Source organism: Anomaloglossus baeobatrachus, chromosome 2, assembly GCF_048569485.1.
Source record: "Anomaloglossus baeobatrachus isolate aAnoBae1 chromosome 2, aAnoBae1.hap1, whole genome shotgun sequence".
Classification (NCBI taxonomy): domain Eukaryota; kingdom Metazoa; phylum Chordata; class Amphibia; order Anura; family Aromobatidae; genus Anomaloglossus; species Anomaloglossus baeobatrachus.
Genome location: NC_134354.1, coordinates 20410919 through 20555097, shown reverse-complemented (window position 1 = coordinate 20555097; position 144179 = coordinate 20410919). Strand labels below are relative to the sequence as shown.

Below are 144179 nucleotides of genomic sequence, written 5' to 3'. Positions count from 1 at the left end.
AACAGGCAGCACCCCTTGACCCCAGTCCTGAACCAAATTACCCGAGCGGAATCTGTCCTTTCCAGGGGACCCACGTCGATGGGGAGCCCCTGGAACCCCCAGAGGCTAGCCACCGGTTCTGGTAGTGGCTGGGCCCCAGCCTGCTCCACTGCGGGCCCTCCCTCCAATCTGCCTCTCCGGAGGCGGTAACGGCAAGCTGCAACAAAACATTTTTTTTTTTTTACATGCCACTTAACGTTTGTGGTTGCCCTGCAAGTTCTCGGGCCTGTTCATAGAGAGTTCCCTATGCATAAAATGTGGATGGTCCCCACGGGGACAACGGTGCCGGCAACGGCCGGTTCAATCACGGTGCTGACAATCAGGTTACTGTTCGGTAATCATTTACTTTCATTTTCAACTTGCAAACTTTGAACTTTCAACACACACTGGTGGTCCCAACGGGGACTGTGACAACGGTGCTCCGCTGCCATCACTCAGAGTCCTCGGCATCACCTTGGGGAAGGGGTGCGGCGCTCACACGGGCCTCCTGGCTGCCCCTCAGCTTTGCATCCAGCGCAAACCACCCCCTCTCCCCACAGTGCCGGGTGTACTGAACCAAGTCGCCCGGCATCAGGTTACGACCTGGGTGCTCCTCCGGGAGATGGGCATTCACATCCCGCCGGGCTATGAACACTTCGGCCTCCAGGCCCGGTTCATAAATTAATCCATAGCCCCGGCGGACATCAAACCGCCTCACCTGCCCTTCATACAACGGGCCCCGGACACGGAAGGTAGCTTGTCTTAGGCTCTCCTTCTCCCGGATAGTACGGGCCACCATCTCCGCCTTTTTTCTTTCCCTCTCCTCGATTTCCAGGCCCAACGGTACCGGCTCCCTGTCCCTGTACGGCGCTGCTGCGAGCTCCGGCGCACGGGTCGGGCCCCGCATGACCTCTCGGACGCTGCCCACTACTGTTGATCTGGGCGGCAGGTCCCGCGGTGACTTGGCCTTGGACGCCACCTTGCAGCGGCAACCCAGCGCAACCTCAGCCGAGGTGTGGGGGATGGGCACAGGGGCTTTCCTCTGCTGGGCCTTCGGCACGGAGCGGGCTGTCGGCTCCGGCTCGGGAAACTTCTCGGGGGATGCCTCCGGTTCGGTTTTCGGGGCTTTCCATGGCAGCACCTCTGGGCGGCTACGGGCTCCGGCTGCAGGTCGGTCCGCCTGGGCGGACATGCTGGGTATCGCTACCGGTTGCGGTGGCAGCGGGCCTAGTGGCGGGGTCACGGCTTCCGGGACGGGTGGCGAGGGAGGCAGCAGGGTTAGAGGGTTTAGACCGGGTCCCGCAGCCGCGATGACCGGCCCTTCAAGGGCATCGGGGCGTGGGTCACTCACCCTCCCTTCCTCAGCGCGTCTCCGCACGGTCGCTATGACATCCGCCATGTCGGTCTCCCTCTCCTCCATGAGGAGCTGCATTTTGACCTGCAGCCTCTGGTAGAGCCGAATCTCCACCCACGCCGAAGTTCCAGGCGCGGGGGCCACGATGCTTCGGGACGGCATCCACATGTTGCTGGCGGCTTCTCCCAGGAACAAGATGGCTGCAGAGTCCTGGCGTACCCGCTTTTATAGCCGCGGCTACATGCACCCAGTCGCCATTTCGTCCCCCTTAGCCTCTTTTCGGCCCCTCCTCTATCGGGGTGGGGTTTTGGCCTTCGCGCCTCCGCTACTCGAGAAGACGCTCGAGCGGGAACTCTTCGCGCCAAAGATGGCGACTTCTGAAATTTTCCGGCCGGACACCTCCGGCGGTCACAAGGCGCACCTCTACCCAACGGCAGAGCGGTAAGATCCTGTTCGTGACGCCAAGTTGTCGCGGCGGAGGAGGGGACGCTGCGCTCTCCCACTGCTCGGGTCCGGCTGCCGCTGCTGCTGCAGCCTGCTGCTGCTCGGTGGCTCGAGCGATGGGCCGAGCGGCGCTCCTCGCCCGTGAGTGAAAGGGGTTTGGTTTTTGGGATAGTTTATTGTCCGTGACGCCACCCATGGTTGTGGTGATTGTATGGACACCACCGCTGCTCTGTATGGGGATCCCGGGAGCGATGACAGGGAGCAGAAAAGTTGTTGGTTCTCCTCTCCGTGGGTAGGGGGTGGTCGTCCCGGGGCCCAGTGATGAGTTGGGGGATGAGGGATGGCGGGGCCGGTGCAGGGCTTGGTGGGGTGCAGGGACGCGGCACTGTGGTACTCACTCAGCCTGAGACGGGGACACAGTTCTCGGTACAACACACGGCTGGAAAGACGGTTCCCACGGACGGCTGCTGTTGCTTTTCCCCAGTAGTTGACGGTGACGGTCCCTTTTCCTGCACCTAAGTCTATGTTGGTAGCGATGGGTTCCAACCGGTAACCCGCTCCCCGGCTTGGATATGGGCCGGAGGAGCCCCTCTTTGCCCGCAGGCGCTGGCCCTGAGAAACTGGTGCCTTGGCAGTGGCGGTGTCTCTCTCTAACGGTTGGACTGTTGCCTTCAATCGGGACTTGGTTGTTGGGAGACCCAGAAGTCCCCTTCACTGATGGATTTGGCAAATTCACGGCGACTCCTAGCCTTGTCGGGATCCGAAATCCAGAAATGGTGCTGGCTTCTCTTCGTATACCGCTCCGGTACCGCCGGGCCACCACCCGTCCACGGTCCTTTCGGCAACCTCCAAGCAGCCTCTCCTGCAGACGGTCACCGCCGTCTGCTGACCTTGCTGTTCTCAGTCCGGGGCACACACCCGGACCAACTTCAGGCTTTCTCAACTGTCACTTTCTCTTCCACTTTTACTCCTCTCACTTGCTCCTCTACCACTTCACTCTTAACTCATCTCTAACTGTTCTCTCACTGTTCTGCCTGGTTTTCCCGCCTCCAGGGCTGTGAACTCCTCGGTGGGCGGAGCCAACCGCCTGGCCCACCCCCTGGTGTGGACATCAGCCCCTGGAGGAAGGCAACAAGGATTTTTGTGTAGCTTTGGTGTACCTATCCGGGGTGTAGGGTGTGATGGTGTCTTTACCTGTGACCCCTGGCTTGCCCAGGGTGTCACATTACCTCCTGTATTATACTCCAGAGCTGCACTCTCTATTCTGCTGGTGTAGTCACTGTGCACATACATTACATTACATTACTGATCCTGAGTTACCTCCTGCATTATACTCCAGAGCTGCACTCACTATTCTGCTTGTGCAGGCACTGTGTACATACATTACATTACTGATCCTGAGTTACATCCTGTATTATACTCCAGAGCTGCACTCACTATTCTGCTGGTGCAGTCACTGTGTACATACATTACATTACTGATCCTGAGTTACCTCCTGTATTATACTCCAGAGCTGCACTCACTATTCTGCTTGTGCAGGCACTGTGTACATACATTACATTACTGATCCTGAGTTACTGACTGTATTATACTCCAGAGCTGCACTCACTATTCTGCTGGTGCAGGCACTGTGTACATACATTGCATTACTGATCCTGAGTTACATCCTGTAGATCTTTTATTATAAAAGTAAAAAACATAATAATAACAGAAACATAACAAATCTGGTAAAGCTTTTTGTAATATAAATAAATACTAACTATATACATAACTTATCCCCCCCCACACTCCAGACCACCATTCCCACCCCCGCACTGACCTGAGAGCTGGTCCTGCGTCTCATGCTTCAGTCCATGTCCAATGTCCGTGGACCAGATCAGACAGCGCCAGTGTGTAACCAAACCCCAAATGTCCCAAAGTCCCAGAAAATGAATCCACCTCCCCCTTCTCCCACCACCCAACCTAACACCTACACCCATATCTATACACAATATAATACAAATATATACAAATTGTACAAAAACAATAACAAATAAACAAAACAAAAATAAACAACATAACCATAACCAACAAAGCCTCAGTTCGGCGCCTGCAGCCCCACATCACTGAATACTGATCAAAACAAAAATCTACAGTGCCAGCAGCAGCCCCCCACCAGGAAAAGAGACAAGTAGACTAAGGCATGCTAAAAGAAGTAAAAGAAGAGCCCCTCCAGAGAAGAGCTGCCCTCCGCGTGCCCAGTCTCTCATACTCCAGAGAGTGCACTTTCACCAGATCACCGAGTATGGTCCTAAACACACCATCCATTTTCCGTTGCGTCGATACTAAGCACCGTGTGTTCCACATGTCATACCTAACCACTACGCTAACTAGAAATAAAGTGCAGTGGTCCTGACCACCTTGTCTCTGAATGCTCCATAGGCCCATTCCGCATAGGAAAGACCGGCCAGCCGAGGCCAGCCAATGGAGGCGCCCACCCTGTTGTGTTAGAAGGGCAACAAAGAAGGAAATGGTCCATACTTTCCAGCACGGTACCACTCTGCTCTCGAGAACAGTTCCTGAGTTCAAAGTAAACCAAGTCTCTGGGTGCCCCTGCCACTATGGGGAGCTCAACCGGGAATGGACCTGCCTCCATGCATTTGTGTTTAGACGTTGTTGAGTGACCACTCGGCCTAAAGCTGTCGGGGTCCCGCTCCCTATAATTAAATAGAGGAGCTGTGCTCTCGATGGCTGACACTTGGGATTTCAGTGGGCCGCATGGGTTGTAAAGCCCTATCCCCCTTGTTGTGTTGGTGCCTTCGATCTCTGAGCTTTTGGGGAAAGTTCATAAAGAGACTATCCTCCACAGGTTAATTATCACGTTGCGTAAATCTACTCCCTGATCTAGGGTTCAGTACCCCGCTGTGCTCGGTACCGGTCCGGTTACTAGATTTTCCAGTGCCGACCGTTCTCCAAAACTAAGTCTGGGCACCCTTCTCCAATACCCTGCGACTGGGTCTCCGACTCCTCTGGTCCCAGACAATCGTCTGCGACCCAACCAAAGTCTCCCAGGAAGCTACAACTCCCTCAGCTCCTCACTCTCTGAGGGCTACTTCTCAACTGACTATCTCCCTCCCACCAGTCTGCCTGACCCCTAGGTGGATGGCCCTTTTCCAGCTAGAACACCCACTGGTGTGCCTGATAGAGTGTGGTGTGAGGTGTGGCTAGGATTTGAATGCTGATGGAAGCAATACCAATGGTTAGGATCCCAGAACCATGGAGGGTGAGTTCTGCACCATAAGAGAAAGGAGTGTAGTTCCCTGTGACACCCTGATACGATCAGGGGCGTTACAGACGCGCCGAGGAGATGGGAGCAGCGGGGGAACGAGGAGAAGTGCGTATGTACAATCACTGTGGCCAGACAACTATGGGGTCTGTATACTACGTGAGGATGCCTAATGCTATCTGGGTCTGCACTGTGCTATATAGGGGCTGTATACTACATAAGGATGCCGAATGCTATCTGGGTCTGCATTGTGCTATATGGGGACTGTATACTACATGAGGATGCCTAATGCTATCTGGCTCTGCACTGTGCTATATAGGGGCTGTGTACTACATGAGGATGCCTAATTCTATCTGGCTCTGCACTTTGCTATATAGCGGCTGTGCACTACATGAGTATGCCTAATTCTATCTGGCTCTGAACTTTGCTATATAGGGGCTGTGTACTACATGAGTATGCCTAATTCTATCTGGCTCTGCACTTTGCTATATAGCGGCTGTGCACTACATGAGTATGCCTAATTCTATCTGGCTCTGAACTTTGCTATATAGGGGCTGTATACTACATGAGTATGCCTAATTCTATCTGGCTCTGCACTTTGCTATATAGGGGCTGTGTACTACATGAGGATGCCTAATTCTATCTGGAATGAAGAAAACCCTGGCACACAATATAAGGAAAAAGGTAAAATAGTCAATGGGTTTGTTGTATGCTTGTGTTTCATTCAAAGAAAAATTGCAGAGGTGACAACCAGTGTGTAACAATTCACATTGAGCTCCCTCATCTGACACCCTGTTGGCGATAGGCATGCTCCTGGTATTCTTACCACTTCATTGCCATCCTCTAGCTTGCCATTTTCAAGCTCCATGGGGTTTCTACCCCGATATAACTGGCAACAATCTAGTAGCCATTGTGATCCCACTTCATTATACCAGATGTGAGCCCTAGCTTATCCACATACCACGGCAGTAGATACTGCAAGAATACTGTCCCTCTCTTTTCCATTTATACCAAGGTGTCCTCTCCACCCTTAATAAATATAAGTGCGTGACATACCAACCCCCGATTCAACATACGTGTGAATAGGACCTTATTCTCACACTCCTTAAACGGTGTTAATATGTCCCTCGCTCTATCATGAGCCGAAGCGTTGGACAGAACCGTTCAATGTGAATTGTTACACACTGGTTGTCACCTCTGCAATTTTTCTTTGAATAAAACACAAGCATACAACAAACCCATTGACTATTTTACCTTTTTTCCTTATACTGTGTGCCGGGGTTTTCTTCATTTTGGATTGCTTTTTTCTCCCGAGCACCAGGCCTCTAGTGGTTGAGCTCAGCTTACCTCCTAACTAATGCTATCTGGGTCTGCACTGTGCTATATGCTGGCTGTATACTAGATGAGGTTGCCTAATGCTATATGAGTCTGGATTGTGCTATATGGGGGCTGTATACTACATGAGGATGTCTAATGCTATATGGGGGCTGCTTAATGTTATATGGGGGTTGCATGGTGCCATATGGGGGCTGCATAATGCCATATGGGGGCTGCATAGTGCAATATGGGGGCTGCATAATGCTACATGGGGGCTACATAATACTTTATGGAGAACTATGGGGGCTTCATAACACTATATGGAGGAATATGGGGGCTGCATACTACTATACCCCCAGAGTTGTATGTCCCCTCCACACCGGTGCTGTATACGGTCTCAGAGCTGTTTGTCCCCCACCCCAGTGCTATATACCCCCCCAGAGCTGTATGTCCCGCGTCACCCCAGAACTGTATACCCTCAGAGCTATTTGCCCCCCCACCTTAGAGCTACTGCCCCCTCTAGAGCTGTATGCCCCCCATTGCTGTATACCCCTTTCCTCAGTAAGATGTACGCCCCATGTGGCGCTACATTTGGTGTCACGAACAGGATATTCAACCATCGGGTACTGTGCGCCTATTGAACTTTGTTTAATGGACTGTGTGTATTAACAATATCAGCAGACACCATTACTGCAAAGAGCGGGAACAGAGAGGGCGTGTCTTCGTGGGCGGACCCCACAGAAAAAGCATGAACCGGAGTTCTCCTGAAGAGCCGGACAGAAAGCAAAGACCACAAGTAACATGTCCACTGAGGAGAATCGCATACCTAAATGACTCCAAGGATAGACTGTACAGCTTGTTTCGACTGCGGCTCCGGATCCTGGAACTGATTCAAGGCATGGCTACTTTGACTAGAGCGGTGCAGTCCCAGCAGGCGAAACAGCAACCGGTGACTATGGAACTGGCCCATGAGTGTCCAGAACCAGGGGGCCGGGACCGGTACCCGGGTACAGCCATCTCCATCTGAAGCAGCAGGAAAGAAAGAGTAATAGTAAATGTTTTCTTGTATAAGAAAAAATTAAAGTTATTGTTGATTTTCTATGCTGCACTTTGAAAATGTCTTGATGACTTGATGACCAGTTTGAAACAGTTGAAAATGTTTGAAATGTTTCTTAGCTTTGCCTCCCATAAAGGGAAGACATAATGTTTTGCTTTAAATGCATAACAAAAATGCAGTAATCTTTGCAAAATGTTGCAGCCCCGGAGTGCTGCCATTTGCCACCGGGGAATGTGGCGCCCCGGGCTTCAGGCGACACAGGGTATTACTTCACTTTTCAGGGGTAATATCTATCCCGGGTTTGAAGGGGGTTAACCTGCCTTTGCCTTCACAAAACACACAAAAAAAACACCAGGTGCTTACTCACAGGGGGTTGGACTAGGGCAGACAGGGAAGCCAGCCATCACGAAGCATGGGACTTCCCCAGTCGCTAGGACAACCACTGGGGGCAGGCACCACATGGGGTAGAAGTAGGCGCAACCAACACACTTAGAGCACAGCTGGGCACAGCTTGGGATAGCACCTAGCTTTGACAACAGGAGTTAGTGATTCTCTATCTTCGTGGCCCCGTGGCTTGGAGCAGGAGGCTCAGCCCGGGTTCCGAATAGCTACAGAAGACACTTCACTAACAGACTTTTCACGGTCACCGGCGGTGACCGCCAATGGATCGGGGATCGGCTGGAGCCCATCGTGGCAGAGCATGGTACTCTGGGGCAACGCCTGAACAACCTGTGAGTAAAAATACTTGGAACCGCAGCCCCTGCCTCTCCTTTAACCGGCGCTGATGCCCAGTGCTGCGGTGCCAACGGGGACTAGCACTACCCCCGCCATCCTCCCCGGGGTAATTCCGCTCCGCCTGTGGGTAGCGACACCATCCCGGGGGCACCCGACATCTTCCCCGGTGAGAGACCTTGCAGCGGCGGCCCCCATCACTAACTCCCGACTACTACCTCCATCCTCCCTGCCTCCCTCCACTGCTCCTTCCTGTACACCTCGGGGCAACGGAACCGGGCCAGGCCACCCCGTGACGACGCAGAGGATCTGCCCCCACGGCCCAACTACGAGTAGGTTAAAACACCTGCCCCGTGGGGCGCTACACATACATTACGTTACTGATCCTGAGTTACCTCCTGTAGATCTTTTTATTCTAAAAGTAAAAAACCTAACAATAACAGAAACATAACAAATATCAATCAGAAAAGCTGCATGTAACTGAGCCCTGGTTCAGCCGCTCTCTCCACACACACATTATTACATACAACCCTCATATATACACAATAATAACTAATGACATCACTGACTTCTGGTCCAGCTGCCAAAGAAAATAGCAAAATAAAACAGGAGAGAAATTAAATAGCCTGTCTGGCAAAGTTGTTGTTTTTTTTTTTATTTTTAATATGCACACACATAAACAAATAAAAATCAGTACTGACTATATACAAAACTAATCTATAAACTAACCCCCCTCACTCCAGACCACCATCCCCATCCCTGCGCCGACCTGAGAGCTGGTCCTGCGTCTCATGCCTCAGTCCATGTCCAACGTCCCTGGACCAGATCAGGCAGCGCCAGTGTGTAACCCAAACCTCAATGTCCCAAAGTCCCAAAAGATGAACCCACTTCCCCCCTCCTGCCACCACCCAACCTAACACCTACACCCCTATCTATATACGCAATATATACAATATATACAAAACCAACAACAAATCAACAAACAAAACAAACAACGTAATCAACAAAGCCCAGGTTCGGCGCCTGCAGCCCTACATCACTGTATACTGATCAAAACAAAAATCTAGGGTGTCAGCAGCGGCCCACCACCAGGAAAGGAGAGGAGTAGACTAAGGCACACTAAAAGAAAAGCCCCTCCAGAGGAGAGCCGCCCTCCGCGTGCCCAGTCTCTCATACTCCAGAGAGCGCACCTTCACCAGGTCAACGAGTATGGTCCTAAACACATCATCCACTGGGAGGATTTTCCGTTGCGTCGATACTAAGCACCGTGCGTTCCACGTGTGATACCTAACCACTACGCTAACTAGAAATAAAGTGCAGCGGTCCCGACCACCCAGGTCTCTGAACGCTCCATAGGCCCATTCCGCATAGGAGAGACCGGCCAGCCGAGGCCAGCCAATGGAGACGCCCACCCTGTTGTATACCTCTGTGTTAAAGGGACAACGAAGCAGGAAATGGTCCATGCTTTCCAGCACAGTACCACACTGCTCTCGAGGACAATTCCTATCCTCAGAGCTCCTACACTTCAGATTGTCCCTCACACACAGTTTCCCATGGAAGCAGCGCCAAGCTAAGTCCCAAAACTTCGAGGGGATTCTGATAGAATTTAAAAGATGCAAACCCACCCCAAAATCCAGACTTGGGCAGTCTCTGAGCGCCAGAGGCCTCTGGAAATGGGTCAACAGAACCCTTTTGTCAAGGAGCTTCCTGGGCAGAGTCCTGATCTCCCACATTCCCAGTCCCCACCGGCGAATTACCTTCAGAACCAGGGTAGCATAAGCCGGAAAATGTCCATGCGGTGTGCGAAGATCCTTCACTTGCCCTCCTGTCTCCCATTCCTGGAAGAAAGGCTGAAACCATCCCCTACAGGAGAATACCCACAGAGGAGCCCTCTCTTTCCAGAGGTTTGCAATATTGATCTTAATGAAGGTATTCACAAGGAATACCACAGGGTTGACCATACCCAACCCTCCTAGTCTCCTCGTACGGTAAGTAACCTCCCTCTTGATCAGGTTCAGTCTATTCCCCCATAACATCTGGAAAAACAAACTGTAGACCCGAGTCCAGAGAGGCTCCGGCAAGATGCACACGCTGCCCAGATAGATGAGTAAAGGGAGCAGGTAAGTTTTGATCAGGTTTACCCTTTCCCTTAGGGTCAAAGACCAACCCTTCCATTGGTTGACCTTCTGAGTGGCGATCTCTAGCCTGCTTTCCCAATTTTATTTGGGGTAATCCCCCTGGCCAAATTCGATGCCAAGAACTTTTGCAGAGACTTTGGGTCCTGGAAGGGTGTCCGGGAGATCAAAACCAGGATCTCCTCCTCCCAGTCAGAGACTCTCACACTTATCCCGGTTGATCTTGAACCCAGATACCTCAGAGTAGCGATTTACCTCTGACATCAGCCACTCCGTCTCCCCACGCGAGGAAACAAAAATGGTGACGTCATCAGCATACGCCACCACCCTTAGAGTGAATTCCGGTGCCGTCCGGTCCATCTCGACCCCTGTCAACGGTCCACTCTCCACCCTCCGAAGGAAAGGATCAATCGCAAACACGTAAAGCAGGGGGCTTAGTGGACAACCCTGGCGAACACCAGAACCAACCTCAAAAGAGCTGCCAATCCAACCGTTCACAAGCGGGAAACTCTCTGCCCCAGCGTACAAGGTCTTAAGCCAATCAACAAACCTCCCCGGCAGGCCATACCTCAGAAGGACAGACCAGAGGTACTCATGATTAACCCGATCAAACGCTTTTGCCTGATCCAGGGACAGCATGTACCCCTTCCAGTGGTCAGCCCTACCCTGCTCCACTGCCTCTCAGACACAGAGCACAGCACTAAATGTACTGCGGCCCGGAACAGAGCAATGCTGGGCCCCTGAAAGGAGCTGGGGTGCAAACTTCACCAGCCGATTAAACAGCACCTTTGCCAAAACCTTCCTGTCTGCATTGAGAAGCGCTATGGGACGCAAATTCTCAATGCAAGATGGATCCTTACCCTTTGACAAGATGATCAGGGCAGACCTCCTCATTGACTGTGGCAGAGTGCCCAAGGAAAGACACTCATTGAATACCTCAGTCAAGAGGGGAACCAAGGCGTCCGTAAAGGTCTTGTAGAGCTCAGATGTTAAGCCATCTGGACCTGGCGATTTCTTTAGGGCTAGCCCTTCAATCGCCAACCTAACTTCCTCTTCCGTGATCAGCTCTGTCAAAACATCAAGAGAAGGGTCTACCCCTGGTTCGGGGACAGCTTCAGCCAGTAAAGCCGACATCTCATCCCAGTCTAGATCCCTCTTCCTCAAGAGGTGCGAGTAGAAGGATCTGACGACCTCCAGGATCCCTGATCTGGATCTCTTCAGGGACCCTGTACTGTCAATCAGTCCTGTGACAACTTTACTATTCACTGACATCTTGCAGTTCCTGTAAGGGTCGGGCGAGCGGTACTTCCCATAATCCCTCTCGAAAACCAAAGATGCGTGCCTATCATACTGACACCTCCTCAGCAAAGATTTGACTCTGGAGATCTCCTCGCAGCTACCTCCAGCTGAGACAAGATGCTCGAGTTTCCTCCTCAGGCCCTGGTACAGGCGGTACCTGTCCAGACTCCTGAGGCTCGAGAGCTGACGGAAGAATCTCGACACCCTTTCCTTGAACATCTCCCACCACTCTGACTTACTACTACAAAGATCCAGTAAGGGTACCTGGCTCTGAAGAAAATCCTCAAAGGACTGTCTTATCTCCGCTTCTTCCAAGAGAGACGAATTCAGCCTCCAAAAGCCTCTTCCCATCCGGGGGGTCTCTGTAACATTCAGAGGAAACAAAATTAAACAGTGGTCGGAGAACTCCACCTCAACAACAGATACTGCTGAAGAGACGGCTTCCTCCTTTAAATAAAACCTGTCTATTCTGGACCAACAGTTACCTCTATGATAGGTGAACCCCTCGTGGCCCGGGGTGTGCCGGATGTGGACATCCACCAGGCGAGCCTCACTAGCTATACTATTAAGAGCGATGCTATCATAAGTCAGCTTGCCTCTGGCACCTCCTCTATCCCGGGGTCTTGTGACAGTGTTGAAATCCCCTCCAAAGACAACCTGCTGACTCGTAAAAAGGTAGGGCTTGATCCTCATAAAGAGACACTTCCGGTCCCACTTAGATTGGGGACCATAGATATTAATGAGCCGGAGCTCCTGTCCCTTCAGGAGGACATCTAAGATCAGGCACCTCCCCATTTCTAACTCAATAACCCGTCGGCATTCTACCGGTGCGGTAAAAAGGACCGCCACTCCGCTATACGGCTCGGCTGCAAGAGACCAATAAGAGAGCCCGAGTCTCCACTCCCTTTTGGCTTTAAACACCTCCGCTGTGTTTGGCAGCCTGGTCTCTTGCAAAAAGAAAATGTCAGCTTCAACCCGGCTGAAAAAATCAAAGGCCGCAAATCTAGCCGTATTTGACTTAATGCTGGCGACGTTAATGGACGCCAGCGTCAACGGAGTGGGTACCGCCATCATTGGTGATTGAGTTATACGGCTTTCTTTTTCCCGCTCCCCTTCCTATCTTCTGCCTCCGAGGAGGAATCCTTCCCCCTCTTGAGGGACACAGATACATCCATTCCCACACTCTTGCTTCTATTATTGTCCTCGTCTCCGGACTCTGGGCCAGTCCCTCCCCCTGTGGACCTGGCATCCCCAGGAAGGAGACTCGGCGCCTCCTGTAAGCACCGCCGAGGCCGGAACCTCACCCTCGTCTTCCTCTGCAGAGGAAGAGGTGTCCTCAAGGGCTTGGAACTGGTTAGAGAGACCCACCAGAGGGGAGTCGGCTTTACCTTCCTTGGGTACCTTAGTCAGAGCAGGAGAAGATGTTACATCTCCCTTGTTTTTCTTTTTCCTGGTGCCGCGCTTACGCTTTTCCTGTAGCCACTGCCTATTATCCTCATCCATACTTTCATAATGGGAGGATTCTGAGGAAGTGGCTTTTTCCTCCCTGTGGATCCTCCTGGCTTCCTCATCCAACTCATTGTCCCTCGGGGCCTCAGCAGCAGGCCTGGCATCCAGGACAGGGGTCACCCTAGTTGGCCGGGGCTCGCCCACCTGCCTCTCCTGTCTGCGCTTATCTAGACGCCTCAGCTGAGCAGGCGTCTTTTGCCTGCTTTTCCTCCCTGGCCCCTCAGCTACTTCACCTCTGCCAGTCCCTTCCCCAGCAGAATCTGCCTCTCGACTTTCTCCCACCGGGGTCCTGACTGTATTAGCAAAGGAGCGAGGACAACGGCTGAACGGATGACCTAACTCACCACACAGGTGGCACCTAATCTCCTTACAAGATGCGGCGAGATGGCCGACATCACCACACAATGCACATTTCTGCACAGTGCAATTTGCACTGAAGTGTGTGGGGTCGCCGCACTTGTGACAGAGCTTCGGTTGCCCCTGGTAGTGGACCAGGATACGATCCCTACCCAGGAAGGCAGATGATGGGATGTGGGCAACCGTACCACCTGAACGCTTAAGTTTTACCATAAACGTCCAGGCCCCTGACCAGATACCAAACTCGTCTCGGTTTTTCTTAGGCATTTCCACCACCTCCCCATACCGACTAAGCCACGTCATGATGTCAAAACAAGAGAGCGACTCGTTACAAGTCATCACGGTCACTCTCTTGACCTGGTTTTGGCGAGACACTGCCTCAACGTCAAAGTCTCGCCAGCCAGGCTCGTTCTTTATCAGCTCAAAATTCGACCAGAAGAGCTCAAGCCCCTCCGGCCGAACAAAGCTGATATCAAGCTCGGTCGTGCCATAGAAATGTAAGAAGGCATAGATGTCATTCGCCTTGAAGCCCATCCCCAGCAGGAGCTCCACAACTTTCTTCCGTGGAAGACACGCATCACTGCCCCTCCACTGAAGATGGACCACATTCCTACGCACACGGGCCGGCCCGGCTGTCGGGAGGGACCACACAGTATCCCCCTCTCTTTGCTCTCGGAAGGCCCCGAGGCCATGCCTCTCTATCCAGAAGGATAGATCAACCTCTCGACCTTCTACATTTAGTGATCTCTCACCCCTCTTTAGAGCCTCCAGGAGGCGCCGTTGCAATATGCCGTCCACAGAAGCCGGAGACGAGGAGGACGCCCTGGTTCCCCCAGCGGTGACACTGGCATAACTCCTAACAGGTGCTGCCACCACCGGGGGGACAACTGGACCAGTAATTACCTCAACATCATTACCCACCTCCATCTCACCAGCCATCATACCAGCACCCTCACCAATATTCACATCCTCAGACTTTTCCTCACTTGTCCCCACCACCACATTCACACCTGCTGAACCAGTACCTTGAGTGGGTGACATGTTAACCTCAGCATCATCAGGCACAAGGGGCTCAGCCACCTCCATAGAACTGGAGGCGCCCTCACCCCTGGTCTTATGAGTGCCCTCCGCGTCATCAGTTAGTGACTTCTGAGCAGGGTGCCGCTGATCCTTAGCTGTTGTGAGGTGCCGCTGATCCTTAGTATCAGCACCAACACAGAACAGAGGCTTCGTGGGAGGACTGGGATTCTCAGCCCCAGCAGCCCCCTCACACTGCCGCCGCTTCTCAACTGAGTGATCAGCGGCAACAGTATTTAGAGGCGCCGAGGCTCCCGCAGCTGCCCCCGACACTGGGCTGCTCCCCCCTCCCACAGGGGAGCGCACCACAGTATCGTGGCGTGACCGAATGCCCGCCGCCGGGCCGCCCTCACTGTCCAGCCTCTCGGCTGATGCATCCCCTGCTACGTCCCCACTACTACAAGCAGAAACGCAGCTCTGCGCCTCGCTACCTCGCTTTGTGATCTCCCCGCGCCTTTGCACCGAATCCACAGCAGAACCCGGGCTGGGCTGGGCAACGGGGCTTATACAGCGAGGTGACCCTGCGGCCGGCTCTGGGGGTACAGGGAGTGGGGCATACACGTAGCTTACCGTTTCTTGCGGCTTTGGCTTGTTCTTTTTCGCCTTGCTCTTGCCCCCAGGTGCCTCCTCTGGTAGATCATCACCAAGGTAGAAGTTCTGGAGGCACACTGGGGACTCCAGCAGCTTGATCTCCGCCATTAGCGCCCCTCCCTGGCTGCTGTGGTCACTGTCCTCCCCAGAGCCAGCAGGACCGCTACTAGATGGCACTGCCGCCTGTCCCGCAGGAAGCTCGCTGCACGTGGCCTGCGGGTGGCTCTGCAGGCTGCCAGGTGGGGCTTTCTGCTGGTCATCATCATCATTATCTACCTGGCTCTCAGGCTGCAGCCCCATCAGCCTCTGCTCTCTGTTATTAGCCATCTGCCTGAACCGGTCCTCACTCATTAGTTTTTCTTTAAACGGTCCACTTTTTTCTCTAATAAATGCTTTTCTCACCTCCAATTCATTAATTTCCTGCTTTAAACTGTTAATTTCTGCCAGGAGCTTGGTCTTCCGGGGCCTGGAGGCTGTGGCAGCTTTGGCGCTTGTGCAGCGCAGCTCCTCCCGGAGTCTCCTGATGGTGTTTCTAGCTTCTTCATACTCACGGAGATGATTCATGACCCGGGAGCCATAGGTGGACACAGACTCCCGGGGTCGCTGCGAACCCCATCCCTCCTCAGCGAGGTCAGCCTCACCTCCATGAGTACTCGGCTCTCCTCCGGAAGGATGGCTATCATGCACACTTGCAGGCATTTCCTCCATGCTGGAAGCCTTGCGGCTTCTCGGGGTCTCCACAGACCCGGGGGGAGTAGGAGCCACATTACTGCGACTCCTGGTGAAGGGCCTCACCCCCGAGTCCTCAGATGAGCAGGCCGGTTGCTGGCTTTTCTTGATCCCCGCCGGCCTGGTTCGGGGAACAGAAGCAGGGGTTTTGGCTCCATCGCCCATGCCCAGCAACCCGCTCCCTCCCTGGGGAGGAGAGAGCAGTGTAATAACCTGCAGGTAACGGGATACGCAAGGACTGCACGGAACCACGGGGGTTAATCAATGCAAATTTAATAATGTATTGCACAACACAGGTAGAGGAAAAGTGTGGGAAGGGGAGAAAAGCGGGAATGTGCACAGCAGTAGAGATAATGCAATATACATACAACTACTTTGAATAACTTGTCAAGGGTAGGAAGCCTCAGATTGTACTCCCAAAAGCAAAACACAGAAATCCTTATTAAACAAAAAAACGCAGAGTCCTTGTTACCTTACTCGTATAACACAGTGCAGAGTCTTTTCCTATCTGTCCCTAACTAAAAGTAGTGTGCACACTTAACTGCAGGTTTCAGCGTGGGGTACCTCGTCACCGTTGGGGCCCGTATTCCGCTGGCAGACACCTCTAAAGTTCAGTCTTTGTCCCGGGTCTGTAACTTGCACGTGCTGCCTGGCTCCTCGCTCCACATCCAGCCTCTTTGGATCTGTAATTTTGTAATTTGCACGTGCTGTCTGGCTCCTCGCTCCACATCCAGCCTCTTTGGATCTGTGTCTTGGGGGGGACACCACGCAACACTCTAAGGTACTTGGACCTCGGAAAAACAGGGCAGACTGAGGCCTTCTATCTTACAGCCCACTTCTGCACACTCCTCTCTGCAAAACAGCCACATGTAGACTCCTCCTCCTCCTGTTCCAGACTCAATCAAGTCACTTGAGCAGCAGGACTTTTTCCCGCTGTTCTCTGTTTTGACAGCAGGTGGCAGCATAACACAAGGAAGTCCACCAAACAGTCTTTTAACCTATATATATATATATATATATATATATATATATATATATATATATAAATGTTAACAGGTCTTACATTTCCCCCCCTCTTTAACCTCGGCCGTCCCGGCCGATACACTCCTGGGGCACTCTGCAAAGGGGCACACGGTGGCAACTCCTGCCCTGCTTCACAACCTGTTACTTGGGAGCCAATGTCGTAAAACAGGATTCAGTGACAGAACACACAAATTCATCTGCCAAGTACCGATCAGGGGGAATACCAGCATTAGCCCGCTCAGTCCGGCGTGGCACCACAGCTAACTCGCCAGACGTCGGCGCCGTATCAGGGAGTACAGTATTCCCGTCCCCATCTCTGGAGATTAGTGACTCCTGCTCTGCAGGGGTGGCACCTGTGTCTTGAACGGATGGGGGTGTGGATCTCTCCCAGTCTGCTGGGTTGGTCGGGGCCCGCCACCATTCTTCATCGTCAGAGCCCTCTTCGAAGGTAACAGGAACAGGCACGGGCACCGTCTCCGAGGTACTTTGTCTGGTCCTATCTTCTGAATAGCAGGGCCTCAGCATATTACGATGCAGGATGAGGGTGCCGCCTCTTTGCTCGACTCTCACTTCGTATACTGATCCATGGGGCGAGATTCTTCTGATCACAATGTACGGCTCTGTTTTCCAGCGCTCGCTCAACTTGTGTCTCGGGTGTTTCTCTGCAACTAGTACTCTGTCTCCTGGTAAGAACGGGGTTTCACACACAGGTTTCCACTGCGGGTGTGTCTTTTCTTGCAACCGCTTGGTGACAATTCGATGGATAGTCTCCAGCCGTCGACGGTGACAATCAACCCAGGAACCTACGCTCTGACCTTCACTGATCTCGGGGGGAGCTAGGTTCACTCTTCAATGCCTCTTCCGGCTCTTCCAAACAGTAGCACGTATGGGGTGTACCCTGTGGTGGAGTGGACACGATTATTGTACGCCCACACGAGTTCTGCGAGATAGCCGGGCCAGTGATTCTTACGATCATCCTCCAACGTGCGTAGCATTTGTAGGAGGGTCCGGTTAAATCTCTCGCAGGCTCCGTTGCCCTGTGGATGATAAGGCGTAGTCCTTGACTTCTGCATTCCGTAAATCCTTTGCAGCTCTCTCATGACACTGCCCCGAATGCAAGCTCCTTGGTCAGAATGTATTCTTTTGGGTCAGCCGTACAACCGGATAAAGTCATCACTGATGGCTCGAGCAGCTGATTCAGCCGTCTGATCTCTGGTGGGCGTCACCACCACAAATTTGGAGAAGTAATCTGTCATCACAAGGCAGAACTGATAGCCCCGGTGGGAGTGGCAAATCTTGAGATAATCGATCATGAGTACTTCCAACGGCTCTTTGGTTACAATAGTCTGTACTGGTGCTTGCTGTGGAGGAGCCTTACTTAACTCGCAGGAACGGCACAGTTTACAGGCCTTCTCTACTGCCTGAAGCATCTGAGGACAGTATACTATTCTTTGCAACCACTGGTAAGTCTTGTCAGGTCCGAAATGGGCTCCATTCTCATGCGCCTCTCGGGCCAATGGTACTGCCATCTTCTGGGGTATCACTACTTGCCACCGTACTTCCAACTCTGTAGCTAGGTGCACCTTCCGATACAGCATCCCTTCTTGCACCGACAGCTTATCCCACTGGCTGAGAATCTGGAGGGCCACGTGCGACAGCGTGGCCCGTATTTCCTTTCTAGGCTTGCGCTGCTGGATCACCCACTCTTTCACTTGAAGCAGTTCTGGGTCAGATGACTGGATTTTCACCCATTCCTCTCTGGTTTGGCCAAGCAGGCATGATGTCATGCCCGACGTAATTTCCAGCATACGAGCCTCTACCACTTGAGCGGTGAATTTACTAAAGTCCGGAATTTCGTCTTCCTCCAACTGTTCATCTCTCTCCCCCACTGGGGCTTCGGCGGTAACACGAGAAAGGGCATCCGCATTCTGATTTTCATGCTTGGAGCAGTACTGCACATGATAATTGTATCTGGAGAGTCGTTCCATTGCTCCCAGTTTGGCGGTGGAGATGTGAGCCAGGGGGTTATTATCCGTATAGACTTCAATTTGAGCTCCCGTGAGATATTCCGAGAACCTTTCGGTTATTGCCCATACTAGTGCCAGTAACTCCAACCGAAAGGAACTGTAATTCTCGGGGTTGCGCTCGGCTTCTCGCAACGTCCGACTTCCATATGCAATCACCCGTTCAGTACCATTCTGTACCTGGGCCAGTACTGCACCCAGGCCGTAGAGGCTCGCGTCTGTATACAACCGAAAGGGGGGGTTATAGTCTGCATAGGCAAGCACAGGGGCGCTAACCAAGGCCTCTTTCAATCGGTGTAAGGCTTCTGCTTGTCTTGGTCCCCAGCAAATTTTCTGTGCTTTTGGTCCTTTCGCAGTGCCTCGGAGCAATTCGTGCAAAGGTTCTGCCTCCTTCGCGAAATCTTTGATAAAGCGACGGTAATAACCGGCTAGCCCCAGGAAAGCTCGAACCTCCCGCACTGTGCTGGGTGTGGGCCATTGTAGCACTGCTCTCACTTTCCCATCGGAGGGCTGTACGCCGGCTTCCGACACCTTGTGTCCGAGATATTCAATCTCTTCCTGAAAGATCCGACATTTTTTTGGTTTTAGTTTAAGCCCATGGGCCCGTAACCGCTGAAACACTTGGCCCAGGTTTTCTAGATGTTTCTCAAAGGTTGCAGAATACACTACTATGTCGTCCAGGTAAATCAATGTGGCCTCGAAGTTCATGTCTCCAAGGCAACTTTCCATGAGGCGCTGAAAAGTTCCTGGGGCATTATTTAGTCCAAACGGCATGCGATTGAACTCGAAGAGTCCCATGGGTACAATAAATGCGGTCTTGGCCTTGTCTTTCTCTGCCACAGGGACCTGCCAATATCCGCTGGCCAGATCGAGGGAGGAGAAGTAACGTGCCTTTCCCAACGCCGACAGGGACTCCTCTATCTGGGGCAGAGGGTAGGAATCACGAACCGTGCATCCATTAAGCTTGCGGTAGTCAACACAGAAGCGGGTAGACCCATCCTTTTTCTTGACCAGCACGATTGGGGCAGCCCATGGACTCTGACTTTCTCTTACCACCCCGCTCTTCAGCATCTGCGCCAAAAGCTCTTTTAGCTCTTGGTAGTACTTTGGGGGTATTTGCCTGTACCTTTCCCTGATCGGTGGGGCATCTCCTGTGGGTATTTCGTGCTGAATCTTGTCAGTACAGCCGAAATCTTCTGCGTGATGGGAGAACGTGGCTTGATTCTCCCAAATAAAGTCCTCTATGGCTTGGGCTTGCTCCGAATCAAAGGGGCTCAGGTCCACTCCCATCTGCCCTAAGATGACGCAACTGTTCCATTGATCAGTGGGTTTCTATTTTCTTTCCATAGAAAGAGCCCAAGTCCAGGCTTCCCCTGCCATGGGCTGCAATTCAATCGATTCTGCAGCCGCCACCTCTTCAGGCGCCAGGTAGACATGGGCCAGAACAACTCCCGAGGTCAAGGTGTAGGCCTGTTCACCGGTGTTCACGCAACGGAAAGGGACCCTTCCATTTCTTACTGTTGCTAAAGTGCGAGCCACCAACGGTTCGTCTCCGTTCTCTTCACCACGGTAAGGCTCCACCAACACCTCCATCCCCTCGAGTGTACGGTGGGCCCCGACTGGCAAGGTGAGGACTGTCTCACGATTTGGAGGTAAAGTAATTGTTGTCTGTCTTGGGACTCGAACCCTCCCCACCGGGTAGCGGCTCCCACCATTCTTCCACAGTCCTCGGGCACGGATAAGGTGTTGGAAGACCTTTTGGGCAGGCCTGTTAGCAACTGTCGTCTTCCAGTAATCACAGCCCCCCTTGTTGAAGAGCAACTGGTCTAATTCTTTCAGGACGTTCATGCCCACGATAGCTGGCACCTCTCTGTTGTACCGGCCCTCCGTTAACACAATCCCTTTTTTGCCTAAGTTCTGGCCACAGGCACGTATGTTCATCCACACGACCCCTACAACCGGAATGGGAAGATTGTTTGCAGCCCTCAGTTTGATATGTGCCCCTTTGTCAATGGATACCGTTTGTCCAAAATGTTGGTAGAAGAACTGTTCTGGCATGGTGGTCACTTGGGACCCAGTATCCATCAGGCATTTTACTTCTTTCCCTTCAAATTCGGCCGTGATCGTCGGCGTGCAGGCTGCTATATCTTCAGGGCGTTGGTTTTCTCTAAGCTCAGTTGGTCTCCCCACCATGTGCCCATCCATGGAGGGAGGCACTAGTTTAACGGCGGTCTTTCTTGCGACGTCTTCCTCTCCGGACAGTGTCGGAATAAATGGTTCCGATTTCCACAGTTCCAACACTGGTAGTCTCCAGCGGGTCTCGGTCGTCTCTGCTCGATCTGTCCCCTCTCTTCTTGATAGGTATGCGTGCGGGTATTTGATCGCGGTGCTGTCGTTCTTACTTCTGACGCCGGGGCTTGCATATTCTTCAGCAACTCTTGTAGAGCAGTAACAGTCTCTTGTAACTGATCCACTTTAGCTTCAAGTTGGCTCGGTTCTCGGTTTTTCTCACCCGGGACTACCTTATGCATACAAACTTCACCCCAGGCGTTCTGCGGGTCGCAATTTTCAGTTTGTGTGCGGGAGACTGCTTCTTCCAATATTTCCTGGAAAGTTAGTTTTTTTTCTACCCTGAGCCGTTCACGGAGGGCACCTTTGATCTTGGGGTTATGTAATCCGCGGAGGAATTGATCTCGCAGGGTACGGTCAGCATAACCGGGGGTTTGTGCTAGCTCTGGCTCTGCTGTAAGCATTTGTCTCATTATTCTCTGGAGTGCATTTGCATACTGTGGCAGACCTTCTTCTTCACCCTGCAGCCTGTAGAACAGTTGCGCCTGTAAATCTCCTGCTTCTGGTTTCCCGCCATACACTCTCTCAAGAATCTTCACCACCTGCTCTAACGTCTTTCGTTCACTCTCAGGGCGCAATAAAATAGTCTCTTGAGCATGGCCTTCAAGGGCAATCAACAGTATCTCCCCTTGATTTTCTGCAGTCACTCCTGCTACTCTCAACATGCCCCTCACTCTCTGCGCCCAGTCATGGAGAGGTACATTGCTGCCAGTAAATTTTGGTATATGGGTCAGCATAGCCCCCAGGGACAGCTGCCTTGCTGGTATTCCCCCATCAGGTTGTATTAGTACACCTCCATCAGCGACACCCCCATCAGCGACACCCCCCTGTCCGTCCATTGTTCCGTACCAGCCTGCGTATCCTGCCGACTACGCCAAATGTAATAACCTGCAGGTAACGGGATATGCAAGGACTGCACGGAACCACGGGGGTTAATCAATGCAAATTTAATAATGTATTGCACAACACAGGTAGAGGAAAAGTGTGGGAAGGGGAGAAAAGCGGGAATGTGCACAGCAGTAGAGATAATGCAATATACATACAACTACTTTGAATAGCTTGTCAAGGGTAGGAAGCCTCAGATTGTACTCCCAAAAGCAAAACACAGAAATCCTTATTAAACAAAAAACCGCAGAGTCCTTGTTACCTTACTCGTATAACACAGTGCAGAGTCTTTTCCTATCTGTCCCTAACTAAAAGTAGTGTGCACACTTAACTGCAGGTTTCAGCGTGGGGTACCTCGTCACCGTTGGGGCCCGTATTCCGCTGGCAGACACCTCTAAAGTTCAGTCTTTGTCCCGGGTCTGTAACTCGCACGTGCTGCCTGGCTCCTCGCTCTACATCCAGCCTCTTTGGATCTGTAATTTTGTAATTTGCACGTGCTGTCTGCATACCACGCCCCTAGCCACACCCCTAGCCACACCCATTTGGCATTAAGGGTCATTCAGCAGATGCCGTGGACTGTTCATTCATATTCATAGCAGTCAGAATTTTTTTTATATTTCTGCGTCACTATATGACATGTTGCTTATTTGTGCCTATCAATCTGTGTTCACACGTTGCATAAATTCTGTTTCTTTTTATTTCTGTCTGCACCAAACTATACAATAACAATCTTCTCTGTTTTTTCCATTTTTGCTGCATTTTTTCTGCCTTCTCTCCATTATTTAAAGCGTTTTTGGTTCAGATGTGAATCTGCGTTTTTAAGTGTTTTTATGTACAGAGAAGCCTTTTCCTGCATTTTTTAAGCTCCACATAGAAACCTCCAGAGACCCCCCCCCCCCCCCGAAAACCACAGAATTCAGGAGCGTCTTTTCATGGAACCACATACACTTTACTTGGACAATTAAACACAGCAGAATAAATGTGCAAAAAAACAGCAGAAAAATGAAAAATATGCAGCATTTACACTACATGTGAATACGGACTAATTGTCCAAGCAAAGTGGATGAGACGTCCTGAAATCTCCGCTCCTGGTGCGTGGAAAGACGCCGCTGAACTGTGCGGATTTGGTGTTTCTTTCTTTATAAGCTTCAGGATTCACATCAGCAACAAACGTATCAATAAGGGGGACAATGTATAAAAAATACCGCAAACACGCAATAATCAGAGAACATTGTTATTGCACTCTAGGCGCGGACACCTGCAGAAAAAATGCAGCATTTACGCTATGTGTGAACACGGCCTCAGTGATCCATTTTTATTACATTTTTTATGGGTTTTAATAAAGAAAAATAATAAATTGCGCCTTTTTTTCCCGCCATTTACCGATCCCCATAAATAATCTGATCGCTGTGTTGTTCAGGTCATTACGATTACAGGGACACCAAATATGTCCATGTTATTTGCTGATTTGTGATGTTTATTATTTTATAAAAAAGTGCAATAAAATTACATTACTCTATTTTTTTTTTATTTTTAGTAACTTTATTAGAAGAAAAAAAATCCTCTTTTCCTCTCCCTCTAGAATACAGGACATAGAGATGCTGCTCTGTACAATGGAGCTGTGTCCTGTGTAATCTGCTGTGTAAGAGGCTGCATTGTAGGTTCATTTATGTGAAATCCTCCCTCTGACATCATCAATCCTAGTGGCTCAACATCTAGAGCAGCTAGGAAAGCCAGGAGTTTGCTGGACACAAGTTTTGAACGTTGCTGGTTTGAATCCAAGGTGGTGAAGATAAAAAAAAAAAAAAATTGTATTTGTATTTTTTTCCTCATTTCTTTATAGTAGTTTTATGGGAACAAATGAATCTGACTCTTTCACCAACATTGAGATACAGTATCTATCTATCTATCTATCTATCTCTATCCCTCTATCTATCTATCTATCTATGATTCTATCTATCTATGATTCTATCTATCTATCTATGATTCTATCTCTATCTATCTATTATCTGTCGTGTATCTATATATCCCTCTATCATCCATCCCTCTATCATCCATCCATCCCAATATCATCCATCCCTCCCTCTATCCCTCCATTCATCCCTCCATTCATCCCTCCATTCATCCCTCTATCATCCATCCATCCCTCCCTCCATTCATCCCTCTATCATCCATCCATCCCTGCCTCTATCCCTCCATTCATCCCTCCCTCTATCCCTCCATTCATCCCTCTATCATCCATCCATCCATCCCACTATCCCTCCATTCATCCCTCTATCATCCATGCATCCATCCCTCCCTCTATCCCTCCATTCATCCCTCCATTCATCCCTCTATCATCCATCCATCCCTCTATCCCTCCTTTCATCCCTCTATCCCTCCATTCATCCCTCCTTCTATCCCTCCATTCATCCCTCTATCATCCATCCATCCCTCTATCCCTCCATTCATCCCTCTATCATCCATCCCTCCCTCTATTCCTCCATTCATCCCTCTATCATCCATCCATCCCTCTATCCCTCCTTTCATCCCTCTATCCCTCCATTCATCCCTCCTATCCCTCCATTCATCCCTCTATCATCCATCCATCCCTCTATCCCTCCATCCATCCCTCCCTCTATCCCTCCATTCATCCCTCTATCATCCATCCATCCATCCCTCTATCCCTCCATTCATCCCTCTATCATCCATGCATCCATCCCTCCCTCTATCCCTCCATTCATCCCTCCATTCATCCCTCTATCATCCATCCATCCCTCTATCCCTCCTTTCATCCCTCTATCCCTCCATTCATCCCTCCTTCTATCCCTCCATTCATCCCTCTATCATCCATCCATCCCTCTATCCCTCCATTCATCCCTCTATCATCCATCCCTCCCTCTATTCCTCCATTCATCCCTCTATCATCCATCCATCCTTCTATCCCTCCATTCATCCCTCTATTCATCCCTCTATCATCCATCCATCCCTCCCTCTATCCCTCCTTTCATCCCTCTATCCCTCCATTCATCCCTCTATCATCCATCCATCCATCCCTCTATCCCTCCATTCATCCCTCTATCATCCATGCATCCATCCCTCCATTCATCATTCCATTCATCCCTCTATCATCCATCCATCCCTCCCTCTATCCCTCCTTTCATCCCTCTATCCCTCCATTCATCCCTCCATTCATCCCTCCATTCATCCCTCTATCATCCATCCATCCCTCCCTCTATCCCTCCATTCATCCCTCCATTCATCCCTCTATCATCCATCCATCCCTGCCTCTATCCCTCCATCCATCCCTCCCTCTATCCCTCCATTCATCCCTCTATCATCCATCCATCCATCCCTCTATCCCTCCATTCATCCCTCCTTCTATCCCTCCATTCATCCCTCTATTCATTCCTCTATCATCCATCCATCCCTCCCTCTATCCCTCCATTCATCCCTCTATCATCCATCCATCCCTCCCTCTATCCCTCCTTTCATCCCTCTATCCCTCCATTCATCCCTCCCTCTATCATCCATCCATCCCTCCCTCTATCCCTCCTTTCATCCCTCTATCCCTCCATTCATCCCTCTATCATCCATCCATCCCTCCCTCTATCATCCATTCATCCCTCCCTCTATCCCTCCATTCATCCCTCCTTCTATCCCTCCATTCATCCCTCCATTCATCCCTCTATCATCCATCCCTCTATCCCTCCTTTCATCCCTCTATCCCTCCATTCATCCCTCTATCATCCATCCATCCATCCCTCTATCCCTCTATCCCTCCATTCATCCATCCCTCCATCCATCTTTGCAGCTGAATAATCTGTTTCTGGTGTCTCACCTGCAGTATAGAGGTCAAGATAACAAAATCTTCCTATTAGTTTCAATAGAGGCAGTAGCTCAGTGGTTAGAGCTGCTGCCTTTGCAACAATGAACTCACAGCTCCATGAGTTCGAGTCCCGGCCGCCCCGAAAATCCAGAGCCGATGATAATTTAATTTAATTTATTCACTTCACTGAGGGGAGGAGTCGGGACATCAGCTGTGAGCCGCGGGAGTGCGGGACAGCCCTGATAAATCGTGCAAGTCCCGCAGAATCCGGGACGGTTGGGAGGTATGTGTCTGGCTCCTCGCTCCACATCCAGCCTCTTTGGATCGGTAATTTGCACGTGCTGTCTGGCCCCTCGCTCCACATCCAGCCTCTTTGGATCTGTGTCTTGGGGGGGGACACCACGCAACACTCTAAGGTACTTGGACCTCGGAAAACAGGGCAGATTGAGGCCTTCTATCTTACAGCCCACTCCAGCACACTCCTCTCTGCCAAACAGCCACATGTAGACTCCTCCTCCTCCTGTTCCAGACTCAATCAAGTCACTTGAGCAGCAGGACTTTTTCCCGCTGTTCTCTGTTTTGACAGCAGGTGGCAGCATAACACAAGGAAGTCCACCAAACAGTCTTTTAACCTATATATATGTGTATATATATATATATATATATATATATATATAAATAAGTGTTAACAGGTCTTACAGCAGGTCCCTGGTGGAGAGGTCTTCCTTCTCAGGAGCTCAGGAGCACACACCAGGATCAGAAGCGACCACACCCTCAATCACCACAGTGAGCAGCAGATGAGCAGAGCTGCACTCACTATTCTGCTGGTGCAGTCACTGTGTACATACATTACATTACTGATCCTGAGTTACCTCCTGTATTATACTCCAGAGCTGCACTCACTATTCTGCTGGTGCAGTCACTGTGTACATACATTACTGATCCTGAGTTACCTCCTGTATTATACTCCAGAGCTGCACTCACTATTCTGCTGGTGCAATCACTGTGTATATGTGCCGCCCCAGCAGAGAATTGAACCGCTCAGGTCCGTGGGCAATGTCCGTTCGTGGCTCGAGGGTCTCCTGACCCGGGGGCTCGGGGCCACACTCTAAAGTAAAAGGAGATATTTACACGGAGATGACTCTCCACTGGTAGGGGTATGCCCCGGGGCTCTGGGAGATAATCTTGGGTGCTGTGACTGGGAGATCACTAATGTACTCACTCAGCCAATAAGCAGACACTGACAACCGGGTAAACCATGTCTCTGGGTGCCGCTGCCACTCAAGGGGAGCTCATCCAGGTCCCGTCCCCTGCAATGCTGCCTTGTGATCCGTGACCTGCCTCCTGGCACAAAGTTTAGATTCACTGAAGGGGCTCGGTAGTCTGGAGCTTGCCGGGCCCCACTCCCCACTGTGGCTAAGTGTGGGAGCCTGCTCTCAGGGCTCACGCTTGGGATTTTTGTGAGCTGCGTATGTGGAAGGCCCTATCCCCCTCTTTGCTCTAGTGCCCCAATTCTGATGCTAGTGGGATCAGTCCATAAAAGCTCCGCTCTCCGCAGGTTAATTGCCGGGTTGCCTGAAGCTTCTCCCCGACCTAGGGTTCGTGTACCCCGCCTTGCCTTTAGTCCCGGATCGATGATAGGACCAGGCTGCCGACCGTTCACTCAATAGGTCCAGGCAGGTCTGCCACTAGGAATTTCAGGGCCCCATACTGGCAAAATTTTCGGGCCCCCTTGGGACTCCGCCCAGGCTCCACCCCAGCTCCTCCTCCACCACTCAAACTTCCTACAGTCTCACTGCCACTCTAGCATGTACCATATGGAGATGGTAGTCAACACCATAGCAAGAACATAATTGTGGAGGGGTTCACACTCACATTCTTATTCTTTGTTTGTGATACTACCTTTTATTTATTCTTCCTTTGCAAGGTTTACAGTTGCATTGACGAACAAATCAATCTCGTGTATGCTGATGTTTACTATTTGATCATGGAACTGACTGTTTAATTTTATTTGTTATGTTTAAAAATTTGAATAAAAAAGATGTTTTTAAAAAAAAAAAAAACACAATTATCAACAGAAAAAGAATGGAAGAAATAGTGGGATAGACCTAATAATCCTTTACATATCCCCAATGAAGTATCGGGGCAGTGATAATAGAATGCACAACAAGTACGGTATATAAACAACACCTGACCGTAGAGCCTCATGTTAAAGGTAATGTGGCAGTAAATCAATAGAGGGTTGTTTTTGTCAGCCTCATATCTTTTGTAGCAATAAAAGCCAAATACTGTATATATATATATATATATATATATATATATATAATGTCCCCCTCCTGATATATATGTCCTTTTCTTTGTCCCTATTTAGGTATATACGTCCTATCCTGGGCCCCTCCTGCTATATACATCCCCCTCCTGGGCAGATTCTGGTATATATGTCCCCTTCTTGGTATATATCTTCCCCTCCTAGAATATATCACCCCTTCCTGGGCCACTCCTGGTATATATGTCCCCATCCTTGTTTATTTGTCCCTTTCCTGGTGTATATGTCCTTCCGGTATATATGTCCCCTCCCTGGGCCACTCATGGTGTATATGTCTTCCATCTGGTATATCTGTCACATCCTGGGGTCCTCCTGTTGTGTGTAATTATATATATTATATATCCCTTTTATATATATATATATATATATATATATATATATATATATATATATGTATATATATATATATATATATATATATATATAATTTATCCCTCTCTCGGGTATATATGTTCCCGGCCTGGTCTCTGCCCCTCCTGGTGAATATGTCCTCCTCCCGGTATGTATGTCCCATCCTGGGGGCCTCCTGACATATTTGTTTGCTGCAACAAAAAACAAAAAACACTCTTCCCAGCTGCCACACGTTGCACGACATCTTCTCTAAGCAGAGAGCCGTGATCAGTGGCGTAACTACACTTTGATGGGCCTCGATGCAGAGTTTGAGCCTGTCCCCTCAACGTCAGATGTATGGGCCAATGTAGGTAGCATGCTAAATCCTATAAACACATAAAAGTTGCCCCCCTTCATTGGATAGTAATGTCCCACATCCTGTACTAATGTCCCCCATCCTGGGCCACTTCCTGGTAAATATGTCCACATCATGGCCCCATCTTGGTGCATGACCCCATCATGGCTATATCCTGGTATATATGGTCCCATCCTGATATATATGTCCTCTATCATGGCCCCATCCTGGTATACATCTCCCCCATCCTGGTATATAGCCCCTCATCCTAGTATATAGCCCCTCATCCTGGTATATAGCCCCCCACCACGCCGCACACAGTAAAAAAAATAAACGATTGTACTATATACTATTGTACTTTCATAATGAGGCATATTCAATTTGTATAGATAGATAGGATGGATGTATAGATAGATGTAAAGACAGACAGATAGGATGGATAGATAGATAGATAGATAGATAGGATGTACAAACAGACAGTATACACAGATAGACAGACAAAATATAGAGTAGGACCCTTCTATTGAGATTTGCCGTGACGTGGCAGGGGGGCCCAAAAAATTGATCAATTATTTGCTAAAAATCTCATTTTGCATTATAGTACAGTTGGAGTATGTGAAGTTTCACTTTTGTTTGCATGCCATTCTCAAGCAGTGCTGGCTCCCCCTCTTTTTACAGATAGACAGTATACACAGACAGTATATACAGACAGATAGTATACACACACAGACAGACAGACTGAATACACAGACAGACTGTATACACAGACAGACAGACAGACTGTATACACAGACAGACAGACTGTACACACAGAGACTGTATACACAGACAGACTGAATACACAGACAGACAGACTGTATACACACACAGACAGACAGACTGAATACACAGACAGACAGACTGTATACACAGACAGACTGTATACACACACAGACAGACAGACTGAATACACAGACAGACAGACTGTATACACAGACAGACTGTATACACAGACAGACAGACTGTATACACAGACAGACTATACACAGACAGACAGACTGTATACACAGACAGACAGACTGTATACACAGACAGACAGACTGTATACACAGACAATCAATAGTAGAAAAAAAGGAAGTTCCAGCGCCAGGAATGAGAAAATTAAAAATCCATTTTATTGTGCCAATGCATATTAAAATTCCAGCAAGTACAGCATATCAGTCGGATAGCAGCAGAACAACGCGTTTCGACGCCTCAGGTCTTAATCATGTTCTCTCATATACACAGACAGACAGACTGAATATACAGACAGTATACACAGACAGACAGTATATACATACAGACAGTATATACATACAGACAGTATACACAGAAAGACAGTATACACAGACAGACAGTATATACATACAGACAGTATACACAGAAAGACAGTATACACAGACAGACAGTATATACATATAGACAGTATATACATACAGATAGTATACACAGAAAGACAGTATACACAGACAGACACAGTTTTTTCACATTATATTCACCTGCCCGTGAAGCAATTCAGCACCCTCCTGCGCATCTAGCCGAGACAAGGCAGCGGCTGGGATCAGCAGGCCCCCCCAGTCTAAGATCAGTGCACCCCCACCAGTCTGAGATCAGCGCCCCCCCCCCAGTCTGAGATCAGCGCCCCCCCAGTCTGAGAACAGCGCCCCCCCGGGGTGAGAACAGCGGCCCCCCCGGGCTGAGATCAGCGTCCCCCCCGGGCTGAGATCAGTGCCCCCCCCCGGGCTGAGATCAGCGGCCCTCCCGGGCTGACATCAGCGCCATCCCCCTGGCTAACATCAGTGGGCGGGCTACCACACCACCTCACACACCCCTGGCGATAGTCTTCAGCTCACAGTGCTTACCTGTCCCGCTGGCTGCCACATCCTCGCCACCTCTGCCGCTGTTACTTGCAGGAGTGTAATGAGGTCGCAGATTGATGACCTCACCACCCTGCTGCAAGGCCCAGCGATGATGCGCTGGCGCTCTGCTCCAATCACCCTGCCTCCAATCCACCACATGGCTAATTTGCATGCTCTGCCCCGTCGCATGCAAATTAGTCATGTAAGGAAGTGAAGCGACACCGCTGCTGTGACTGGGGCCTGGTGAAGAGGAGGGGCCCGTCCTGCCGGGGGCTTAATAAAGATAAGTATTTACCCCGAGCCTGTCAGGGCTCCCTCTCTTCACCGGGCCCCCTACACCAGGCACAGTAGTAATGCCCTGATGGCGGCCCTGGGTCCAGGCATCTTGCCTCAATCCCCTGCGACCAGGGGTCCGACTCCTCTAGGTCCAGACCACCGCCTTCAACCTAGACAGCTACTCTGGGGAGCCACCGCTCCCTGCTTCCTCCACGTCCCTTCACTCTACTTCCCTCTGCTTCACTGACACTCTCCTGACCCTCCCTTCCTGACCCCTAGGTGAGCCACCCTATTCCGCTCAAGCCACCCACTGGTGTGTCTGGTGGGTGTGGTGCAGGGTGTTCCTAGGATTTGATTTGCTGTTGGAGGCAGCACAGTAAGATGGGGACCCAGAACCATGAGGGATTTGAAAACTGCAAGGGAAAAGAGCGTGCAGTACCCTGTGACGACCTGATAGTCCAGGGGCGTCACATATATTGTTACGTCCTGGAGGTGGATTCACGGGACCGTGCACCGGACTCCCCCAGAGAGGCAACCAAGAGCTAACCCCTATACAGGGACTGTCTGGTCACCCCACCAGAGGGCCTAAATGCATGGCAGCCGGAACACAGAAAGTACAGGGTACGGGTCCTTCAGAGATCGGCACGGGAAATGACTAATAGTCCAACGGGAACTGGAGGCAGGACAGATGACGGGGTCCGGATCCAGCGGGACGTGCAGGCTGGAGCATCCAGGTGAAGTCCAGGTGACGGGTTCAGGCTGACGGGAGATGGCGGGATCCTCAGCAAACAGTCACCGGGACACTTCCTGGGTAATCAGCACTCTGGGACCAGGTCAGGACGGCAGACGGGCTCTGCGGAAGAGACAGGGTTAATCTGGGTACAAGGCACAGAGGGACCTGAAAACCTAGCTATGGGAACACGTTGAACAGGCACCGCCCACAGGGAAAAGGAAGTCTTATATACCCTGTACCTGTAATTATCCCTATCCTGTTCCCGGGACGCTGGCCCTTTAAGAAGAGGTGAGTGAGCGAGTGCCCTAATGCGCATGCGCGAGGCCCGAGTGCTGGAGACCAGAGCAGGAAGCGGCGGGGAAGGTGAAGGAGATGCAGGGGAGCCAGAGGGAGTGTCCGGGGTCGCAGGGGAAAGCCGGGACCAGCTGACGGAAGGCACAGGGGACGTACGGGAGGGGGAGTGAGAGGGACCGCCGCGGGCAGGAGAACCGGAGACCGGAGCGGTGAGTGACAGGCGGCGATGGGACCCGGGGAGCGTGACATATATACATTACTTATATATACATTACTTATCCAGTACCGATCCTGAGTTACATCCTGTATTATACTCCAGAGCTGCACTCACTATTCTGCTGGTGGAATCATTGTGTACATACATTACATTACTTATCCTGTACTGATCCTGAGTTACATCCTGTATTATCCTCTAGAGCAGCACTCACTATTCTGCTGGTGCAATTACCGTGTACATACATTACATTACTGATCCTAAGTTACCTCCTGCATTATACTCCAGGGCTGCACTCACTATTCTGTTGGTCGAGTCACTGTGTACATACATTACTGATCCTGTTCTGATCCTGAGCTACATCCTATATTATACTTCAGAGCTGCACTCACTATTCTGCTGGTGCAGTCACTGAGTACATACATTACGTATCTTGCAATAATTCTGAGTAACATCCTTGATGAAATTGGTGAACTGCGTCATGTCTTGTGTAATGTATAACTTACACCATAATTATATACAGGAGATGCCCATGTTATACCAGCTGTACATATATAATTATATACAGGAGATGCCCAGGTTATACCAGCTGTACATATATAATTATATACAGGAGATGCCCAGGTTATACCGGCTGTACATATATAATTATATACAGGAGATGCCCAGGTTATACCGGCTGTACATATATAATTATATACAGGAGATGCCCAGGTTATACCGGCTGTACATATATAATTATATACAGGAGATGCCCAGGTTATACCGGCTGTACATATATAATTATATACAGGAGATGCCCAGGTTATACCGGCTGTACATATATAATTATATACAGGAGATGCCCAGGTTATACCGGCTGTACATATATAATTATATACAGGAGATGCCCAGGTTATACCGGCTGTACATATATAATTATATACAGGAGATGCCCAGGTTATACCGGCTGTACATATATAATTATATACAGGAGATGCCCAGGTTATACCGGCTGTACATATATAATTATATACAGGAGATGCCCAGGTTATACCGGCTGTACATATATAATTATATACAGGAGATGCCCAGGTTATACCGGCTGTACATATATAATTGTATACAGGAGATGCCCAGGTTATACCGGCTGTACATATATAATTGTATACAGGAGATGCCCAGGTTATACCGGCTGTACATATATAATTGTATACAGGAGATGCCCAGGTTATACCGGCTGTACATATATAATTGTATACAGGAGATGCCCAGGTTATACCGGCTGTACATATATAATTATATACAGGAGATGCCCAGGTTATACCGGCTGTACATATATAATTATATACAGGAGATGCCCAGGTTATACCGGCTGTACATATATAATTATATACAGGAGATGCCCAGGTTATACCGGCTGTACATATATAATTATATACAGGAGATGCCCAGGTTATACCGGCTGTACATATATAATTATATACAGGAGATGCCCAGGTTATAGCAGCTGTACATATATAATTATATACAGGAGAGGCCCGGGTTATACCGGCTGTACATATATAATTAGATATAGGAGATGTCCAGGTTATACCGGCTGTACATATATAATTATATACAGGAGATACCCAGGTTATACCGGCTGTACATATATAATTATATACAGGAGATGCCCAGGTTATACCAGCTGTACATATATAATTATATACAGGAGATGCCCGGGTTATACCGGCTGTACATATATAATTATATACAGGAGATACCCAGGTTATACCAGCTGTACATATATAATTATATACAGGAGATGTCCAGGTTATACCGGCTGTACATATATAATTATATACAGGAGATGCCCAGGTTATACCAGCTGTACATATATAATTATATACAGGAGATGCCCAGGTTATACCGGCTGTACATATATAATTATATACAGGAGATGCCCAGGTTATACCAGCTGTACATATATAATTATATACAGGAGATGCCCAGGTTATACCAGCTGTACATATATAATTATATACTGGAGCTACCCAGCTTATATCAGCTGTACATATATAATTATATACAGGAGATGCCCAGGTTATATCAGCTGTACATATATAATTATATACAGGAGATGCCCAGGTTATACCAGCTGTACATATATAATTATATACAGGAGATGCCCAGGTTATACCAGCTGTACATATATAATTATATACAGGAGATGCCCAGGTTATATCAGCAGTATATATAGCTAATTATATACAGGAGATGCCCAGGTTATATCAGCTGTATATATAGATAATTATATACAGGAGATATCCAGGTTATACCAGTTGTACATATATAATTATCTACAGATGATACCTAGGTTATACCAGCTGTACATATACAGTGTGTCCACCCATATCCTGTCCACCGCCATTACTTGAGAATGACGGCAGCTATAGGCATAGAAGTGGTGTCTAGGTATAGTAAAGTAGCCATGCATTACGCAATGAAACCACCTATAGCGCCACCTGGTGGAAAACAACGGAGTTAGTATTTTTATTTAGAAAACGGAACGAGATAGAGAAAAAAAATTAATTACAAAGTTGTAGGACATCATCAATTCAATACGAATCGACACCTTGCATACAGAAATGCTATGATTAGAATGTGTAAAACTCACAAGGCTGCGGACGTGAAGCGATACCTCATGGAGACCTTCCTACAAGTCATTGGGTATGGGGCTGTGTGGAGTGGCCTCCACGCTCACCTGACCTGACCTCATTGGACTTCTTTCTGTGAGGTCACATCAAACAGCAGATGTATGCGACCCCTCCACCAACATTGCAGGACCTACGACCACGTATCACAGATGCTTGTGCAAACGTGTCACCTACCATATTGCACAACGTGCAGCAAGATACAGTATGCTGTGCAGAGTCCAGATTTGCATTGCAGCAAGGTACAGTATGCTGTGCAGAGGCCAGATTTGCATTACAGCAAGGTACAGTATGCTGTGCAGAGTGCAGATGTGCATTGCAGCAAGATACAGTATGCTGTGCAGAGGCCAGATTTGCATTAGAGCAAGATACAGTATGCTGTGCAGAGGCCAGATGTGCATTGCAGCAAGATACAGTATGCTGTGCAGAGGCCAGATGTGCATTGCGGCAAGATACAGTATGCTGTGCAGAGGCCAGATTTGCATTACAGCAAGATACAGTATGCTGTGCAGAGGCCAGATTTGCATTAGAGCAAGATACAGTATGCTGTGCAGAGTGCAGATGTGCATTGCAGCAAGATACAGTATGCTGTGCAGAGGCCAGATTTGCATTACAGCAAGATACAGTATGCTGTGCAGAGGCCAGATTTGCATTAGAGCAAGATACAGTATGCTGTGCAGAGGCCAGATGTGCATTGCGGCAAGATACAGTATGCTGTGCAGAGGCCAGATGTGCATTGCAGCAAGATACAGTATGCTGTGCAGAGGCCAGATTTGCATTAGAGCAAGATACAGTATGCTGTGCAGAGGCCAGATGTGCATTGCGGCAAGATACAGTATGCTGTGCAGAGGCCAGATGTGCATTACAGCAAGATACAGTATGCTGTGCAGAGGCCAGATGTGCATTGCGGCAAGATACAGTATGCTGTGCAGAGGCCAGATGTGCATTGCAGCAAGATACAGTATGCTGTGCAGAGGCCAGATGTGCATTGCAGCAAGATACAGTATGCTGTGCAGAGGCCAGATGTGCATTGCAGCAAGATACAGTATGCTGTGCAGAGGCCAGATGTGCATTGCAGCAAGATACAGTGTGCTGTGCAGAGTCCAGATGTGCATTGCATCAAGATACAGTATGCTGTGCAGAGGCCAGATGTGCATTGCAGCAAGATACAGTATGCTGTGCAGAGTCCAGATGTGCATTGCAGCAAGATACAGTATGCTGTGCAGAGGCCAGATGTGCATTGCAGCAAGATACAGTATGCTGTGCAGAGGCCAGATGTGCATTGCAGCTGATGGGGGCCACTGAGCATCAAAGTTAAATGAGCGCCATATGCATGACCAGCATTCAATGTTTTGTGGGGTCATGGGTTTCATATCATAGCATTTCTGTATGCAAGGCGTCGATTCGTATTGAATTGATGATGTCCTGCAACTTTGTAATTCACTTTTTTTTCTCTATCTCGTTCCGTTTTCGAGATAAAAATGCTAACTCCATTGTTTTTCACCAGGTGGCGCTATAGGTGGTTTCATGGCTAATTTACTATACCTAGACACCACTTCTATGCCAATAGCTGCCGCCGTTCTTCAAGTTAATGGCAGTGGACAGGATATGAGTGGACACACTGTATAATTATTCACAGGAGATACCCAGGTTATACCAACATGCTCCATATTCTTACTATGTACAAGAAAATATACTAGTTATATATACTCCTTCTTGTGGTTTTGCAACTAGCGGAGAACGAGAGTCACAACCCCCCCCATTCTGATTATACGTGGGGGTCTCACTGCACTGATGTAACACTTCTCATCTATCCAGTGATAACCTGCTGAGTACAGATTGTCTCTTAAAGACACAGTGCAGCTAACCTCTACGTTCCATGTTCTATCAGCTTCTCCCGGTAACATTCCGGCTTTCCAATACACTGTGAGCTTCATGGTTAATCGTCGGTTGAGTGAAAGGTTTTATAAGAGAGAAAATAATGAACGCAGCGTCTACATAAGAGATTTTACATATTTACTTTCAAATAAAATCTTTCCAGCAAGATCTACCATGGAAAGTGATTGTCCTCTTGGACAATAACTAAGCTGAATGTTTGCATTGTTGGAAATTCTCCACTGTGTAATGCCACCTTAATAACTTATTGGTAGGCGTATCCATATTTCATGGGCATAACTCAGACTCTGGGCAACTCCTCCGATAAGATGATTTCTGTTTGGTTAACCAATATTTATTCCCCTCTGTATCTGCAGGTCGGACTCTCCGGATGACGACTGTGGGATGTGAATTGTTCCAGTCGGCCTCTTGTGAGATGGACGTTGATGAGATGACCTGAAGAAGTCACCGCTGATCTCCGGTCTGTGTTTGCCTTTGGCACCTTTGGTCCTGAAAAAAGTAGTAATGAGAATCACCGGCATCTTCGGAAACCTCTTGTGCCAGATCCGGCTCCTGCTTTTTATTGCGGTGTGTGTAACGATTGTTGGTTGGACCAATTTTTACATGAAGGACAGCACACGCTACACCCCCAAATACAGAACCCCGGTGGAAAACTTCTGGAAGTCTCCCCTCTCAGAGAAGAAGACAGAGGAGAATAGCCAGCCACCTCTCGTGGAACAGACTTCCCAGAAAGAAGAGGACTTAAAAATCTGCCCTATACTGTCACCAAACCTTCGTGAGTATAGAATTATCATTATGTCACTAGGGAAAAAATAAAAATACCGTATTTTTCTGATTATAAGACGCACTTTTCCTCCCAAAAATTTGGAAGCAAAATGAGGGGTACGTCTTAAAATCCGAATGTAGCTTACCGTGGGGTGGTAGAGAGGGAGGGCAATGTGTGCCGCCCCCGTGCCAGCATTCGGCGCTGCTCGGATCCGGGCATTCAGGGCTGGTGGATCGAGGGTCTCCGAACACGCCGAATAAATGGGGGGACGTAGATGTACGGGCTAGGCCGTAGTAAGTTCGTGATGCCACCAACGGTGTGGGGTGAGGTGGGACACCACCGCTGCTGTTATGGGGCACCCGGAAGAGATGTTGTGCAGCAAGTTATTAACCCCTCCGTGGGTATGGGGTGGTGGCCCCGGGACCCGGTGGCTCAGTGCAGGGGATGGCGACCACAGGGGGATGCTGGTGTACTCACTGTTAGTAAAACACACAAGTCTCTGGTAAACCAAGGTGATGGTGGCCGGTGCTGCGGCCGGTTGCATTCAGGTCCCCCACCCGGCTGGTGGTCTCTATCCTTTTCCTGCACTGCTTTGTGTAAGGTGGACTTTCCTAGTGTGAAACTCAGGAGTCCACTCCCGGCTGGATGTGGCCTAGGGAGCTGTGCCCGCAGACACTGGCCCATGGGATCTATGGGTCCTGGCGGTGACCTCTTATCCCTAATCGGTGGGCTGTTGTCTTCTATGAAGGACTTTGGGTGGGACAGGACCTCTAGTCCTGGCCTCAATCGGTTAATTAACCAGTTCCACTTGGTTCTGGTCCTGGCTTCAGGGTTAGAGTACCTCCCTTTGTGCTCCGGTTTCTGGGTCGGCTCCCCGTGTCGGTACCGGCGGGCTACAACCCTGTCCCAGTCCACCTCGGTTCAACCGAGCCGTCTTCCCGTGTCTTGCTGCTGGTGACCACCATATGCCTACTAGCCAGTAGCTCCAGGGCTCCTACACTGGTACCGTTCAACTTGACTTCACTGCTGTAGCTACACTTAGCTCCAGCCCATACTCCTCTCCAAAATGAACTTCAAACTGATCTAGACTGATATGCTGCTTTTCCCGCCCCGGGCTGTCTGGACCCCTGGGTGGGCGTTTCCCAACCACCTGGTCACGCCCACTGGTGTGTCTATCTTTCCCTAAGGGGGGGTGATTAGGGTTTTTTGTTGGCTGTATATTTCCTAGTGAGGGAACGGTGTAGTGCGGGGGCCTAACTGTGACTACCTGGTTTTGCCAGGGCGTCACACTCCCCCTTGGTTAAACACAGACCATCCGCGGGCTGTCCGACCACCACCGTTTATTGAACTAGAAAAAGGAGATAAAACGGGTAAAACATCTTACAATTATAATAACATTTACATAGAAGTATATTTTAGCTCTTCCCTTACGGGAGGCATTTTTCTTAAACGTTGCAGATATAAACAACCGGGACGGGACAGACCAGGTCCTTCTCACCTCACCCACTGTTACGGGGGGCTGTCTGATAATAACCTAAAAGGAGTATCAGACAGTCAGGGTCCACCGTGCAAAGACTTTGCTGCAGACTATGGCAGAGTGCAATACCTCTGTTAACTCACAGAAGGATATAATAAGTAAGTAAAGCAATTCCTCCCTTACTTGGAGGGTGTGTAGAATGATCTCTGTTAATAATCACAGAGACAAAGGCAATGTGTGCGAAATGGCACCTACCTAGGTCCGCTCTTCTAGTGGTGCAAAAGAGACTAACAGCAGCGTAAGCCGCACAAAGCTCCTACCTGCGTTCGCTCCACTAGTGTGCGAGGATACGAACCACTAGATATGGCACCTGCCTAGGTCCGCTCTTCTAGTGGTGCAAAAGAGACGAACAGCAGCGTAAGCCGCACAAAGCTCCTACCTCTGTTCGCTCCCCTAGTGTGCGAGGATACGAACAACTGCCAGACGCAGTATAAGGAACGTTACCCTAGCGGCAACGTCCACCTACGAGTAGAATCACAAGGCCCAGCCAGACCATGTGCCTCAGGCACCTGCCTATGTCCGCTCCCCTAAGAGGTAAGGATACGGACAGCAGCCGAAGCTGTAAGGTATAAGAACGCTACCCTGCCGGTAGCGCTCACCTAGCATAGACAGAGGAATGCCTAGAGGAACGCGCACAGAGCGTCTACTCATATGCATGAACCAAGAGGACTGAGCACCATGCGGCGTGTGTCAGGGTCTTATATAGACTCTGTGCCTCATCCAAGATGGAGGACACCAGAGCCAATCCGCTGCCAGAACGACAGGAGTGACGTCATGCTGGCCTATCACCGAGCAAGACGTCACAAGCACATGACCAGCGACCAATCGGCATAGAAGGTGTCAGAGACATGTGACCTCGTGTCAGCGATGATGTCACCCGCACATGTGCAATGGCTCCAAGATTGGACTTAGTCTCTGGCGCTCGCACATGTGCAGTAGCAAGAAATCTGGACTTAGTTTCCAGCGCTCGCACATGTGCAGTAGCAAGAAATCTGGACTTAGTCTCCAGCGCTCGCACATGTGCAGTAGCAAGGAATCTGGACTTAGTCTCCAGCGCTCGCACATGTGCAGTAGCAAGAAATCTGGACATAGTCTCCAGTGCTCGCAGCAACCGTAACACCCACCCAGAACAACTGGTGTGCACCCCTTACCCAATTCCAGGACAGGTCCGGGTGTTGCCAGTACAGGCCAGGTAAAAAGTTCCTTACCCGGCAGTCCTTTTTCAAGGGCCCCACGTCCAGTGGACCCCTGACCTGGAGGGTAGTCATCGGTTTTGCTGGTGACAGGGCCTCGGCCGACTCTACCTCAGGCCCATCCTTCAACTAGCCTCTCCAGAGACTGCGGCTTGGTGAGAAGGTAGGTCTGGGGCTATTTACAAGACCCAAAAGTTTATGGGTTGGCTCGCAAGTTCTAAGCCATTGTCTTTAGAAACGGGGGTTTAACTGCAAACCGGGATCAACGGACAGTCCCAACGGGGACTTTGCAGAGGAGGTAGCCGGGAACCGCTACCACTGCTGCATGGGGCCATATGTCTCACTTGGCCCCCGGGGGTCAGCATTCCGGGACCAGCTGCAATGCATCCCGGAGCTTTGAACTTCCATCGGGAACGGAGGTGGTATAGCAGGTGATGCCGCTGCTCCTGGGAGCAGTGCCGGCCGGCACTCCCCCATCACGTAGGAAACAGGCTCCAGCTCCGGGTAGGTCAACGAGGACGAGACGGTCTGGGTAGCTTTCTCCCGTTGTGACACTGCGCGGGTAGCTCGGCTCTCACGGGCCCACACCACGGCCACCATCCTCCGGACCTCCGCTTTCCACTCCAGCACCTGTTGCAGAGACTGCGACCGAACCCGGACACATAATCTCCCCAGCTCCCGCTCCAGCCAGGCAGCGGTCCCTATCGGTAAGCGACCTGACTTGCGTTCCTCCTCAGGGACCTCCGCTCCACTCTGGGGCGCCGCCGCTGCAGTGGTCGGCGTGGGGCCGGCATCGGGTTTAGGAGCAGACATTCTCCCGCTGCTCCCCCTTGGTCTTTTGCTGGCACTTCTTACTGCGGCCTGTTAGTTTCGTTTTGCGACTTCCGGGCTCGCTTTCCGGCCGTGTTTCCAGGGGGCGGGGCTTTGGCTTTTGTGCCCTTTTCTCGGGGAAAAAGACGCTGGGCTATAGTTTTCGCGCCCAAACTGGCGGCAAAATGGCGACTTCTGAAAATTTAGCAACGGATCACCGCTGACTGTCCAATACAAGGCGCACTTCCACAAGGTAAGTGGATGGGTAAGTATCCTGTTCATGACGCCAAGTTTCGAGGTGTGCCACCCCCGTGCCAGCAGCCGGTGCTGCTCAGATCCGAGCCTTCAGGGGTGGTGGCTCGAGGGTCTCCGGACCCGGGGGTCTCGCGGACACGCCGAATAAATGGGGGGACGTAGATGTACGGGCTAGGCCGTAGTAAGTTCGTGACGCCACCCACGGTGTGTGGTGAGGTGGGACACCACCGCTACTGTTATGGGGCACCCGGTGGAGATGTTGTGCAGCAAGTTATTAACCCCTTCGTGGGTAGGGATGGTGGCCCCGGGACCCGGTGGCTCGGTGCAGGGGATGGCGACTGCAGGGGGGTGCTGGTGTACTCACTGTTAGTAAAACACACAAGTTTCTGGTAAACCAAGGTGATGGTGGCCTGTGCCGCGGCCGGTTGAGTTCAGGTCCCCCACCCGGCTGGTGGTCTCTATCCTTTTCCTGCACTGCTTTGTGTAAGGTGGACTTTCCTAGTGTGAAACTCAGGAGTCCGCTCCCGGCTGGATGTGGCCTAGGGAGCTGTTCCCGCAGAGGCTGGCCCGTGGGATCTATGGGCCCTGGCGGTGACCTCTTATCCCTAATCGGTATGAGGGACTTTGGGTGGGACAGGACTTCTGGTCCTAGCCTCAATCGGTTAATTAACCAGTTCCACTTGGTTCTGGTTCTGGCTTCAGGGTCCGAGTACCCCCCTTTGTGCTCCGGTTTCCGGGTCGGTTCCCTGTGTCGGGACAACCCTGTCCCGGTCCACCTCAGTTCCACCAAGCCGTCTTCCCGTGTCCCGCTGACTGAGACCACCGTCTGCCTTCTAGCCAGTGGCACCAGGGCTCCTACCCTGGTACCATTCAACTTGACTTCCCTGCTGTAGCTTCACTTAGCTCCAGCCCACACTCCTCTCCAAACTGAACTTCAAACTAATCTAGACTGATCTGCTGCTTTTCCCGCCCCGGGCTGTCTGGACCCCTGGGTGGGCGTTTCCCAACCACCTGGTCACGCCCACTGGTGTGTCTATCTTTCCCTAAGGGGGGGTGACTAGGGTTTTTGGTTGGCTGTATGTTTCCTAGTGAGGGAACAGTGTAGTTCGGGGGGGCCTAACTGTGACTACCTTGTTTTACCAGGGCGTCACAAATGCTATGGCGCTGCTCTATGCGGCTCGCGGCTCTGCTCTTTACGACTCTGTGCAGTGGGCAGCGAAGCTCTGTGCGGCAGTCAGCGAGGCACGGGAAATTCTGAAGAGGTCATTGGTAAGGGCTTCAAATAATGGCACCCACAATTGACGCATGTGCAGATGGAGCTCTCATCTACGCACACGCCGACTCCAGACACCATTTCTTTGAAGCCTGTACGGCCGACATCTTCGGAATGGCCAGTGCCTTACCACCTGCAGCGAGCACCAGCTGACAGTCATGACAAATAGGCGGAAGGCACTCACCAAGATGCTCAATAAAAAAAAGCTGTTTATTCGACCATCAGGTCAGGGGGAAAGGCGTGAGGGAGAACACACAAGCTCACAGCAGCGCCGACTGTCCCAGCACAGATTAGCGCCAACTGCCCCAGCACAAAGCAGCGTTGGCTTCTCTAGCACAGAGCAGCACCGGCTGCCCCAGCACAGAGCAGCACCGGCTGCCCCAACACAGTGCCGCAGCGAGCATCTGGGGCCCCCTCTGCACTGCTCGCAGCATCGCCATACTCTACCACCGACCCTCCCTCCTGTGACCCTGCTCCACCACTACTGCTGTCCCACCTCCCCGGTAATGCACCATATGATTATAAAACGGACCCCATATTTTTTTTCTTTTTTACCCTTTTTTATCTCTAAATTTGGGGTGCGTGTTATCATCCAGTGCGTCTTATAAAATGAAAAATATGGTAGGTGTAAATTACTTCATTGTTTTTTTTTTAGTGTAGTCAGAACCCCTAGTTATATGAGTACAGTGGACTACTCCCCACTTGCAGCATTGAGGAATAGACCACTATTTCCATATTGTAGGTGATCCTGACTACGTTGAAAAACCGAGGATTGCTTTGTCTTATTTCCTAACTCTGATATGTCGCTAAATAAAATAAATGAAGTATATAATAAGCGTTAGTAAAAAGATGGATACAGAAGCATTAGAAACATTTTCTGGGAATGGACATTGATGATTATTGATATACTAGAAGGTGGCCCGATTCTACGCATCGGGTATTCTAGAATTTACTTATTGTGTAGTTCATGTATGATTTTTGTTATAGATATAGATATATATATATATATATATATATATATATATATATGTTGTTGTGTGTAGTTACCAAGTGTTTGTGTAGGGCGCTGTACATGTTCTGGGTGTTGTCTGGGTGTGGCGGGGGGTGAGAGCGGTGTTGTATGTGTGTTGCGTTGTTTGTGGAGCGCTGTGTGTCTGTTGCGTTGTGTGTGTGTGTTGCGCGGTTTGTGTGGGTGTGGTGTGTTTTGGGGAGAGGTATGTTTTGTGCAATGTGTGTGTTGTGCGGTATGTGCGTATATTTATGTATGCCGCGGTGTTTGTGTGTTGGGTGTTGTTTGTGTGCAGCGTTGTCTGTGTGTTTGGGTGTCTGTGTATGGCGGTGTTTGTGGTTCCCTGTGTGTGTGTGAGTGTGTGTGTGTGTGTTGGAGGGAGGTGTGCACCTCCCATTGTGCTCCATCCCCCATGCTGCACACCCCCCATCATGCCCCATCCCCTATGCTGGGCATTCCCCATCGTGCTCCATCCCCCATGCTGCACACCCCCCATCGTGCTCCATCCCCCATGCTGCGCACTCCCCATCGTGCTCCATCCTCCATGCTGCGCACTCCCCATCGTGCTTCATCCTCCATGCTGCGCACTCCCCATCATGCTCCCTCCCCCATGCTGCGCACCCCCCAACGTGCTACATCCCCCATGCTGCGCACTCCCCATCGTGCTACATCCCCCATGCTGCGCACTCCCCATCGTGCTACATCCCCCATGCTGTGCACCCCCCATCGTGCTACATCCCTCATCGTGCTACATCCCCCATCGTGCTACATCCCCCATGCTGCGCACACCGCCATCGTGCTCCATCCGCCATGCTGCGCACTCCCCATCGTGCTACATCCGCCATGCTGCGCACTCCCCATCGTGCTACATCCCCTATGCTGCGCACCCCCCATCGTGCTCCATCCCCCATGCTGCGCACTCCCCATCGTGCTACATCCCCCATGCTGCGCACTCCCCATCGTGCTACATCCCCCATGCTGCGCACTCCCCATCGTGCTACATCCCCCATGCTGCGCACCCCCCATCGTGCTATATCCCCCATCATGCTACATCCCCATCGTGCTACATCCCCCATGCTGCGCACTCCCCATCGTGCTACATCCCCCATGCTGCGCACCCGCCATCGTGCTCCATCCGCCATGCTGCGCACTCCCCATCGTGTTACATCCCCCATGCTGCGCACTCCCCATCGTGCTACATCCCCCATGCTGCGCACCTCCCCATCGTGCTACATCCCCCATGCTGCGCACTCCCCATCGTGCTACATCCCCCATGCTGCGCACTCCCCATCGTGCTACATCCCCCATGCTGCACACTCCCCATCGTGCTACATCCCCCATGCTGCGCACTCCCCATCGTGCTACATCCCCCATGCTGCGCACTCCCCATCGTGCTACATCCCCCATGCTGCGCACTCCCCATCGTGCTACATCCCCCATGCTGCACACTCCCCATCGTGCTACATCCCCCATGCTGCGCACCCCCCATCGTGCTACATCCCCCATGCTGCGCACCTCCCCATCGTGCTCCATCCCCCATGCTGCACACTCCCCATCGTGCTCCATCCCCCATGCTGCGCACTCCCCATCGTGCTACATCCCCCATGCTGCACACTCCCCATCGTGCTACATCCCCCATGCTGCGCACTCCCCATCGTGCTACATCCCCCATGCTGCGCACTCCCCATCGTGCTACATCCCCCATGCTGCGCACTCCCCATCGTGCTACATCCCCCATGCTGCGCACCCCATCGTGCTACATCCCCCATGCTATAATAGTTCTCCTATTATACTCAGAGAGGAGTATAATAGGAGGACTGTAATAGGAGGAGTAGTCCTAGGGGGAGAGGAGTATAATGCCGGCTCCCTGCACATGTGTACCGGGAGCCGGTGTACGCTGGTAACTATGATACACATCGGGTAACCAAGGGACCTTAGTTACCCGATGTGTATAATGGTTACCAGCGTTCACGGGCTCCGTCAAGATCCCAGCATCGCAAGGTTATGTCTGGCGCTGCTGGGATCGTGACGGAGCCGGTGTAGAAGCAAGCGATATCCCAGGATGTTGTGAGTGTGTGGATGTGATGTGTGAGGTGTGTGTGAGAGTGAGTGTGATCTGATGTGTGTGTGTACTCACCTGGGAGTCGGAGCTCCGTGTCAGTTGGGCCAGAGCGAGCGTGCATTGCGTGAGGGGGGCGGGGCCTGCAGAGAGCCGGGGCGAGAGGCCAATCCGTGGGGGGGCGGGGCCATGGCGAGCCCAGCGGCCAATCAGCTTTGTGTCACCGTAAGGACACAATTTTGGAGCATGACAGACAGACAGACAGACAGAATAAGGCAATTATATATATAGACTAGAAGGTGGCCCGATTCTACGCATCGGGTATTCTAGAATTTACATATTGTGTAGTTAATGTATGATTTTTGTTATATATATATATATAGATGTTGTTGTGTGTAGTTACCAAGTGTTTGTGTAGGCGCTGTACATGTTCTGGGTGTTGTCTGGGTGTGACGGGGGGTGAGAGCGGTGTTGTATGTGTGTTGCGTGTGTTGCGTTGTTTGTGGAGCGCTGTGTGTCTGTAGCGTTGTGTGTGTGTGTGTTGCGCGGTTTGTGTGGGTGTGGTGTGTTTTGGGGGGAGGTATGTTTTGTGCAATGTGTGTGTGTTGCGTGGTATGTGCGTATATTTATGTATGCCGCGGTGTTTGTGTGTTGGGTGTTGTGTGTGTGCAGCGTTGTCTGTGTGTGTGGGTGTCTGTGTACGGCGGTGTTTGTGGTTCCCAGTGTGTGTGTGGTGTGTTGTGTGTGTGTGTGTTGGGGGGAGGTGTGCACCTCCCATCGTGCTCCATCCCCCATGCTGCGCACCCCCCATCGTGCTCCATCCGCCATGCTGAGCACTCCCAAACGTGCTCCATCCGCCATGCTGCGCACTCCCAAACGTGGTCCATCCGCCATGCTGCGCACTCCCAAACGTGCTCCATCCGCCATGCTGCACACTCCCAAATGTGCTCCATCCGCCATGCTGCGCACTCCCAAACATGCTCCATCCGCCATGCTGCGCACTCCCAAACGTGCTCCATCTGCCATGCTGCGCACTCCCAAACGTGCTCCATCTGCCATGCTGCGCACTCCCAAACGTGGTCCATCCGCCATGCTGCGCAGTCCCAAACGTGTTCCATCCGCCATGCTGCGCACTCCCAAACGTGCTCCATCCGCCATGCTGCGCACTCCCAAACGTGCTCCATCCGCCATGCTGCGCACTCCCAAACGTGCTCCATCTGCCATGCTGCGCACTCCCAAACATGCTCCATCCGCCATGCTGCGCACTCCCAAACGTGGTCCATCCGCCATGCTGCGCAGTCCCAAACGTGCTCCATCCGCCATGCTGCGCACTCCCAAACGTGCTCCATCCCCCATGCTGCGCACCCCCCATCGTGCTCCCAGCCTCCCCCAGCATCAGCCTCCCCCTCCCAGCCTCCCCCAGCATCAACCTCCCCCAGCATCAGCCTCTCTCCTCCCAGCCTCCCCCAGCATCAGCCTCCCCCAGCATCAGCCTCTCTCCTCCCAGCCTCCCTCCTCCCAGCCTCCCCCAGCATCAGCCTCCCCCAGCATCAGCCTCCCCCAGCATCAGCCTCTCTTCTTCCAGCCCAGCCTCCCCCAGCATCAGCCTTCCCCAGCATCAGCCTCTCTCCTCCCAGCCTCCCCCAGCATCAGCCTCCCCCTCCCAGCCTCCCCCAGCATCAGCCTCCCCCAGCAGCAGCCTCTCTCCTCCCAGCCTCCCCCAGCATCAGCCTCTCTCCTTCCAGCCTCCCCCAGCATCAGCCTCCCCCTCCCAGCCTTCCCCAGGATCAGCCTCTCTCCTCCCAGCCTCTCTCCTCCCAGCCTCCCTCCTCCCAGCCTCCCTCAGCATCAGCCTTCCCCTCCCAGCCTCCCTCAGCATCAGCCTTCCCCAGCATCAGCCTCTCTCCTCCCAGCCTCCCCCAGCTTCAGCCTCTCTCCTTCCAGCCTTCCCCAGCATCAGCCTCCCCCTCCCAGCCTTCCCCAGGATCAGCCTCTTTCCTCCCAGCCTCCCCCTCCCAGCCTCCCTCAGCATCAGCCTTCCCCTCCCAGTCTCCCCCAGCATCAGCCTCCCCCTCCCAGCCTTCCCCAAGATCAGCCTCTCTCCTCCCAGCCTCCTCCAGCACGCCGTGCTCCTCTGCCGACACTCACAGATCCGATCGCATACACTCACACACACCCGATCGCATACACTCACACACACCCGATCGCATACACTCACACACACCCAATCGCATACACTCACACACACCCGATCGCATACACTCACACACACACACACTGACGATATCGCACATCCACGCTCACACTCATACCATCCGGAGATACCACATGCTTCTGGCCATGTGATCCTCCGGCAGGTCCTGGAAGGTCACAACAGCACAGTATCGAGGCCGAGAAGCAAGCGATATCTCCGGATGCTGTGAGTATGTGGATGCGATGTGATGTGTGTGTGAGGTGTGTGTGAGAGTGAGTGTGAGCCGGTGTACACTATGATACACATCGGGTAACCAAGGGACCTTAGTTACTCGATGTGTATAATGGTTACCAGCGTTCACGGCCTCCGTCAAGATCCCAGCATCGCAAGGTTATGTCTGCGATATCCCAGGATGTTGTGAGTGTGTGGATGTGATGTGTGAGGTGTGTGTGAGAGTGAGTGTGATCTGATGTGTGTGTATGTACTCACCTGGGAGTCGGAGCTCCGTGTCAGTTGGGCCAGAGCGAGCGTGCATTGCGTGAGGGGGGCGGGGCCTGCAGAGAGCCAGGGCGAGAGGCCAATCCGTGTGGGGGGGCGGGGCCATGGCGAGCCCAGCGGCCAATCAGCTTTGTGTCACCGTAAGGACACAATTTTGGAGCATGACAGACAGACAGACAGACAGAATAAGGCAATTATATATATAGTCTAGAAGGTGGCCCGATTCTACGCATTGGGTATTCTAGAATTTACGTATTGTGTAGTTAATGTATGATTTTTGTTATATATATATATATATATAGATGTTGTTGTGTGTAGTTACCAAGTGTTTGTGTAGGCGCTGTACATGTTCTGGGTGTTGTCTGGGTGTGACAGGGGGGTGAGAGCGGTGTTGTATGTGTGTTGCGTGTGTTGCGTTGTTTGTGGAGCGCTGTGTGTCTGTAGCGTTGTGTGTGTGTTGCGCGGTTTGTGTGTGTGGTGTGTTTTGGGGGGAGGTATGTTTTGTGCAATGTGTGTGTTGTGCGGTATGTGCGTATATTTGTGTGTGCCGCGGTGTTTGTGTGTTGGGTGTTGTGTGTGTGCAGCGTTGTCTGTGTGTGTGGGTGTCTGTGTAGGGCAGTTGTTTGTGGTTCCCAGTGTGTGTGTGTGTGTGTGGTGTGTTGTGCAGTGCGCGCGCGTGTGTGTGTGTGTGTGTGTGTGCATCAGCCTCTCTTCTCTCAGCCTACCTCTCCCAGCCTCCCTCCTCCCAGCCTCCCTCAGCATCAGCCTCCCTCTCCCAGCCTCCCTAAGCATCAGCCTCCACCAGCATCAGCCTCTCTCCTTCCAGCCTCCCCCAGCATCAGCCTCCGCCAGCATCAGCCTCTCTCCTTCTAGCCTCCTCCAGCATCAGCCTCCCTCTCCCAGCCTTCCCCAGGATCAGCGTCTCTCCTCCCAGCCTCCGTCCTCCCAGCCTTCCCCAGCATCAGCTTTCCCCTCCCAGCCTCCCTCAGCATCAGCCTTCCCAGCATCAGCCTCTCTCCTCCCAGCCTCAGCCTCTCTCCTTCCAGCCTCCCCCAGCATCAGCCTCTCTCCTTCCAGCCTCCCTCAGCATCAGCCTCCTCTTCCCAGCCTTCCCCAGGATCAGCCTCTCTTCTCCCAGCCTCCTTCTTACCAGCCTCATCCTCCCAGCCTCCCTCAGCATCAGCCTTCCGCTCCCAGTCTCCCCCAGCATCAGCCTCCCCAAGCATCAGCCTCCACCAGCATCAGCCTCTCTCCTTCCAGCCTCCCCCAGCATCAGCCTCTCTCCTTCCAGCCTCCCTCAGCATCAGCCTCCCGTTCCCAGCCTTCCCCAGGATCAGCCTCTCTCCTCCCAGCCTCCTTCCTCCCAGCCTCCCTCAGCATCAGCCTTCCCCTCCCAGTCTCCCCCAGCATCAGCCTCCCCAAGCATCAGCCTCCACCAGCATTAGCCTCTCTCCTTCCAGCCTCCCCCAGCATCAGCCTCCCCAAGCATCAGCCTCCACCAGCATCAGCCTCCCTCGTCCCAGCCTCCCCCTCCCCCTCCCAGCCTCCCCCAGCATCAGCCTCTCTCCTCCCAGCCTTCCTCATGATCAGCCTCTCTGCTCCCAGCCTCCTCCAGCACGCCGTGCTCCTCTGCCGACACTCACACACCCGATCGCATCCACTCACACACACCCGATCGCATCCACTCACACACACCCGATCGCATCCACTCACACACACCCGATCGCATCCACTCACACACACCCGATCGCATCCACTCACACACACCCGATCGCATGCACTCACACACACAGACACTGACGATATCGCACATACGCGCTGATACTCACAACATCCGTAGATATCACATGCCTCTGGCCATGTGATCCTCCGTCAGGTCCTGGAAGATCACAACAGCACAGTATCGAGGCCGAGAAGCAAGCGATATCGCCGGATGCTGTGAGTGTGTGGATGCGATGTGAGGTGTGTGAGTGTGAGAGTGAGTGTGATCTGATGTGTGTGTATGTTTGTGTGTGTGCTGTTATGTGTGTGCGTGTGGATCTTCTGCCGCAGCAGGACCTTGCTGCGCTTATAACCGAGCATGGTTACCAACGTATCCACACCACTCCCGTGCGAGCGGGGGCCGGGGGGGGGGTGGGGGGGAGTACAGTACTCACCTCCGTGACAGCCGTGTCAGTTCGGGGAATGCGCGGGGGGGGGGGGGGAGTACAGTACTCACCTCCGTGACAGCCGTGTCAGTTTGGGGAATGCGCGGGGGGAGGGAGGGGGCGGGGCCAGAGCTAGCGTGCATTGCGTGAGGGGGGCGGGGCGTGGCGTGGCTGAATTGCCAATGCCTGCAGGGTGCCGGGGCGAGAGGCCAATCTGTGGGGGGGGCGGAGCCTGAGCGAGCGGCTGGCCAATCCGTGTGGGGGCGCAGCCTGGGCGAGCGGCCAATCGGTGTGGGGGGGCGGGGCCATGGCGAGCCCAGCGGCCAATCAGCTTTGTGTCACCGTAAGGACACAATTTTGGAGCATGACAGACAGACAGATAGACAGACAGACAGACAGACAGACAGACAGAATAAGGCAATTATATATATAGATTATTATCAATGGCTTATATATCTAGAGATGAGAGGTGGAGGGGAGCTTGACTGCGATAATGTGCGATTATAGAGTAATTTAGAATACTATAGAGCATCCCGCCTGCAGAGTCGGACGTTATTGACTTGACTGCTTGAATAATATTGTCAAAAGACCATAGAAACTTAAAATAGGGGGTAATCACAAAATTTAGACCAAAAGAAGAAAAAAACCCTTAAAAATGCAATTTTATTTAGTCCAATTAAAACAATCCCCAGACAAACACACATAAAGAGGACAAATAATCCCAGATTTGCCAACGTCCGGTAGGACCCTTCTATAGACCTAACAGGTCAGAGCAGGCAAAAAGAGGGGGGGAATAGAAATGTCCCTATTGAACAAATAGTTAATACTGTATATTGATCAGTCCAATATTGTGAAGGAGTGCCAGAGCAGATAATAATAGTCAAACCAGGGTATGGCCAAAAAATTCCCTATAGTGGCCCTGCCTAACCGCGGAGGTTGGCACCCTAAAACTGGACGCTGTGGCGCCCCCGCTCAGCGATGACGCACCCTTCTTTCCCTCCTCTGATCTAATGTGCAGCTGATCTGGGAAAGGGGGAGTGTGGGGAGGTTGCACCATGTAAATTACTCAGTCAATGAATCTCAAACACACATATCAATAATACAGTGAACGTTCAGTTTTTTAGAGTGTTGAAGTGGACCATGTCAACAAAAATGGGTCACTTTCAGAAATAAAGCACCAAAGTTGAATATTAGGTGTTTAGTAATTCCACTTGCATCAAGTTATAAATGCCCAACAGAAATCTAATTAGACATATAAGTACAGTGAAGTGCAACAATGCCTCATTAGTATATGTTATAATATGTCAAAACAATATACATATCCCTTCTGTGTACCAACATAGAATCAAAAGGATGGAATAAGTAACCATGCTTACTAGCAACAACAAAGTGAGGTCACCAAAAGACAAAATGGTCACAGAGCAGTGCTATCTAGTATATTATTAGGGACTGATCACCAATATATTTTGTGATTGAGAAGGTACGCACTTCACAGAAGGCAGGACAAGTAATACACTTTCACAGAAGGCAGAATAGTATATAGGCTTCACAGAATAATATACATGCAGTGGAACACAGCTAGAGTTAATTAGGTCCAGGTAACCATACTAAAAATTCTTCAAACATAGACATAGTACTTAGCTTATCCTTGAAGTCCTATGAATGGTGTAAATACACCAGGGTCCAAATTGATACCTCAGAACCTTTCCCAACGCGTTTCCCCCCTATCGAGAGTCACATCGGGGTTCATCAGGGGCTCCCTATTAGGGTGAAAAGCACTGGCTGCAATCAGCCAGGTGTATAGCTTGGTATCCCTCACCGTCGTTCCAGGATCTGTGCAGGGCGTCAGTGTTTAAAAATGGCGCCAGAAGCCACCCATCATCTGGGATCCCGGATGTGAAGTTACACCCCCACCGTCATAGGAAGTGACGTAAGGTGGGGTAGGCCCAAAGATGGAGCGCTGCCCATGTATGGTATACACAAAGAGGAGGTAAGAACGTACCGACGTCACAGTAAGTGACGTCAGCGGACTTCATGTCAGAGCGCTGCCTATGCTCCGCACACTGTGGAACGCAACGTGCGTTCCACAGAGAATCCGCCGGATATGGTCAACGGAGGTGAAGGAAATGGTGTACTAGGTGAATAAATAGGGATGTACGATGATCAAAATGGTAAGATTATGTCAATACTGAGGAAACACTGGAACATATTAAAAAGTGACCCAGATATTGGCGAGGCTATTTGTGATCATCCCTCGATCACATATAAGAGAGGAAGAACTTTAAAGGATGAACTTGTCCACAGCTTCTATGCCCCACTGAATAAGAGCGGAACATGGTTAGATCGTAGGGATGTGGGCACCTTCAAATGTGGATCATGCACATATTGTAAACACGTCTCTCCCTCGAAAGATTTTAGAAGCTGAAATACAGGCAGAATGTATAAAAATCGTTACTTTGCCAACTGCAAAACGGAAGGCGTAATCTATTTATGCACATGTAGTTGTCCAAAGGATTATGTGGGCAAAACCAAGAGACAACTGAAAATCAGGATAGGTGAACATCTGGGGGACATCAGGAACAAACGAGATACCCCTATAGCTCGTCACGTAAATAGCTGTCATGGTGGCAATCTTGACTATCTCATTTAGGGTCATTGAGGTGATCCCTCTATCAGTTCGGTTAGGAGATTGGGACAAGAAACTCTTGCAGAGGGAGACACGCTGGATTTTCTGGCTAGATTCAGTCAACCCCAGCGGTCTGAATGAACAGTTGGTCTTCTCTAGTTTCATTTAGCCAGCACCCCCCCCCCTCCCCCTCCTCCCCCTCCTCCCCATTTGATCCCAGGTCCTGGACCTTCTGATTCTGGACTGAGCCTTGTAATATTTGGGTTATTTTTCCCTGAGTTGAGCCAGTTTTGGCTCGTCAATGATCTTGTTACGAGCATTTATATATCTGTGATCTAATATTCACGGATTTTGATATGGGTTAATGGACTAGTTGACCCTAAATATATTTTTGGTTACTTAGACAATGTCCCCAAACCTTAGTAATCATATTTACTCTGAGTCGTCCTGATCCGTTTAATGGTGTTAATACTATAACTATGCAATACTATATAAGGATGGCTATCCATGATGCCATCAGGTTCGTTTAGTCATGTTGCAAGTTTATCTATGGACAATAAATACTGTACCTTCTAGGGATGCAAAGGGGGATATTCAGATATATGTAAATTTGTTGCTGATAGATATACCTCCTAGAGTACAATTTATTTAAGTGTTGCTATAGTTGATCGGAACGTATCATCGGCGTTATCTGTTCTGAGGGGGATGTTTACCATCTTAGCACACTGTCTTTCTTTGTTCCGCATACCACTTCCGGTTATTTAGTTTTGGAACGCACACTGCGTTCCACAATATGCGGCAAAAAGGCTGTGCTCTATCATCCCTCATTATAATATCGGTGCTGTATGTTTGGATGGTGTAATGTATTCACCTAGTACACCATTTCCTTCAGCTCCGTTGACCATATCCGGCGGATTCTCTGTGGAACGCACGCTGCGTTCCACAGTGTGCGGAGCATAGGCAGCGCTCTGACATGAAGTCCGCTGACGTCACTTACTGTGACGTCGGTACGTTCTTACCTCCTCTTTGTGTATATCATACATGGGCAGCGCTCCATCTTTGGGCCTACCCCACCTACGTCACTTCCTATGACGGTGGGGGTGTAACTTCACATCCGGGATCCCTGATGATGGGTGGCGTCTGGCGCCATTTTTAAACACTGACGCCCTGCACAGATCCTGGAACGACAGTGAGGGATACCAAGCTATACACCTGGCTGATTGCAGCCAGTGCTTTTCACCCTAATAGGGAGCCCCTGATGAACCCCGATGTGACTCTCGATCGGGGGGAAACGCGTTGGCCAAGGTTCTGAGGTGTCAATTTGGACCCTGGTGTATTTACACCATTCATAGGACTTCAAGGATAAGCTAAGTACTATGTCTATGTTTGAAGAATTTTTAGTATGGTTACCTGGACCTAATTAACTCTAGCTGTGTTCCACTGCATGTATATTATTCTGTGAAGCCTATATACTATTCTGCCTTCTGTGAAAGTGTATTACTTGTCCTGCCTTCTGTGAAGTGCGTACCTTCTCAATCACAAAATATATTGGTGATCGGTCCCTAATAATATACTAGATAGCACTGCTCTGTGACCATTTTGTCTTTTGGTGACCTCACTTTGTTGTTGCTAGTAAGCATGGTTACTTATTCCATCCTTTTGATTCTATGTTGGTACACAGAAGGGATATGTATATTGTTTTGACATATTATAACATATACTAATGAGGCATTGTTGCACTTCACTGTACTTATATGTCTAATTAGATTTCTGTTGGGCATTTATAACTTGATGCAAGTGGAATTACTAAACACCTAATAATCAACTTTGGTGCTTTATTTGTGAAAGTGACCCATTTTTGTTGACATGGTCCACTTCAACACTCTAAAAAACTGAACGTTCACTGTATTATTGATATGTGTGTTTGAGATTCGTTGACTGAGTAATTTACATGGTGCAACCTCCCCACACTCCCCCTTTCCCAGATCAGCTGCACATTAGATCAGAGGAGGGAAAGAAGGGTGCGTCATCGCTGAGCGGGGGCGCCACAGCGTCCAGGTTTAGGGCGCCAACCTCCGCGGTTAGGCAGGGCCACTATAGGGAATTTTTTGGCCATACCCTGGTTTGACTATTATTATCTGCTCTGGCACTCCTTCACAACATTGGACTGATCAATATACAGTATTAACTATTTGTTCAATAGGGACATTTCTATTCCCCCCCTCTTTTTGCCTGCTCTGACCTGTTAGGTCTATAGAAGGGTCCTACCGGACGTTGGCAAATCTGGGATTATTTGTCCTCTTTATGTGTGTTTGTCTGGGGATTGTTTTAATTGGACTAAATAAAATTGCATTTTTAAGGGGTTTTTTCTTCTTTTCGTCTAAATTGAATAATATTGTCCAAAGATCCCTGGATAATACCGCCATAGGCTGATCATATAATACTATCCTACCATAACCAAATAACGCAAAATAATTGTAATCATATTGTAATCTAACATGTGGGTGATCTGCTTTCTCATAGTTTTTGTTTTCTTTCAAAGGTAGAAATAGATTCAAGGGAGATGGGAAAATGTTAGGAAAAGCGGATCTGCCAAAAGTCACACTGGCCCAAAAGGCCATAACTGGTCCTAATTATATATGTTCATCCGATTATTTCCATTCAAATCATGCTGCTATACTGTGCCCTGATGCTTGTGTGTAGATGTGTGCACACACCAATATCGTGTGACAGGGAAGGTTTGTTCTCCCTGGATTCCGGTCCGGTGTGTTTGTGACTCTGCAGAATTTATTGTAGTGAAAAACTCCATAATTTGGCATCATGGAAAAGCCTGAAAAATCCTGAAGTCAACTTAAGGAAAAATAGGAAGGCTTCAACAATGCTTTAAAAGGGTTGTCTCAAGTTCCTGGTTAAAATTGCAATGTGTTGGTAAATTTAGCAAATGATCTCTTATTTATTATCCTCTCCATTCTCAAGAGTTGCCACCATGCCACCGGTCCGAAGTGTCAATCTTCAGGAGCGCATCACCGTCCGGTGAGCAGAAAGCTGAACACAATAGATTACAACCCCCCCCCCCTTATCAAAAAGTATGGCCGACACTCTACGATCTATGGGGGCCTCTCAACTCTTCCCCAGCAGATTATGTCGGTGAGGAGAAGGGTCCAGCATGTTGGATTCTCGATGGCCGATCTTTCTGTTGTCCATTAGATGAGAGCTCCTGCAGGAGGAGTCTGCAGTGGCTTTCTTATATAAATACAGTGCCTCTTGACTGGGCCAAGTGCTTCTGTATGAAGACGAGGCCAACAGCGCTTTCTAACATGTATGGGGGGGTTTAGCTATCTCTGATATTGCAAGAAAATCTTTAAATAATACGGTTATTTCCAACTTGATTGATAACTTGCTGATCACTCGGAAAATTGACCGCTGGGACTCTGACCAATCCCGAAAATGGAGCTCTGAAATTATCCATTAAAACAGAGTAATGGTCATGTGTGTGCACCATTCATTGTCTGTTAGACTACGGGAAATGACAATGCACAACGTCTCCACATTTAAATTCACTTGCCTGTTTCAGTTGACTCTTCATTAGACTCATTAGACAATCCAAGATACAGATTGTCCATAGTCGAGCCAGGTCCTTTTTCTAAAAATTTATTCAGTCAGTTAAAGCCTGTAACAGTCTGCTGCCCGCATCCTCCACCATATGTGAGAAAATGCCTTCAAGAAAGGTAGGCACTGTGACGACATCGACTCTGTCAGTGCCTAGCATGGGTTAAGTTTTTTAAAATTCAGCCAGACATGATGATAGTTTGTTTATAAACGGGGGATAAGCCCCTCATTGTTTCTACAAGACTCTTAAGGTGGTGTCACACATAGCGACGACGACAACGACGTCGCTGCTAAGTCACCATTTTCTGTGACGTAGCAGCGACGTCCCGTCGCTGTGTGTGACATTCAGCAACGACCTGGCCCCTGCTGTGAGGTCGCCGCTCGTTGCTGAATGTCCTGCTTCATTTTTTGGACGTTGCTCTCCCGCTGTGAAGCGCACATCGCTGTGTGTGACAGCGAGAGAGCGACGAACTGAAGCGAGCAGGGAGCTGGCGTCTGGCAGCCTGCGGTAAGCTGTAACCACGGTAAACATCGGGTAACCAAGAAGCCCTTTCCTTGGTTACCCGATATTTACCTTAGTTACTAGCATCTGCCGCTCTCACGCTGCCAGTGCTGGCTCCTTGCTCCCTGCACACGTAGCTGGAGTACACATCGGGTAATTAACCCGATGTGTACTCTGGCTAGGAGTGCAGGGAACAGGGAGCCAGCACTGGCAGCGTGAGAGCGGCGGACGCTAGGAACTAAGGTAAATATCGGGTAACCAAGAGAAGTGCTTTCCTTGGTTACCCGATATTTACCTTAGTTATGCTTCCACACATCGCTGCTGGCTGGTCACTGGTCGCTGGTGAGATCTGCCTGTTTGACAGCTCACCAGTGACCATGTAACAACGCAGCAGCAATCCTGATAAGGTCAGATCGCTGGTTGTGATCGCTGCTGCGTCGCTATGTGTGACACCACCCTTAGGAGTCTAGTGTTAAAGTTCTTGTTGACTCACGTAATTGCCTTGGCCAGTGAAGGTCAGATACCCAGACAAATCAATTATGCAAACCTCCCATTGTATTACTATGTGTATTGCTAGATGTGATGTAACTGCTGTCTCTCCCTCGTCTCTGCCAGAGACCATTACTAATAGGGATATTTTGTATATGGCTTGAAATCTAGTCAATAAGAAGCCAGTCTTATCCACCAATCGTGAAGACCCCAATGATCTTAATGGAGAGCTCAGGGGTATAAGAAGGAGGACTGTCCATTGCCTGGCTAGACTCTTGCTACATGATACTAAACCAGGATCTGCAGATGCAATTGGCAAGCCATAACCGAACCTGGATTATAATACTACATGGACTTCAGCATCGAATGCAAGGATTCAGCTGAGATAAAGGACTACCTAAGGAAGGAATCCAGCTTGGGACAATCCAATCACCGGACTATAGACTTTGCGGTCCTCAGCCAGCTTCCTAAATCTGCTGTTATTCCATTCTCGGTGGGTGCCCGCCAAAAGCGGTTTGCTGCTGGTTTGGAGTAAGTAGCCCTGAGGCACGGACATTCTAATCCCTGGTGAGCCAGCGGAAGGGTGAGACTCTGTTGCCAGTTATATTCTGTGGTTTTGCTGGTTATGTGCCGTTAATTGTTTGGGGATCCAATAAAGTCTTAATATTGTGGTTCCCTCACCCTGTGTTGTCTGATTAGTCTTCGGCCCACGGTTAAGGAGGTCGGGCGTTCAGTTGGGATGAGCCCTGGGCCATGCTGTCTTTCTAAAGGCGGCCGGGTCAGCGGACAAGATAACCCACTGACCCCCGTGTCTCCACAGGAGAGCACCCACTGACCCCCGTGTCTCCACAGGAGAGCACCCACTGACCCCCGTGTCTCCACAGGAGAGCAACCACTGACCCCCGTGTCTCCACAGTAGAGCACCCACTTACCCCCGTGTCTCCACAGGAGAGCACCCACTGACCCCCGTGTCTCCACAGGAGAGCACCCACTGACCCCCGCGCCTCCACAGGCATGACAAGATTACCACAGCTAGTGACACAGCATATAAAGTATGAATACAAGACATAACATTCAGTTGTATTCCAGATGTGTATTCACACCAACACTCCATTCATTGTCTGTGACTGTCGGGGATGGCTCAGTACATGCCTTCACTATATGTGGCCACCACGACATTCTAACGGGGCATTTCAAAACCCTTTTCTCAGTATTTGGTGGAGTCCGGGGGCCATCAAGATTAAAATTATGACTAGTAGCAGACATTTTTTAGATATGTATCACACGACCAGGACTTATTTTGGTTGGAAATCGGAAAAAAGGTCCTGGCTAGTGGAGTAAGAAGAAAGGAATGGTCCTGCCTTTGTTGACGAGATGGTTAAAAAATTGGAGAAGTCTGGTAGTTTGTGTGAGGCTTAAGCTGGGTATACGCTGGCTGATTTCTGCCCATAAAGAGCTACAATCGACAATCGTCAGTCATTTTAATACACGTTTGCATCTGTATGGGGATCGAATGATTGCTGATCTATTCGTCCTTCCTTCATACAGTTAGGATACTACTTCCATGGGGAGATCTGATGCCAAAAAATGATTTTAGGGCCCATATAAAATATCCAGTCAGCTGGTGAACACACATTTATCTTCTTCGTCAGTTTGACCAAAGTTATATGAACAGGAAGGCTACTAATAAAGTCACATCATAGTGGACACCACAGCACCATACTCCACATAGTGGCCATTATTGGGTACTGCAGTTCACAACTGCATTCACTGAGAAAAGCCACGACACAGTTTACAGAGATATCCCGCTCTACTGAGTACAGATCCAGGTCACGGTGCCGGGTGCTGGACCATGACAAATCTAAGAATAGGTCGTTAATATCTTTCTCCGGACAGCCACTTTTATCAAGGGTTCTCTATTTTGTATTAGGCAGCACCTAATCGTTAGGTGAGCTCTGATCTTTAGGGGTCCCACCACTTTGGATTTCTCCCTATAAACTTCAAAATATAGAAAGATTGAGGTCTCCCCCTGCTACCAAGAAATAAATGTACATAATATCCAAATATAGGCATTGTGGATACTAATTGGGGCCATAGTCCCAATCAATCACATATAGGGAACTCCTAAATATATAGAGCCTACAAAAATATCGAGTGTATAAGTTCAAAATAAGATAAAGAGATATTTATAAAAATATCAAATTTTATTATAATTCACATATAAGAATAACAATAACACCAAAAATAATAAAACACGTATAAATGGATCAAAGGTAAAGACGCAATAGAGACGGACAAAAAAACACAAAGAATGACCAAATGGTAAAAACACATACAGGTGGCTCAAAAGATTAATACATCGCTGGAAAAGGTAAGTAAATAATGTATACAGTGCCTTGCGAAAGTATTCAGCCCCCTTGAATTTTTCAACCTTTTCCCACATTTCAGGCTTCAAACATAAAGATAAAAATGTTAATGTTCTGGTGAAGAATCAACAACAAGTGGGACACAATTGTGATGTTGAACAAAATGTATTTCTTATTTTAAACTTTTTTAAAAAATAAATAAAATTGGGTCGTGTAATATTATTCATCCCCTTTAAGTTAATACTTTGTAGCGCCCCCTTTTGCTGCGATTACAGCTGCAGTCTCTTGGGGCATGTGTCTATCAGTTTTGCACATGGAGAGGCAGAAATTCTCGCCCATTCTTCCTTTGTAAACAGCTGGAGCTGAGTGAGGTTGGATGGAGGCGTTTGTGAACAGCAGTTTTCAGCTCTTTCCACAGATTCTCGATTGGGTTCAGGTCTGGACTGTGACTTGGCCATTCTAACACCTGGATACAGTGGCGTAACTAGAATTTGATGGGCCCTGGTGCAAAATTTGTACCGGGGCCCCCCCTGTATGTGCACCGACACTTAGGGTACGGGATAATGACACTGACACTCGTGGTACAGGATTATGATGCTGACACTTGGCTCTTACCCTCAGCACACAGCTTTCCCATGTTCTGATATCCATCTTGTCCTCGGCACCCAGCTTTCCCATGCTCTGCTATACATCATTCCCTCAGCACCCAGCTTTCCCATATCAGAGCATGGGAAATCTGGGTGCTGAGGGAAAGAGCCTTTTTTCCTCAGCATAAAACGTTCCCATCCCATGTTTGTATCTTTGTCCCCCCTCGTATATAGTTCTTCAAAAACTATAATGGCCCCCACATAGCCTTCCATATAGTATAAAGGGTCCCACATAACCCTTCATATATTAGAATACCCTTCCATAGTCCTCCATGTATTATAATGCATTTCCCATAGTCCTCCATGTATTATAATTCACCCCATAGTTCTCCATGTATTATACTGTACCACAGTCCTCCATGTTTTATAATGCACCCCCATAATCCTCCATATATAAAGTAGCCTCCATATATTATAATGTAGCCCCCATAGTTCTATATGTATTACAATGCAGCCCCATAAACCTTCATATTGTATTATGCAGCCCCATACTCCTCCATGTACAATGCACTTATATAGTCCATGTATAAGGTGTCCTTCATGTTTATTATGCAGCCCCATAGACCTCCATGTATCATGCAGCCCCAGAGACCTCCATGTGTCATGCAGCCAGCCCCCCCAGGGTCTCCATGTGTCATGCAGCAAGCCCCTTACCAGGCCTCCATGAGTCATGCAGCCAGCCTCACGCACCCCCCCCCCCCCCAGGACTCCATGTGTCCTGCAACCAATTTCCCCCCCAAGGACTCCATGTGTCCTGCAACCAGCACCTCCCAGGGCCTCCATGTATCCTGCAGCCAGGCCCCCCCCAAGGACTCCATGTGTCCTGCAGCCAGTGCCTCCCCAAGGACTCCATGTGTCCTGCAGCCAGCCTCCCCGTGTACTCACTGATTTATAAAAAAAAAAAATTAAAAAAACAAGTACTCACCTCTCCTCCTTCCACTGCAGTTCTGTCCTCACCTCTACTTGTTTCACCGCTGCCCGTCCTCACTTCTGTCATCGTTCCCCCGTGGCTCCGGTCGGCGTCCTCCTGTGCTCTGTGCTCTCACCACACACAGCAGTCGCACAGGAGGGATGTCACCGCGCAGACACAGGGGAAGACTGATGATGCATAGAGCGGCGCCGGCCACTCTATGCAATATCAAAGCAGAGCGCGGTGAGAGACGGGAGCGCGGTGAGAGACGGGAGCGCGGTGAGAGACGGGAGCGCGGTGAGAGACGGGAGCGCGGTGAGAGACGGGAGCGCGGTGAGAGACGGGAGCGCGGTGAGAGACGGGAGCGCGGTGAGAGACGGGAGCGCGGTGAGAGACGGGAGCACGGTGAGAGACGGGAGCGCGGTGACGCCACTGCTGACACCAGACAGGGGGTGCCCGGTGTCAGCAGCGGCGACTGGGTCATATAGCAGCCGCCGCGTGGTCTGGTGCAGAACAGCGCAGCTCCTCTCACAGAAAGGAGCTGGCTGCTGATCTGCCGGGCGGCCGCGGGCCGCTGACCTCCGAGGTCTGGTCGCAATCGCGACCGCTGCGACCGCGGTAGTTACACCCATGAGGACAGGTATATATATATATATATATATATATATATATATACAGTTCACAGTTTAGCATAAATTCTGCAGCTTGTCAGTGTACAGTTCAGTAAATGCTGCTGCAGGAAATCCTTATAAAATGAAAAATAAAATACTTTTCTGGCATAAGATGCACCCAAGATTTAGAGGAGGAAAATAGGAAAAAATAAGTTTTAATGTTGAAGAGGGTCCATTTTATAATCCCAGTGCGTCTAAAGGCCCCGTCACACTAAGCAACATCGCTAGCAACATCGCTGCTAACGAACAACTTTTGTGACGTTGCTAGCGATGTTGCTGTGTGTGACATCCAGCAACAACCTGGCCCCTGCTGTGAGGTCGTTGGTTGTTGCTGAATGTCCTGGGCCATTTTTTAGTTGTTGCTGTCCCGCTGTGAAGCACAGATCGCTGTGTGTGACAGCGAGACAGCAACAACTAAATGTGCAGGCAGCAGGAGCCGGCTTCTGCGGAGGCTGGTAACCAATGTAAACATCGGGTAACCAAGAAGCCCTGTCCTTGGTTACCCGATATTTACCTTTGTTACCAGCCTCCGCCGCTCCCACACTGCCAGTGCCGGTTCCTGCTCTGTGCACATGTAGCTGCAGGACACATCGGGTTAATTAACCCGATGTGTGCTGTAGCTAGGAGAGCAGGGAGCCAGCGCTAAGCATTGTGCGCTGCTCCCTGCTCTGTGCACATTTAGCTGCAGCACACATCGGGTAATTAACCCCATGTGTGCTGTAACTAGGAGAGCAGGGAGCCAGCGCTAAGCAGTGTGCGCTGCTCCCTGCACGTGTAGCTGCAGCACACATCGGGTAATTAACCCCATGTGTGCTGTAACTAGGAGAGCAGGGAGCCAGCGCTCAGTGTGCGCTGCTCCCTGCTCTCTGCACGTGTAGCTCCGTGCACTGGTAGCCAAGGTAAATATCGAATTGGTTACCCGATATTTACCTTAGTTACCAAGCGCAGCATCTTCCACGCGGCGCTGGGGGCTGGTCACTGGTTGCTGGTGAGCTCACCAGCAACTTGTGTAGCCACGCTCCAGCGATCCCTGCCAGGTCAGGTTGCTGGTGGGATCGCTGGAGCGTTGCAGTGTGACATCTCACCAGCAACCTCCTAGCAACTTACCAGCGATCCCTATCATTGTTGGGATCGCTGGTAAGTTGCTTAGTGTGACTGGACCTTTAATCCTAATGCTCACCAGGGGGGAGCGGCAGTGGTGTAGTGGCTTGGGAAGGTCACAGGAGGGTCGTGATTCTGCAGGCTTGGAGGAGGGGGTGTTGCGGCTCAGGAGGGTCAGCGATGCTGTGGCTCGGGGTGTAGCCATGGGCGCATTTGAATCCCTCGGCTATGGCTTACCAGGGCGGTGGTGGTGGAGCAGGGTCACAGGATGCGCTCAAGGTTGTTGCAGCGGCCGCCATTGATCTGCGGGCGGGCTGTGGAGGTGTCACAACACAGGGTGTCATGGCGGCGGGTAGTCTGTGGAGGCAACTCGGCGGCAGGTGCATTGCGCTGACTGCCGGCTCCATTGAATCATTTGCGTTTGACGAGATGGACTTCAAGAAAATGGCTGCGGAGGTGGCGCGTGCGTAGATAGGACTCCATGGCCATTTTCTTAAAGTCCATTGTGTCAATCTGCGCAAGTGCTGCTTCTGTGGCCATTTTCTTGAAGTTCATCGCGTGAACTGTGAGCGATTCAATTGAGCCTGCAGTCAGCTCAATGCACCCGCCGCCGAGACACCCTCACAGCCCGCCTGCCCGCAGATCAATGCTGTCCACGCGACACCTCTGAGCGCATCTTATGAGCCCGCTCGATCACCGCCGCCTTCATAAAGCCATATCTGTTTTGTAAGATGCATCCCCATTTTACCGCCAGTTTTCAGGGGAAAAAAGTGCGTCTAACAAAGCGAAAAATATGGTAAATGAGAATTCTGAAGTATTGTGAACACGTTCAGGATCTTTTCCTTGCAGATTTGGTTGTAGAAAAAAAAACTGCAGCATGTCAATTCTTTCTGTGTTTATGCTGCGTTTTCCCCATTAAAAGTAATGAAAAAAAAAACGAAACCAAAAATACATATAATGCACCAAATTGTGGCAAAACCCTTTGTTTTTGCTGCAGCATTTCTCCTGCCAGTAGATGCAGACTTGGTGCAGAAATTTCTGCAAACAAATCTCCATCTTGTGCACATAGCGTTACAGTGTAATAGCACTCAGCAGTGCACAGTCATTTAGCCATATATAGTGCAAAGGACCTGGCTGCCTGCAACAAACTGCTCCAAATGCGTCCCCCACTGCTTACACTCATTGTATGGCACTGATTCTGTGGGTTGTGACCCCCACCAACTCATAGATCAGCCTCAGTCCCTTATCCCCCATCCCCCCAGATTCTAGTGTTCCAAGCACTGGCAGCCTGGTGAATCTTTACATGTTATAATAAAGATATAATGCAAAAAGGGCCAGATCCACTTTTCTGCATTATAGTTACTGTTGACCCTGCCCAGCACATGGCTGCCCATTACTACAGAGCTAATGGGAGAGGGAGGCAGCAGAAGCTGAGCGTCACAAGCAAGTCACAAACTTTGTAACTGTGTCGGCCACTGTCTGCAGCCTCCAGTCCTGACCTGAATCTTCATTTCCTGCACTGCCGACCCGACATGCATCCACAGTCACAAACAGCAGCCAGTCACTGTCTCCATACCCTGGCTGTAAAGAGTAGATGACGCGGCAGGCAGTCAGCCCGAGGTCACAGGTAAAGAGGCTGGAGGGGGCGGTGCCGGCCACTTGTAAAAGAGATCGTATAGTATAGTGACAAGTGAAGTAATGCAGCTCTCGCTCCCTGACACGATCAGCTGTTTATCTTCAGGGCGGGCCCCTAACCTCCCGGGCCCGGTCGCAGTGGCGACCGCTGCGACCGTGGTAGTTACGCCCCTGCCTGGATACATTTATTTGTGAACCATTCCATTGTAGATTTTGCTTTATGTTTGGGATCATTGTCTTGTTGAAAGACAAATCTCCGTCCCAGTCTCAGGTCTTTTGCAGACTTCAACAGGTTTTCTTCAAGAATGGTCCTGTATTTGGCTCCATCCATCTTCCCATCAATTTTAACCATCTTACTTGTCCCTGCTGAAGAAAAGCAGGCCCAAACTGTGATGTTATCACCACTATGTTTGACAGTGGGGATGGTGTATCATCAGATTGATGAGCTGTGTTGCTTTTACGCCAAACATATTGTTTGGCATTGTGCCCAAATAGTTCGATTTTGGTTTCATCTGATAGTATTGATTACACACAGGGGATTATATTTATCATCATCAGTCATTTAGGACAACATTGGATCATTCAGAGATCCTCAATGAATTCTGGAGTGAGTTTGCTGCACTGAAAGTAAAGGGGACGAATAATATTGCACGACCCACTTTTCAGTTATTTATTTATTTTTTTTAAGTTTAAAATAAGCAATAAATTTCGTTCAACTTCACAATTGTGTCACTTGTTGTTAATTCTTCACCAGAACATTAACATTTTTATCTTTATGTTTGAAGCCTGAAATGTGGGAAAAAGTTAAAAAAATTTAAGGGGGCCGAATACTTTCGCAAGGCACTGACAATAGAGTGGTATAGCGTGCATACACTGGTACAATGGGAACATTCTCTGATGGATAGTGCACATTTAGTAATGTAGTCAGGGAACAAGAAGGAACAAGGCAAAGAGAAAGCCCAGCAATCTAATGGCTTTATACAGTCAAGAAAATGGCGGAGAAGACCCTAGTGGACCTGTCTACCCGGAGAAGACCTTAGTGGCCCTATCTAGGCAGAGAAGTGTCATGATCCAGGACCGGTATTCCCTGCTCCAGAGTTTCCCAGACTCGGCCTGGTCATGTCAGGGGTTAACTCCCATTGGCCTTCTTCCAGTTTCAGGAGACACTATATCTGGGCACTGCACCAGCATTTCAGCGCTGGTTATAGTTTTGCTCTGTAACCTGTGACTGGCTCTGGGGAGATTTTCTGTTTGAGCTGACTCCTAGTTACCGGGCCCTGACCTGTGCCCTCCCTCATTCGTCCATCTGTCCCAGTCCCTGACTTTCCGCTCCTGTCAGTTGTTTACCCATCCTGGTTCATCCTTTTCCAGTGTTTGTGTCTCCTTACTCTCCGGTCTTGTCTTCTGTTCCCTGTACCCTTTGTGTTCCCCTCTGCATACGTGATCTCCCGGCATCTGACCTCTGTTCTGTTTTCTGACCTAATCTTGATCCTCCCTCTGCATTTACTTGACTTCCCGGGTAGATCCTGACTGCTTGACTACTCTATTGCCTCCTGGTGGTTCACCTGTGAACTGCCTGCTAAAGATACTCTGCTGTACTTAAACCTCCCTTCTGTTATAGTGTTACTTTAACTCTCCTTCACTACTCTGCTACCACCTAGTGGGGAATACGCTGTACTACTTCTCATCAGCCCTTTGTACAGCATGACAAGAAGACCCTAGTAGACCTATCTAGGCGGAGAAGATCCTAGTGGACCTATCTATGCAGAGACCAAGAAAATGAGAAAAAGTCCAGCTCACCAGGGACTGACCTGCTGGTTGCAATCAGGGATCCTGCGCACGGAGTGAGGCTCGGTAACCATCCATATTAGAAGTAAAAAGAGAAATTTCCAGCGCCAGGAATAGATTAAAAATCCTTTTTGATTGAAAATAAGGTATTAAAAATCCAGCAGATACCATATTAGATGTCAGAAGGTTGGCAGAACAACGCGTTTCGACGCTTCAGGTCTTAGTCATGTTCTGACTTAATGTATAACAAACTCCCTTATATCGGATCCCTAGTCCACTGATTAAATTCACATGTGTGGTTTCACTAGAGGCAACTCCTCAAGTAGTAGTTACGAGGGATCTAAGAAAATGGAGGTATACAATGGCAATGGATATATGTGATGTAGTATAACTATACAAATATACACAAATACAAAAAATATATACAGAAAACATATATACATAATATACACAAAAATTGACAAAAAACACATTAAAATAATTATTTATGAACCGGATTCCCTTAATATTTTTAGTATACCTACAAATTTAATATGCAGTGATCCAACAAGACATTTACCACATAATAATGTAAATATATTTGTATATCTCAATGAGTGTGAAATCCTTGACAGGATAGATATCTGACATATAGCTTTCCACATATATATAATATATACTAGCCTTGCAATGGTGTACCAAATTCAATAGGAAAATTTGTTATATACCAATCTAACATTCCATTTATTGTTATTTTTTATTAAAACAGGCGATATTCCAATAATGATTTTTAGTTACAAGATATGTGGGAAGGAAATAAAAAACCGCATGGTGTGAATAAGGTGCCAGTATGTTAATCCCATTAGGTATAAAACCAATAGAAGTAAAGGAGAAAAAAACAGGAAGATATAAAAGCCGATTATATTTAGTAATGTAATATCAAATCTTGGCGATTATTCAGACCCTCCGGATGTCTAGAATTGAGAGTAAAAATCCAAAAGGATTCCCTGTTTAATAATTTCCTTCTATGGTCTCCACCTCTGATCGGTCTAGATATCTGTTCTATCCCCTTAAATTGAAAACCACTAACATCACCCTGGTGCACCAAGGCAAAATGTTTGGAAACCGCTGATATAGCAATTGCATTCGGTTTAAAAACATCAGAGAGGTGTCTTCTAATTCTTACTTTCAGGGGGCCCGTCGTGCAACCTGTGTATTGGATGTTGCAGGTCCTACATGTTATTAGATATACAACAACGGTCGTATTACAATTAATTAAGGTATTTATGTGGAATGTTTTTTTGATTTGAAGTGAACTGAAAGGTTTTTCCTTTTTGTGCAAAACCGCACGCTTTGCATTTATTCGCACCACATTTGTAAAAACCTTTCAAAGTAATCCAGGAGGATCTCTCTCTATGGTCAGCTTCACTCAAAAAAAGACTCGGAGAAAGAATGGTACCAAGAGTGGGGGCTCGTTTGGCAACACATCTAATATTATTTTTAGTTACTTGTTTTAAAATTGGATCCTCACCAAATATTGGTAGATATTTATTCACTATTTTTGTGATTAAATCATATTGTTTACTATAATTAGTCGAAAACACAATGTTATTACTTTGTTTCAATTTATTTTTATATATTCCTTTCCTTGAGTTTTTTCCTAGTAAGTCTGATCTATCTATTTTGGCCACTATGGATTTGGCCCTATTGAGAACCCAAACAGGGTACCCTCTGTCTGCGAGTCTGTCACAAGTCAAAGTCTCTTCCTTAAAATAATCATTAGGTTGGGAACAATTTCGTTTCATTCTAATTAGCTCTCCTGGATTTTTAATACCTTATTTTCAATAAAAAAGGATTTTTAATCTATTCCTGGCGCTGGAAATTTCTCTTTTTATATCTATGCAGAGAAGACCATAATGGACCTATCTAGGTGGAGATGACCCTAGTGGACCTAGGCTGCACAAGATCGATTTTTATACTGAACGTTCATCCTTCAAGTCGCCATGTCTCGATATCGAGCTGAAGGCCGATAAATAATAATAATAATTCAAGGAACAGAGAGTCTAAAGATAATGAAAGGGAGTATCAGACCGCAGTATATATACTGTATGTATATATATATATGTACTAGAAGGTGGCCCGATTCTAACGCATCGGGTATTCTAGAATTTATGTATTGTGTAGTTAATGTATGATTTTTGTTATATATATATATATATATATATATATAGATGTTGTTGTGTGTAGTTACCAAGTGTTTCTGTAGGGCGCTGTAAATGTTCTGGGTGTTGTCTGGGTGTGGGGGTGTGTGAGAGCGGTGTTGTATGTGTGTTGCGTTGTGTGTGTTGCGTTGTTTGTGGAGCGCTGTGTGTCTGCAGCGTTCTGTGTGTGTGGTGCTGTGTGTTGCGCGGTTGATGTGGCTGTGGGGTGCGTGTGTGTGTTTTGGGGGGAGGTATGTTTTGTGCAGTGTGTGTGTTGCGCGGTATGTGCGTATATTTGTGTATGCCGCGGTGTTTGTGTGGTGGGTGTTGTGTGTGTGCGGCGTTGTCTGTGTGTGTGTGGGTGTCTGTGTAGGGCGGTGTTTGTGGTTCCCAGTGTGTGTTGTGAGGTGCGCGTGTGGCGGTGTGTGTTTTGGGGGGAGGTGTGCACCCCCATCGTGCTCCATCCCCCATGCTGCGCACCCCCCATCGTGCTCCTTCCCCCATGCTGCGCATCCCCATCGTGCTCCATCCCCCATGCTGCGCACCCCCCATCGTGCTCCATCCCCCATGCTGCGCACCCCTCATCGTGCTCCATCCCCCATGCTGCGCACCTCCCATCGTGTTCCATCCCCCATGCTGCGCACCCCCCATCGTGCTCCATCCCCCATGCTGCGCACCCCCTATCGTGCGCCATCCCCCATGCTGTGCACCCCCCATCGTGCTCCATCCCCCATGCTGCACACCCCCCATCGTGCTCCATCCCCCATGCTGCGCACCCCCCATCGTGCTCCATCCTCCATGCTGCGCACCCCCCATTGTGCTCCATCCTCCATGCTGCGCACCCCCCATCGTGCTCCATCCCCCATGCTGTGTCGTGGGCGGAGGAGGGGACGCTGCGCTCTCCCACTGCTCGGGTCCGGCTGCCGCTGCTGCTGGGGCCTCTGCTGCTCAGTGGCTCGAGCGATGGGCCGGATCCCATGGACTCGAGCGGCGCTCCTCGCCCGTGAGTGAAAAGGGGATTGGTTTTGGGGATTTATTGTCCATGACGCCACCCACGGTTGTGGTGATTGTGTGGACACCACCGCTGCTCTGGACGGGGATCCCGGGAGCGGTGACAGGGAGCAGCTTTGTTGTTATTTCTCCCCTCCGTGGGTAGGGGGTTGGCTGTCCCGGGGCCCAGTGATGGGGTAGGGGTGGATGACAGGCCGGGTGTGGGGCCTGGTGAGGTGCAGGGTCGCAGGGGCAGCGCTGTGCCGCACGGCACGGTGGTACTCACTCAGCCTGAGACGTTGACACAGTTCTCAGTAAAACACACGGCTGGAAAGACGGTTCCCACGGACGGCTGCTGTTGCTTTTCCCCAGTAGTTAACGGTGACTGTCTCTTTCCCTGCACCTAGTACTTCTGTTGGTTGCGATGGGTTCCCACCGGTAACCCGCTCCCCGACTTGGATATGGGCCGGAGGAGCCCTACTTTGCCCGCAGGCGCTGGCCCTGAGAAACTGGTGCCTTGGCGGTGGCGGTGTCTCTCTCATATGGTTGGACTGTTGCCTTCAATCGGGACTTAGTTGTTTGGAGACCCGGGAGTCCCCTTCACTGACGGATTTGGAAAATTCACGGCGACTCCCTGCCAATGGTGCTGGCTTCTCCTTGTGTACCGGTCCGGTACCGCCGGGCCACCACGTGTCCACGGTCCTCACGGCAACTCCGATAGGCCACTCCTGCAGACGGTCACCGCCGTCTGCTAACCTTGCTGTCTCTGTCCGGAGCACACACCCGGACTAACTTCAGGCACTGTTGCTGTCACTTTTCTCCTCACACTTGCTCCTCTACCACTCAACTCCTCTCACTTCCTCCTCCAACACTAATCTGCCAGTTTTCCCTCCTCCAGGACTGTGAACTCCTTGGTGGGTGGAGACCAACCGCCTGGCTCCCACCCCCTGGTGTGGACATCACCCCCTTGGGAAGGCAACAAGGATTTCTGGTCTAGCTTAGATGTGCCTAACCGGGGTGTAGGGTGTGGTGATGTCATTACCTGTGACCCCTGGCTTGTCCAGGGCGTCACAGCTGCGCACCCCCCATCGTGCTCCATCTCCCATGCTGCACCCCCCCATCGTGCTCCATCTCCCATGCTGCACACCCCCCATCGTGCTCCATCCCCCATGCTGCACACCCCCCATCGTGCTACATCTCCCATGCTGCGCACCCCCCATCGTGCTCCATCCTCCATGCTGCACACCCCCCATCGTGCTCCATCCTCCATGCTGCACACCCCCCATCGTGCTCCATCCCCCATGCTGGGGCTGCCGGGGGCGGGTCCGAGTGTAGCAACGTGTGCCGAGGGTGGGGCTGAGCGGGCGAGGCGTCAGCGTATGCCGGCTCCCTGCACATGTGTACCGGGAGCCGGTGTACGCTGGTAACCATGATACACATCGGGTAACTAAGGGAAGCGCTTCCTATAGTTACGCGATGTGTATCATGGTTACCAGCGTACACCGGCTCCGTCACGATCCCAGCATCGCAAGCTTATGTCCGCCGGGGGCGGGGCCGAGTGTGCCAACGTGTGGCGGGGGCGAGCGGGCAAGGCGTCAGCGTATGCCGGCTCCCTGCACATGTGTACCGGGAGCCGGTGTACGCTGGAGCGGGCGATGCGTGCGGAGGGCCGGGGCGAGCGGCTAATCCATGCGGGGGGCGAGGCCAGGCCGAGGCGAGCGGCCAATCCGTGGGGGGGCGGAGCCAGGCCAAGCCCAGCGGCCAATCCGACAGTTGTCACGCTAAGGACACTGTCACGGTGACACTGTCACGGTGACACAATTTTGGAGCAAGACAGACAGACAGACAGAATAAGGCAATTATGTATATAGATATATACTGCTCAAAAAAATAAAGGGAACACAAACATGCACAAACACACACGCACACACACATATGCTCACCTTACCTTCCTGGTTCTTGTAATCCGCAGGTACAGTATGTGTATCGGGTAACCATCGCGACGATGGAGGAACTTCTGCTGTCAGCGCTTCTCAAAGGCAGCGCGCTGGCCAATCAGAGGCAAGCGGCTCCTGCGTATGATGTTGTTGCTGACAGTGGAAGCTCCTGCATCTTCGCAATGGTTATCGGACACACATACCTACAGACAACAAGAACCAGGAGGCCAGCGAGGGAACGGAGGGTAAGGTGAGCATAATATGTGTGTGTGTGTGTGTGTGTGTGTGTTTGTGTGTTTGTGCGTGCTTGTGCTGTGTGGAATGGCACAATAGGCGACTTTGCACAAGTTGTGGAAAAAATTGTTTGAGCTTCCATTATTTCCTATGGGAAATCTTGCTTTGCTAGATGAGTAACTTGGTTTACAAGCACAGTCCAACAACGGATTGTTCTCGTAAACCAAGGTCCCACTGTAATATATATGTGGCGCCCTGGGCAAGCCAGGTCGTCACAGGTACTCCAACAACACAACCCACACCCCGAGATAGGCACACCAGTCACACACAAATCCTTGTTGCCTCCCTCCAGGGGCTGATGTCCACACCAGGTGGGGTGGAGCCAGGTGGTTGGCCCCACCCACTGAGGAGTTCACAGTCCTGGAGGCGGAAAAGGAAGAGTTCAGTTAGGGAGAGTGAAGGAGAAGGAGTGAAGTGGTAGTAGAGGAGCAGACTGACCGTGTCCGGGTACGTGGCCCGGGCACCGAGAGCAAGGTTGGCAGACAGTGGTGGCCGTCTGCAGGAGAGGCTGATTGATGCGGAACCGTAGGACCGGGGACGGGCGGTGGCCCGCCGGTACCGAACCGGGGAGCGAAGAGAAGCCAGCACAAACCGGCAGGGCCTGCGGACCCCGACCAGGCTTGGAGTCGCCGTTAAACTGGTCAAATCTGTTACCGACCGGAACCTCCAGGGTTTCCTAGCAGCAAAGACCCGTCTGAAGGCAACCGTCCAAACCGAGAAAGGAAAATACAACTACCGCCACAGTTAGAATTCCCAGGGCCAGAGCCTGCGGGCAAAAGGGGCTCCTCCGGCCCATATCCAAGCTGGGGAGCGGGTTACCGGTGGGAAGCCATCGGGACCGAAGATACACAACAGGTGCAGGGAAAGGCAGCCACCACCAACCTACCAGGAGTAACTACCACAGCCGGCTGCGGGACCCATCCATCCAGCCGTTTGTTTTACCGGAGACTCTGTATCCATCATTGGCTGAGTGAGTACCACCGTGCCGTCTGGCACCACGCTGCCCCCGTGACCCTGCACCTCGCCAACCCTGCCTCCCCGTCCCACCTCTCCGGGCCCCGGGACCACCAACCCCCCCTGCCCACGGAGGGGAGAGAAACATCTCGGCTGCTCCCTGTCATCGCTCCCGGGATCCCTGTCCAGAGCAGCGGTGGTGTCCCAACCTCACCACAAACCGTGGGTGGCGTCACGGACCAACTCCCCAAACCCAAATCACCCCTTTCACTGTCCGGGCGAGGAGCGCCGCTCGAGTCCCCGGATCTGGCCCACCGCTCGAGCCACCGAGCAGCAGCCGCAGCAGCAGCACCGGACCCGAGCACTAGCGAGGGCGCAGCGGCGGCGGCATCCTCCCCACCCGCGACATAACTTGGTGTCACGAACAGGATCTTACCGTTCTACTGGCTGGTAGAAGTGCGCCTTGTGTCCCGCCGGTGGTGTCCGGCCGAAAAATCTCAGAAGCCACCATCTTGGGCGTGAAAACTTTCCCGCTCGAGCGTCTTCTCGAGCAGTGGAGGCGCGAACGCCAAAGCTCCGCCCCTGAAGAGGAGGTGCAGAGAAAAGACCAAGGGGGGGCGGATGGCGTCCGGCCGCATGTAAGCCGCGGCTATAAAAGCAGGGACGCCAGAACTCTGCGGCCATAATTGGTTCCTGGAAGATACCGCTGCCAAGGTGAACAGTCCGTCCGACAACACCGCAGTCCCCGCGCCCGTGCCTGGTACCGCAGCGTGGGTGGAAGTCTGGACCGTCCAGTTGAGCAGCCGTCTGCAGGTCCGAATGCAGCTACTCCTGGAGGAGTGGGAGGCCGACATGGCGGACGTGGTGGCGGCCATACGGAGACGCGAGGAGGAGGAAGATTTGGAGGAGCGGGTAAGCAACCCACGCCCCTGTATTCCTAAGGGATCGGCCGCTGCGGCTGAGGGGCCCGGCCTGCGCTCGCTCACCCTGCTGCCTCCCCCGCTACCCGTGCTAGTCGCTACCACCCCGCCACTAGGCCTGCTACCCGCACAACCGGTAGCGGCACCCTGCCTGTCCACCCAAGCGGACCGACCTGCAGCCGAAGCCCGTAGCCGCTCTGAACAGCTTCCCTGGAAGTTGCCGAAGCCGTGGCCCGCTGATGAAGATGTGCCGGTGGCACTTGCAGTGACTGTGCCTAGTTCCGTTCCGGCACCGGCGGTCCGTTCCGTGCAGGAGGAGACGGAGGTCAAGCGGGAGAGGACCCCTGTACCCATCCCCCACGCCTCGGCTGAGGCTGCGCTAGGTCGTTGCTGTGAGGCAGCACCCCAGGCCATGACACCGCGGGATCTTCCACAGAGGGCGCCAGTAGTGGGTAGTGTGGTGGAAGTCCCGCGGGGCCCGACCCGTGTGAAGGGGCAAGCAGTAGCCCCTTACTGGGACAGGGAACCGACCCCGCTGGGCTGAGAAATTGCAGAGAGGGAAAGGCGGAAGGCTGAACTGATAGCCTGCACCATCCAAGAAAAAGAGAGCCTCGGCAGAGCCACCTTCCGGGTACGGGGCCCGATACACGAGGGGCAAGTGAGAAAGTTTGATGTCCGACGGGGCTACGGGTTCATCTTCGAGACGGGCCTGGAGGCCGAAGTTTTTGTGGCCCGTCGGCACGTTAATGCCCACCTGTCGGAGGACCACCCGGGCCGTAACCTGCTCCCAGGAGATCTGGTACAATACACGCGGCATTGTGGAGAGAGGGGCTGGTTTGCCCTGGACGCCAAACTGAGAGGAGGCCAGGAGGCCCAAGCACCAGCCCAGCCCCCTCCTCCGGCCTGTGTTGTGGATTTGAAGTGAGTCGGCGGTCCCTCCGTTGCACCGTTGTCCCCGTTTGGACCACCAGTACTGTTGTTAAGTAAATGAATGAAAATAATCAACCGAGAAGTTAATCTGATTGTCAACAGTGATTGAACCGGCCGTTGCCGGCAAGTTGTCTCTGTAGGGACCCTTTGCACCGTGCGTAAGGAACTGCTTACGGACACGCCAGAGAACTTGCAGGGGAACCACAGACTTGTGGAAATGTAAATACTTGGCATAAATCCGTTACCGACTCCGGAGAGGCAGATTGGAGGAAGGGCCCGCATCAGAGTAGGCTGGGGCCCGGTCACCATCTGGACCGGTGGCCATCCTCTGGGGGTCAGGGGTTCCCCATGGATGTGGGTCCCCTGCTCGTACCCGCTCGGGCAGCCTGGAGATGGACTGGGGTCAAGGGGTGCTGCCCACTTCTTAGGGGCAGCATCAGGGCCAGGCTGTTTGGGCGGGAGAGAGCGGAAACCGTATGTTTTAATAAAAGTGACTACCGTTAGTAACGTCTAAGTGCCGTGCCTCCCGTTAAGGGAAGATTCATGAACAATGCTTTGTTAAATGTTTTCTACCCTTTTCTACAGTTTACAAAAATAAAACCGGTGATGGACGGGCAGCCCGCGGACGGTCTGCATTTAACCAAGGGGGAATGTGGTGCCCTGGGCAAGCCAGGTCGTCACAGGTACTGCAACAACACACCCCACTCCCCGAGATAGGCACACCAGTCACACACAAATCCTTGTTGCCTCCCTCCAGGGGCTGATGTCCACACCAGGTGGGGTGGAGCCAGGCGGTTGGCCCCACCCACTGAGGAGTTCACAGTCCTGGAGGCGGAAAAGGAAGAGTTCAGTTAGGGAGAGTGAAGGAGAAGGAGTGAAGTGGTAGTAGAGGAGCAGACTGACCATGTCCGGGTACGTGGCCCGGGCACCGAGAGCAAGGTTGGCAGATGGTGGTGGACGTCTGCAGGAGAGGCTGATTGACGCAGAACCGTAGGACCGGGGATGGGCGGTGGCCCGCCGGTACCGAACCGGGGAGCGAAGAGAAGCCAGCACAAACCGGCAGGGTCTGCGGACCCCGACCAGGCTTGGAGTCGCCGTTAAACTGGTCAAATCCGTTAGTGACCGGAACCTCCAGGGTTTCCTAGCAGCAAAGACCCGTCTGAAGGCAACCGTCCAAACCGAGAAAGGGAAATACAACTACCGACACAGTTAGAATTCCCAGGGCCAGAGCCTGGGGTCAAAAGGGGCTCCTCCGGCCCATATCCAAGCTGGGGAGTGGGTTACCGGTGGGAAGCCATCGGGACCAAAGATACACAACAGGTGCAGGGAAAGGCAGCCACCACCAACCTACCGGGAGTAACTACCGCAGCCGACTGCGGGACCCGTCCATCCAGCCGTTTGTTTTACCGGAGCCTTTGTATCCATCATTGGCTGAGTGAGTACCACCGTGCCGTCTGGCACCGCGCTGCCCCCGAGACCCTGCACCTCGCCAACCCTGCCTCCCCGTCCCACCTCTCCGGGTCCCGGGACCACCAACCCCCCCCCACGGAGGGGAGAGAAACATCTCGGCTGCTTCCTGTCATCGCTCCCGGGATCCCCGTCCAGAGCAGCGCACCTCACCACAAACCGTGGGTGGCGTCACGGACCAACTCCCCAAACCCCAAATCACCCCTTTCACTGTCTGGGCGAGGAGCGCCGCTTGAGTCCCTGGATCCGGCCCACCGCTCGAGCCACCGAGCAGCAGCAGCAGCAGCGCCGGACCCGAGTGCCAGCGAGGGCGCAGTGGCGGCGGCATCCTCCCTGCCCGCGACATATATATATATATATATATGTACAGTATATATATATAAAAATATATATGTACAGTATATATATATATATATATAAACATACATTGGGGGGCGTGTCCTGGCTATGAAGGAGTGAGGACGTGACTTGTCTTAGCTCCTGCCACTGGACTTTATAACTGATGATCCACGCAACTGAGGACTCTGCAACACAGGCTATGCAGCGGAGGAGACGAGGGAGATCCCAGGGGTGCAGCAGCAGAGCTTCACAATCGGAGGAGAGAGGGATCAAGCACTTTTTATCCAGGCCGGGGCAGAGAGAAGCTTCACAGGTGGCACCCAAGATGGCTGCTAAGGCTACACACGAGGTGAGCTCAGCATGCAGCAGTGAGATGGCAGCTATGGAGATGCAGGGAAAGGCTCAGCAGCTGACGCGACTGAGAGGAGAGACCACCCGGAGTGAAGAGGAGATACAGAAGATAAGGCCAGACAGCCCAAGATTGCAGGTACAGGGGAAACCCGGAGTGAGAAGCACGGGGGAAGTGCCTGCTGATACAAACAGTAGCCCTGAAGCCTGGAGGCCTCTGGAGGGGGAAGTAACGTCCTTTCCTATAACACACATGCAGGAGTGTGAGGAATTTCAGGAGGGGGGACACTGCACTGCAAATGAGTTACAGGTCCCTGACAGAAGTGAGACTGCACCCAGGGAGAAGCACAACATAAATCTAAAGTTACCAGATGCAGACAAGCATGCAGGGACAGGGCCAGCCATAACAGAAACACAAGAGTCAGGAGTTCTGACAGAGCTTAATGAGATGCGGGCACGTTTCTCAGCTATACCCACCAGGGAAGATATGGAGGCATATATAACCAGGCTGGAGCAGGCGTACCGCACAGAGCTGTCAGCCCTGAAGGGCAAGGTGGAGAGAGTGGACACCCAGAGTCAAGTGCAGGCAGCTAAAATTCAGAATATGGAGGACACTTCACAGGCCCACGGGGCACTATTAGAACAACACTCCCGCCAAATACAATACGTGGTTGAAGCAATGGATGATGCTGAAAATAGGGGCCGAAGAAACAATCTCAGAGTGCGCGGCCTGCCTGAGTCTGTCGAGTCCAAGGACTTACATGGCACCCTTCATGTGATCTTCAATAATATTCTGGGTGAACCATCAAGCCAACCCCTGGAATTGGATAGAGCGCATAGAGCGTTGGGCCCCAAACCAGCCCAGAACGACCGACCTCGGGATGTGATCTGTAGGGTCCACCGCTATGTTATTAAGGAGGCCATTCTGTTTAAGCTCCGCAGTGGAGTATCACCATCATATGAGGGGAGCCAAATCCAGATTCTACAAGATCTATCCCGTTTTACCTTACAAAGGAGAAGAGCTCTTAAACCTCTGCTGGACATTCTCCGCTCATACGAGTTTCCATATAGCTGGGGGTTCCCCTTCCGCCTGTAGGTTCGGCACGCGGGACGAATGCATGTTCTTCGGTCTCCGGCGGATTTACCCTCGTTCACCGCGGCCTTGGACATTCCATTAGTGCCTATAGAGGACTGGCCGGACTTTCCAATGGGGGGGGGGAGTCACCGTCCCAGCCGGTGATCGGATGCGTGGCTCTCGTAGAGAAAGAGGAGGGAGGCCGGTCTGATGTATAAGAGAATGGTGGATTAAATTGTTCTAGTATGTTTTTGGTTATAGGATCACAGTACGATGGAGTCTATCCCCTGGTCCTGATGGGAATTTCGCGTTGTGGGGTTATTGTATCGCCCTGGACAGGGGGGTGGGGGGGTTCCCTCCTTTCATCCTGGGTGTAATGGGGGGCGCCCCTCAACATTATAAGGTACAATACCCTCTCAAAGCCCCTTCTCCCTTCTTTATACAGAGCTTTAGTTGCAAATCAAAATATATATAGTTAAAAGTTGTTTTTTAGTCCAGGGCAGGGGGCTCCTTTGTGGAAAGTTCCCTCCCTGATTGGGATAACACGCCACAGGGTAGTGGCGTAGAATTAACATCCCTGGTATATAGAGATTCTTATTTTTCTGCATTTACCTCTAGTCTATTTGACCAAGTATAAGGGTCACGTTACGACCCTACAGGCAAGAGGTGCTTTGACCTTTTTGCCTACGGTACTCTCTCTTTGTTTGTAGTTTCCTTTATATACTTAATCCTTCTACCCCCCCCCCTCTTTTTTTTTTTTTTTTTCTTTCTCTCCCCCTCTCCTAACCTTCTCTATTCTCTCCACCCACACCTCTCTTCCCATCCCCATCCTCTGACCCTACTTCCCGGTTCCTCACCGTTCCTCCTCCTCAGAATGACGCAGATTACCTTTGGCTCATTGAATGTGAGAGGCCTCAATGTCCCGCAAAAACGGTCTCAGGTATTCTTTGACATGCATAAGAAACGAGTCCATATATTATTGATTCAGGAAACACATTTCAAAACTGGTCACCTCCCTAACTTTAAAGACAGATATTACACCAAATGGGTCCATAGCACCAACCCAGAGTCAAAATCAAAAGGGGTGTCTATAGGCATCCATAAAGCCCTGGTGCACACGGTTCTGGACACGAGAGTGGACACTGAGGGAAGATTCATTTTTCTGAAAATTAATGTTAATTCATCTATCTTTACCATTGTCAATTGGTATTTACCAAACAGAGATCCGGCGACGTCCTGCTCCTCTCTCCTGTCATCATTGGATGAATTCGCAGAAGGGACCGTGATCGTGGGTGGCGATTTAAACTTCACTTTGGACCCTAAGGTAGATACAACTTCGGGACACAATTTTCTCTCTCTCAGAAAGCTAACAAAAGTTAAACGCTCAATACAAGAGCTTCGATTGGTAGATGTGTGGAGAACGTTACACCCAGTGGAGCGTGACTACACATACTTCTCCCCGGCTCACTCCTCGTACAGCCGCATAGACCTGTTTCTTGTGAGCCAAAAGGCTCTGACTTGGCAGATACAGGCCTCTATAGGCAGTATATCCTGGTCTGACCACGCTCCTATATTCCTGAGCCTTACTATCCCAGATGGGGCAGGGAGGCCGTGGTCTTGGCGGCTGAACGATAGTCTGCTTGGGGATCAGGGGTGCATGAAGGATCTACAGAACACGATTGATGAATTTTTAGAAATACACTCAGAAGACCCCACAGCCCTTCCCGTGCAGTGGGAGGCACTTAAATGTGTGTTGAGAGGGGTTTTGATCAAACATGGGGCTAGGCTTAAGAGAGAGAGAGCCCAAACCATTTTGTCCCTACTTCAGAATATTTCAGATCTGGAAAGGGCCCATAAGAAGACATTATCACCTTTGACACTGGCGGAGCTAGTCAAAAATAGAGAGGAGATTAAATCGATTCTCGACCGACAGTATGAGCGACATAGGACTAGAATAAAAAGATTCCTCTATGAGTATGCAGATAAATGTGGTAGACCACTAGCTAGGATTCTACACCCTAGGGGAGACCCCAGCCACATTCCCATGATTAAACAAGCAGACGGCTCTTCGACTCAGAACCCAACTCTCATCGCGGAACAGTTCCAAAAGTATTATAGAGACCTATATAACATAAAGGGCAAATTTGGAGACATGCCACATGACGCATTAGAAAATAAAATAAACGACTACGTATCCAGAACGGCCCTACCGGTTATACCCAGCGCTGAGGTTGAAAATTTAGAGACGGACTTTACAGAAGCAGAAGTGGCATCTATCATTAAAGAATCTCCCTCAGGCAAAAGTCCGGGTCCAGATGGGTTCACCCCTAAATTTTATAAAATATTCCAAACTCAGCTATCCCCGTTCTTGACTAAAGTATTTAATTCCATCTCAGAAAATTCCCAATGGGTGGCGCAATCTCTCGAAGCCCATATATGTGTTATCCCCAAACCGGGGAAGGATCACATGTTAGTTACAAATTACAGACCCATTTCACTGATCAATCTAGACCTAAAACTTTTTTCCAAAGCCTTAGCCAACAGACTTGCTCCTTCCTTGCCCGGGATAATACACACAGATCAAGTGGGGTTCGTACAAGGTCGGGAGGCGCGTGACAATACCAACAAACTGTTCCTCCTGATGACCCGGTCGAGGGCTCATTCTCTTCCCATGTGTTTACTCTCAGTGGATGCGGAGAAGGCCTTTGACCGGGTCAGTTGGAATTTCATGATGGCCGCTCTAAAGCAGGTGGGTTTGGGCAAAACATTTTTAGATAGGATTGCGTCCCTTTATTCGAGACCCTCAGCAAAAGTTAGGACGGATGGGTTTCTGTCGTCATCGTTTCAGGTCCACAATGGAACAAGGCAAGGATGTCCATTGTCACCTCTGCGCTACGTCATTGTCATGGAGCATCTCGCGGTCGCCATAAGAAATAATGCTAGTATCCATGGGATAGAGGCCGGGGGAGGGAATCGCAAGTTAGCTTTATTTGCTGACGACCTTCTCATGTTTATTTCCCAGCCACACATATCCTTCCCGTCTTTGCTCAAAGAGTTCGAGGAGTTTGGTAACTTAAGTAATTTTAAAGTGAACTTCTCTAAATCAGAGGCTATGAATGTGACCCTGTCGGCGGAAGATCTAGCCCGTACAACCCAAAATTTTCCCTTTAAGTGGCAACCGTCAGCTATAAAATATCTGGGGGTAGTTGTACCTCGGGATCCAACAAAAATTATGCATCATAATTTTCTACCCCTGTTAGAGAGGACAATTAGGGATTTAAAGAAGTACGACAAAAAAAGACTATCGTGGTTTGGGCGTATCAACGCTATTAAAATGGATGTTCTTCCTAGGTTTCTTTTCTTGTTCCAAACGGTACCTATTCAGCTGCCGGGGAGTTACTTTTCCAAAATTCGGACGGCTTTGTCAAGGTTCGTTTGGGGGAATAGGAGACCTCGGATAAGCATAAAAACTCTTACCAGACACAAAAATAATGGAGGGGCAGGGCTCCCAAATTTCCAGTTATACTACAGGGCAACTATTCTAACGAGGATAATGGATTGGCACTTCCATAGGAACTCGAAACAATGGGTCGCGATCGAACAGGACGGATTGGGAGTCCCTTTGCACTTCCTCTCATGGATGGGAAAGGAGAGTAGGTCACAGATAGAGAAGGGAATGGAGTTTATTTGGACAGTGATGGGGACGTGGGACGGTGAGGTTAAGAGGGGTTCTCTCTCACAGGGGAAGGGTCCACTTACCCCCCTCTTTGGCAACCAGGAGTTCCCTCCGGGGCTTCATTCCAATAAATTTCTGGGATATGCTCGGGTGGAGGAAACTCGTTTTTTTCATGTGCTCAAGGGAAATACACTGCCCCCTTATGCATCTCTATGGGCCACAGGGAGAGAGGTTTCCTGGATAGAATATATGCAGCTGAAATCGTTTCTATCCAACCAGGACAGGGAGAGGAAGTTGAGGACCCCCCCTACTCCATTTGAGAAATTGTTCTTGCAGGGTTCGTCACCTGGGCATGTCATCTCTCTTATTTATAAAATGCTGAACCAGAGAGACATGTCGGACAAACCCAAATTTGTCTATAGATGGGGAGAGGAACTGGGAGAGGACATTTCGGAGGACAGATGGAGCAGGGCGTTTCTGTGGACCCACAAACTTTCTCTGGCTTGTGCCGCCCAAGAGAAAAACTATAAAATTCTCACAAGGTGGTACCAATACCCGACCAAATTGCATGCTATCTTTCCCTCAGTGTCCGACATGTGCTGGAGATGTGGTACAGAAAAAGGGTCTATGTTACATATATGGTGGAGCTGTGCTAAATTGCAACCATTCTGGGACTCAGTGTTTTCTCTGTATAAAAAGATGAGTGGGGGTGAGGTGGAGAGATCTCCCCAGGTGGCCCTCCTCTCTATCCTCCCAGGTTCATTCAAGTCACAAAAGAGGGACCTGCTGCGATTTTGTTTAGCGGCAGCCCGTATAATTATTCCCAGATACTGGAAACAGACTAGATGCCCCACGTTAGCTGACTGGGTAGAGGAGATGGCAAACCTCCAGAGAATGGAGGAACTCACAGCTGAACTTAATGGGTTCACGGAAAAATTTATCACAGTGTGGGGACCGTGGATTACGTTCATGGAGTCTCCTGAGTTCACGGTGAGTCTGGCAGGTTATTTGGGATGAGAAATGGTGACATACCTTGTCTTCCCCTCTCCCCACACACTTTTTTCCCCCACCCCCTCTTTACCCTACTTTCTTCACTCTATTTGATTCCTTCTTTTCTAAGCTTATATCTGTTCTTTTTTTTTTTTTCTAGTTTTCTACTTTTTCTTAAATGTTTATTCAATAACTTAAAAGGGGATTGTTTTATGCTGAGAGTGGTCTTGTCAATTATCAGGAAGACATGTTTAGCTGGAACTCTGATTTCTAGTGTATGGTTTGTCATGGAGTGTTAGCATAAGGATAGCTTATAGAGTTCCAATGAAATCTACAATGTGATGTTATTTTTGTCATTCCGAAACTGAGAGATCACTGTTTATGTTTTATAATCTTTATAAATGTTCAAGATGTATGCTTGATTTATAAACTTAATAATAAAACAGATTTGAAATAAACATACATTGTATATATAAAGTTAATTGCTCACCAATGTAACTCAGTGTCCTGGTGTGTATGTCCGCAGGCCCGACGTGCGTTTCTCGTGGGCTTCCTCTAGGTGCATGCGTCTCGGTATCCCCGCTGCAGGAACACAACGTTTGGGCATTCCAGTGATATCACAGGTCAAGGGAAAATTTCCTGCAATGTCAGAGACCTAGTGGGCAGGAGCGCCAAAAGGCATGGCCACCATATTTGAATAGGGGAAAAGTATGGGCAAGTTCCAAAAACAATAATGTGTTAGAAAGTGACATAAAAGATGTCTACTGAATTAATTATGAGAGATAATCTATCAGATATCATCAATAAACCAAAACAGTGAACGAGATCTCAAAATATAATGCATGAATGGAAAGGTAGGTATAAAACCCACCACAAAAATATCCAAAATCATATAAGAGTGAAACTAATAAATGAGATTAAAAATAGACAAAGCACATGAAATATGAAAGCAAGACATGAAATAGACAGGAAGAATGGTCTTATGTGATGGATGCACAGCCGGATGTATAGGTACAGCTCGTAGCCAGTGGTAGCAGTTCGATGGGACAGGTGACAAGCAGTTGTTACAATCATTTTTTTTAATTACAGAGGGCGTTGTGCCGCTGATGTTTCCACCAAACCTCACGTTAGCGGATGTGGAGAAGAAGATTCCTATGATGAGAAACGGCCATTACCAACCAGAGACCTGCCGATCACAACAGAGAGTAGCCATTCTGATCCCGTACCGGAATCGGGAGAGGCATCTACTGTACCTGCTGGATAACTTACTCCCGTTCCTCCAGAGGCAGCTGCTGGACTACGCCATTTACATCATTCATCAGGTGGGAAAATGTAGTACATGTGTGAACTGTGAGCAATTATGTTGGTTGCTACTTGAAACAGTCAGCAAGAAACCCCAAATTGCTTAACTGTGCTTATACAAAGCGGGAGACCACTGTTTGAGGATGCAGATGTAGCGCCCCACGGGGCAGGCGGTTAACCTACTTGTCGTCGGGCCGTCGACTGTCATTGTCACGGGCGGCTTAACCTGGCTCCATTACCCCGAGGCGTACAGAAGATGGCTAAGGAAGGATGATGGGGGTAGTAGTGAGGAGAATGTCATGACGCCACCTGTGCTATGTGGCCAGGGAATGGGCTGCCGCGGCTGTTGCTGTCTTCCGGGGCAGATGATGGTAGCAGCTATGGGTGGTATCGCTCCCCACAGGTTGAGTGGGCAATGGGAAGGATGATGAGTGGAGTAGTAATGGCGGCGGGGAGTGGCAATACCGGTAATAAAGAGTCAGAGTCTATGGCTGCGGTTCCAAGTTGTTTACTCACTTTTGTACGGTGCCGAACATCCAGGTAATACCGGTCACTTGCTATGATGGGCTCCCTCGAACCCGAACCCGTTAGAGATCAGTCCGGTTTGGTGTTCGGTGGGTTTCTTCCTTGTAATGCTTGTCTGTGTATCCCCTGGCTTGAAGCTACGAGGGGACCCTGGGTTTCATGAGATGTACTCTTGCCCCTATATGCAGGTGTTGCGGCTCCGATATGGGGGTCCGGCTTGATGCGAGACCCCGGATCCTCTCTGGCACTGTGCTGTCTGGTACTGTGCTGTCGGGCGCTGTGTGGTCAGGGAAGCTTGAAACTTTCCCCGTCCAGGCAGATTCTGGAAAACCAACATGAAGTATGATCTTCCCTAGGGTCCTGTCACCCTGCGTGGCATCGATTCTGTGGGGAGCAGATTCACTCTCCCTGCGGCAATCGTGTGAACTTTCTCCTCCTTCCTACCGGAGCACCCGTGAGATGCGACTGCTCCCTTGCTCTTGTGATGCCCTGGCAAAACCAGGTTGTCACAGAGCCTGCACAAATCCACCAAAATGCAGGCCATTCTCCTCTTTGGCACCAACACAGTCCCCACACAGGTATACACCAGCCAATCAGGCCCTAGTCACCCACCCCCTCCCATGACAATGGGAGGGAACAAGACAGGGACAGTGAAGTGGAGGAGCAGAGCAGAGGAGTCTAGGGAGTGGAGAGCTGACAGAAGGGAGTTGTAGCTCCCTGGAGAGGGTGGTAGTCGGGGTTGGAGCCCCGGACCACCTGACGACTGGACTAGCTACGCTGACTAGGTGGCAGTGAGGGCCACAGGTGATGGAGATCCGGTCACGGGGAACTTGAGGTAGACCGGGGCAGGGTTGTAGCTTGCCGGTGCCGAGAGAGGGGATCCGGTCTGGAGGCCGTTACAAGCGGACTAGTCGAGACAAGAGAGACAGACAGAAAGTGCAGGAGAAAGGGCCCCTGGCTGTATATCTGCATGCGGGATGCAGCACACCCCTCCAGAGGCTCCCGGCATCCGGCCTTGGTTTATAATACAGACTCTGTGTAGTTACAGAACCTCCAAATCCACGACAACCAAACTGTGAGTTTCCTGCTCCCTGCAATCCCTCACCGTTCCCTGGGCTCCGGGACTACACCACCCCTACCCGTGGAGGGGATACCACCTTGCTGACCCGCTCCATCAGCCCCGGGTGCCCCCATACCAAGGCAGCGGTGGTGTCACCATCCCTCACCGCAACCCACGGGTGGCGTCACTGACAAAGACTCTATCCCCTGTAAATAACCCCTTTTCACTCGTGGGCGACGGACAGCTGCGTGAGCCCTGGATCCGGCTGCCACTCGAGCCACAGCCACTGCCCGGATCCGAGTACCTCGAGCGGCCCCCCGGTTGTGGTCTGTACCACGCCCGAGACACTCTCCTGATGGACAACTCTCTAACTGTTTTGTTGGCTCCTGAGTCCCCCTGCTGGCTGCACCTCCCCACTCCCAGGTCCTAAACTAGTGGGACTGGGGCCCATGTTGAATGCCTCTCTGTCGGCGACCCCTTTATTACCTGACCCTAGCCCAGTGGGAATAGGGCAACCTGGTGTGTATTTGAGTATGTAATGTGGTGAAACCGGGACTGACCTCTTCAGGATCCGGGTTTAGCATTACACCCAAATTTGGGTGCAATACTCTGTGGCGACTGAAGCCTCAGGTGCGCCACACAGAACAAGTAGGGAGTGCAGGGAGATTTGACTTGTGTTTTATGTATGTCATGAAAAGTGTCATGAAAAATCCTAAATGCCCAAGATAGTTCTACAGCTGTAAGTCTTAGATATTTTTACACATGTCTACATGCGCCTATGTCCTTTTATTCAGGGTAGAAATAGGATGGCTCCATCTACTAACAAATGGTGAGGTGACAAAATTAATTAAGTGGATAGGACAATTTCTTCCTGACAAGATGGATCCCTTGCTGTGAGCACAAGTTTCACAGGCATTCTTCAGACAAACAGGAGACGTAATTTCATAAGGAGTTCTGTAATTACCATGTCAAGTTCAAATGACGATGATGATGGTGAGACTCAAAAGGTCTCTCGGGATCTGACTGCTGTTTCTAATCATAATGTCATGTGTGCACGTGAGATTAAATAATAACGGACAGCAAGTCAGTTATAACTATCTCCATGACTAGCACTGGCCAAGTGATCTTTACTATTTGAAAAAAACTCTAGACCGAGCAGTAAGGGGGTGTAAACAAATGTTTTAGTCCAATCAAGTATCGTAGGTCAGGGCTTCATGATGTAGAGAGATCTGCACATCCTCCTTGGATTGGTCAGTCCAGGCTCCAGGAATTTCTTTGTCCATCGTCCCATGTGCAAAACAGGAAGCGGCAGCCATCTTCAAGCTATATATATATATATACTGTGTCTAAGGAAAAATCACTGAATATGCAATATACATATATACATGTTAGTAAGAAACAAAAGCATTCACAAATATGTGTTAGTTCACATCTACTGAACTATATACCTGAGCCTATGAAATGTTTGAATTAAGTATTTTTGTATACTCAATTCTTGTCCTCAACAGTCCCCCCTAAAGACTTACTTCTGCCATTTCTGAATTCTAAGGGTACTGTGTTCCCTTAGGAAGAGAGGTAGAAAGATCTGTTGAAAAACCTGCCTAACTGAACGTTGAGGCATGGGCGGAAAGGGGTTTTCTTCACCGGTTTGAGACCAAGGACTCCTAGGCGAGTCCTCACCCTTTGTAGTTGGACTTTCCCATGTCTCAAGGTTCTCTAAGTCCTCTCTTCTAACTGTTCTGGCAATGCTGGTCTGAAACTGTACAGGGTTTTCTGAAAAGGATAAGTATGAGCAGAACGCTCAGTGCAGCTCTGGTTGATCGACCCTTCTGCAATGCGAGGTGTGGATCCATAGATTTTTCTGCGGTTGGATCGGCTCCTCTAGTGTTGACTCATGGCTCTTTCTCGCTTGTCGTTTAGGATCAACTGACTGACTGGAGACCATATGCTAATACTGTAAGACAAGATTTTTCCCATTTCAGTTAACAGATATACCTCATAGTAATCTAATAAACATAGCCTATGGGAAAAAGGTCAGCTTCAAAACCTATCTAATATGCCTGCTGCGCCCTTGAAGAAACTGGATAATATAATTAATACCTTATTCCCCCCTTGTTTAATTGTTTATTTACCAATATGGCAAAATTCAGAGTTTTTATACTGGTATTCCCTAAAAGAAAAGATAAAACAGCAGGTAATAAATTAGCTACATACTAAAACTAAAATTGGACAAATACTGAAAATAACGGATATCTTACAACAATATACATTGCTGTATCCATAAAGAAAAGAAAAACCTTTTATAATAGAAATAACTGAGACATGATTAAATGACAGCTGTGACTGGGCGACTAACCTGCAAAAATATATAAATTGTTTAGAAATAAACGTAAAAACAGAAAAGGTGATAGAGTCACAAAATAAAAATATATTGTTCGAATAAATCGCCATTAAAAAACAAAACAACACAGAAATTAAATCGCACATCCCATGAAATCTAATATTCCCTATTCAGGTATAAGCAGTAAACTAAAAATGGGAAATCCTGAACTCTAAGGGTTAAACTAAACTTACGTCACTATTGGGGAAAGACACATTCCATTCTTATCTCTGACTATTTATCAATTCAGTAAAAATTTCTCTTACTCATCTTTGACTTGCATTTATGGGATAGCTGAGTAAACAAATATACTGTTTTATACTTATTCAAATGTGTTAGTCATATATACCAGAGAACACCTCCCACCGGGGATGGGTGGAGAGCTTTGAACAAAGAGCCATTGCGAGGGGCGTGGCTTATGAGGTGTACTGCCATCAGTGGGTGTAGCAAGACGGCTGCCACAGGAAGTTCCAGGCACCTGACTTCCGGGTGTAGCATCCATGTTGTGACTCCCTGGGTGTACTGGGAGTGGCTGGAACTACGTAGTAAACCAGGGATACTTTTAGTGCCTATAAACCAATTTGCATTCCACATAAAAAGAGAGACTTGATTAATACCATATATAATGCCTTCTAGAGAAGAACAATGAGGCACAGCTAGAGAAATACATTTAGTGATTCTACAAACAGCAACACACAGTGAATAGGGTCTTTGTCCTCCAGTATACCCTCACTGGAGATTAATCTGAACTTCAGTACATGGGTTGCAGCCTGCCATCTAGTGGTAGTCCAACGATTTTACACAACTTTTTTTTTTTTTTTGTAACTAGGGTGACAGCGTTCTCAGCTCCTACTAAAAACAACATATTTATTTTTTGAACAGAGTATACAGTGCTCTAATTGGACCGGCCGGCTCCAACCGGAATTCTTTCTCGCCTCGTTTGCATATCGAACGCAGTGACGCGCGTCTAAAATGCAGGAGAATACGCTAATTCCGACACCTTTAACTTAACTAAAATGAAATCCTTTCCCGCCTCGTCTGCTACGCAGACAGTGACATGCATCTGAAACGCAGGGGTATACGCTAATTCAACTTTAAGTTAACTGAACCCTTCCCTCCTCATTTATTATCTATTCAACATTTTAATAATTAATATCTCATATTTAATAAACAGTAAATGTGTCATCCGCAACACAGGGGAATCTCTAGTTCTCATACTTCTGTTCAAAAGCAAACAGTTGTAAAATACTGAAAAACGCATAAGCCAGCTAGTTGATACATGTATGTATATATATATATACATATATATATATATATATGTATATATATATATACATACATATACACTGCAGCAGTAGGTAATCGACCCCTCCTTTCTTTCCCCCTCCTTCCTGCTTTCTCAATGTAAAGGCAGTGGGTAGCTGACCCCCCTTCTTTTTCACAGAACAAAGACAGCAGCTGCGTCCCTAGGCTCCGTTTCCTCTCCCTCTGCCTCTCTGCTGGGCACATGACCCCCCTTCTTCCTTGCTTCCTGCTCTCTTCTGTTCTCAGTGAAGGAATGTAGCTGCGTGAATGAGTGACCCCCACCTTTCTCTTCTCTCTTAGTGAGAGACTGTAAGCACTAGTTGCGTAATTCGACCCTGCTCTGTTTCTATCTTACAGCAGAGCCCTCCGTGAACAATAACAGACAATTAACTCTCCGAGAACCAAACAGAGAAATAACAAGCCTGATTAACCATACACTATATACAAATCAACAGCTACTCAAAAAGCCCCCCCCCCTGATTTCTCCCTCTATACAACTCAGAAATACAGACAGTCATATCCTTTAACATCTACGCCTAGCCCCTATAGGGGCTGGGTCCTTCTCTAGGTCACCGGCGAGTGACAGTCACACCGTTAGGTCTCCGGTGCACTACCATTCTCCGGACTAGTGACCACCCCCTTTCGCCAGGTGTCTCTCGAACCACAGGTCAAACAGCACACACAATGTATATGATGCTTACCGCGGAATGGAGGGGGATCAATCCTATCGAGCGACACCTGAATACTTGTGGAGTAGCCCCCAGACGTCCGGAAAATGGAAGCTCTGACTAACCCTTCTCGATGGCCCCACGTTGGGCGCCAAGTGTCAAGTTGATATGACGATGATGATGGTGAGACTCAAAAGGTCTCTCGGGATCTGACTGCTGTTTCTAATCATAATCTCATGTGTGCACGTGAGATTAAATAATAACGGACAGCAAGTCAGTTATAGCTATCTCCATGACTAGCACTGGCCAAGTGATCTTTATTATTTGAAAAAAACTCTAGACTGAGCAGTAAGGGGGTGTAAACAAAAGTTTTAGTCTAATCAAGTATCATAGGTCAGGGCTTCATGACGTAGAGAGATCTGCACATCCTCCTTGGATTGGTCAGTCCAGGCTCCAGGAATTTCTTCGTCCATCGTCCCATGTGCAAAACAGGAAGCAGCAGCCATCTTCAAGCTATATATATATATATATATATATATATATATATATATATATATACTGTGTCTAAGGAAAAATCACTGAATATGCAATATACATATATACATGTTAGTAAGAAACAAAAGCATTCACAAATATGTGTGTTAGTTCACATCTACTGAACTATATACCTGAGTCTATGAAATGGCTGAATTAAGTATTTTTGTATACTCAATTCTTGTCCTCAACAACCATATATCCTAACCTTACATTGATTATATTTCCGGGACCACAAGGACATGCCGTATACGCATCAGGGTTCCGATTCTTCATAGCACCCCGGTATGGGGAGATACATAGAATAGCTAGCAAAAGCTAGGTAGGGAAGCGTAACGGACCCAGCCAGATCCAATAGCACCAGAACCACCTCCCTGTGACCTTCCAGTGAGAGGTTGTGACCCATCATAGGATTTTGGGAGTTGTCAGCCATCAGACCCAGGGATGAGAGTAGAACCATCCAGGGGTGAGAAAGGGAGTGATCGACCAGGGATAAAAGATGTCCACTGTTATGATTCTGATGAGTGGTGTTCTGCTCTCCTGCAGAGCATGTACTGGGCCTTATATTTTCTTCCAGTGAATTTGATGTTCCTGATCTAAGTCCTGTGTGGTGTGGGAGGGTTCTGTTCTTTGAAGCCTCGTTCCTGGGTATGGCTTTGCTTTATCCAGGAGGTAGTCCACCCAGAACGCAGCCAGAGATAGTTCCTATTTAGAAGTGCAAGTCTCTGGTGGTTCCCGTAAGTGACTGACCTGATCTTGTCCCGCTTCCTAGTTCCTTGTACCCCATCCCATCTCCTCCCCTACTTCGTCTTGACTCCCTGCCTCCCTGACCTTTGGCTTGTTCCTGACCCCCGACTCTGCTCGCTCCCATGTACCTGACTTGTCCTCTTGGCTACCGACCTCAGCTTGTATTCTGACCCCGGCTCCGCTTTCTTCCTGGTGCTTTATGTGACTTCCTGGTTTACTGACTCTCGGCTCGCACACTGACTTCGCTTTTCTCTCTCCCTCTGTTACTGACATGATCTCCTGGACGCCTGGCTTGTTCGACTTCCCCGCAGATCCCGTCCACTAGGGTATTTAGCATCACATTCACCATATTTCTTACATGTTATTCTGTGGGGAGGTCACATTCTGTAACGTGCTGGAAGCAACTGGAAACACCTGGCTCCACATCACCTCCCATGTGGCTGCCAACATGTACCAACAGTTCAGAGCGGCTGGATGAGGTGACGCCATGTGAGCCAACAGATATGGCTCTCCATCACTGCCTCAGGGTATGGACAGCCAGGATGCTGGTGTTGGAGGGGGCTAGATTACCTCACTCCTATGGGGCTTATAGTGTTTCATATTGTATGCATCTTAGGCCTCCGGCACACATACGTTAAAAACGTGCGTGTTTTGTCCATTTCCGTATATACCGGAGACATGGACAAATGTGCACCAATGTTAATCTATGTTTGTGGTCAAACTTGCGTTTTTCATCAGGTTCGTGGGTCCGTGTCCATGATCCGTATGTGTTTCCGTTTTTCACGGCAGCATGTCCGTTTCCTGCACGGAACATGCACACACGGACACCATGAAAGTCAATGGTTTGGTGCGCACAAGTACGTGACACGGATGCATCTCCGTATGCTCCGTGTACGATTTGTGCTTTTTTGTAGCGATGTCGGCTATTCTTTCTTTTTCTGTCTATGTCGGTCAATCTCCCTCAGTCCGTCGGTCGGTCTCTCTGTCTTGTCTGTCCTCTCTCTGTCTGTCGGTCAGTCTCCCCCCTCTCTCATACTTACCGATCCCCGATCACCGGCGCGGCGCTGCACGGTGTTCACACTGCTCCGGCGGCTTCTACTATTTTGGAAAAGCTGGCCGCTCATTAATCAATCTCGTATTCCCTGCTTTCCCCGCCCACCGACGCCTATGATTGGTTGCAGTGAGACACGCCCCCACGCTGAGTGACAGCTGTCTCACTGCAACCAATCATAGCCGCCGGTGGGTGGGTCTATACTGTGCAGTAAAATAAATAAATAATTTAAAAAACCGACGTGCGGTTCCCCCCCATTTTGATACCAGTCAGGGTAAAGTCACACGGCTGAAGGCTGGTATTCTCAGGATGGGGAGCTCCACGTTATGGGGAGCCCCCCAGCCTAACGATATCAGCCAGTAGCCACCCAGAAATGCCGCATCCATTAGATGCGACAGTTCTGGGACTCTACCCGTCTCTTCCCGAATTGCCCTGGTGCGTTGGCAATCGGGGTAATAAAGAGTTAATGGCAGCCCATAGCTGCCACTAAGTCCAAGATTAATCATGTCTGGCGTCTCCCCGAGATACCTTCCATGATTAATCTGTAAGTTACAGTAAATAAACACACACAACGAAAAATCCTTTATTTGAAATAATAAACACTAAAAAAAAAACTCGTTCACCAATTTATTAAGCCCCAAATACCCATCCATGTTCAGCGTAATCCACGGAGGTCCCACGTCGCTTACAGCTCTGCTACATGAAGGTGACAGGAGCAGCAGAAGAACACCGCCACTCCTGCCAGATCCACACAGCAACTGAGGTGAGCCGTGCGATCAGTTGTGCTGTCACTCAGGTTACTTGCGGCCACCGCTGGATCCTCCAACTGTGACAGCGAGTCACCCGAGTGACAGCGATGAAGTCACAGGTGAGTTGCAGTCTTGGGGGGAGGACTCCAGCTAGCCGCGGGTAACCTGAGTGATGGCAGCGCTAATCACGCTGCTCACTTCAGTCACTCAGGGGATTAGCGGTCACCGGTGATTCCTTCACGGGTGACCGCTAATCAGGACACGACACAGACAGAGCCGCGGGATGACAATGAAGTCAGGTGAAGTACATTCTCAGCGCACGACTCTGTCTGTGTCTGCGGGTAAACATCAGTGACATTTTACTTCACACACACGGACATTTCACACGGAAAACACACTCACACGTCAGTTACAAATCTCACGCACACACGGGCATTACACACGCACACACGGCTAGCATACGCCAGTCACACAAATGCCACACGGACCATAAAAACGGACACAAAAACGGGACACGAACCCGAAAAACGGACCATACCAGACGTGCGTGCATTTTCACGGATGTGTGTCGGAGGCCTTAAGAACAGTTTTTTATAGAATGTTTGTTTGTCAAAGTGATGCTGCTGCTCTAAAATACGGTCTGGCAATGTAGCAGACCCGGAACAGTGCAGCGGTCGGCACCATCTAGCGGCTGCAAAGTTGCGTGTGATTAATGTGTTAACGAAAAGTATAAGAATGTTAAGTAGGAATGCTAGCATATACTGTAGGTATTAGAGCAAGTGAACGTTTTAGTGTACCGCCCTGCGGCCTTGGCTGCGACCGCCGAGCCGCTTGGGTCCGGGCTCGTGTGTGTGTCGGTGGCTCGAGCGCCTCTGGACCTGGGGTCACCTCGCTCTGGAAGGGTGTAGTGGCGGTGCACGCAGGGGTTGTGGGGGTGGTTGTGTTGTAAAGTTCGTGACGCCACCCACGGGTTGTGGTGATGGTGGACACCACCGCTACGGTAAAGGTGCAGGGAATCCTGGGAGCGGTGTAGGGGCGCAGCACGGTGTGGTGCCTGATGGCACTGGTGTACTCACGATTAAACCACACAGAGTCACTGGTAAACCAAACGGGGTGACGAACGGGGCCCGCAGCCGGCTGCAGTTTCTCCAGATAGGTTGGTAATGTCCGCCTTTCTCCTGCACCTGTATGTGATCTTGGCTACCGTGCCTGGGCACGGGTAGCCCGCTCCCCGGCGTATATGTGTCGTAGGAGCCCGTTTGCTCGCAGACGCTGGCCCTTGGATCTCTGGCCTCTGGCGGTGGCTACTATCCGGACGGGTTGGGCTGTTGCCTTCAATCGGGACTTAAGTGGGAATGAACCCCTGAGGTCCAGACCGCAATCAGTTGATTTGACTATGGTGGTGGCTTATAGCCTAGTTCGGTGTCTGAGTACCCTGCCTAGTGCTCCGGTATCCAGTTAGCTCCCCGATTCGGTTCCGGCGGGCCACTACCCTGTCCCGGTCCCTTTCGGTTCCGCTGGTCATATTCCCAGTCTCCTGCAGGCGGCCACTACCGTCTGCCTACCTGACTGATCTGGGGTCCTAGGCTCCAACCCAGGCCCCACACAGAACTGAGCTCCTCACTCTCCAAACTCTGAACTTGAACTCCCTAGTGTTTTCCTGCCTCAGACCAGCAGACTCCTCGGAGGGCGTGTCTTTACGCCTGACTCCGCCCACCTGGTGTGCCTGTCTGACTCTGAGGGAGGCAATCAGGTCTTTTGGTTGACTGGTGATACCTCACTGGGGTGGGGGTGTATGTGGTGAGTGTAATGACCTGTGACCCCTGGGTGTCCAGGGCGTCACATTAGCATGGGCAGTGTAGTAGGTACTTTCCGGTTGTTGAGGTAATGGACAGCCAAGATGTAAGGAGTAACAGAGCAAAGGATTAGGTGGTGAGACAGACCAGAGAGAGAGTTAGTTCTGCAGGGGGATTCCAGGTGTGCGGACAATGCTTGGTAAATTGGGTTAGTCAGGGAACCCAGAGGCATCCTCTGTGTGTTCAGAGCCTATGGTTCACCTCGGGACGGGCTAGGTGTAGCCATTCGAGGCAGCACTTAGACATGGGTAGCCACAGAGACAAGAACTAGGCTAAATAGAGGCTTAGGCGCGGCCACTGGAAGGCAAATACCCATGGTGAGGGCTAGATAGAAAAAGTACCCGAGAGTACAGTGGCAGAAGAACGGGATAGTAATGGACAAACCTATCAAGAAGGGTGATGAACGATTAAATCAGTGCATGTTGTTTTGTAATAAGACACTCCACGTGATGTGTTGCTCTGCCACATCTATGACGGTGACTGGCTGCTGGGAGGTGGACGCTCCCCTGAAGACCGAAGTATCACAACCCCAGTCCGGGACAGATCACAAGTACAGGTTCAGTCTGGTAAAGTAGAGTAAAGCCCTGTCAGCTGAGATGTCGCGGGCGGAGGAGGGGACGCCGCGCTCTCCCACCGCTGCTCGGGTCCAGCCGCCGCGGCTGCTGCGGCCTGCTGCTGCTCGGTGGCTCGAGCGATGGGCCGGATCCCGGGGACTCTAGCGGCGCTCCTCGCCCGTGAGTGAAAGGGGGGTTGTTGGGTGTGGGGATGGTTTATTGTCCGTGACGCCACCCACGGTTGTGGTGATTTGGTTGACACCACCGCTGCTCTGTATGGGGATCCCGGGAAGGATGGTATGGAGCAGCCAGTTGTTGTGTTGCCCCTCCGTGGGTAGGGGTTGGTGATCCCGGGGCCCAGTGATGAGTTGGGAGATGCAGGGCTTGGTGGGCGCAGGGACGCGGGGGCAGCGCGGTGCCTTGCGGCACTGTGGTACTCACTCAGCCTGAGACGTTGACACAGTTTTACGGTAAACCACACAGCTGGAAAGACGGTTCCCACGGACGGCTGCACTTGCTCTCCCAGTAGGTAACGGTGATGTCCCTTTGACCTGCACCTAGTGTTTCTATGTTGGTAGCGATGGGTTCCCACCGGTAACCCGCTCCCCGGCTTGGATATGGGCCGGAGGAGCCCTGCTTTGCCCGCAGACGCTGGCCCCGAGGAACTGGTGCCCTGGCGGTGGCGGTGTTCCTCCTTAATGGTTGGACTTTTGCCTTCAGTCGGGACTTGGTTGTTGGGGGATCGACGTTCCCTTCACTGACGGATTTGGCAAATTATGGCGACTCCTAGCCTTGCCGGGGTCCGAGAGACCCTTGCCCTGGTGCTGACTGTCCTTCGTATACTGCTCCAGACCGCCGGGCCACTACCCGTCCGCGGTCCTTCCAGCAACCTCCGAGCAGTCCCCCTCCAGACAATCACCGCTGTTGCTGACCTTGCTGACACTGTCCTGCACTTAGCCGGACCAACTTCAGGGCTTTCTACGCTCACTTTTACTCTTTTCTTCTTTGCTCCACTACCACTTCACTTTCACTTAGCTCCTCTACCACTTCCTTCTACTTTGAACTTCCACTTCTCACTCTTGACTCAAGCTCTTCCCTGAGCTGACTGCCTGGTTTCTCCCGCCTCCAGGGCTGTGTACTCCTCGGTGGGCGGAGCCAACCGCCTGGCCCACCCCCTGGTGTGAACATCAGCCCCTGGAGGAACGCAACAAGGATTTTAGTAGCCTTGGTGTTCCTAACTGGGATGTAGGGTGTGGTGGTGTGATGACCTGTGACCCCTGGCTTGCCCAGGGCGTCACAGAGACACTGGGACATTTGTCCTCTGAGGGGAGATGCAGGAGACAGGCATCTGCGGGTGGGGGCACAGGCAATTGAGGGTGGAGCTGTCCCAGGAGAGGTAAGGCTCCCAGATAAGGTCTCATTGCAAGGTTCCTCCAAAACCGGGATGTCAGGAGGCCAGGTTAGTCTGCCTGAACCGGTTACTTGGTCAGAAGGTGAGGGGAAGCGGACACTACCCACGGTTACACCGGCCGCTGTTACCTGTGTCGCGGGCGGGGAGGAGGACGCTGTGCTCACCCACTGCTCGGGTCCGGCTGCTGCTGCTTGCTGCTCGGTGGCTCGAGCGGTGGGCCGGATCCCGGGGACTCGAGCGGCGATCCTCGCCCGTGAGTGAAAGGGGGTGGTTTGGGTTAGGGATATTGTCCGTGATGCCACCCACGGTTGTGGTGAGGTTGTGACACCACCGCTGCTCTGGACGGGGATCCCGGGAGCGATGACAGGGAGCAGCTTGGATGTTAGTTCTCCCCTCCGTGGGTAGGGGGTTGGTTGTCCCGGGGCCCCGGTGAGGGTTAGGGATGTGACAGGTGGGTTACAGGACCTGGCGAGGTGCAGGGTCGCGGGGGCAGCGCGGTGCCGCACAGCACGGTGGTACTCACTCAGCCAATGACGAATGCAAAGTCCTTGGTAAAACACACGGCTGGATGGACGGGTCCCACTGACGGCTGCGGTGGTTTCTGCTCCCGGTAGGTTGATGGTGACTGCCTTTCCCTGCACCTGTGTTGTGTTTGCGGTTCCAATGGCTTCCCACCGGTAACCCGCTCCCCAGCTTAGATGGATGCTGAGGGAGCCCCTTTTGCCCGCAGGCTCTGGCCCTGGGAACTGTAGCCTTGGCGGTGACTGTGTTTCCCTTTACGGTGTGGGCTGTTGCCTTCTATCGGGTCTTGACTGCTGGGAAACCCCAGAGGTTCCCTTCGCTAACGGATTTGACCAACTTTACGGTGACTCCAAGCCTGGTCGGGGTCCGTAGGCCCTGCCGAATGGTGCTGGCTTCTGTTCGTTCCCCGGTCCGGTACCGGCGGGCCACCGCCCATCCCCGGTCCTTATGGTTCACTCCAATTGGCCTCTCCTGCAGATGGTCACCACCGTCTGCAACCTTGCTGTATGTGCCCGGGCCACGCACCCAGACACGGTCAGTCTCCTCTACTACCACACTCCTTCACTCCTCACTTTCTCCTCTCCAAACTGACCTGACTACTTTTTCCCGCCTCCAGGACTGTGAACTCCTCGGTGGGCAGGGCCAACCGCCTGGCCCACCCCCTGGTGTGGACATCAGCCCCTGGAGGAAGGCAACAAGGATTTGTGTTTGACTTCGGTGTGCCTAGCCGGGGTGTGGGGTGTGTTGCTGTAGTACCTGTGACAACCTGGCTTGTCCAGGGTGCCACATTCCCCCTTAGTAAAATGCAGACCGTCCGCGGGCTGCCCGTCCATCACCGGTTTTATTTTTGTTAACTGCAAAAGATAGAAAACGGTAAAAACATGTAAAAACATAAGCATTTTTGTAAGGACACTTGAACGTTGCAAACGGTAATGGCTTCCGCTCTTCTCTCACCCAAACAACCTGGCCCTGATGCTGCCCCTAAGAAGTGGGCAACACCCCTTTACCTCAGTCCTGAACCAAGTTGCCCGAGCGGGTTCTGTCTCTTTCAGGGGACCCGCGTCCATGGGGACCCCTGAACCCCCGGAGGATCGCCACCGGTTACGGTAGTGGCGGGCCTGGGCCATCCCTTTCCTCCAGGCCCATGCTCCCAAATCAGCCTCTCCGGAGGCGGTAACGGTATAGCCAACATTTCTATTTACATGCTACAAGTTTGTGGTTGCCCTGCAAGTTCTCGGGCTTGTCCGTAGCAGTTTCTACGCAACGTTTGCAGAAAGTCCCTACGGGGACAACAGTGCTTCGTAGCCAACGGGCTACCACAAACAAAACTGTAGGGTCCCAACGGAGACTTGCCGTAGGGTCTCAACGGGGACTGTCAGCTTTGTCCCAGGGGCCATCCACAACACCTGGCTCCGGTACAGCTTCCTCGTGCAGCTTTCCCACAGTCCACCATCGAACAGCACGAGCCCCCAACGCCACCCTCACACAGGGGTGACACTGTCCCACAGGACTCCATTTTCAGCTGCCGATGATGCGGGTACGACTGCTCCTCCAACCGGACTCCTTAGCCTTGAGGGCCGTCTGGAACGTCAGCAGAGTCCCAATGGGGACTGACAGCAAGGTAACCGGGAACCGCTACCATGCTCTAACTTTTCTTTCTTAATCAGCAATCCCGCGTCACAGCTGCCTTTGCTGCCGCTCCCGGTGTGGAGCACCTTCTGCTGGCTCCGGTTCAAGCGGTGTGGGGGATGGGCCCAGCCAGAGTCCCTCCGTGCCGGCTACGACCGGTACCTTCGGTAATGAGGGACCCCGCTGTGACATGGCCTGCTCTACCTCCTGGCAGCTGCATCCCCGCCGTGCCTCAGCCGAGGCCCGGTGTTTGGGACCGGTCGACGGGACTTGCGGTGCTGGCTTCTGATCGAGGGTCGCCTCCGCTGTGGCCGGGCGGACTGCCGGGGCCGTCGTCATCTCCGTCGCAGTCGGGATGAAAGCTGGGGCGGGTGCCAGGGAGGTGGTAAAGGTAAGGTCCGGAGGCCGCAGGTCTGGGCCCTCTCCCACAGACGCTGCGGGCTCCGCTACCGGTGGCAGGGGTAACGGGTCGGTCGGGGCGTTGGCCGCGGGCATGGGCAGTGAGGGAGGTAGCATGGTGGACGGCAGCAGGCTGGGCCCCTCTCAGCCGTATTGACCGATCCCTCGGGGACATAGGGGCATGGGTCGCTTACCCGCTCCTCTGAGACCACCTCCACTTCGGATGCCCAAACGGTTGCGGCCAGGCCCTTCATCTCCGACATCCACTTCGCCAGCATGAAGTGGACTTGGGCCGGGAGCTCCTGGTACATCTTGCTTCTGGATCCAGGCACGTGTTTCAGCAGAGTCCTGGCGTCCCTGCACGCTGCAGCGCTAGTTACATGCGGCTGCGACCACCGCTCCTCCAGCAGCTCCGTCGGGCGCAGACATCTTGTTTCCGTCCCCCTTAGTCTTTTTCCGGCTCCTCCTCTACAGGGGCGGGGTTTCGGCTTTCGCGCCTCCACTGCTCGAGGAGACGCTCGAGCGGGGACTTTTCGCGCCCAAAATGGCGGCTTCGCAAAATTTTCGGCCGGACACCTCCGGCGGTCACAAGGTGCACCTCTACCAGACGGCAGAGCGGTAAGATCCTGTTCGTGACTCCAAGTTGTCGCGGGCGGGGAGGAGGACGCTGCGCTCACCCACTGCTCGGGTCCGGCTGCTGCTGCTTGCTGCTCGGTGGCTTGAGCGGTGGGCCGGATCCCGGGGACTCGAGCGGCGCTCCTCGCCCGTGAGTGAAAGGGGGTGGTTTAGGTTAGGGATATTGTCCGTGACGCCACCCACGGTTGTGGTGAGGTTGTGACACCACCGCTGCTCTGGACGGGGATCCCGGGAGCGATGACAGGGAGCAGCTTGGATGTTAGTTCTCCCCTCCGTGGGTAGGGGGTTGGTTGTCCCGGGGCCCCGGTGAGGGTTAGGGATGTGACAGGTGGGTTACGGGACCTGGCGAGGTGCAGGGTCGCGGGGGCAGCGCGGTGCCGCATGGCACGGTGGTACTCACTCAGCCAATGACGAATGCAAAGTCCTTGGTAAAACACACGGCTGGATGGACGGGTCCCACTGACTGCTGCGGTGGTTTTTGCTCCCGGTAGGTTGATGGTGACTGCCTTTCCCTGCACCTGTGTTGTGTTTACGGTTCCAATGGCTTCCCACCGGTAACCCGCTCCCCAGCTTGGATGGATGCTGAGAGAGCCCCTTTTGCCCGCAGGCTCTGGCCCTGGGAACTGTAGCCTTGGCGGTGACTGTGTTTCCCTTTACGGTGTGGGCTGTTGCCTTCTATCGGGTCTCTTCGTTCCCCGGTCTGGTACCGGCGGGCCACCGCCCGACCCCGGTCCTTACGGTTCACTCCAATCGGCCTCTCCTGCAGATGGTCACCACCGTCTGCCAACCTTGCTGTATGTGCCCGGGCCACGCACCCGGACACGGTCAGTCTCCTCTACTACCACACTCCTTCACTCCTCACTTTCTCCTCTCCAAACTGATCTGACTACCTTTAGCCGCCTCCAGGACTGTGAACTCCTCGGTGGGCGGGGCCAACCGCCTGGCCCACCCCCTGGTGTGGACATCAGCCCCTGGAGGAAGGCAACAAGGATTTGCGTTTGACTTCGGTGTGCCGGGGTGTGGGGTGTGTTGCTGTAGTACCTGTGACGACCTGGCTTGTCCAGGGCGCCACACCTGCAATGGGCCCAAGCCTTTTGCCCTCTGAAGGGAAAAGCAGATGGCAGGCATTTCTGGGGGGGAGGGGCTGGGAGGCAATTGGGGTTGGAGCTAACCCAGGAGAGGTAGGGCTCCCATGTATGGTTTCATTACAGGGTTCTTCCACATTAGGGATGTCAGGAGACTACGTTAGTCTTCCTGAACCAGTGACTTGGTCAGGAGCCGAGGGGAAGCAGGCACTACCCATGGCTACAGTTGCTGTGGCTGCTGTTACCTGCCATGGGAGCAGTGGGGCTGAAGGGGTCCCTTTAGTGGTCCAACGGCTTTCCCTCTTCAAGACCAAGTGGCTACCGAGTCAGACAGGTCCTGTTGAACTGACAGAAGACGTGGTAGTCTTGTCTATTCTGACAACGTCTAATCAGGGGTTTCAGGTGATGTCGGAAACTGCTAACAGCCTGAGGACTTTCCAGGAGCAGGTGGAACAGCTTCCCTCAGACTCAAACCTCGAGCTGGTGGTCTGGGACCAAAGACGGCTGAACTGAGTAACGGTTCAGAAGGGTTCATTGGAGACGTGGCCGACAGTTAGTGGTACCAAAGACTGGCCTGGATGATGGGAAAGTTGTACCCACTGCTAGTCCGGACGATGGGGAAGTTGGGCTCACTGCTTGTCAAGGTGATATGGAAGTGTGGCGCCCTGGACTAGCCAGGTAGCCACAGACAAAACACACACGCACCCCCCCCCCCCCAAGACAGTTACATTAGTCAGACAAAAACCCTTGTTGCCTCCATCCAGGGTCTGATGTCCACACCAGGTGGGGCGGAGCCAGGCAGTTGGCCCCACCCACCGAGGAGTTCACAGGCCTGGAGGCGGGAAAAGCAGGAGTTCAGTTCAGGAGGTGAAAGAGAGAGGTCACAAACTGCAGGTGTCTGAGTCGGAGCCCAGGCACTGTCAGCAAGGTTGGCAGACGGCGGTGGCCGTCTGCAGAGCCCTAAGGACCGGGGCTGGGCGGTGGCCCACCGGTACCGGACCGGGGAACGGAGTGAATCTAAGCACACAGGCAGGGCCATCGGACCCCGACCAGGCTTGGAGCCGCCAATAGTCAAATTCGAATGTGACAGGAACCCCCGGGGTTCCCTAACAACCAAGTCCCGATTGAAGGCAACCGCTCACACTGTGAGGATATACAGCCACCGCCACAGGCTAGAGATCCAAGGGCCAGCGCCTGCGGGCAAAACGGGCTCCTCCGGCACCTATACACCGGGGAACGGACTACCGTTGGGAAGCCATCGGAGTCAACATAGTACACAAAGGTGCAGGGAAAGACAGCCGCCATCACTTGTCCGGGGAGAGACACTGCAGCCGGCTGCGGGACCCGTCCATCCAGCCGTTTGGTTTACCAGAGACTTTGTGCATCTATTGCTGAGTGAGTACACCAGTGTCATCCGGCACCGTGCCGCGCTGTCCCTGCAACCCTGCACCTCACCAACCCTGCCTCCCCGTCACACCACCGGGCCCCGGGACCTCCAACCCCTACCCACAAAGGGGGAAAACAACATCCCAGCTGCTCCCTACCATCGCTCCCGGGATCCCTGTCACCAGCAGCGATGGTGCCCATCTTGACCACAAGGCGTCACGGACTAAATCCCCAAACAAACCACCCCCTTTTCACTCACGGTCGAGGAGCGCCGCTCGAGTCCCCGGATCCGGCCCCCCCACTCGAGCCACCGAGCAGCAGCAGCAGCGCCGGACCCAAGCGTTAGGGAGCGCAGCGCCCCGCTGCCTGCGACAGAAGCAGTCCCCATAACCTATCAAGGTATGAGAAAGGGTTTCCCACAGCAGGTCAGGGTGATGGGAATGTTGTACCCCTAACCTGTCCAGATGATGGGAAAGTTGTACCCACCGGTTGTCAGGGGGATGGGAAAGTGGTACCCATTACGTGAGTGGGTAGTCGGGAAGTGGTACCCCCAGCCGATCAGACTGATGGGAAAGTTGTACCTATAGTCTGTTCAGATGGGAAAGTTTTACACACTGTCAGGATGGCAAGGGAGTGTCTCCCATGGCCTGCCAGGATGGTGGGGAAAGTATTTCCCACAGCCGGACAAGATGAGGGACAAGTGTTGCCCACAGCTTGTCACAATGGGAAAGCTGTATCCCTAGCCGGTCAAGAGAATAGAAAAGCGTTATCCCCAGCCAGTCAGGCTGATGTGAATGTGTCTTTATCCCCTGGAGAGACAGCCTAGTTAGCCGCTGTCACACACAGCCTGAGTACCAAGAATGAAGGCAACGCACTGCCTTCTGGGCCCTTGTCTTCCAGAGAGATTGCCAGTGACCGGTAACCTCCGGCGGGTGTATTCGGGTCCCACACCCTGGTACAGCAAACAGGGGTCCCTTCCTCCTGCACTCAGTGTTTGTGTCTTCAACAGGACAACTCCGCTTGAAACGGGGAAGTCCACTCCCGGTAACTTTGTATGTTGGGAGCTGTGGCCCGCGAAATCTGACCCGTGGGATCTCTCTGGGTTCTTATACACACCCTATCCCCTGCGTTGGGCTTCTGTTTCGCTCTCTGGGCTTGCTGGTGGGACAAGACGTGGAATCTTGTCCCCGGCTGGCTAATTGACAAGGGGCTTGAAACCTTCCTCGCCCTAGGGTCCAGGCACCCCGACTGTGCACGGCCTCCGGACCGGATTTCCGCTGTCAGCACCGGCGGGCTACAACCCTGCCCCGGTCCACTTTAGGTCTCCCGCGACCGGATCTCCGTTGCCTGTGGCTCTGTCTGCCGTCTGCCACCTAGTCAGTTGTCCGGTAGTCCAGGGGCCCCAACCCCTGACTCCGCTGTCACTTCACGCTCCTCTCTCCTCAACTGTCAGTACTCAACTCCCCACTTCAACTCACTTGTTCTCTCCCAGGACACCTCAGGACCCCTAGGTGGGCGCTCCCATTCGCCTGGTCCCACCCACTGGTGTGTCCCTATTGTCATGGGGGGTGACTAGGCTTTGCTGGCTGGTGTCACATACCTGGGTGTGGGTTTGTGTTGGTATGCCAAGGAGGATGGAGTCCTGCACTGGAGGATTTGTGCAGTCTCTGTGACAACCTAGTTTTGCCAGGGCGTCACACTAACAAATGGTAAGGTGACAAAATTAAGTGCATAGGACAATTCCTCTCTCAGGATGAAGCCCCTGCTGTTAATCCACGTGCACAAGCATTCTTCGGATAGGAGATGTAATTCCAGCAGGTGTTATGGAATTACCATATATTCTAGGCTTATATTGATTATATTCCGTGACCACGGGGACAGGCCGTACAGGCACCTAGGTTCTGACTCTTCCGAGCACCCCGGGGTGGGGAGATAAGTAGAATGGCCGTGTTTGGTCTCTAAGCGTAACGGGGGACCTTGCCAGATCCATTGGCACCAGAATCTTCTGCATGTGACCTTCCAGTAAGAAGTTCTGACCCATATATAGGTTTTTGGGAGTTTTCAGCCATCGGACCCAGGGGAGGGAGTAGGATTACCCAGGGTGTGAGAAAGGGAGTGACTGACGAGGTGGATAAAAGCTATCCACCATATTTCTTACACGTTATTCTGTGGGAAGGTCACGTAGAGTAACGTGCTGGATGCAACAGGTAAACCCTGGCTCCATATCATCTTCCATGTGGCTCCCAACACCCAAGGTGAAGCGTCCAAGGAAACTGGTAACTGACTTAGGTATAACTGTTTGTATCTGTACCCTTACCTATATTTGCAATTCTTCCTACCCTATCTGTGTATTCACAGTGTAAATAGTGTTTTATCTAGTGTGCCCTAAGGCGATTAAATATATAACTTAATCCTGGGTTGCTCTTTTATCTCAGTCCACGAATTCCCACATTCGTATTCTCGGTTTAATATTACATGCTACCTTGGCTGGTTTCTGGCCCAATATAATCCTGTGAATGGACTAGGCTTATATCTAACGATGAACTGGTGGCAGTACTACCGGACTGGCAGGACCCTGTTTCACTGGGGCTAGTGAATAGGTTCTCCCTGCCACTCTGGATCACTCACTCTGCCTTCCTGTGCTCATGCAAACAGGGGGTGTCTGCGGAAAACTGTGCCAAGCTGACCCCAGGGGGTGTAGAACGTCATGTGTTGATGGAAGTGACGAAATCGTATCTCTTGACCCCGACGTACTAGAGACGTCAGGGCGGGGCTGCGAGGTGCGGTTCGTCACATATTGGTGGCAGCGGTGGGATGTTTGCAGGACCTCCCCCTTCCACCTACCCCGGCTGTTATTCACAATGTCTTTCTATGTCCCGCAGGCTGGAAATGATACCTTTAACCGAGCCCAGCTACTGAACATTGGGTATTTGGAGGCTTTAAAAGAGGAGAATTGGGACTGCTTTATATTCCACGACGTGGACCTGGTCCCAGAGAACGACTATAACACTTACCTCTGCGACAGTGAACCCAAACACCTGGTGGTGGTCTGCAATGCCACTAACTACAAGTAAGAGGAAATGTCTCGGCAGATTCTCATGTGTCAAAATTTGTTCTTTCTGCCAGAAATTTTTCTTTTGTTATGTCAACAGATGCTTAGAAAAAAACAGTTGGCATGGTCTTAATAATTGTAGTTGTAGCGCCCCTGAATAAATCAGGGTGCTACAGGGAACTGCATCCTATCCCCCTGGGTGCAGGGCCTACCGCCCATGGTTCCAGGTTCCCAACAACAGTGTCACTAACATCCACACTACAAATCTACAAATCCCAACCACACCTCACATCATGACATGTACAGACACACCAGTGGATTGGTCAAGTTGGAGTAGGGCCACCCACCTAGGGGTCAGGCAGACCGGTGGGAGGGGAGACGGACAGTTCAATGTTGGCCCACAAAGAGTGAGGAACTGAGGATTTGGAGCTCCCAGGGAGGCGACAGGTTGGGTCGCAGACGGTGATCCGGGGCCACAGGAGTCGGGGACCGGTAGCAGGGATGTGACGCCCTGGCAAAACCAGGTTGCCACAGAGGTTGTACAAATCTCTCTGGTACAAGACTCCATCCTCCTTGGCGTTCCAACACAAAACCCACACCCAGATGCACAACACCAGCCAGTAAAGCCTAGTCACCCCCCATGACAATAGGGACATACCAGTTGGCGGGACAAGGCGGATGGGAGTGCCCACCTAGGGGTCCTGAGGTGTCAGGGGAGGGAACACAGCAGAAAGAGTCTGGGACAGACAGGAGTTGAGGACTGACAGTTGAAGTGAGAGTAGTGGAGTGACAGCGGAGTCAGAGGTTGGGGCCCCTGGACTACTGGACTACTGACTAGGTAGTAGACGGCAAGCAGGACCACAAGCGATGGAGATCCGGTAGCGGGAGACCTTAAGTGGACCGGGGCAGGAATGTAGCCCGCCGGTGCCGACAGTGGGAATCCGGTCCGGAGGCCGTACACAATCAAGGTGCCTGGACCCTAAGGCGAGGAAGGTTTCAAGCCCCTTGTCAATTGACCAGCCGGGGACAAGGTTTCAGGCCTTGTTCCACAGTAAGCCCAGAGAGCGAAACGGAAGCCCAACGCGGGGAATAGGGTGTCCGCCAGAACCCAGAGAGATCCCAAGGGTCAGATTTTGCGGGCCACAGCTCCCAACATACAAAGTACCAGGAGTGGACTTCCCCGTTTCAAGCGGAGTTGTCCCATTGAAGACACAAACACTGAGTGCAGGAGGAAGGGAACCCTGTTTGCTACATCAGGGTGTGGGACCCGAATACACCCACCGGAGACAACCGGTCACTGGCAACCTGGTTTACCACTGGACTCTATGTGCAATTCTTTGGAACTATGAGTACACCATCCATCCCCTGTCCAACCCTGCATGACACTCTCCGCGGCCATCACTCCCGTCCATCTGGGCCCCGGGACTACACTCCCCTACCCGTGGAGGGGATTCCACCTTGCTCCCCAACTCCATCAGCCCCGGACGTCCCATACCAAGGCAGCGGCGGTGTCACCAACCCTTTCCGCAACCCACGGGTGGCGTCACTGACAAACTATTCCTCTGTAAATACTCCCTTCCTACGGTTGTGAGGATGGACGGCTGCACGAGCCCGGGTCCGGCTGCCACTGAAGCCACAGTAACGAGCCCTGATCCGAGCACCCCCTTGCAGTGGTCTGGCCCCCGTCCGATATAGGGACATTGGACAGGGGTGTGACGGACATAGTCTAGGAGGACTGTCGGCACCAGAAAGCCCACCAATTACCTTACCGGTACCGAGCTCCCAGGGAGCGAGACCAAGGTTGGGTCGCAGACGGTCGTCCGGGACCACAGGAGTTGGGGACCGGTAGCAGTGACATTGGAAAAGGGTGCGACGGACATAGTCTTGGAGGATTGTCGGCATCAGCAAGCCCAATAAGCGGACCAGTACCGAGCACGTCGGGGTACAGGACCCTAGGTCAGGAGCCGATTCAACGTCCTGGCAATTAACCTGCAGAAGAAGGAGACCTTCAGGGACCTTCTCAGGAGCTTAGAGATTGAAGGCGTCAGCACAACGCGGGGGATAGGGTTCTCCAAAGTGCGCAACCCACTAGTGCCAACCATCAACAGCACAGCTACACTACACATAGTGAGCGGGGCCCGAAAGCTTCAAGTCGAGAGGCCACAACGGTCAATTTGTGCACGGAGGCAGTGCTTCAGACTTACCAAGTGACACCGGTGGGAGCGGCACCTGGACGGGCTCCCCCCGTAGAGACTGCGGTGCCTAGAGACTTTGGTTTACCATCTGTGTGAGTGTCTGCTTATTCCACCTAATCCAGCACCAAGACTACCAAAGTGAGTAACTTGACCCCTGCACCCTGCTTTCCCAAGGCCAAGCCACCCGCTCACCAAATCTCCCCCACTGTCCATGACCTTCCCTACCTGCGGAGGGACTGACACCTTACTGCCCCACACCATCTACCCCAGTACTCCCTTTGGCAGCGGCGGTACTACCCTTCCCGCAACCCGCAGGTGGCATCACAAACATTTATCCCCTGTAAATACCCCCTTACATTTGAGTGGCCGCAAGCCCCCGGGTCCGGAGACCCTTAAGCCACAGAAACCTCGGATCCGAGCAGTTCGACTGCTGCAGGAGCGGCACATAGTCATAGTGTAAGAAGAAAAAAAATAAATAAAGTTATCCAGCAAAGTTTGGAATGTAGAGTAGATGAGGAGATAGACTGCTACTGACTGTCTCCATTATATACAGTAAGTAATAAACAAGAACACTTCTTAAATATATAGAACAATATCTCTCATAGGTTTCTTGATGATCTTTATAGCAGTCAGAGCTCAGGCTTTCTGATACTGAACTCCAAGTCCTATATAAACAGAAAGCAAAATGATAAATTTATTCCTGCCTGGTTCAACCACTAGGGGGAGCTCACGGCATACTGGTTTATTATTGAGGTCAATGTATAAACAGTAGGCAGTGAGCTTCCTCTTACTGGTGAATGATATTATCATTTAACTTGTGCTTGTCTTTCGGCTCATCTGATGTCTAATGCCATCACAAAATTGAGAGGTATCCTTAAAAAAAGTAACTAGTGCATGCTGATTGGTGTATTTGTGCTATGTAACTTGCAGTCACTGCCTGTTGTCAAATGGAATCCGCTTCTAGAACCAGAAACACCAAGATGGATTAGGAAGCAGGGGCGGCTCTTTCTACAGGAAGTGGGGGGGGGGTCTTTGTCGCTCTATAGTAAGGGGGGTATTTCTCATTACAAGAAGTTGAGGCGGTTCTTTGCCTTTCTACAATAAGTATGGGTAATTTTCTTTCTACAGTAGTAGGGGCGGTTCTTTAGCTACAGGGGCGGTTGTTTGTCTTTCAACAGGAAGTGGGGGGCCTTTGTCTTGCTACAGGAAATGGGGGCGGGTCTGTCCTCTACAAGAAGTTGGGGCAGTTCTTTGTGTTTTTACAGGAAGTGGGGGCGGGTCTTTGTCTCTACAGGAAGTAAGCGTGGGTCTTGGTCTCTCTACAAGAAGTGGGGATGTACCTCCCCGCTCGCAGCAGCTGAGCTGCTCGGATCCAGACCTTCTGTGGGTGGCTCAAGGGCACTTCAATTGAAAGGGGGGGTTAACGTTGTGTGGGGATTTTGGGTGATAAGTCCGTGACGCCACCCACGGTATGTGGTAATAATGGGAGTACCACCGCTGCTTTGGTGAGCACTCGGGTTGTTGGGCTAGCAGCCGGATGTTATTAACCCTCCGTGGGTAGGGATGGATGCCCCAGGGCCTGGTGCTGGGGAGATGGCGGCTGCAGGGACCGGTGCACTCGGTTGGACCGGGGGATGGTGCTGTACTCACTGTTCGATATAATAACTCACACAGAGTCCAGTACTTAACCAAAACTTGCTGGTGTCCGTGGGCCTTTGGTACGGGGGTGTTTGGATCCCACACCCAGTACAAGAAGCAGGGCCCTCTCTCTCCTGCACTTCAGCTAAGAGTCACCTTCTCAGTTTCAGACGGGGGAAGTCCTCTCTTTGCACAAGTCCGGGGTCCCGTGCACACTACCGGCGGGCCACTACCCTGCCCCGGTGCACTACGGGTTCCCCTGAGCCTACTCTCCACTTCAGCTCCAAGAACTCTGCTATTTCTTTGCTTCACTTCCCCAGTAGCACAGGAGCTACAACCCCTGTCTGCTCTCCTCTCTCTCCTTCCACCGACTGCCTCAACTCCTCCCCTCCTGCTCTTTTAGTTACACAGGGGGGGGTGTGGCTGCCTCACAGTACCAGTGTGGGATCAGGTGGTACCAAGGAGGTTTAACTCTTTCTGTGACTACCTGGCTTTGCCAGGGCATCACATTCCCCCTTGGTAAAACACAGCCCGTCCGCAGGCTGTCCGGACACCGACTGTTTTATTTTTCAGGAAAACTGCAATGCAAAAATGGGTAAAACATTAACATTTCATCCCCCTAAGGGGAGGCATTTTTGCTCACAACGTTGCTAAACTGTCCTTCCTGCCAGTCCATAAAACAACATTTTTACAACTGCTGCCGCTCCCAATATGGGGCACGGGTTCCATGTTCCGCCTCCTGCTCAGGAGCCAGGCCCACTCAGATGCCCTCGGCACCGGCTACAACTGGCCTCGCTAACTGCCGAGAGCCCCAATGCTCAGTGGCCTGCCCCTCCTCTCAGCAGGTGCACCCCCGCTGTTCCACAGCTGGGACGGGGTATTTGGGAGCGGCTGGCGCTGCAGCTGGGGAAGATTTCAGGACGGATGCTGCCGTTGTTGCGGCCGGGTGGACTGCCAGAGCCAACGTCATCTCTGTTGCGGCCGGACGGACTGCCGGGGCCGACGTCATCTCTGTTGCGGCCGGGCGGACTACCGGGGATGATGTCATCGGGGCTGCGGTCTGGCTCGGAGCCGGATGGGATGTCGTCGGGGATGCAGCCTGCTGTGACATCTTGCCGCTCTTGTGTCCAGGAATGGAATTTTGCAGAGTCCTGGCGTCCCTGCAGTTCACAGTTCTGGTTACATGCTGCAGTCTCTTCGCCCGCCCCCCCCTTGGTCTATTGCGAGCACTCCCTCGTGCGGCTGGCTAGTTTCGTTTTCAGCCTCAGGGTGTTTCTTCCTTCCGGCCTTGTTCCCAGGGGGCGGGGCTTCTCCTTTGCGCCCTTTCTCGAGGAAGAAGACGCTGGGTGTTGTTTTTCGCGCCTAATAATGGCGGCAAAATGGCAGCGGTTCAAAAATTTGCAGCGGATCACCGCTAACAGTCCAGGACAAGGCGCACTTCCACCAGGTAGGTGGATGGGTTACAATCCTGTTTGTGATGCCAAAAATTGAGGTGTACCGCCCCGCTTGCAGCAGCTGAGCTGCTCGGATCCAGACCTTCTGTGGGTGGCTCGAGGGTCTCCGGACCCGGGGGTCTCGCGGTCACTTTAATTGAAAGGGGGGTTAACGTTGTGTGTGGATTTTGGGTGAAGTCCGTGACGCCACCCACGGTATGTGGTAATAATGGGAGTACCACCGCTGCTTTGGTGAGTACCTGTGGCGCCCCTGACCTGGTCAGGCACCACTGAGTACTGCACCCATGCTGGGGGCAGTACAATACAGGTAATCCAGAAGGCTGACCGAGGTGTGACTACACAGGCGCATAGTAATCAGGTCTCACACATCTACCTTTGGGAGGACCCCTGGGGAATCCAGGAGGGGGCGTGGCCTCCATGTCCACTCAAGGGGTGTGGTAGAGAGCCTGGTTGCTAGGTTGCGTAGGCAAGAACAGGAGAGGAGGAAGTAGTGAGCCAGTTAGTGAGTGCAGCTCAGGGAGAGCAGACGTGAGGAGCAGACCCTGCAGGCTGTGACAAGCTGACAGCGTACGCGCAGTGACTACCGATGGGGGAGATTGGTCACCTGGTAGTGCCACCCGAAATCCACCCAAGGCTAGAGAGAGCAAAGGGGTGGCAGAGTAAGGGGACTTCCAGGGAGTTACCAGGCCCGCAAGGGTAACAGGTCCCAGTGCAGAGATAGATTCACCTTTCTTCTGCCAAACCTGCCTGGGGGGGCACTTCAGACCTCCAAGACAACACCACAGAGTCCATAGCCACGTAGCAAAGTGAGGGCCCATAGTTCACAGGAGGCAAGCAGCCGGAGTGACCTGGTCCAGGCTACAAGCAAACGGGCCGAAACGAGGGGAGAACAGGCAGCAGCAACTGGTGAAGTGGGTGACCCCCGTAGGGACTTCAAGTCGGGGTCACCACAAACATAAAAGGGCTAAGGAAGGCGAGTTGGTAGTCACCCTCATCAGCCAGCCAGAAGGATACCTGGTTCCAGCCTGGTTCATCCCAGCTACGCCCGGGTTACTCACTCTGCCACCTAATGTGAGTAAAACCCCTGAAAGACATTCTGCTTGTGTTTGAGTCATTCTGCGACTTGTGGTGCCACACACTTACACAGGGTCCTGGGGCTTGCCTGACTCTCGGGAGGCCACTACAAATGACTGCACCCACCATCAGCCCCAGGCACCCCTTAATCTGCAGTGGCGGTCACCCTGACCGCAATACCGAGAGTGGCGTCACGAAAATCCTAAAAGAAGGTTCCGTATCTGGGACCAGACTGTTCCATCCACGTGGAGTCCCTGAAGGTAATGCACTGACACAACACCTGCGGGGCTTCACACACCCGGGGCGTTGGGCTAGCAGCTGAATGTTATTAACCTTCCGTGGGTAGGGATGGATGCCCCGGGGCTTGGTGCTGGGGAGATGGCGGCTGCAGGGACCGACGCACTCGGTCAGACCGGGGGATGGTGCTGTACTCACTGTTCGATACAATAACTCACACAGAGTCTAGTACTTAACCAGAACTTGCCGGTGTCCGTGGGCCTTTGGTACGGGGGTGTTCGGATCCCACACCCGGTACAAGAAGCAGGGCCCTCTCTCTCCTGCACTCAAGCTAAGAGTCACCTTCTCAGTTTCGGACGGGGGAAGTCCTCTCTTTACACAAGTCCGGGGTCCCGTGCACACTACTGGCGGGCCACTACCCTGCCCCGGTCCACTACGGGTTCCTCTGAGCCTACTCTCCACTTCAGCTCCAAGAACTCTGCTTTTTCTTTGCTTCACTTCCCCAGCAGCACAGGGGCTACAACCCTGTCTGCATTCCTCTCTCTCCTTCCACCCAACTACTCCCTTCCTGCTCTTTTAGTTACTACACTGGGGGGAGGGTGCGGCTGCCTCACTGTACCAGTGTGGGATCAAGTGGTACTAAGGAGGTTTAACTCTTTCTGTGACTACCTGGCTTTGCCAGGGCGTCACAGGGACAGGTCTTTGTTGCTCTTCTACAGGAAATGGGGGTGGGTCTTTATCTCTTTACAAGATGAAGGAGTGCGTATTTGTCTCTCTACAGGAAGTAGGGGTGTGTTTTGCTCTACATGAAATGGGGTTGGGTCTTTATTTACAGGATGAGGGAGCGGGTATTTGTCTCAAGGAAAGGAGGGGTGTATTTTTTTCCTACAGGAAGTGGGGGTGGGTCTTTCTGTACAAGAAGTGGGGGCAGGTCTCTACAGGAAGAAGAGTGGGGGTTGGTCTTTGTCTCAGCTTTTGTACTCTTAAGGGGTACTTTGCACACTACGATATTGCAGGTGCGATGGGGTCAAATCGAAAGTGAGGCACATCCGGCGTCGCTGTCGATATCGTAGTGTGTAAAGCCTTTTTGATACGATTAACAAGCGCAAAAGTGTTATCGTATCATCGGTGTAGGGTTGGACATTTCCATAATGCCGGTGCAGCGATGGTACAATGTTGTTCCTCGTTCCAGCAGGCAGCACACATCGCTGTGTGTGAAGCCACTGGAGCGAGGACCATCTCCTACCTGCGTCGCGGCTGCAATGCGGAAGGAAGGAGGTGGGCGGGATGTATACATCCCGCTCATCTCTGCCCCTCTGCTCCTATTGGCCGCCTGCCATGTGACGCTGCTGTGACGCCGCACGACCCGCCCCTTTAGGAAGGAGGCGGTTCACCGGCCAGAGCGACGTCGCAGGGCAGGTGAGTGCATGTGAAGCTGGAGTAGCGATAATGTTCGCTACGCCAGCAATCACAAGATATCGCTGCTGTGATGGGGGCGGGTACTATCGCGCTCGGCATCGCAAGCATCAGCTTGCGATGTCGCAGCGTGCAAAGTACCCCTTACATGTCAAATTTTATACAGGTGGGTTTTCAATTCTGGAGAAGCAAGCTGTTGGACAGTGGTAGGAGCAATACATGCTGGTAAGAGATCTAAGGAAGCTCCAGTACCTATAGTGCTTACAGAGTATTAATGGAGAGGAACTATCTATTGGAAAAGAATGGATGGTAAATTAAACAGTGTGATACCTGGGACAGGTTTTTGATACATTAGACCTGTATGTGCACCAAGAGCTGTTTCTTCCTATTCAGGGGGATGATGGCAGCAGGATCATGCTTCTCTGAATGGGATTTGGAGCTCTGTATCAGCACATTAGAGTTCGTTCAACTGTAACATAGGCTCACAACTTTGTGCCTATTCTTACTCAGTGGATTGTTCCCTCTAACCACATCCATTCTTCCTTCAGTTCGGTATATAAGGAGTACTTCGGAGGTGTAACTGCAATGACCAGGAAACAGATTGCCAAGGTGAACGGCTATTCCAACAACTACTGGGGTTGGGGTGGTGAGGACGATGACTTGTACTACAGGTAAAGTCTCCAGAGCTATATTGTCTTCTTCCTCTATAGAAAGGATTAGCGCACACACAACTCTCACAACTAAGGATTTATTGATGCAGTTTTATGTGTGAACACAGAAGAAAAAAAGTTGTGTATATAAAAACACTGGAATGCCCCTTTAAGCAGGAGGGTAGTCCCCCTGACAAAAAAAGGGCAGGGCTGTATTTGTGCGCATGCTCACAAAGATAAAGGTTGTGGTTATATACATTGATACGGAAGCTTTTGTGTCATTTTTTTGTTTTAGGTTTAGGAGCATGGAGGCTTGGAGCTCTGTATTTGTCCCTTTTGTAGCCCAGCGCCCCTGAATGGTTGCACTCAGAGACTGTGTTATTGCTGTGAGTTAGCGTTTTGGTTTACCTATTTGTCTATTTGTGTGCGTTTAACCACTCCTGTCCCAGCCCTCCCCTGGGGTGGGGGAAAGGGGGTATTAGAGCAGGACTGGCCATGAGCAGGGCTAGGTAGGCAGTCCAGACTTCTTCACCATCAGAAGTACCTCTGGGATAAGGGACAGCTTGAGCCCACTAGCCTAAGGGCCAGTCTAGGGGACCGGTCCCCAGTTATCCCCTTATACTTCATGACATTGTGTTACTGAAGAAAAACAATTTCAGAAAACATTTCTTCAATGTATAATTGCAAAGTCTCTGAATATCCCACCACAATCCAGAAACGCTGAGAGTATTTAAGGACAAAAAAGGGAAGTGCCGATGATTAACAGCTGAAAAGTGAGGAAATCCTCAGAGTCCTAAAGGGAGAGATATTAACCCCAAGCAGAGAAAAAGAGAATGTTAGGGAGCAGTTTGTGTAACCAAACGCTGCGACCTTCTACAGCCGGACACCATAGGACTGTCTGTCAAGCGTGACACACCCGTGACAGTACCCCCTTTCTACAATTGGTTTCCGGACACTCGGATGAAATGAATGAACCAACCTGGTGCCATTTGTGACGCCCTGGCCTATCAGGACGTCACAGGGTATTGTGCAATCTGCCCTTCTGTACAGTACCCAACTCCTCCTTGGTTACGGGTCCCTACCAAACAGTGTTGCCAAGAACAGCTAAGTAAAATCCTAGGAACACTCTGCACCACTCCCACCAGACACAACAGTAGGCAGCCTGAGTGGAATAGGGTCGCCCACTTGGGGTGTTGGTTAAGTGGGGGTCAGTGTAACGTTGGAGGTTGATGTGAGAGGAGGTAAGGAGCTGGGCTCCTTGGAACTACTAGGTGGAAAACATTGGTCTGGGCCTGGTAGGAGCTGGAACCCCGGTCGCAGGGGATCGTGACAAGGGGCACAGCATTGCTGAGGAGGGCAGCCGGCGGCCTTGTGCCATCTCCGGGCAGGGGCCAGGACACAGTGGGGTACAAGGACCCTAGGGCAGGGAGTTGCTTCAGGCACCCTGTCAATTCACCCGACGAGGACGGAGCCTTCAAGATCCGTTCTCCACCCGCTCCAAAATCTGGGTACTAGCGTAACGAGGGGGATCGGACTTTCCACAGATACAGTCCAAGAAATCCCAAGCGTGAACCCTGAGAGCAAGCTCCCTCTGTTAGCCATACGGGGCAGCGGGACATGATTAGTTCTACACTACAGTGATCCACTAAGAGTTAAAGAAGGTGCCAAGGCAAGGGTCACAGATCAACAGGCAACACTGAAAGGAACGGGACCCAGGGCGTGCTCCCCCAGTGGCAGCGGTACTCAGAACTTTGGTTTACTAAGTTGTCGTGTCTGCGTTATTGGATTGAGTATACAGTGACCCTTATCTCCCCAACGGCACTCCCCTGTCACCAACACCGAGTCCTGGGGCATCCCCCCTGACCACGGAGGGGTTAAACACCTGGCTGCCCACTCCATCACCACCGGACACTCCCATCAGCAGTGGTGGTACTTCATCTTACCACACATTGTGGGTGGCATCACGAACTATAGACATTGTCCCCTTTACATAACCCCTTTTAATTCGAGTGTCCGCACGACCCCTGGGTCCGGAGACCCCTCCGGATCCGAGCAGCCCGGCTGCTGACACGGGGGCGGTACACATTCACATCCAATGACTGAACCCACATCCTTTCTTCTGGACCGGAACTCCTGCAGTGCACCAAGTATTGAAGGGAACAAACTAAAAAATGAAAATCAACAATCTTAGCTATTTGAAATACCAAATTACCATCAACCATGAATGGGGCCGTTGGCAAGGGGGACGGCTCCAAAGGTACCACATACTATTTGAGCAGTGAACTGTGGAACATATTGTGGATCCTAGACCCTGAGATAACTCCAGACGAAATGCTACTGGGTTAGTGATGGCGGTTACATTATAGGGACCAATAAACCTAGGCCCTAGCTTCCAGGAAGGATCTTCAACTTAATATTCCTGGTAGACAACCACACATAGTCATTCACACTTAGGTCTAGACCTGGCAAGCGTTTTTTGTCAGACATATGATTGTACCTGTCTCCCATCAGCTTCAAATTACTCTGAACCCCTTGCCATTCAGAAGAGAGCGATGAGGCAAAATGCTCCTCCTCATGGACTCCTGAAGACACTCTACCACTAAAGGTACCAAATTGGGGATGAAAAACGTATGCACCAAAGAATGGTGACTTGCCAGTAGACTCCTGGTGATGATTGTTTAAAGCAAATTCAGCCAACGGTAAAGATGCCCAATCCTTCTGGTTCTTGGATACAAAGCACCTAAGGTAAGTTTCCAAATTTTGATTTATACGCTCGGTCTGTCCATTCAACTGATCAAAGGCAAAATCGAAAGACAACTGGACCCCTAGACAAGCACAAAATGCTTTCCAAAATTTGCAAAAAAACTGGGTTCCCCGATCTGAGACCACATAGGAAGATCCCCATGAAGCTTTCCACTCTCATTGATGAACACCTGAGCTACATTGACATTTGGAAGTGCTAGTAACGCAATGAAATGTACCATCTTACTGAACCTATCCACAACTACTAAAACCATAGTCTTTCCCGAAGACAAAGGCAGGCCAGTAATGAAATCAATGGATAAACCGTCCATGGTTTATTCGGGATAGCCAATGGCAGAAGTTATACCGATGGCCGAGTATGTGTTACCTTTGAAAGTGCACAAATACTCCAAGCAGACACGTAGTTAACCACATCCGGATGGAAGCTTGGCCACCAAAAACGATGAGAAAAGAAACTCGAGGTTGTTTTACTACCTGGATGACCTGTAAGTACAGTATTTTGATGTTCCCCAATTATTTTACAGCGCAAATTAGGTTGTATGAATAACTCCCTGAAGGGGAAGAGACTGGGACGTCCCCATGAGCCTCCAACACCTTCCCCTACAGGTTTGGGCACAAGGCCGAGACGATCAACTCCTTCTGCAAAATGGCTACAGCGTTCACCTGATCACTACCACCAGGGAAGCTCAGGGATAGTGCATCTTCTTTGATGTTTTTAATCCCTGGATGGTAAGTGACAGTAAAGTTAAACCTGGGAAGAAACAAATATCATCTAGCTTGTCTAGGAATGGGATGTTTGGCTCAAGATATGACAGGTTTTTATGGTCTGTGATTACAGTAATGGGATGAACTGACCCCCTCCAGCCAATGGCACTATTCCTCAAAAGGTAATTTAATCGGCAAGAGTTCTCTATTGCCAGCATCATAGTTTCTCTCGGCCGAAGACAATTTCTTGCAAAAGAAAGCACATAGATGCCATAACATTCACTAGAAGACGGACCTTTTGTCAACACAGCCCCAACCCCCACGTTAGATGCATCAACCTCTATAATAAAAGGCTGTGAAACATCACGCTGAATGAGTAAAGGTAGAGTGGAAAACCATCTCTTTAAAGAGAAAAAAGGCTGCTGGACGGAGTACCACCATTTAGAGAAGTCAGACCCCTTTTTTGTCTTGTCAGTGAGAGGTTTTACATTTACCGAATAATTCTGAATACATTTCCGGTAAAACTTGGTAAACCATAGGAAGCGCTGCAATGCCTTCAGGTTCTCTGGATGATCCCAGTCACTTACCTCACGGACCTTCTCAGGATCCATCCGAAAACCCGAAGTAGACAACAAGTACCGCAAACATTGCATCTCTTGGACAGCGAAAACACACTTTTCCTGTTTGGCATACAGTTTGTTAGATCTGTAATACCTGTACCTGATATGTCTCCATATCAGGTGAGTAGATCGAGATATCGTCTAAATAAACCACCAAATGGTGAAAATTATCATTCACATAATGCTGGAAAATGGCAGGGGCATTAGTGAGGCTAAATGGCATGACCAGACTTTTGACGTGCCCCTCAGGTGTATTGAAAGTCGTTTTCCATTCATCCCCATCTCTGATTCTAACCAGATTGTAAGCCCCCACTTAAAGGCCGCTTTACACGCTACTATAAATCTTACGATGTGTCGGCGGGGTCTTGTCGTAAGTGACGCACATCCGGTATCGTAAGTATGATTGTAGCGTATAAAACCTCTGTGCAATTGCGATTGAACGAAAATCCGTTCATCGCATGCACGTCATTCATTCCTCAAAGATTGAACGTGCAGTTGTGCAATGTACCCGAGGCAGCACACATCGTAGTGTGTGATACCCCGGGAACATTGAACAACAGCTTACCTCCGTCCGCGGCTCCCGCCGACAATGCGGAAGGAAGGAAGTGGGCGGGATGTTTACGTCCCGCTCATCTCCGCCCCTCCGCTGCTATTGGCCAGCTGCCACGTGACGTCGATGTGACGCCGAACGTCCCTCCCACTCCAGGAAGTGGACGTTTGCCGCCCACATTGAGGTCGTATGGCGGGTAAGTACGTGTGATGGGGTTAATCGTTTGTGCGGCACGGTCAACAAATTGAACGTGCCACACATACGATGGGGGCGTTGCAAATCACATACGATATCGTATGCGAAATTGCAACGTGTAAAGCAGGCTTAACTCCATCTTGGAAAGCTATGTAGCTCCCACAATCTGGTTGAATAGATCCAAAATCAGAGGAATGGCATGTGGGACTTGGATGGTAATCTGATTCAATTCCCAAAAATCCAAAAAAAGGCGGAGACCCCTATCTTTCTTCTTAATGAAGAACGCCGCTGGGATGGGTGAAGAAGAGGGTCTGATATATCCTTTTTCCAGACTCTCAGTAATGCAATCTTTCATGGCTTGTCTCTTTGGGCCAGAAAAAATATACAAATATGAATTTAGGTAGTTTTGCTCCTGGAAACAGATTATTGGGGCAGTCCTATACGTGATGGAAAGACAAATCCTGACACCCCCTCTCTGAAAATACATCCTCAAAACCAGACAAAAATGCAAGTAAGGTCTCCGAAGAGATTGCAGATAGAGGCAATTATCAAGGCAGTGGTTTCCCCACTTCACAATTTCCCTGGATTGCCAAACTACTACAGGATTATGTTTCACCAACCAGGGTAGACCCAGTACAATAGGAGTGAGAAGACCCTCCAAGACATAACAGGAAATTACTTCAAATTGCAGGGGTCCTACTCAGTCTTATATTATGTACGATCTGTGACAGGCATCCTTGAGCAAGCGGCGCTGAGTCAATGACATAGATGGAAATGAGTTTAGTTAACATACTGCAGGTAAGCCTATGAGTAGAGTTGAGCGGATCGGCTATAATTCGGGTCCAACGGATACGGATCGGGTTGACGCAGACGTCTGGATCTGATCCGGAATCCGCGGCTATGTAAATCAATGGGGAGTCGGATCCGGGACGAGAGAGTGAGAGAGTGAGAGTGAGAGAGAGAGAGAGAAATAATAAAAAGGATCCGGATCGTGCACCTCGGATCCCGGGTACTGGTCGGACTCGGATCGGAACCTCCAACCGTGCGGATCCGGATTTTTCAGATCCGGGTCCGCTCAACACTACCCATGAGTCTTACAAACTAAGCAATCACCCAACTGACTCCTGCTCCACTGTCCACAAACTCCGAAATACTCTCAGTCTTGCTCTCTAGCACCACGTCTGCTCCTAGGACAAACCGAGAATTACATGTTGAAGACATACACAGCCCGATGGTTCACCCCCACGCCACCAAGGGTCAGCAGAATCCCAGATGTTCCTTTTTGCCTGGGGGCAGACTTCAATAAAATTACCTTTTTTACCACAAAAAAACAGCAAACTCCTTTGAGCAGTTTGTGTAGCGAAACTCTGCGACCTTCTACAGCTGGACACCACAGGACTGTCTGTCAAGTGTGATACCCGTGACATATAACTACTATAATACTGGCGCTATATACAAGAATATAACTACTATAATACTGCTCCTATGTACAAGAATATAACTACTATAATACTGCTCCTATATACAAGAATATAACTACTATAATACTGCCCCATGTACAGGAATATAACTACTATAATACTACCCCTATGTACAAGAATATAACTACTATAATACTGCCCCTATGTACAAGAATATAACTACTATAATACTGCTCCTATGTACAAGAATATAACTACTATAATACTGCTCCTATGTACAAGAATATAACTACTATAATACTGCCCCTATGTACAAGAATATAACTACTATAATACTGCCCCTATGTACAAGAATATAACTACTATAATACTGCTCCTATGTACAAGAATATAACTACTATAATACTGCCCCTATGTACAAGTATATAACTACTGTAATTCTGCCCTCTGCGCAAAACTAAGAATATAACTTCTATAATACTGCCCCTATGTACAACAATATAACTATAATACTGCCCCTATGTACAAGAATATTACTATAATACTGCCCCTATGTACAAGCATATAACTACTATAATACTGCTCCTATGTACAAGAATATAACTACTATAATACTGCCCCCTATGTACAAGAATATAACTACTATAATACTACCCCTCTGTACAAGAATATAACTACTATAATACTGCCCCTATGTACAAGAATATAACTACTATAATACTACCCCTCTGTACAAGAATATAACTACTATAATACTGCTCCTATGTACAAGAATATAACTACTGTAATACTGCCCCTATGTACAAGAATATAACTACTATAATACTACCCCTCTGTACAAGAATATAACTACTATAATACTGCTCCTATGTACAAGAATATAACTACTGTAATACTGCCCCTATGTACAAGAATATAACTACTATAATACTACCCCTCTGTACAAGAATATAACTACTATAATACTGCTCCTATGTACAAGAATATAACTACTGTAATACTGCCCCTATGTACAAGAATATAACTACTATAATACTACCCCTCTGTACAAGAATATAACTACTATAATACTGCTCCTATGTACAAGAATATAACTACTGTAATACTGCCCCCTATGTACAAGAATATTACTATAATACTGCCCCTATGTACAAGAATATAACTATTATAATACTGCTCCTATGTACAAGAATTTAACTACTATAATACTCCCCCTATGTACAAGAATATAACTACTATAATACTACCCCTATGTACAAGAATATAACTACTATAATACTGTCCCTATATACAAGAATATAACTACTATAATACTGCCCCCTATGTACAAGAATATAACTACTATAATACTGCCCCTATGTACAAGAATATAACTACTATAATACTGCCCCTATGTACAAGAATATAACTACTATAATACTGCCCCCTATGTACAAGAATATAACTACTATAATACTGCCCCCTATGTACAAGAACATAACTACTATAATACTGCCCCTATGTACAAGAATATAACTATTATAATACTGCCTCTATGTACAAGAATATAACTACTATAATACTACTCCTATGTACAAGAATATAACGACTATAATACTGCCCCTATGTACAAGAATATAACTACTATAATACTGCCCCTATGTACAGGAATATAACTACTATAATACTGCCCCTATGTACAAGAATATAACTACTATAATACTGCCCCTATGTACAAGAATATAACTACTATAATACTGCCTCTATGTACAAGAATATAACTACTATAATCCTGCTCCCTATGTACAAGAATATAACTACTATAATACTGCTTCTATGTACAATAATATAACTACTATAATACTGCTCCCTATGTACAAGAATATAACTACTATAATACTGCCCCTATGTACAAGAATATAACTACTATAATACTGCCCCCTATGTACAAGAATATAACTACTATAATACTGCCCCTATGTACAAGAATATAACTACTATAATACTGCCCCCTATGTACAAGAATATAACTACTATAATACTGCCCCTATGTACAAGAATATAACTACTATAATACTGCTTTAATGTAGAAGAATATAACTACTATAATACTGCCCCCTATGTACAAGAATATAACTACTATAATACTGCCCCTATGTACAAGAATATAACTACTATAATACTGCTTTAATGTAGAAGAATATATTGTAATACTACTGCTTTGTACAAGCTTTTTATTACTATAATACTGCCACATATATGTAAGGTCATATTTACTAAGATAGTGTTGTCATATATAATACCATTTAACATTCCTCTGCTCATGCATCTACTTACGTCATTCCAGGGTGCAATTAGGAAATATGACGGTGGTTCGTCCTGCTCGAGAAGTAGCCAGATACACTATGATTTCTCATACCAGAGACGTAGGGAATGAGAAGAACGAGAAAAGGTGAGTTCCTCAGTTATATATCTTCTTATATACATTTGGTATTATCTATTTTCTCTATATTATTATATATAGATACAGCTAGAATAACTTGGGGATCCTCTTCACATAAATGACAGTGCCTTGAAAAAAGTATTCATACCCCGTGAAGTTTTTCAAATTTTTTCACATTACACCCAAAAACGTAAAAGTAATCTAAAATGATTTTATGTGATATACCAGCACAATGTAGCCAGTATTCTGAAGTGTAAAGGAAATGATACATTGATTTCTAAATATTTCAAAAATATTAATCTGAAAATTGTGACATTCCTTTGTGTTCAGCCCACCTAGAAAATTATATTTTTGCCGCTTCTTTTTTGCACGAGGTCTAACTCTGTGAGATTGGGTAGAGCCATCTGTGAACACCAATTTTTAGTGATACCATTTTTTTCCTGTACATTTTAGGATCACTTTTTTTTTTTTACATTGTATCCCCTTCTTGTAAATTATAGTTTTACAATAAGGCTATGTGCGCACGTCTGCGTTCTGCCATGACAAATATTCCGCAGCGTTTTGCCACCGCATGTGCGTTCCAAACCGCAGCTGAAAAGCTGCGTTTTGTTTGCAGAATGGATGCAGAATTCATGCGTTCTGGATGCTTGCTCTGCCATAGACAGAGTGGGAAAAGCATCCAAAACGCACAAAAGAAGTGTCATATTTCTTTTTAGAAGGCAGCGTTCTGGCAAAAAATATCAGCATCCAAAACGCTGCATTCTAAAACGCAACGTACGCATGGATTTTGCAAAATTCGGCGTCTTTGCTGGGGACGCAGAACGCATGCGTTTACGCAGCAATTTAAAACGCTGCGGAAACGCATGCATGAAACATGCACACGTGTGCACGCAGTCTTGGCACCATATAGTAATTTTGGCCAACATCTTGTAGTAATGAGCCCCATCCTGGTCCCATCTTGTGGTAATGTCCCCCATTATTGTCACAATATTGTAGTAATGTGCCCATCCTGGTCCCCATCCTGTAATAATATGCCCATCCTGGTCCTAATCTTGTAGTAATGTCCCCATCATGGTCCTCATCCTGTAGTAATGTCCCCATCTCCGTCCCCATCTTGTAGTAATGTCCCCAACCTGCAGTAATGTGCCCATCCTTGTCCCCATCCTGCAGTAATATGCCCATCCTGGACTCCATCCTGTAGTAATATGCCCATCCTGGACTCCATCCTGTAGTAATATGCCCATCCTAGACTCCATCCTGTAGTAATGTGCCCATCCAGGTCCCCATCCGGTAGTAATGTGTCCGGCCATCCTGGTGCCCACCATGTAGTAGTGCCTATTATTGTCCCCATCCTGTAGTAATATTGCCCATTCTTGTCACCATCATGTAATAGTGTGTCCATCCTGGTCCCCATCCTGTAGTAATGTGCCCATCCTTGTCCCCATCTTGCAATAATGTGCACATCCTTGTCCCCATCCTGTAGTAATGTGCCCATCCTTGTCCCCATCTTGCAATAATGTGCACATCTTTGTCCCCATCCTGTAATAATGTGCCCATCCTTGTCCCCATCCTGTAGTAATGTGCCCATTCTTGTCCCCATCCAGTAGTAATGTGCCCCTCCTTGTCCCCTTGTAGTAATGTGTCCATGATGATACTCTTCTTGTAGTAATGTCCCCTTTCCTAGCCCCCTTCTTTTAGCAATGTCTCATCCTGTGTAAATTTCCCCTAATATGCCATTCTTCAAATACACATAGAGGGGGTGATTATTTTTACCTGTCCTTCCCATAACGATCGTGGCCTGCAGAAGGGGGCACCGCTGAAAGAGCTTCATCTCAGTTCAATGAATTGCCGGCGCCACGCAGACAAGGTCTCTGCAGCTGTACCAATGGCAGCTGACGGTCAATCAGAGGTCAGCAGCTGACGGTTTATGACGTCAGCTGCTGGCCTCAGATTGTCTGGCGGCTGCCATTGGTGTAGCTGCAGAGACCTTCCCTGCATGATGCCGACAATTCATTCAAATGAGATAAAGCGCTTTCAGCAGCAACCCCATCACTGGCCCTGATGTCATGGGAGCCATGGGCCTGAGGGCCGCAAGAAGTAGCCTTAGGGGGCCGCATGCAGCTTGTGGCCCATGTGTTTGAGACCCCAGATCTAAACCATCCATTTCAGCTCTGGCAGGATGTGTAGTGTCATTCTGCTGGAAGGTGAACCTATGCCCCAGTCTTAGGTCTTTTTCATCCTTTAACAAGTTCCCCTCCAGGACTTCCCTTTATTTAGCTCCATCCATCTCCCCATCAACACTGACAAACTTCCCTGCCCCTGCTGAAGAAAAGCATCCTCACAGCAGGATTCTGTCACCACCATGTATGCCGTTGGGGATGGTGTTTTCAGGGTAATGTGCAGTGTTAGTTTTCCGCCACACATAGCGTTTTGTATTTAGCCCCAAAAGTTCTCATTTGATTTCATCTGGCAAGAGCACCTTCTTCCACATGCTCACCGTTTCCCCTACCGCGGTTTTTAGAAAAATGCAAATGGGACTTCTTATGGTTTGCTTTCAAAAATGCTTTTGTTTTTGCAACTCTTCCATAAAGGCCAGATTTGTAGCGTCTACGACTAATAGTCGTCCTGTGGACAGATTCTCCCACCTGAGCTGTGATAAAAAAATAACGCGCATTGGGGAACTGGCACCACATCCTAACAAGGGTAGCATGCTATTTATTACTGATCACCTAGACTTTGCCGACTGTATTTTTTAGTAGATGGTCTATCCTTCTTATACTTTGTACTTGTTACTTGATCCTCATTCAGATTTAATATATAGAGCATATCTAATTCCCCAGTCTTGTGTTGTGGTGCCATCTACTGGCTAATTGACATACTTAACTTTTGTAACCATGTAATAAAATTATTTTAAATCTCTCTACAAATGGTTCAATTGCATTATTTTTATATGATTCCTTCAAAGCGCATAGTGCAGAACTATATACATTAGTCCTTTTTAAAGTACATGACATCTGTTGCTTAACATTCTTTATGCTATAACTATTGTACTCAGACATTGCTAACATTGGTTTAAGCTCCTCCAGAGTGACCATGGGCCTCTCGGATGCTCCTCTAATTAGTGCTCTGCTTCTTGGGATGTCAGTTTTGGTGGTTGCCATGTCTTGGTTTGTTTGCAGTTGTGGATGATAGATTGTACAGAGCCTTTTATAATGTAACCCTGCTTTCCTCTCCTCCTCTTTATCCCTGACCTGTCTGGTGGGTTCCTTAGTTTTCATGATGCTGTTTGATCCCTGATAGAAGTCCATAAAGTAGACAACCACGGCATACACCACGGCCGTTTCGCACCTTGGAAGGTGCGAAACGGCCGTCGTCCTTGGATGGCCTGCACCCGGCTCTTTCCTTCCCTCTATTTTACCTGCACGTTATATGGAATAAAAGCACTTTCTGGATCTTGGATGGTGTATGCCGTGGTTTTCTACTTTATGGACTTCTGTTCTGGATATCTCCTCTCCTCGTCCACGTGCACCCATTTCCATTTCTTCTAAAAGGAGGACTGAGGCTGTTCCAAGGTGTTCGGTGTAAGGTATTGCATGGTTCAGTGCGGAATCGCTTCTGTTTATTACTTTGATCACTAATGTTCTCACACTAACCTCTTAGGCCTTCACAGAAAAGCTGTAATTTTACTAAGAATAAATTACACACAGATGACGTTAGTGTACTAATCAGTGACTTCTGCAGGCGATTAGTCACTGATTTTATTTAGGGGTATCACACTAAAGGGGGATGAATACAATTGCATCACAGATTTATATTTTGATTTTTCAAATATTTAGAAAACCATGTATCATTTCATTTACACCTTACAATTACTTGTACTTAGTGTTAGTATCACTCAAAATCCCCCAAAATACATATAAAGAGGTGGTTCTCTCCGAAGCATAGTGGCCACATCGATTTAAGGCTGGGAAAGAAGGCTTTTTCTAAATACCTTCTTTTTCCAATACAGCCGGTGAGCGGCATGATCGCTGTCCGCTCAGTCCCGACCAAGTGACCCGGGCTGCTGCGGCCTGTGATGTCCGGTGATGTCATGTGAGTTTACAGGACCCGGTCTCCCTGATTGACTGGGCTGTGGGCGGAGTTTCATCCCGCATCACAGCATCTCGTGCGCTTGCCGTGCTCTGTTAAGTGGTAACGGTGAGAGCGCGACATGCTGAGCTGTAACGTGCGATGAAACTCCGCCCACAACCCAGTCACTCAGGGAGACTTGGTCCCGCCTTGGTGAGGTCGAGTCAACTTCCAATTCCGGAAGGTGACGTGACATCAGAGGCCACGGCAGCCAGGGTCACGTGATGGGGATGAGCGGACAGTAATAGTGCCGCTCACAGGCTAAATTGGAAAAAGAAGGTATTTAGAAAAAGCCTTCTTTCCCTGCCTTAAATTGATGTGGCCACTATGCTTTGCAGTGGACCACCTCTTTAACCCCTTCAGCCCCCGGGCACTTTCCGTTTTTGCGTTTTTGTTTTTTGCTCCTTTTCTTCCAAGAGCCGTAACGTTTTTATTATTCCGTCAATCTTGCCATATGAGGGCTTGTTTTTTGCGGGACGAGTTGTACTTTTAAATGAAATCATAAGTTTTACCATATAGTGTACTGGAAAACGGCAAAAAAATTCCAAGTGCGGAAAAATTGCAAAAAAAGTGGGATCGTACAATAGTTTTTGGGATATTTTATTCACGGTGTTCACTATATGGTAAAACTGATGTCTGGGTGTGATGCCTCAGGTCGGTGCGAGTTTGTAGACACCAAACATGTATAGGTTTACTTGTATCTAAGGGGTTAAAAAAAATTCACAAGTTTGTCCAATAAAATTGGCGCACGTTTTGCGCCATTTTCCGAAACACGTAGAGTTCTTATTTTTTGGGATCTATGGCTCAGTGATGGCTTATTTTTTGCGTCTCGAGCTGACGTTTATAATGGTACCATTTTTGCGCAGATGCTACGTTTTGATCGCCTGTTATTGCATTTTGCGCAAAACTTGCGGCGACCAAAAAACGTAATTTTGGCGTTTGGAATTTTTTTGCCACTACGCTGTTTACCAATCAGAATAATTGATTTTATATTTTGATAGATCGGGCATTTCTGAACGCGGCAATACCAAATATGTGTATATTTATTTATTTTTTAACCCTTTAATTTTCAATGGGGGGAAAGGGGGGTGATTTGAACTTTTAGGTTTTTTGTTTTTTTTTTTATTTTTTAAAACTTTTTTTTTTACTTTTTTTTTTAATTTTACTAGTCCCCCTAGGGGGCTATAGCAATCAGCAATCCGATCGCTGATCGCTATCTGCTGATCACAGCAATACCGCTGTAATCAGCAGATTCACTCACTTTGGTTTTCCCTCTGCTCTCGGCCGAGGGAAAATGAAAGTGAAAGATCATAGCAGCAGGCGTCATCACATGACCCTGTGCTACGATGGCAACCACCGATAGTCACGTGATAACACACGTGACTTCCGGTGGGGGCGGCGGTAAGTAACAAACATGGCCGCGCGCATTTAAATCTTGCTGCCAGACTTTGGCAGCAAGATTTAAGGGGTTAATGGCCGCGGGTGGAAGCGATTCCACCCGCGGCTAGCAGGCACACATGTCAGCTGTTGAAAACAGCTGATATGTGTGCCGATCCACGCCGCCTGCCCGCGGCAGGGGGCGGGGCTTAACGGGACACGATCCTGGACGGATAGATCCGTCCAAGGTCGTGAAGGGGTTAAGTTTGTGGGTGTAACTTGAAAAAATGTGGAAACGTTAACGGGATATGAATACTTTTTCAAGGCACTGCTGCTATAACCATGGAATCATCTATATATAATTTTATAAGTACGGCTGGTATAATGTGGGCATCTCCTGTATATAATTATATATGTACAGCTGGTATAACCTGGGTATCTCCTGTATATAATTATATATGTACAGCTGGTATAACCTGGGCATCTCCTGTATATAATTATATATGTACAGCTGGTATAACCTGGGCATCTCCTGTATATAATTATATATGTACAGCTGGTATAACCTGGGTATCTCCTGTATATAATTATATATGTACAGCTGGTATAACCTAGATATCTCATGCATATAAGTATACTGTGAGCAAAATACTCTGCTTCTATGCCTTTGGAACTCCAAATTAATAAGATTTGTTTTACAAGCACTTGGAGAAATCAATGCAGCACACACCATCTATGGTGTACTGAAAGTTTCTACTTTATTACATCATTTGACCAGCTTATATAGTACCTCAAACAAAGAAATTACTATGCACCATTGAGAGCTGTAGGGATGTCTGTAGAAATGTGAAACCTCCCCGCCTATCAGTGTTAGCTGAGCCCTATGACATTCAGTTATAAGACAAGATGGTTTCGATAGAATACAAAATGGCTTATATTCTCTCACAATATGTACAGCTGGTATAAGCTGGGTATCTATATAATTATATATGTACAGCTGGTATAACCTGGACATCTCCTGTATATAATTATATATGTACAGCTGGTATAACCTGGGCATCTCCTGTGTATAATTATATATGTACAGCTGGTATAACCTGGGTATCCTCTGTATATAATTATATATGTACAGCCGGTATAACCTTGGCATCTCCTGTATATAATTATATATGAGCAGCCGGTATAACCTGGGAATCTCCTGTATATAATTATACATGTACAGCTGGTATAACCTGGGTATCTCCTGTATATAATTATATATGTACAGCTGGTATAACCTGGGCATCTCCTGTATATAATTATACATGTACAGCTGGTATAACCTGGGTATCTCCTGTATATAATTATATATATACAGCTGATATAACCTGGGCATCTCCTGTATATAATTATATATATATATACAGCTGATATATAATTATATACAGGAGATGCCCAGGTTATATCAGCTGTATATATATAATTATATACAGGAGATGCCCAGGTTATACCAGCTGTACATGTATAATTATATACAGGAGATGCCCAGGTTATAGCAGCTGTACATATATAATTATATACAGGAGATACCCAGGTTATACCAGCTGTACATGTATAATTATATACAGGAGATGCCCAGGTTATACCGGCTGTACATATATAATTATATACAGGAGATGCCCAGGTTATACCAGCTGTACATATATAATTATATACAGGAGATGCCCAGGTTATATGTACAGCTGGTATAACCTGGGCATCTCCTGTATATAATTATATATGTACAGCTGGTATAACCTGGACATCTCCTGTATATAATTATATATGTACAGCTGGTATAACCTGGGCATCTCCTGTATATAATTATATATGTACAGCTGGTATAACCTGGACATCTCCTGTATATAATTATATATGTACAGCTGGTATAACCTGGGCATCTCCTGTGTATAATTATATAACAACAATACATACAATTTTAAACCTAATCTAGTTCTAATTCTGGTATAAACGTAATACATGATACTTATTCAATTAGTTTAATAAGAAAATTGTTTGTCTACATCTATCTCCTGACATATTATTTGAAAATCATACTTTGTAAATACTTAATCCGACTGTATGTCATAGTTTTTACCAATGTTATTTGTTTTGTTTCTCCTTTTGCATATGTCTATATTATTTGTTTGATATAGCATCAAGTAATGCTATACAGCACATTCTGTTTTATTGTTTTTGTTAGAACTGTTTTATGTATAAACTTTGAAAACCTAATAAAAATTATTGAATCATAACTATATATGTACAGCTGGTATAACCTGGGTATTTCCTGTATATAATTATATATGTATAGCTGGTATAACCTGGGTATTTCCTGTATGTAATTATATATGTACAGCTGCTATAACCTGGGTATCTCCTGTATATAATTATATATGTACAGCCGGTATAACCTGGGCATCTCCTGTATATAATTATATATGTACAGCCGGTATAACCTGGGCATCTCCTGTATATAATTATATATGTACAGCCGGTATAACCTGGGCATCTCCTGTATATAATTATATATGTATAGCTGGTATAACCTGGGTATTTCCTGTATGTAATTATATATGTACAGCTGCTATAACCTGGGTATCTCCTGTATATAATTATATATGTACAGCCGGTATAACCTGGGCATCTCCTGTATATAATTATATATGTACAGCCGGTATAACCTGGGCACCTCCTGTATATAATTATATATGTACAGCCGGTATAACCTGGGCATCTCCTGTATATAATTATATATGTACAGCCGGTATAACCTGGGCATCTCCTGTATATAATTATATATGTATAGCTGGTATAACCTGGGCATCTCCTGTATATAATTATATATGTACAGCTGGTATAACCCGGGCATCTCCTGTATATAATTATATATGTACAGCTGGTATAACCTGGACATCTCCTGTATATAATTATATATGTACAGCTGGTATAACCTGGGCATCTCCTGTATATAATTATATATGTATAGCTGGTATAACCTGGGCATCTCCTGTATATAATTATATATGTACAGCTGGTATAACCCGGGCATCTCCTGTATATAATTATATATGTACAGCCGGTATAACCTGGACATCTCCTGTATATAATTATATATGTACAGCTGGTATAACCTGGGCATCTCCTGTATATAATTATATATGTACAGCTGGTATAACCTGGGCATCTCCTGTATATAATTATATATATATAGCTGGTATAACCTGGGCATCTCCTGTATATAATTATATATGTACAGCTGGTATAACCTGGGCATCTCCTGTATATAATTATATATGTATAGCAGGTATAACCTGGGCATCTCCTGTATATAATTATATATGTACAGCTGGTATAACCTGGGCATCTCCTGTATATAATTATATATGTACAGCTGGTATAACCTGGGCATCTCCTGTATATAATTATATATGTATAGCTGGTATAACCTGGGCATCTCCTGTATATAATTATATATGTACAGCTGCTATAACCTGGGTATCTCCTGTATATAATTATATATGTACAGCCGGTATAACCTGGGCATCTCCTGTATATAATTATATATGTACAGCCGGTATAACCTGGGCATCTCCTGTATATAATTATATATGTATAGCTGGTATAACCTGGGCATCTCCTGTATATAATTATATATGTACAGCCGGTATAACCTGGGCATCTCCTGTATATAATTATATATGTACAGCCGGTATAACCTGGGCATCTCCTGTATATAATTATATATGTACAGCCGGTATAACCTAGATATCTCATGCATATAAGTATACTGTGAGCAAAATACTCTGCTTCTATGCCTTTGGAACTCCAAATTAATAAGATTTGTTTTACAAGCACTTGGAGAAATCAATGCAGCACACACCATCTATGGTGTACTGAAAGTTTCTACTTTATTACATCATTTGACCAGCTTATATAGTACCTCAAACAAAGAAATTACTATGCACCTTTGAGAGCTGTAGGGATGTCTGTAGAAATTTGAAACCTCCCCGCCTATCAGTGTTAGCTGAGCCCTATGACATTCAGTTATAAGACAAGATGGTTTCGATAGAATACAAAATGGCTTATATTCTCTCACAATATGTACAGCTGGTATAAGCTGGGTATCTATATAATTATATATGTACAGCTGGTATAACCTGAGCATCTCCTGTATATAATTATATATGTATAGCTGGTATAACCTGGGTATCTCCTGTACATAATTATATATGTACAGCTGGTATAACCTGGGCATCTCCTGTATATAATTATATATGTACAGCTGGTAAAACCTGGGCATCTCCTATAATTATATATGTACAGCTGGTATAACCTGGGCATCCTCTGTATATAATTATATATGTACAGCTGGTATAACCTGGGCATCTCCTGTATATAATTATATATGTACAGCTGGTATAACCTGGTATCTCCTGTATATAGTTATATATGTACAGCTGGTATAACCCGGGCATCTCCTGTATATAATTATATATGTACAGCCGGTATAACCTGGGCATCTCCTGTATATAATTATATATGTACAGCCGGTATAACCTGGGCATCTCCTGTATATAATTATATATGTACAGCTGGTAAAACCTGGGCATCTCCTATAATTATATATGTACAGCTGGTATAACCTGGGCATCCTCTGTATATAATTATATATGTACAGCTGGTATAACCTGGGCATCTCCTGTATATAATTATATATGTACAGCTGGTATAACCTGGTATCTCCTGTATATAGTTATATATGTACAGCTGGTATAACCCGGGCATCTCCTGTATATAATTATATATGTACAGCCGGTATAACCTGGGCATCTCCTGTATATAATTATATATCTACAGCTGGTATAACCTGGTATCTCCTGTATATAATTATCTATATATGCAGCTGATATAACCTGGGCATCTCCTGTGTATAATTATATATGTACAGCTGGTATAACCTGGGCATCTCCTGTATATAATTATATATATACAGCTGATATAACCTGGGTATCTCCTGTATATAATTATTTATGTACAGCCGGTATAACCCGGGCATCTCCTGTATATAATTATATATGTACAGCTGGTATAACCTGGGCATCTCCTGTATATAATTATATATGTACAGCTGGTATAACCTGGGCATCTCCTGTATATAATTATATATATACAGCTGATATAACCTGGGCATCTCCTGTATATAATTATATATGTACAGTGCCTACAAGTAGTATTCACCCCCCTGCAGATTTAGCAGGTTTGATAAGATGCAAATAAGTTAGAGCCTGCAAACTTCAAACAAGAGCAGGATTTATTAACAGATGCATAAATCTTACAAACCAACAAGTTATGTTGCTCAGTTAAATTTTAATACATTTTCAACATAAAAGTGTGGGTCAATTATTATTCAACCCCTAGGTTTAATATTTTGTGGAATAACCCTTGTTTGCAATTACAGCTAATAATCGTCTTTTATAAGACCTGATCAGGCCGGCACAGGTCTCTGGAGTTATCTTGGCCCACTCCTCCATGCAGATCTTCTCCAAGTTATCTAGGTTCTTTGGGTGTCTCATGTGAACTTTAATCTTGAGCTCCTTCCACAAGTTTTCAATTGGGTTAAGGTCAGGAGACTGACTAGGCCACTGCAACACCTTGATTTTTTCCCTCTTGAACCAGGCCTTGGTTTTCTTGGCTGTGTGCTTTGGGTAGTTGTCTTGTTGGAAGATGAAATGATGACCCATCTTAAGATCCTTGATGGAGGAGCGGAGGTTCTTGGCCAAAATCTCCAGGTAAACCGTGCTATCCATCTTCCCATTGATGTGGACCAGATGGCCAGGCCCCTTGGCTGAGAAACAGCCCCACAGCATGATGCTGCCACCACCATGCTTGACTGTAGGGATGGTATTCTTGGGGTCGTATGCAGTGCCATCCAGTCTCCAAACGTCACGTGTGTAGTTGGCACCAAAGATCTCGATCTTGGTCTCATCAGACCAGAGAACCTTGAACCAGTCTGTCTCAGAGTCCTCCAAGTGATCATAAGCAAACTGTAGACGAGCCTTGACATGACGCTTTGAAAGTAAAGGTACCTTACGGGCTCGTCTGGAACGGAGACCATTGCGGTGGAGTACGTTACTTATGGTATTGACTGAAACCAATGTCCCCACTGCCATGAGATCTTCCCGGAGCTCCTTCCTTGTTGTCCTTGGGTTAGCCTTGACTCTTCGGACAAGCCTGGCCTTGGCACGGGAGGAAACTTTCAAAGGCTGTCCAGGCCGTGGAAGGCTAACAGTAGTTCCATAAGCCTTCCACTTCCGGATGATGCTCCCAACAGTGGAGACAGGTAGGCCCAACTCCTTGGAAAGGGTTTTGTACCCCTTGCCAGCCTTGTGACCCTCCACGATCTCGTCTCTGATGGCCTTGGAATGCTCCTTTGTCTTTCCCATGTTGACCAAGTATGAGTGCTGTTCACAAGTTTGGGGAGGGTCTTAATTAGTCAGAAAAGGCTGGAAAAAGAGATAATTAATCCAAACATGTGAAGCTCATTGTTCTTTGTGCCTGAAATACTTCTTAATACTTTAGGGGAACCAAACTGAATTCTTGTGGTTTGAGGGGTTGAATAATAAATGACCCTCTGAATAAACTTTTCACAATTTAAAAAAAAAAAAATAAAAAAAGAAATAACATTCTTTTTTGCTGCATTTCACACTTCCAGGCTGATCTACAGTCCAAATGTCACAATGGAAAGTTACCTCCGAATGTGTAAACCTGCTAAATCTGCAGGGGGTTGAATACTACTTGTAGGAACTGTACAGCTGGTATAACCCGGGCATCTCCTGTATATAATTATATATATACAGCCGGTATAACCTGGGCATCTCCTGTGTATAATTATATATGTACAGCTGGTATAACCTGGGCATCTCCTGTATATAATTATATATGTACAGCTGCTATAACCTGTGCATCTCCTGTATATAATTATATATGTACAGCTGGTATAACCTGGACATCTCCTGTATATAATTATATATGTACAGCTGGTATAACCTGGGCATCTCCTGTATATAATTATATATGTACAGCTGCTATAACCTGTGCATCTCCTGTATATAATTATATATGTACAGCTGGTATAACCTGGACATCTCCTGTATATAATTATATATGTACAGCTGGTATAACCTGGGCATCTCCTGTATATAATTATATATGTACAGCTGGTATAACCTGGGCATCTCCTGTGTATAATTATATAACAACAATACATACAATTTTAAACCTAATCTAGTTCTAATTCTGGTATAAACGTAATACATGATACTTATTCAATTAGTTTAATAAGAAAATTGTTTGTCTACATCTATCTCCTGACATATTATTTGAAAATCATACTTTGTAAATACTTAATCCGACTGTATGTCATAGTTTTTACCAATGTTATTTGTTTTGTTTCTCCTTTTGCATATGTCTATATTATTTGTTTGATATAGCATCAAGTAATGCTATACAGCACATTCTGTTTTATTGTTTTTGTTAGAACTGTTTTATGTATAAACTTTGAAAACCTAATAAAAATTATTGAATCATAACTATATATGTACAGCTGGTATAACCTGGGTATTTCCTGTATATAATTATATATGTACAGCTGGTATAACCTGGACATTACCTGTATATAATTATATATGTACAGCCGGTATAACCTGGACATCTCCTGTATATAATTATATATGTACAGCCGGTATAACCTGGGCATCTCCTGTATATAATTATATATGTACAGCCGGTATAACCTGGGTATCTCCTGTATATAATTATATATGTACAGCCGGTATAACCTGGGCATCTCCTGTATATAATTATATATGTACAGCCGGTATAACCTGGGCATCTCCTGTATATAATTATATATGTACAGCTGGTATAACCTGGGGATCTCCTGTATATAATTATATATGTACAGCTGGTATAACCTGGGCATCTCCTGTATATAATTATATATGTACAGCTGGTATAACCTGGGTATCTCTTATATATAATTATATATGTACAGCTGGTATAACCTGGGTATCTCCTGTATATAATTATATATATATATATATATATATATATATATATATATATATATATATATATATATATATATATAGCTGGTATAATCTGGGCATCTCCTGTATATAATTATATATATACAGCCGGTATAACCTGGGTATCTCCTGTATATAATTATATATATACAGCCGGTATAACCTGGGTATCTCCTGTATATAATTTTATATATATATATATACAGCTGGTATAACCTGGGTATCTCCTGTATATAATTTTATATATATATATATATACAGCCGGTATAATCTGGGCATCTCCTGTATATAATTATTTATGTACAGCTGGTATAACATGGGTAAGTCCTGTATATAATTATGTAAGTACTGATGGTAAAACATAAATTTTCCATTCTATTAACTATTCTATTTTTTACAGCAATCCTACTTTGGAGCCTTCTTTTTCGAACCTGCTTAAAACTTTTGCACACTACTGTACAACTCTTAACGCTTTAAAAATAGATAGTCCTACTGCTTGAATAGAACATTGTTGTCCTTGTTTTATATTTTAGACCGCAAATCTAACGTACGGTGTGAAAATATCCATAGACTATTAAAGTATGAATGCGGCTTTAGAGATAACTGCAGGGAGGAATTTTAATACAAATCTCCACAGAGAGGGTAGAAAGGATTTACAGTGTTATGGATGGCAGAGAAAACTAGCTACAGAAGAGGAGGAGGTCACATGAAGAGGACATGAGTTTACTCTGAATGAAGACATGATTAGATGTGTGGAAAACAGGTCATCATCACCTTACTTCATTGGAGATTTATGCATGTTGGCTGGTGGAGACCTTTTCATACCATGGTGTGCTGTAATACAGTGTACAAATAATTCATTCTAAACAGTACCATACAGCAGAGTGCCAAATAAATTGTGCCATTTAGTGGTATCCAATTAACAGTTACATATTTTGGCTAAGTAACCGTGATACAAGTAATGTGCTCCGTCTGTCTCTTTCCCCGTCTGTCTCTTTCCCCGTCTGCCTCTCTTCCCGTCTGTCTCTTTCCCCGTCTGCCTCTCTTCCAGTCTGCCTCTTTTCCCATCTCGCTTTCCCCGTCTGTCTCTATCAAGGTCTGTGTCTTTCCCCATCTATCTTTGTCTGTCTCTCTGGCTGTCTCCTCCTTCCCTGTCTGTGTCTCTGTCTGAATGTCTGTCTGTCTCTTTCCCCATCTGTCTCTTTCCAGGTCTTTCTCTGTCTCTTTCACCGTTTGTCTCTGTCTCGCTGTCTGTCTCTCTCTATCCGTCTCCCCACCGACATCTTATTACCTCACATATAAGCTTCTTATACTATGAATGTCTTTTGTTCCTATAGCAACAAGGATAGATGAGAAAAGCAGGCGGGTACAGGTCAATAGGAACCATATACAGATTAATCCCCCAGTGATGGTGGCAGGAACATTACATCTGTGTGTAATATTCGGTATTTATTTACAATATCTTCCTTTTTCACAGGTGGGAGTTACTCAAGAATGTGTCCAAGGTGTGGAAGACGGACGGACTGAACTCCTGCACCTACGAGCTGCTGTCCATCGAACATAACCCGCTGTATATCAACATCACTGTTGATATTGGAAAACCGCACAACTAGCCAAAAGACCGATCTCACCTCTGCGGAGCCAGGGACCACCGCGAACTTTACCGGATTACGGCATTAATTTATCAACTGCTAATGGACTGATGATGTGCGGGAGCAAAGCCTCAATAATAAAAAAAAACAAAAAACTGTCCGACGTTAAGGATCGTTTACACTACAGCTGGGCCCTCTCGAGCCTTGCCTTTTAACTGTCTTACTGTAAAACAATCAAAGCTTTATTTAGATGGATGTTTGTACGACAAGAGGAATATTTAGATTTGCGAGTCACATTCCAGATCTTTGTTACACCGGTGTTCTCACACTCACTTATTTATGACCATTTTACTTGTAAGAAAAAAAAAAAATATACATATATATTGTGTTTTCATTTCACAGAAATATATATTATATTATATATACTAGCTGTACTACCCGGCTTCGCCCGGGTTAATAACTGTTAACAAAAAAGAATGTATTAACAAAAATGTATTCTGCACACAAACACCACAAAACAAATAGAAATGTAATTATTAAAAGGCAAAAACTAAGCGAATAGAAGCATTTCACAACATATATTTCACCACCACAGATATTCCACACAGATTTAACTAAATTGGCCAAGTAATGTGCCCTGTCTGCCTCTTTCCCCGTCTGCCTTTAACCCCGTCTGCCTCTATCAAGGTCTGTGTCTTTCCCCATTAACTTTGGCTGTCTCTCTGGCTGTCTCCTCCTTCCCTGTCTCTGTCTGCATGCCTGTCTGTCTGTCTCTTTCCAGGTCTGTCTGTCTGTCTCTGTCACCGTTTGTCTCCGTTTCTCTCTCTATCAGTCTCCCCACCGACATCTTATTACCTCACATATAAGCTTCTTATACTATGAATGTCTTTTGTTCCTATAGCAACCACTCACAGCTCCTACTAATAACCTGTAGTTCCAGGCTCCATTTACTTTAATGAAGGCATGTTTTTTGGAGAGTAACTAAAGCGTTGGGTTAAATTTTCCTGTCAAAACATAGTCTACGACGTTCCCTGGGTCACATGAAGTGACTGTGCAAAATTTTGTGATTGTAAATGCGACGGTGCAGATACACTTTTCATTTCACTTTTTCCCCATTATGTAGAGAGGGGCAAAATTGATTAGTAAATTGGAACGCGCGGGGTTAAAATTTCGCCTCATAACATAGCCTATGACGCTCTCGGGGTCCAGATATGCGAGTGTGCAAAATTTTGTGGCTGTAGCTGCGACGGTGCAGATGCCAATCCCGGACATACACACATACATACATACATTCAGCTTTATATATTAGATACACACACACACACACACACACACACACACACACACACACACCCCTTGTTTTTCATATACAATTGTCATTTTAAAGGGATTTGGAAAATATCAGCTATTTTTCACTTTTGTTTCCTGGTTCGGTGGTGGGGAATGGCTGTGTGACAGATGTGACCAGCCATGTTTGCTCACATTGGGCAGTTTTTTCCGTCGCCGGGTCACCGTAGAGAAAGAAACATGATCTCTTGTTGACAAGATGTGTTTTTCCATCAGAGATGAGTCCTCACCATTTCTTTGTCATAGAGGAAGTAGCTAACTTCTCCTCTTCTAGTTTTTACTATAATTGAGCATCTGACCGAGACATGAAAAGCAATGTATGACCCAGAATGATTTTTATAATCTCAAGATTCATTTTTCACAATTTAACAGTTGTCTTTCTATTAGAATTGAGCAAAAGGACTTGCGAGACCCATGTCCAGGGGCCACATTGGTATTTAGTAGCAGCTGGACTGGAGCCCCTGCGAACCTCCTCTTACGGGTCTGCATTGTCTGGACACTGAAGAGCAGAATAGTCGTATATTTCTGGGAATGAGTCTGTGCATACATCGGCTGTCACAATACGCCATATTGGAGACCGATAAATCACTGCTGCCCTCCTCAGAGAATCCCCCGACTGACAGGAAGGAGACGATGGCCTCACTCATTTCTTACACTGCTGAGGTAAAATGAAAGCTGAAATATAGTCGCTGAGGTAAAATGAAAGCTGAAATATAGTCGCTGAGGTAAAATGAAAGCTGAAATATAGTCGCTGAGGTAAAATGAAAGCTGAAATATAGTCGCTGAGGTAAAATGAAATCTGAGCTCTCGTTGGTCGTTTTGATGGAAAAAAAAAAAGCTGAGCTCTGGTTGGTCACTGTTTAATATGAAAGCTGAGCTCTGGTTGGTCATTATGAAAAACTAATATGAGCTCAGGATGGTCATTGTGGTAAATTGAAAGTTCAGCTCTGGTTAGTCAATGTGGTAAAATGAAAGCTGAGCTCTCATTGATTGCTGATGTAGTATGAATGCTGAGCTCTGGTTGGTTACTATGGTAAAATGGAAGCTTAGCTCTGATTGGTCACTGTGGTAAAATGAAAGCGGAGCTCCAGTTAATCCCTATGGTAATATGAAAGCTGACTTTTGGTTGGTTATGGCAATACGAAAGCTGAGCTCTGATTGGTCGCTGTGCTAAAATGAAAGCTGAGCTCTGCTATGTCATTTATGGTAAAATGAAAGCTGAATTCTTGTTGGTTACTGTGGTAAAATGAAAGCTGAGGTCTGGTTGGTAGTTGTGGTAAAATGAAAGCTGACTTCTCGTTGGACCTCGTAAAATGAAAGCTGAGCCTTGTTTGGACATTGCAATAAAATGTTAGCTGACCTCTGGTTAGTCATTGCACTAATATGAAAGCTGAGTTCTGGGTTGTCGCTGTGGTAAAATGAAAGCTAACCTCTGGTTGGTCACTGTGGCAGTATGAAAACTGAACTCTGGTTGGTCACTGGTAAAATGAAAGCTGAGCTGTGATTTGTTGTTGTGGTAAAATGAAAGCTAGGTTCTGGTTGGTTGTTGTGGTGATGTGAAAGTTGAGCTCTGCTGGTAATTATGGTAAAATGAAAGCTGAGCTCTGGTTGGTCACTGTGCCAATGTGAAAGCTGAGCTCTGGTTGGTCGTACTAAAGTGAAAGCTGAGCTCTGGTTGGTAAATGTGCCAATGGGAAAGCTGAGCTCTGGTTGGTAAATGTGCCAATGTGAAAGCTGAGCTCTGGTTGGTCGTACTAAAGTGAAAGCTGAGCTCTGGTTGGTAAATGTGCCAATGGGAAAGCTGAGTTCTGGTTGGCTACTGCGATATCGTCGGGGTCAAATCGAAAGTGACGCACATCCGGCGCCGTTAACGACGTCGCAACGTGTAAAGTCTAGATGCACCGATAAACGATCGCAAAAGCGTCGAAAATCGGTGATCTGTGTAGCATCCATAGGAAGGAGGCGGGTCGCTGGCCAGTGCGACGTTGCAGGGCAGGTAAGTGCGTGTGAAGCTGCCGTAGCGATAATGTTCGCTACGGCAGCTATCACAAGATATCTCATGTGCGACGGGGGCGGGTACTATCACGCTCGGCATCGCTAGCCGATGCTAGCGATGTCGCAACATGCAAAGTACCCCTTACTGTATTGGATAACTGGGTGACAAACACGGTTGACACTATTTGCAGTAGTTATTTGGTGGATCACAGCATGATTGGGCCAGTTTTGTGTCGCTGGTGTATATATATTGGTTGTAACCATGTTTTCCTTATAAATGTTTGCAACATAGTGCCATTTATTCACATTAGAATAGTGTAGATATTTACAATGCTCTCGCGATACTTTGTGTGAAATCCGCAGGCAGTTGGGACTTCTGATGTTACCGCTCATCCCTACCCACAGTGGCTTACATACTACTGTGTGATCCATTGCTGCGACTTGGGGTGACCTCATGAGGTCATGTCAGTTCACTGCAGTGCTTCTCACACAGAACCGTGTGTGAAACGGCAGTGGCTGCTGTCCCAACCAATGGGGAATGTTCCGTTCTGCATTGTCTGGGACAGCGAGTGCGGTAATGTGGTGGAACCTCCTTATTTAGTTACGGCGGACCTGGATTAGAGATTTTGCAGAGAAATAAATTGGTGAATGAGGGTACCTTGTCTATATTTTAATAATTTTCTCTTATGTCTTTCAGGTTCGCTTTTGGGTAAAGTCATGGGACCTCACTATGGATTACGATGGACCCTTTTTTAAAAATATATAAATTGGTGAATGAGGGCTGTAGAATTAGTAATGGGGGTGCCTCCTAGATGCCCACCCATTACTAAAATCAGTGTTTGATTCCAACTGGCAATTCACAGCTTTCATCAACCCCATATATTACCCTGTTTGTCACTGCACCAGGGCAACTGGAAGAGCAGAGTACAGTGCCAAAATTCTGAGGCGGCTATGGGCTGCTATTTTTAGGCTCAGAAGGTCCAAATAGCCATGGCCCTTCCCACCCTAATAATATCAGCCCCCAGTTGTCTGCTGTCCTTTGGCTGGCTTTACATCAGAGTGGGATCCCCTCTAGTTTTCAAAACCAGCGAAGGCACAGCTCATAGCTGAGAGTTGCAGCCTGCAGCTGCTGCAGTACCTGTATGGGTTAAGAAAAATGTTTTTTCTCCTGAATCTGGTGCGGTTTTTATTTCACTCCTGTGCCGCTCTGCTTTTGAGATACGGCCCCAACTTTCCTCTACATGAATTTATCATTTTTAGCCAATGTGGCATGGCTCTCAACCCTTCTGTGCGTATCTTCTTGACAACCACACCCACTTGGATAAGAAGACTACATTTATATACAAGAGAAGGCCATATCTCAGGAATGCAAAGGATTAGGAACAAAAGAAACAACTTAAGATATTGAGGAAAACAGCGGTATTTACAAGAAGTTAAAAAATTCCATATTTGTGGCAAGTAACAGGCCCTCCTTAAAATACGACTTGGCTTATGCTATGTTTCACATCATGTTTTTCATCTACCTTTAGAAAGTTCCTAATGTATATATTATAGAGGTTGCCCACTAGTGTTAAGCCCCCGTCACATTTAATGACTTACCAGCGATCCAAAAACGATGTGACCTGATAAGGATCGCTGGTAAGTCGCTGGGAGGTCGCTGTTGAGATGTCACACAGTCAGACCTCACCAACGACCACCGACCTGTATAACGACCTCGGCGGGCATTGGGACTGTGTTAGGAGGATGTTGGTAGGTGTCAAACACAGCGATGCGTCCTGCTCAGCAGGACATCGCTATTGAAGAAAATAGTCTAGCGATCTTCACAGCAGGGGCCTGATCGCTGGTAGGTGTCACACATAACGAGATCGCTGCTGCGCCACAGAAACGGTGACGCAGCAACGTTCTCGTTAGCGATCTCGTTGTGTGTGACGGCAATGGCATATCTTTAGGATAGGTTATCAATGTCTGATCGGCGGGGGTACGGGGTGTCGGACCCTATCAGCTGTTCTCGATGGCGGCAGCAACAGGCGGTCAGATATGCTCAGTTCGGGAGCTGCCCAGTCAACGGACAGCGGCTGTACCCACATACTGCACATCTCCCTGCCATTCAAATAAATAGGAGGTGGATGTGCAGTACCCTGCCACTATCAGAAGACGGGGCAGCTCTGGAACAGAGAATTTCCTGATGCCGCCGCGGCACCGGTAGCGGCTGGTCGGCGGGGTGCCGGGTGTCGGACCCTGGCCTATCTTAAGGATATCCAAATGAAAAAACTTTATAACTCCAGCGGACAAATTTGAGGATGCAGA

General features: G+C 49.1%; 1 protein-coding gene across 1 annotated transcript; it reads left to right on the top strand.

The window, feature by feature from the left end:
* The first annotated feature begins 37453 nt into the window (after positions 1-37453).
* On the top strand, positions 37454-138551 carry LOC142281275 (beta-1,4-galactosyltransferase 4-like). Its single transcript, XM_075332833.1, has 6 exons — positions 37454-37724; positions 84224-84456; positions 105816-106003; positions 114548-114670; positions 123230-123334; positions 138416-138551. Exons 1-6 carry the CDS (start codon positions 37454-37456, stop codon positions 138549-138551), a joined length of 1056 nt encoding a protein of 351 aa, XP_075188948.1.
* Positions 138552-144179: the final 5628 nt, after the last annotated feature.

Excerpts from the sequence above, each read along its gene's own strand:
- LOC142281275 (XM_075332833.1), top strand. The coding sequence starts at position 37,454 with ATGAGAATCACCGGCATCTTCGGAAACCTCTTGTGCCAGATCCGGCTC. Across the intron at positions 84,457-105,815 it reads CCATTTACATCATTCATCAG|GCTGGAAATGATACCTTTAA; the intron begins GTGGGAAAATGT and ends TATGTCCCGCAG. Across the intron at positions 123,335-138,415 it reads AATGAGAAGAACGAGAAAAG|GTGGGAGTTACTCAAGAATG; the intron begins GTGAGTTCCTCA and ends CCTTTTTCACAG.